A 121,896-nucleotide genomic window follows, 5' to 3' on the forward strand; every position below is an offset into this window, starting at 1 on the left:
TATGAAAATTGTAGATTCATACTGAAGGCATCAAAACTATGAATGAACACATGTGGAATTATATACATAACAAACAAGTGTGAAACAACTGAAAATATGTCATATTCTAGGTTCTTCAAAGTAGCCACCTTTTGCTTTGATTACTGCTTTGCACACTCTTGGCATTCTCTTGATGAGCTTCAAGAGGTAGTCCCCTGAAATGGTTTTCACTTCACAGGTGTGCCCTGTCAGGTTTAATAAGTGGGATTTCTTGCCTTATAAATGGGGTTGGGACCATCAGTTGCATTGAGGAGAAGTCAGGTGGATACACAGCTGATAGTCCTACTGAATAGACTGTTAGAATTTGTATTATGGCAAGAAAAAAGCAGCTAAGTAAAGAAAAACGAGTGGCCATCATTACTTTAAGAAATGAAGGTCAGTCAGTCAGCTGAAAAATTGGGAAAACTTTGAAAGTGAGGGCTATTTGACCATGAAGGAGAGGGATGGGGTGCTGCGCCAGATGACCTGGCCTCCACAGTCACCGGACCTGAACCCAATCGAGATGGTTTGGGGTGAGCTGGACCGCAGAGTGAAGGCAAAAGGGCCAACAAGTGCTAAGCATCTCTGGGAACTCCTTCAAGACTGTTGGAAGACCATTTCAGGGGACTACCTCTTGAAGCTCATCAAAAGAATGCCAAGAGTGTGCAAAGCAGTAATCAAAGCAAAAGGTGGCTACTTTGAAGAACCTAGAATATGACATATTTTCAGTTGTTTCACACTTGTTTGTTATGTATATAATTCCACATGTGTTAATTTATAGTTTTGATGCCTTCATAGTCATGAAAATAAAGAAAACTCTTTGAATGAGAAGGTGTGTCCAAACTTTTGGTCTGTACTGTATATATATGTATATATACAGTATATATATATATATATATAGAGAGAGAGAGAGAGAGAGAGAAAGATAAATGCGCAGTGGCTGGTCTTGGATTGATCCCAATGTTACGCTGGGTTCACCGGACACTGTCAAGGTGTCACCAAGTGTTGCTGTTGGTAAGGGAAATAAGTCCAGAGAGTAGTAAACCAGCTTTTTTACTGGAGGAACTCAAGTGCACAACAATACAGGCAAAGCATTGAGCTGGTTTCTCCAGTCTCCTCCCTGGAAGAAGAAGGTTCTATGCTGAGCAAAGAACTGAGCTAGCTGTCTCTCTCTCAGACGGCTGGTACTCTGGACAAAGGGCTGGTGGCCCAGGGTCTGTGGTTCAGTCATCTGGCTGGTTCTCTGGTGAAAAAGCTGGAGATCCAGGGTCTGTGGTAGAATATCCCCATCTTAGCATCTTCTTCTCAACACTTGTGCAGACTGGCAGAGTCTCTAAACATTGGTCCTGCGGACAACCAGGGGCTTTTACTGCTCTCCTTACATACAGTTTGCAGCTGAACTAGGATGTTTTCATTTTATAAAACATTATTTAATTCTTGATTTGACACTTATTAGTCCTACAAGGAGACCTTGACATACGATACATTGTACACTGTACTATTTTCAGGGGCGGACTGGGAACTAAAAGTGGCCCTGGAAAAAGTACTAAAAGTGGCCCTTTTTTGTAGTTGGGTCCAAATTGATGGAAGGCAGGGCCAAAACACATCATCGGGGCCAGCAATAACATATAGTGGCACATTATACCACCCAAAAGAGCCAAATATCACAGTCCATCACAAAATACTGTCAGCAGCACAAAATACATCCCCAAAAACTTCCACTGGCAGCCCCTCTGGGCATCGGCCCACCGGGAAATTTCCCTGTAAGTCCTATGGCCAATCTGCCCCTGACTATTTTTGTAGTACATTGTACTATGCTCTCAGTAGGATACTGAAACGCAACCTATTAGGCCTCATGCACACGACCGTTCTGTTTTTTGCGGTCCGCAAGTTCTGGATCCACAAAAAACGGAAGCCGCACATGTGCCTTCCGCAATTTGCGGAACGGAACAGGCGGCCCATTGTAGAAATGCCTATTCCTGTCCGCAAAATGGACAAGAATAGGACATGTTATATTTTTTTTTTTGCGGGGCCACGGAACGGAGCAACGGATGCGGACAACACACGGAGTGCTGTCTGCATCTTTTGCAGCCCCATTGAAGTGAATGGTTCTGCACCCAAGCCGCAAAAACTGGGGGCTCGGATACGGACCAGAACAACGGTCGTGTGCATGAGGCCTTAGGCTATGTCTCTGGCAGAGCCTAATAGGCATGCACAGAGACAGATATGGGGGGCCTTCATTAACCCCCCGACTGCCCTGGGAAGACATTGAAAACCTGCAAGCTAATTTGCTGCGGTGCCGATGGCTGACAGAAGGAGCCCCTCCCTCTGAAACTACTTAGATGCTGCAGTTGCTATTGACTGCTGCATCTAAGTGGTTAAACGGCCAGAATCTGTGCTTCTGAAAATCAGGGCCCTTGAAGCAGGAACACAGTTGTAATACAAGAGCTGAGCTCCTTCTCTTCGCGACATGTGGGACCTGTGCTGTGGTTAGACTAGCCCTCTGTAAAAAAGTAGGTGACCTGGAATACCGCCCACTGTAAAAAGGTGTATTAGTGGTCATTAAGGGTTTAAAAGAGTGGCAAGTGGCACAAGCAAATAAAAAAGCTTTGTGTTCCACAGTTTTGCTGCGATAGGGGGGGGTGGGGGGCAATACCGTGTGTGGTTTGTGTGCCAGGATTACTTTTTTTTGTTCCAGTCTGGCCTTGGCTGTGAGAAAGAAAAGATCTCCTGATAGAAAAGTGAAAGCCACACCAAAATAAAAGAGAATTTGCATTCTTTGAAAAATGTTACAATCTGACAGAATGTGCCTTGACCTCATTTTATAAACTCTTTCTACTTAAGAAATAAAGCGAAGAATAAAGGGGAAGGAAGTGTGGGTGGTTCGAGGTTTTTAAAGTATCGCTGTAAATATCATCCCCCTTTGTCCCCTTTTAGAAATAAATGTATAGTCCTTCTAGAAACAAATACATAAAAAAACAAAGACATCAAACATACATATTAGCAAAATATAAAGGAAAAAATTATCTTTCTTCTTGCATAATTTGTGATATGATTTTCCTTCTATGCTAGGTTATATATGTACTCTATGTTAATTTCTTCTGCAGACATGAAAATACAGCATTCAGTTCTGATCGGTTAAAATCTCGTTTGTATTAAACATGTAAATAATCACGGTTGGTTTCTGTGTTACATGTTTTGAACTAGAAGAACTTTACCACAGAATGTGGCAAATAGGAAATCTCACATGTAAAAATACTCCCCTCATGTGCACACAGGAGATTTTTGTCAAAACCTATTGTGAATGCTGGTCATTCTTGCTGTGGTTTGGAAAGCCATACATAAGTAATCACCGGCCACATAAACAGAGCTGCGTCCTCCACTTCGGGGGAGACGCCATTTCAGGTGCAAAACTTTGCTTGTTGAGGGGAATCGATTTGTAAGAACCGATTCACCATTCTCTGGTTAGGAGGGTTATCAAAGGGCACTACTGGGTGACCTACCCTGACCAGCCTTCATGGAGGCTACTATATCCATAAAGCCTATATTTTGTGAAATGTAGCCTGAGAATTGTTTATTATGTTTAATAGTTTTATATGAAACATGATCCAATTAAGCTTCTGTTTAACCCCTTCCCGACATATGACGTAATAGTACGTCATGGCGGCAGGTGCGTTCCCGCATTTTGACGTACTATTACGTCATGGGGATCGGGCGGGCACCGGAGCGGTGCGTGCCCGATCACTGCAGGGGTCCAAAAGTCCCTGATAGCCGGGCCCCTGCTGTATCCGCCGGCATTGCTGTACAAGCCAATGCCGGCAGATTAACCTCTTCTATGCCGCGGTCAGCACTCACCGCGACATAGAAGGTATTTGAGGCGGGTGAGGGAGCCCATTGAGTCCCCGTGCTGCTGTGGCGGGGACCCAATGGGTGATAAGGCAGCCCGATGCCGTGCAGAGGCTGCCTAATGCCCTGCATGGCATCGGGACCTGCCTTCTATGGGTGCCCAGGAGATCCAGCAACCTGAGATCCTAGACAACCTGTTAGTGTATTACTCAGTGTAATACACTAACAGGCAATGCATTACAATACAGTTTTTAAAAAAAGTAAAAAAAGAGTTTATATAAAAAAATAGGAAAAAAAAGGAAAACGCACACATAATAGGTATCGCCGCATCAGTAATGACCTGATCTATGAATATATCACATGATCCACCCCGTCTGATAAACGCCTTAAAAAAAATATATATACTGTTTAAAAAAAGCCATTTTTGTCACCTTGCATCACAAAAGTGCAACACCAAGCGATCAAAAAGGCATACGCCCCCCAAAATAGTACCAATCAAACCATCACCTCATCACGCAAAGAATGAGACCCTACCTAAGACAATCACCCAAAAAATAAAAAAACTATGACTGTCAGACAATGGAGACACTAAAATATGATTTTTTTGGGCTTTGAAAATGCTATTATTGTGTTAAAGTGAAATAAATAAATAAAAAAGTAGATATGTTAGATATCGCCATAACCTGCTCTATAAAAATACCACATGACCTAACTCCTCAGGTGAACACCGTAAAAAAAAAAAAGCCTATTTTTTGTCACCAAACATCATTTAAAGTGCAACACCAAGCGATCAAAAAGGAGTATGTCCCCCAAAATAGAAACAATCAAACCGTCATCTCATCCGGCAAAAAATGAGCAGAGTGATCCGGCAAGCAGTTCTGTCGCCGTAACTGCCTGCCGGATCCGTCAATCTGCATGCAAACGCAGCATGCTGCGTTTTTATCTCCGGCCCAAAAAACTGAACACTTGCCTGAATGCCGGATCCGGCATTTTTTTTCATAGAAATGTATTAGTGCCGGATCCAGCATTCAAAATACATGCGCAGACCGGTAAAAATGTGAAAAAATATATATAATGGATCTGTTTCTCCGGATGACAAACGGAGAGACTGATCCGTTCTTGCAATGCATTTGTAAGACGGATGGGCATCCAGATCCGTCTACAAATGCTTTCCGTTTGGGCCATTATCTTGGGTAGGGTATGATTTTTGCGGGATGAGATGACGGTTTGATTGGCACTATTTTGGGGTGCATATGACTTTTTGATCGCTTGCTATTACACTTAATGTGATGTAAGGTGCCAAAAAATTGTTTATTTAGCACAGTTTTTATTTTTTTATTTTTACGGTGTTCATCTGAGGGGTTAGGTCATGTGATATTTTTATAGAGCCGGTCGATACGGATGCGGCGATACCTTATATGTATACTTATACCTTATATGTTTTACACAATAATATCATTTTTGAAACAAAAAAAAAATCATGTTTTAGTGTCTCCATATTCTGAGAGCCAAAAATTATAATAATTACTATGAACTATAGCTCTCATGACCTAACCCCCCAGATGAACACAGTCAAAAAAAAATTAAAATAAATTTGCACCGTTTTTATTTTATTTTTTTGACTGTGTTCATCTGAGGTGTTACGTCATGTGTTATGTTTATAGAGCAGACTCTTACGGACGCGGCAATACCTAATATGTCTACTTTTTAATATTTATTTAGGTTTTACACTATAATATCCTTTTTTAAACAAAAACAAAACATTTTAGTATCTCCATAGTCTGAGAGTAAATTTTTTTTTTTTTAGTCGATTGTCTTAAGTAGGGGCTCATTTTTTTCGGGATGAGATTTTTTTAGTTTTTAGCCTATTGTCTTAAGTAGGGGCTCATTTTTTGCGGGATGAGAGGACGGTTTTATTGGCACTATTTTGGGGTGCATATGACTTTTTGATCGCTTGCTATTACACTTAATGTGATGTAAGGTGCCAAAAAATTGTTTATTTAGCACAGTTTTTATTTTTTTATTTTTACGGTGTTCATCTGAGGGGTTAGGTCATGTGATATTTTTATAGAGCCGGTCGATACGGATGCGGCGATACCTTATATGTATACTTATACCTTATATGTTTTACACAATAATATCATTTTTGAAACAAAAAAAAAATCATGTTTTAGTGTCTCCATATTCTGAGAGCCATAGTTTTTTCAGTTTTTGGGCGATTATCTTGGGTAGGGTATGATTTTTGCGGGATGAGATGACAGTTTAATAGGCACTATTTTGGGGTGCATATGAATTTTTGATCGCTTGCTATTAGGCCTCTTTCACACGGGCGTTGAGGGAAAAGGTCCGGGTGCGTTGCGGGAACATGCGCGATTTTTCAAAACATTGTAATGCGTTTTGCACTCGCGTGAGAAAAATCGGCATGTTTGGTACCCAAACCCGAACTTCTTCACAGAAGTTCGGGTTTGGGTTAGGTGCTGGGTAGATTGTATTATTTTCCCTTATAACATGGTTATAAGGGAAAATAATAGCATTCTTAATACAGAATGCATAGTACAATAGCGCTGGAGGGGTTAAAAAAATAAATAAAATTATTTAACTCACCTTAATCCACTTGCTCGCGCAGCCCGGCTTCTCTTCTGTTTTCTTTTTTGCTGTGTGCAGGAAAAGGACCTGTGGTGACGTCACTCCGGTCATCACATGGTCCGTCACATGATCTTTTACCATGGTGATGGATCATGTGATGACCAGAGTGACGTCACCACAGGTTCTTTTCCAGCACACAGCTAAGATGAAGACAGAAGAGATGCCTGGCTGCGCGAGCAAGTGGATTAAGGTGAGTTAAAAATTTTTATTTTTTTTTAACCCCTCCAGCGCTATTTTACTATGCATTCTGTATTAAGAATGCTATTATTTTCCCTTATAACCATGTTATAAGGGAAAATAATAATGATCGGGTCTCAATCCCGATCGTCTCCTAGCAGCTGTACGTGAAAATCGCACCTCATCCGCACTTGCTTGCGGATGCTTGCGATTTTCACGCACCCCCATTTACTTTTATGGGGCCTGCGTTGCGTGAAAAATGCACAAAATAGAGCTTGCTGCGATTTTCACGCAACGCACAAGTGATGCGTGAAAATCACCGCTCATGTAAACAGCCCCATAGAAATTAATGGGTCCTGATTCAGTGTGGGTGCAATGCGGAAAACTCGGCCGTGTGAAAGGGGCCTTACACTTTTTGTCATGTAAGGTGACAAAAAATTGTTTTCATTTTTTATTTTTTACGGTGTTCATCTGAGGGGTTAGGTCATATGATATGTTTATAGAGCCGGTCGATACGCACGCGGCGATACCTAATATGTAAAAAAAAAAAAATTCCCCCTATTTTTACCAATTTGTTTTTTACTTTATTTGGGGAAAATTACGTTTTTGTTTATTTTTACTTGAAACTTAAATTTTTTTGGGGGGAAAACTTCATTTTTTCAAAAAAAATTTCACTTTATTTTTTGTCCCACTTTGGGACTTGAACTTTTGGGGGTCTGATCCTTTACAATGCATTCCAATACTTCTGTATTGGAATGCATTGGCTGTATGAGTAATACTGTGTGTATTACTCATACAGCTTCCGGCCTGTGAGATCCAGGGGGCTGGATCTCACAGGCTCGTCACCGGAAGGCAGTGCGATGCCTTCCTTAGGCATCGTGCTGCCTTCCATGCCATCGGGTCCCCCCTACAGCCGCATGAGGACCCGATGGCATCGCCGCCAGCCGCCACCGCAATAGGTAAAAGCCGCAAACCACAGGTCTGAATTGACCTGCGGTTTGCGGCGATCGCTGACATGGGGGGGTCACGGGACCCCTCTGCGCATTTAGCCTAGGTGACTGCTCAATGATTTGAGCAGGCAACGGCTTCCGATCACCGCCCGCCGCGCGGCGGTGATCAGAAATACACAGGGCGTACAGGTACGCCCTGTGTCCTTAAGTACCAGAACATCAAGGCGTACCTGTACGCCCTGTGTCCTGAAGAGGCTAAGAGGGAGATCGGGCGATACGCACCGATCTCTCTCTCATCTTTACCCTTTTTTAGGATAAGTGTAATCACTGCCTCGGATAAAGATACAGGGAGCTCACCTGTCTGATAAGTGTTATTTAGAACCTGTAATAACATTCGGAGAATTGTGTCCCTATATTGGAGATTTCGAAAGGGAATCCGTCTGTACCTGGGGAAGAATTTCCCTGAATAGTCCTAACAGCCTCTGATAGTTCTTTCAATTCTATAGGTCGATTTAGTATTTTACACTCCTGCTCTGTTAATTTTGGGAGGTTGATATCCTCCAGGAACTTTTCAAAGTCTCCATCCTGCTGGTTTTTGTTATTTGTATATAAGATTTTATCATACTTTACAAACTCCCGCTTAATCTCCTCCGGGCACGTGGTGATTTCTCCATTTCCCAATCCAATATTTTTTATTCTGTTAATACTTTTTTGGTTTTGGATCAACGATGACAGAAGATTTGCCAATTTCCCTGCTTGAGAGAAATATTTAGCTCCTGTAAAAAAAAAAACTATGTTGTTCTTTCTCAATTAGATAGTTTTTATACTCCAATCTAGCTTCTTTAACCACTTACCGTCACGCTAACGCCGAAAGGCGTCATTTCTGCGGCGCTCCCAGGTCACACTAACGCCAATAGGCGTCATCTCGCGTGAGCCGAGATTTCCTGTGAACGCGCGCACACAGGCGCGCGCGCTCACAGGAACGGAAGGTAAGAGAGTTGATCTCCAGCCTGCCAGCGGCGATCGTTCGCTGGCAGGCTGGAGATGTGTTTTTTTAACCCCTAACAGGTATATTAGACGCTGTTTTGATAACAGCGTCTAATATACCTGCTACCTGGTCCTCTGGTGGTCCCCTTTGTTTGGATCGACCACCAGAGGACACAGGTAGCTCAGTAAAGTAGCACCAAGCACCACTACACTACACTACACCCCCCCCCGTCACTTATTAACCCCTTATTAGCCCCTGATCACCCCATATAGACTCCCTGATCACCCCCCTGTCATTGATTACCCCCCTGTCATTGATTACCCCCCTGTAAAGCTCCATTCAGACGTCCGCATGATTTTTACGGATCCACTGATAGATGGATCGGATCCGCAAAACGCATCCGGACGTCTGAATGAAGCCTTACAGGGGCGTGATCAATGACTGTGGTGATCACCCCATATAGACTCCCTGATCACCCCCCTGTCATTGATTACCCCCCTGTAAAGCTCCATTCAGACGTCCGCATGATTTTTACGGATCCACTGATAGATGGATCGGATCCGCAAAACGCATCCGGACGTCTGAATGAAGCCTTACAGGGGCGTGATCAATGACTGTGGTGATCACCCCATATAGACTCCCTGATCACCCCCCTGTCATTGATCACCCCCCTGTCATTGATTACCCCCCTGTCATTGATCAACCCCCTGTAAAGCTCCATTCAGATGTCCGCATGATTTTTACGGATCCACTGATAGATGGATCGGATCCGCAAAACGCATCCGGACGTCTGAATGAAGCCTTACAGGGGCGTGATCAATGACTGTGGTGATCACCCCATATAGACTCCCTGATCACCCCCCTGTCATTGATTACCCCCCTGTCATTGATCAACCCCCTGTAAAGCTCCATTCAGATGTCCGCATGATTTTTACGGATGCACTGATAGATGGATCGGATCCGCAAAACGCATCCGGACGTCTGAATGAAGCCTTACAGGGGCATGATCAATGACTGTGGTGATCACCCCATATAGGCTCCCTGATCACCCCCCTGTAAAGCTCCATTCAGATGTCCGCATGATTTTTACGGATGCACTGATAGATGGATCGGATCCGCAAAACGCATCCGGACGTCTGAATGAAGCCTTACAGGGGCATGATCAATGACTGTGGTGATCACCCCATATAGACTCCCTGATCACCCCCCTGTAAAGCTCCATTCAGATGTCCGCATGATTTTTACGGATGCACTGATAGATGGATCGGATCCGCAAAACGCATCCGGACGTCTGAATGAAGCCTTACAGGGGCATGATCAATGACTGTGGTGATCACCCCATATAGACTCCCTGATCACCCCCCTGTAAAGCTCCATTCAGATGTCCGCATGATTTTTACGGATGCACTGATAGATGGATCGGATCCGCAAAACGCATCCGGACGTCTGAATGAAGCCTTACAGGGGCGTGATCAATGACTGTGGTGATCACCCCATATAGACTCCCTGATCACCCCCCTGTCATTGATCACCCCCCTGTAAGGCTGCATTCAGATGTCCATATGATTTTTACGGATGCACTGATAGATGGATCGGATCCGCAAAACGCATCCGGACGTCTGAATGAAGCCTTACAGGGGCATGATCAATGACTGTGGTGATCACCCCATATAGATTCCCTGATCACCCCCCTGTAAAGCTCCATTCAGATGTCCGCATGATTTTTACGGATGCACTGATAGATGGATCGGATCCGCAAAACGCATCCGGACGTCTGAATGAAGCCTTACAGGGGCGTGATCAATGACTGTGGTGATCACCCCATATAGACTCCCTGATCACCCCCCTGTCATTGATTACCCCCCTGTAAAGCTCCATTCAGATGTCCGCATGATTTTTACGGATGCACTGATAGATGGATCGGATCCGCAAAACGCATCCGGACGTCTGAATGAAGCCTTACAGGGGCATGATCAATGACTGTGGTGATCACCCCATATAGACTCCCTGATCACCCCCCTGTCATTGATTACCCCCCTGTAAAGCTCCATTCAGATGTCCGCATGATTTTTACGGATGCACTGATAGATGGATCGGATCCGCAAAACGCATACGGACGTCTGAATGAAGCCTTACACGGGCGTGATCAATGACTGTGGTTATCACCCCATATAGACTCCCTGATCACCCCCCTGTCATTGATCACCCCCCTGTCATTGATCACCCCCCTGTCATTGATCACCCCCCTGTAAGGCTCCATTCAGACATTTTTTTGGCCCAAGTTAGCGGAATTATTATTATTTTTTTCTTACAAAGTCTCATATTCCAACTTGTGTCAAAAAATAAAATCTCACATGAACTCACCATACCCCTCACGGAAACCAAATGCGTAAAATTTTTTAGACATTTATATTCCAGACTTCTTCTCACGCTTTAGGGCCCCTAGAATGCCAGGGCAGTATAAATACCCCACATGTGACCCCATTTCGGAAAGAAGACACCCCCAGGTATTCCGTGAGGGGCATATTGAGTCCATGAAAGATTGAAATTTTTGTCCCAAGTTAGCGGAACGGGAGACTTTGTGAGAAAAAAATTAAAAATATCAATTTCCGCTAACTTGTGCCAAAAAAAATAAATTTCTATGAACTCGCCATGCCCCTCATTGAATACCTTGGGGTGTCTTCTTTCCAAAATGGGGTCACATGTGGGGTATTTATACTGCCCTGGCATTCTAGGGGCCCCAAAGCGTGAGAAGAAGTCTGGTATCCATATGTCTAAAAATGCCCTCCTAAAAGGAATTTGGGCACCTTTGCGCATCTAGGCTTCAAAAAAGTGTCACACATCTGGTATCGCCGTACTCAGGAGAAGTTGGGGAATGTGTTTTGGGGTGTCATTTTACATATACCCATGCTGGGTGAGAGAAATATCTTGGTCAAATGCCAACTTTGTATAAAAAAATGGGAAAAGTTGTCTTTTGCCAAGATATTTCTCTCACCCAGCAAGGGTATATGTAAAATGACACCCCAAAACACATTCCCCAACTTCTCCTGAATACGGCGATACCACATGTGTGACACTTTTTTGCAGCCTAGGTGGGCAAAGGGGCCCATATTCCAAAGAGCACCTTTCGGATTTCACAGGTCATTTTTTACAGAATTTGATTTCAAACTCCTTACCACACATTCGGGCCCCTAGAATGCCAGGGCAGTATAACTACCCCACAAGTGACCCCATTTTGGAAAGAAGACACCCCAAGGTATTCCGTGAGGGGCATGGCAAGTTCCTAGAATTTTTTATTTTTTGTCACAAGTTAGTGGAAAATGATGATTATTTTATTTTTTATTTTTTTCATACAAAGTCTCATATTCCACTAACTTGTGACAAACAATAAAAACTTCCATGAACTCACTATGCCCATCAACGAATACCTTGGGGTCTCTTCTTTCCAAAATGGGGTCACTTGTGGGGTAGTTATACTGCCCTGGCATTCTAGGGGCCCAAATGTGTGGTAAGGAGTTTGAAATCAAATTCTGTAAAAAATGACCTGTGAAATCCGAAAGGTGCTCTTTGGAATATGGGCCCCTTTGCCCACCTAGGCTGCAAAAAAGTGTCACACATCTGGTATCCCCGTACTCAGGAGAAGGTGGGGAATGTGTTTTGGGGTGTCATTTTACATATACCCCTGCTGGGTGAGAGAAATATCTTGGCAAAAGACAACTTTTCCCATTTTTTTATACAAAGTTGGCATTTGACCAAGATATTTATCTCACCCAGCATGGGTATATGTAAAAAGACACCCCAAAACACATTCCTCAACTTCTCCTGAGTACGGCGATACCAGATGTGTGACACTTTTTTGCAGCCTAGGTGGGCAAAGGGGCCCATATTCCAAAGAGCACCTTTCGGATTTCACAGGTCATTTTTTACAGAATTTGATTTCAAACTCCTTACCACACATTCGGGCCCCTAGAATGCCAGGGCAGTATAACTACCCCACAAGTGACCCCATTTTGGAAAGAAGAGACCCCAAGGTATTCGCTGATGGGCATAGTGAGTTCATGGAAGTTTTTATTTTTTGTCACAAGTTAGTGGAATATGAGACTTTGTATGAAAAAAATAAAAAATAAAATAATCATCATTTTCCACTAACTTGTGACAAAAAATAAAAAATTCTAGGAACTTGCCATGCCCCTCACGGAATACCTTGGGGTGTCTTCTTTCCAAAATGGGGTCACTTGTGGGGTAGTTATACTGCCCTGGCATTCTAGGGGCCCGAATGTGTGGTAAGGAGTTTGAAATCAAATTCTGTAAAAAATGACCTGTGAAATCCGAAAGGTGCTCTTTGGAATATGGGCCCCTTTGCCCACCTAGGCTGCAAAAAAGTGTCACACATCTGGTATCGCCGTACTCAGGAGAAGGTGGGGAATGTGTTTTGGGGTGTCATTTTACATATACCCATGCTGGGTGAGAGAAATATCTTGGCAAAAGACAACTTTTCCCATTTTTTTATACAAAGTTGGCATTTGACCAAGATATTTATCTCACCCAGCATGGGTATATGTAAAAAGACACCCCAAAACACATTCCTCAACTTCTCCTGAATACAGAGATACCAGATGTGTGACACTTTTTGCAGCCTAGGTGGGCAAAGGGGCCCATATTCCAAAGAGCACCTTTCGGATTTCACAGGTCATTTTTTACAGAATTTGATTTCAAACTCCTTACCACACATTTGGGCCCCTAGAATGCCAGGGCAGTATAACTACCCCACAAGTGACCCCATTTTGGAAAGAAGAGACCCCAAGGTATTTCGTGATGGGCATAGTGAGTTCATAGAAGTTTTTATTTTTTGTCACAAGTTAGTGGAATATGAGACTTTGTAAGAAAAAAAAAAAAAAATCATCATTTTCCGCTAACTTGTGACAAAAAATAAAAAGTTCTATGAACTCACTATGCCCATCAGCGAATACCTTAGGGTGTGTACTTTCCGAAATGGGGTCATTTGTGGGGTGTTTGTACTGTCTGGGCATTGTAGAACCTCAGGAAACATGACAGGTGCTCAGAAAGTCAGAGCTGCTTCAAAAAGCGGAAATTCACATTTTTGTACCATAGTTTGTAAACGCTATAACTTTTACCCAAACCATTTTTTTTTACCCAAACATTTTTTTTTTATCAAAGACATGTAGAACTATAAATTTAGAGCAAAATTTCTATATGGATCTCGTTTTTTTTGCAAAATTTTACAACTGAAAGTGAAAAATGTCATTTTTTTGCAAAAAAATCGTTAAATTTCGATTAATAACAAAAAAAGTAAAAATGTCAGCAGCAATGAAATACCACCAAATGAAAGCTCTATTAGTGAGAAGAAAAGGAGGTAAAATTCATTTGGGTGGTAAGTTGCATGACCGAGCAATAAACGGTGAAAGTAGTGTAGTGCAGAATTGTAAAAAAGGGCCTGGTCTTTAGGGGGGTATAAACCTGTGGTCCTTAAGTGGTTAAAATGTGATTGCACAGTAACATTTGTGTTGTTAACTAACTCTCCCTGTAGGTTCTGTACCCTTTTTTAAGAGAGAATTCTTTTGCTACAAATTCTTTTTTTTTCTAGTTTATTTTAACTATGTAAACTCCACGCAAAAACGCTTTAAAATAGTCCCACACTATATGCAAAGGTGCTGATGGAGCATTTAATAGCCAAAATTCGGATCTCCCTTGTTATATTTTCCTGATCTTTAACCAACTTAATCCAGTGGGGGTTTAGTCTAAAGCTCTTTGTTTTCTTTTTAACGTTCCCAGTTTTTATCGTAACTACTATTGGAGAGTGGTCGGATATCGTTTGTACTTCATACTTCATTTTGATTACACATTCCAAAAAATCTGGGTTAGCTAAAGCTAAATCTATTCTGGACATAGCACTATTAGCCCGGCTGAAACAAGAGAATACTCCCCCCCCCCGTATAAATATTGCCAAATATCTGTCAATGACATTTCCCGGGAGACCCTTCTTAGCGGTGTTGATTTTTCCTTATCTACTTTATAAACATGGTCCTTAGAGTACCTATATACCTCCAAGTCCATGACATCATTAAAGTCACCAGTTACCAGAACCGGACACCGTGCTCTAGAGCCAATAAAGTCCGCCAGGTATGACATGACAGACATAGAAAAGGGAGGAGGGACATAAACAAATGCCAGTATACAAACAGTACCATTTAGATAACAATGCAGGATACCTTCTTTATCAATTCTATGGGCTATTGGGATATAATCCATACTTCTATGCACATAAACACTAACACCCCGGGAATATGACGAACAGCAAGCATGGTAGTCATATTTGGCCCATTTCCTTTTTACTTTATTGATGTTCTCATCTATAAGATGTGTTTCTATAAGGCATACTATTGCGGGAAGATGTCTCGCAACTACATCAAATATGACCACCCGCTTAGCTCTCTCAGCCATTCCACGTATATTCCATGTTAATATTCTGTTCATGTACTTTCGTGTACTCCAATACAGCCCATAGGACCCACCACGGAGGCGTGCCGAGGAGGGGGGAGAGAGAGAGAGCACCCCACAGCGACCACCGAGACCCCAACCACCCACCCAACCCATCCCACCACCCAGTTACCCCTCCCCACCATTCTGGCCGGACGAACAAAACAGTTCCCCAACCTCTTAACCTTCAACCCTCCCCCGCCCGGCCCTCTTTATACTCACTCCACCAATATCATATTTACTCATTCAGGAACCTATCCCCATATCATCCAACCATTCTAAATTAAAAAAAAAGCACTTGTTCCTGATGAATCACTCTCAGTTTAGTGGGGTAGAATAAAGAATATTTAATCTTGGCTGCCGCCATTCTCTTCTTGACTACCTCGAATAATCCGGGTAAATTTGTATTTCCCTGCCACTGTATTCTAGAGGCGAGAGATTTCTTTTCTTTTTTATAATAGTATCTCTATCCCGGGCATTCATTATTTTAGCCAAAATTGCTCTTGGCGGGCTCCCGGCCTAGGGCTGTTTATTTGGTATCCGGTGGGCTCTCTCCACCGAAAACCACTCAGAAAATTGATCCGCGCCAACCACTTCTAGTAGCCATTTCTGAACAAACCCGCTCGGATCTTCATTTGCAGCTCCTTCAGGGAACCCAACCAAGCGTATGTTCGCTCTGCAAGATCTATCCTCCATTTCCGTTACTCTTTCCTGTAGTGCTTTCTTTTCAGTTTCTATACCCTCCACTCTCTTTTTAATCCCATCCACCTCCCCTTTAATTCCCTTGAGACCACCTGACGCACTTTGTTTATCTCGTCCTTAATCAAAGACAAGTCTACTTGTATTGTGGATATTTTAACTGACAGTTCTCCCAGTGATACACTCGACAGCTGCACAGCACTAAGAATATCTGTCAGTTTCTTGTCTATTACTTCTATTTTCTCCTCCATTGGGGAATTCTTATCACTTTTCCCCTCTACTCTGTCACTCACTTCCGGTGCTTCCACTAAATTTTGTGAATCTATTAGGTCAGTTTTGTTTTCTCTATTACCCTTCTGATTTGTTCTGGTCTTATATTGTGGTGATTTCTAAAATGTGTCCATCTTTGAGATTGGACTACTCCCACTTACTCCCAAAGATTTCCTGTTTTGTACCTTTGGTGGCATTATATTATCAGGAAGCTACCTTGGGTGTATAGAGGGGGTGAGAGAGAGAGGGGAGAAAAAAAAAAGCAAGGAGGGAGACAAGAACACCAAGAAAAATGCAGAGAAAAACCAACAACAGATAGGTGCACAGTTTAAACCGCGGGACATTTCCACTCAACACTAATGATCCGCAGACAATTTTTGGCTTTGCTGAGTGAAAAGTTTCCCAAACAGCCTATAACGTTTACAGGATATTAGTATTTTAGGAGTTTTCCGATATGTTAGTGCTTTTGGGTCGTCCTTCAGAGCGCTCGCTCTCCAATCAGCTCCAGTTCCGCAGGGCTACAGCCCAGTCTAGGGCCCCCCAACAGCAGAAAAAGGGAGGCTACGCCAAATGTGTGCAAAAAGAGGCAACCTTACTGCGCAACACGAATAAATCAAATACCACTCCAGTAACAGTCGCACTGTTCTGTATATCTCCAGTGTGCTTCACATTTTAGGAGAGAGTCTCATTCACCAGGGAATTATACACCTGCTCCATACAGTTCATTCAGAACTTCAAGGGATCTTTGGAAGGGATGATACCCCTTTAAATGAGCTGATTTCTTGTGACAGTGTATGCAGATGAAGGGAGGCGCCCACTCTCCCAAACAAGTAATCGCCGCCTCCCTGTCCAGGACCACCATACAGCGCAGGATACAGATGCCCGAGTATCTATAGCACCTCTGGATTCAGGCGCAGACATCTATTAGTCCATTCCCGCCGGTCACCTAGTTCCCATATGTTGAAACCCCCAGCCTTTCCCTTATATCAAAAGTTCACCTCAAAACATCAGCACACCCCCATATACATCCTCTTACCAGTCAGGTAAAGTTGCGATCAGAGTGAAGGGGGAAACGCTGAGACGGGACCAAGGCTGGAACTGCTGGAGGAACAGGCTGGATCAGCAGGTGGCCGCGCTGCAGGAGTACACCGGCCAGGGACAGAGGCAGAGCGGATACAATGAAGCAGACGCCAGGCAGAAGAGGAACGACCACACGCCGCACGCCGACACGAAGCAGCGGGACCGCAGATGGGGCGGCGTCAAGAGGTCAGCAGGGAAGCCGGCGTTTGCAGCGCTCACATTGCCGAAATCAAGCCGGGTAAGGGGAGGGAGGTGGGAGGGGCCACGGCACGTCTACGTGGCTATGTCATGCCGCTCTGACACTATATTGACTCAGATTTTTGACTGTCATGAAGTACAATGTGTCACTAGAAAACAATCTCAGAATGGCTTTGATAAGTAAATATGTTCCAAAGTTATTACGACATAAAGTGACACGTGTCAAATTTGCAAAAAATGGCCTGGGCAGGAAGGTGAAAACTGGCCAGGGGTAAAAGGGGTTAATCAGTTCATAGCATAATATTGGTGACTTCCAGGAAGCAGCAACAACCATTTTAACCTCCAAGGAGACACACATAATCTATTGTCTAGTATGTTTTGGAATGTCTAGTACTGGTTTTCTGAATAGGAAATATTAAAGCAAACTGAAGAGATTTTCATGTGTTACTAAGCCCCCTAGGATCCCATATACTGTGGATAGGGTATATGATTCTATCTTGGCACAACCTCTCGAAGGCCAAATTAATAAGTGGGTATAATGCACTTTTACTAGTCTTGAACATCCCTAGTCAAACCTTAGGCTCATGAGACTACTGTGTTACGACTACATAAAACCTTCAAAGTGTATAGAGCAGTTGTTTGGTCCCCATATAGTTCTGTAAGGGTCCTCTGTTTTCTTAAAGAAGCATACAAAGTTTCTAGAAGACAGTACCTCCATAACACGCATTTGCGAGACTCTGTGTGCCTCTATATGCAGGAGTGTTACTAGGATCTTAAAAGATCCAATACTCAATACTGTGCCTGTTGTGCTCCTAAACTGCAGAAATAATAGAGCCATATACAGCCCCCTATAGTAAGATACACTAGCTCTTCTGGTGAGTCTCCTCTGTATACGGCTATTACTATTCCTCTATGGGCAGCGGTCTGTAAGATGGTATGGTCCTGCTCTGGGCTCTACATGTTTCTGTGTAATTGCAGTCGAGACTGCTGCTGTTATCTTTGGTAGTGACTTCACCGTCCTACACAGAGATATCCATTTTTGTGTATTATATGAGACTCGGCCATATTTATACAGTTTTTTTTATAAGTGTTAATGATTACACCATTACCTATAGCTAAGTGTACCACTGGGATGGTGGTTTTCTTGCTGCTACCTTTTTAAATATAACGTCAGGGATTTTTTTCTGGCGGAACGCACCGGAACGGCGTTCCGCCACCTTTTGACATCGCAGGCTGCGATGTATCAGCGGGGAGGGACTGGGAGGAGGAGCTGGGGGCCGGTACGTTCACTGTCCTCTGGCCCCGCAGCTCCAGTAGAGACTTAAAAAAATGTGTAATTAAATGAATAATGATTCATGCTGCCCCCTCAGTAGTATAACTTTCAATATATTGTACTCACAGGGCTACTGTTATCGTAATGCAGGCCAACCGGGCAGATGAGCGGCAGCGTCACTGACTGACGTCACGTGCCTGCGCCGCCTACTTCATTCATAAAGTAGGCGTCGTAGGCACGTGACGTCAGTCAGTGACGCTGCCGCTCGTCTGCCCGGCCGGCCTGCATTACGATAACAGTAGCCCTGTGAGTACAATATATTGAAGGTTATACTACTGAGGGGGCAGCATGAATCATTATTCATTTAATTACACATGCCGCTCGTCTGCCCGGCCGGCCTGCATTACGATAACAGTAGCCCTGTGAGTACAATATATTGAAAGTTATACTACTGAGGGAGCAGCATGAATCAATATTCATTTAATTACACATTTTATAACTGTACTGGAGCGGCAATGGGGGGTCTGTGGATGACACTGTTATGGGGTGGGGGTCTGTGGATGACACTGTTATGGGGTGGGGGTCTGTGGATGACACTGTTATGGGGTGGGGGGGTCTGTGGATGGCACTGTTATGGGGTGGGGGGGGGGTCTGTGGATGGCACTGTTATGGGGTGGGGGGGTCTGTGGATGGCACTGTTATGGGGTGGGGGGTCTGTGGATGGCACTGTTATGTGGTGGGGGGTCTGTGGATGGCACTGTTATGGGGTGGGGGGGGTCTGTGGATGGACTGTTATGGGGTGGGGGGGGTCTGTGGATGGCACTGTTATGGGGTGGGCGGGGTCTGTGGATGGCACTGTTATAGGATGGGGGGTCTGTGGATGGCACTGTTATGGGGTGGGGGGGTCTGTGGATGGCACTGTTATGGGGTGGGGGGTCTGTGGATGGCACTGTTATGGGGTGGGGGGGTCTGTGGATGGCACTGTTATGGGGTGGGGGGGGGTCTGTGGATGGCACTGTTATGGGGTGGGGGGGTCTGTGGATGGCACTGTTATGGGGTGGGGGGGTCTGTGGATGGCACTGTTATAGGATGGGGGGGTCTGTGGATGGCACTGTTATAGGATGGGGGATCTGTGGATGCCATCCCTAGATCCTCCACCCCATAACAGTGCCATCCCCAGATCCCCCATTAACAGTGCCATCTCCAGATCCCCCATTAACAGTGCCATCCCCAGATCCCCCATTAACAGTGCCATCCCCATCTGGGGGGTTTCTTTGCTGGGCTGGACTTTTATAGCCTCCCCCCAAATTTTACTTGCATCCCTGTTCTCTAAAGGGGCGGTTTTAGGGGGCGGTCCTAGGGGTGGGTAGGGGCGTGGCCAGGGGAGGGGGGTTGAGTTCCACCACCTTTTCTCTGAGAAAAAAAGCCCTGTATAATGTCCTTTATGTATGTATTTATGTCACTCAATAAAGCATATACTTTTTGCATTTGTACCTGTGGGCTTCAGTTTTTATAGGTCTTTGTTTTGTATAGGAGCTGGTACTCTTTTATGCTTTATAATTGTTGGCCCCCTTATTTTGCCACAACATGTGTTGCACGTACTCATTGTAGTTTGGGCATGAGGGCCAACGTTGGTCTTATATCGGTATTAATTCCCCTATAGTAAGAGTGGTCTCTAAAGTACCATCAATAGCAATCATCCTCTCCCAGATTGTCCTCATTAGTAATAGTACCTCCTACAGTGCCCCCAATAGATATAATGTTCCCTTGAGAATGCCCCTGTTAATATTAATGCCCTCTATAGTGTGCCCAATAATAATAATGCTCACATAGTAACCCCAGTTGTAATAATGCCACAAAAGTGCCCATAGTAGAAATAATGTTCCCTATAGTACTCCTGTAGTATTAATGCCCTTCATAGTGCCCCTTTAGTATTAATGCACTCCATAGTGCACTGACGTCACGTGCCTGCGCCGCCTACTTCATTCATAAAGTAGGCGGCGCAGGCACGTGACGTCAGTCAGTGACGCTGCCGCTCGTCTGCCCGGCCGGCCTGCATTACGATAACAGTAGCCCTGTGAGTACAATATATTGAAGGTTATACTACTGAGGGGGCAGCATGAATCATTATTCATTTAATTACACATTTTATAACTGTACTGGAGCGGCAATGGGGGGGTCTGTGGATGACACTGTTATGGGGTGGGGGTCTGTGGATGGCACTGTTATGGGGTGGGGGGGTCTGTGGATGGCACTGTTATGGGGTGGGGGGGTCTGTGGATGGCACTGTTATGGGGTGGGGGGGTCTGTGGATGGCACTGTTATGGGGTGGGGGGGTCTGTGGATGGCACTGTTATGGGGTGGGGGGTCTGTGGATGGCACTGTTATGGGGTGGGGGGGTCTGTGGATGGACTGTTATGGGGTGGGGGGGTCTGTGGATGGCACTGTTATGGGGTGGGCGGGGTCTGTGGATGGCACTGTTATAGGATGGGGGGTCTGTGGATGGCACTGTTATGGGGTGGGGGGGTCTGTGGATGGCACTGTTATGGGGTGGGGGGGTCTGTGGATGGCACTGTTATGGGGTGGGGGGTCTGTGGATGGCACTGTTATGGGGTGGGGGGGTCTGTGGATGGCACTGTTATGGGGTGGGGGGGTCTGTGGATGGCACTGTTATGGGGTGGGGGGGGTCTGTGGATGGCACTGTTATGGGGTGGGGTCTGTGGATGGCACTGTTATAGGATGGGGGGGATCTGTGGATGGCACTGTTATAGGATGGGGGATCTGTGGATGCCATCCCTAGATCCTCCACCCCATAACAGTGCCATCCCCAGATCCCCCATTAACAGTGCCATCCCCAGATCCCCCATTAACAGTGCCATCCCCAGATCCCCCATTAACAGTGCCATCCCCAGATCCCCCATTAACAGTGCCATCCCCATCTGGGGGGTTTCTTTGCTGGGCTAGACTTTTATAGCCTCCCCCCAAATTTTACTTGCATCCCTGTTCTCTAAAGGGGCGGTTTTAGGGGGCGGTCCTAGTGGTGGGTAGGGGCGTGGCCAGGGGAGGGGGGGTGAGTTCCACCACCTTTTCTCTGAGAAAAAAAGCCCTGTACAATGTCCTTTATGTATGTATTTATGTCACTCAATAAAGCATATACTTTTTGCATTTGTACCTGTGGGCTTCAGTTTTTATAGGTCTTTGTTTTGTATAGGAGCTGGTACTCTTTTATGCTTTATAATTGTTGGCCCCCTTATTTTGCCACAACATGTGTTGCACGTACTCATTGTAGTTTGGGCATGAGGGCCAACGTTGGTCTTATATCGGTATTAATTCCCCTATAGTAAGAGTGGTCTCTAAAGTACCATCAATAGCAATCATTCTCTCCCAGATTGTCCTCATTAGTAATAGTACCTCCTACAGTGCCCCCAATAGATATAATGTTCCCTTGAGAATGCCCCTGTTAATATTAATGCCCTCTATAGTGTGCCCAATAATAATAATGCTCACATAGTACCCCCAGTTGTAATAATGCCACAAAAGTGCCCATAGTAGAAATAATGTTCCCTTTAGTACTCCCGTAGTATTAATGCCCTTCATAGTGCCCCTTTAGTATTAATGCACTCTATAGTGCCCCAAGTAGTAATAATACCCCCCTGAGGTACAACCAGTAGTAATAACAACACCCCTTAGTGCTCCCAGTAGTAATACAGCCTCTCTATAGGGCCCACAGTAGTAATAAGGTCCCCTGTTGCACTGACAGTATTAATAGGGCATCCCTATAGTTCCCTCAGTACTTATCAAGTGCTTTATAGTTGTAAAACACTCTCCTGTCTTGCGGTCCACTGGGGCCCCCAGTAATTCTCGTGGGGCTCAGCTTGCGGGGGACCCTATTGGAGTAGCGGGACAGGTGACACATGTGCCTGTGGAAACTTTGGTTCTGGCTCCTTTGCGGGCGGACGCGTATCCATACTGGGCCGCTTGAGCGGCCGCGTGCACGCTCAAGAGGAGATTCGCAAAGGGTTACGCGGCCGAACGTACGCTCATTTTAATCCCTACGCCGGCCGCTGACGGGGAATTTACCTGTACATAAACTCTAGTAGATTAGAGGGCAGGCATGGGTTAAGTGATCAATGACCAGCCAAGGCCGCACAAGTGTCAGGGATTAGGATAATCATATGGCCTACGAGGAATAGACACATGGCACTCTGTGATTGGCTAGCAGGTGTTTAAGAGGTGATCTCCCTGGCTGGTCAGTGCCCACTGTTGTTTTGACAACCTGGGTGTATGTTGCTGTTCACATTCTGCCAGACTACCAGTGCATGACCTCTGACTTCCTGAATCCATCTCTAGAGACTGCCTGTGGGAAACTTCTATGCGGAACAGTTTGTCTGGTGTTGGACCTCGGATCGGACCCTGGAAATGTCTCATTCCTAGGTACTAGGTTACACTGACTATTTCTGTGCATATGAACTTTGGCCTGGTCTGGCTGTCCCTTGTGAGTTTTCCTGCAGAAGTTATTATTTGGATTAATTACCTGCATATGATTTCTGGTCTGAACTGTACTGCCGTCATTTAATAAATCCACCATTGTTTAAACTGTCTGGTTGTTTGGGGTTCTGCACCATTACAATAGTGGCCCCAGTAGTGATTAAACCTTCCCTAAAGCCACCAATAGTAATAAGGCCCCTATAGTTCTCACAGTTGTAATAAAGTCCCCTGAAGTGTACCCAGTATTAATAAGGCTGCCTATAGAACCCTCAAAATGATTACTATAATGCCTTCAGTAGTTATAGCGCCCTATATAGTGCCCCCCGGAGTTACAGTATAACGCCTCCTACTATAGGAGGCGTTATACTGTAACTCCGGGGGGCACTATATGGAATAGGAGTAAGGTGAGTATTTGATCTTTGCCCTAATATGCCCCACTAGTATGTAACCTCAGAGTGACAAAGAAAAAGATCAAATACTCACCTTACTCCCATTCCATGACACTGTCTGCAATGCAGGGCACAGGATGGCGATACAGTTGAATATAGCGGCGAGGGCACAGTATTTTGGGCTGCACTATGATTCTGCAGGGGCAGTATTTTGGACTGTACTACGGCATTGCTACCTCACCTAAACGGTGGGTCAGGGTGCCTCAGGATATTGATACAGATGAATGTGTGGCAGCCACAATGCTAAAGTTTCTTTTCTACTTTGTCATGTACCAAAATTTACCTCCTGGCTTCTACAAGCATGTACAGTATAGCCCATTAGATTTTACATTTAAACCCCAAAGCAAGTTAGTAAAGTGATTTAACATTTGTATTATATATATGTATGTGTGTTCAATAGATTTTTATTAAATTACTTTTGCAAAGGAAAAACAGCAACAATACAGACAAAGTAAAGCAGGTGTACTAAGTCCATGAGCAGAAATAAATGCTTACAGTACAGCACATTGTAAAATGAGTACAACAAGGTGGTTATGCCATAAACTGTAGGTGGATTATGAAGGGTATACAAAGATATGTGAATATATCACGAGTGTAACATGTTACAGATAGACACATAAATATACAAGGCATGTTTACAGGATATAATGAGGTAGAGCGGTGGCATATTGGCTGGAAAGCCAAGGGATCCACTGGTTGTGAGCCTTAACCCTGGAGGACATAGTGGGATCAAAAACCATCTCACAATGCATATGTGAATTGACAGATTGCACAACTTCAGCAACTGAAGGACTTTGTGCCAATTTCCATCGACGAGCGATAATGTTACGCGCTGCACTTAGAATGTGGGCAACCGACCATCGAAGGTTGCCGGTATATCTATTAACCCTATGCCCAAGATCGCTAGTTCTGCTGAGAGAATAAAATCATCTGTGGCTACGTCTTTGATAAGGTCAGTAATATCAGACCAAAATTTGCTGACTGAGGAGCAGGACCACCACATATGGAGAGGGGAACCTATTTCACCACAGCCCCTCCAACATAAGGAAGAATAGTCGGGGACTAGGTGAGCTAGTCTGTTGGGGGTCAGATACCAACGTAGCTGGACCTTCCTTGCCTGCTCTATATGATTAACACATTTGGAACTTTTAAAGGACCAAAAGAAGGCCTTCCTCCACTGAGAGGCAGAGAAGGATTTCCCCAGATCCTGTTCCCACTTCAGCATAAATGGCTGTTTACACTCCGAGTTAGATAAGATTATGGTAGAGTAAAAGGTAGATAACTTAGGGCGAGGGGCCTTACCATCTACAAGGAAGGTAATGAGGGGTTCGGTTTCTTGACATAAGGGTGATAGTGGCAAGGAGTTCAAAAGATGCCGGATCTGAAGAAATTGATAAAACAATTTTTATTTGGGAGTAGGAACCTAGAATGCAACAATTCAAAATCTACCAGAGTAGAATTGTTATATAGGCATCCGATGGAACAAATGCCTTGGGTTACCCATGCTGCGAGAGATATGGTAGGAATATGATATTCCAGTGCAATGATAGGAAAATTGATACGGGGAATATGAGATTTTTTTTTTATATCTATAAGATAAGCCCAAATAAACATTGTAGCCTGCATGGTGAGTAATGGTATGTTGTGCTGGAAGCGCTTCATGCTATATGCTGCGAACACAGCTTTCAGAGACTGGCCTCTGACGTACAGTACAGACCAAAAGTTTGGACACACCTTCTCATTCAAAGAGTTTTCTTTATTTTCATGACTATGAAGGCATCAAAACTATGAATTAACACATGTGGAATTATATACATAACAAACAAGTGTGAAACAACTGAAAATATGTTATATTCTAGGTTCTTCAAAGTAGCCACCTTTTGCTTTGATTACTGCTTTGCACACTCTTGGCATTCTCTTGATGAGCTTCAAGAGGTAGTCCCCTGAAATGGTTTTCACTTCACAGGTGTGCCCTGTCAGATTTAATAAGTGGGATTTCTTGCCTTATAAATGGGGTTGGGACCATCAGTTGCGTTGAGGAGAAGTCAGGTGGATACACAGCTGATAGTCCTACTGAATAGACTGTTAGAATTTGTATTATGGCAAGAAAAAAGTAAGTAAAGAAAAACGAGTGGCCATCATTACTTTAAGAAATGAAGGTCAGTCAGTCAGCCGAAAAATTGGGAAAACTTTGAAAGTAAGGGCTATTTGACCATGAAGGAGAGTGATGGGGTGCTGCGCCAGATGACCTGGCCTCCACAGTCACCGGACCTGAACCCAATCGAGATGGTTTGGGGTGAGCTGGACCGCAGAGTGAAGGCAAAAGGGCCAACAAGTGCTAAGCATCTCTGGGAACTCCTTCAAGACTGTTGGAAGACCATTTCAGGGGACTACCTCTTGAAGCTCATCAAGAGAATGCCAAGAGTGTGCAAAGCAGTAATCAAAGCAAAAGGTGGCTACTTTGAAGAACCTAGAATATGACATATTTTCAGTTGTTTCACACTTGTTTATGTATATAATTCCACATGTGTTAATTCATAGTTTTGATGCCTTCATAGTCATGAAAATAAAGAAAACTCTTTGAATGAGAAGGTGTGTCCAAACTTTTGGTCTGTACTGTATGTCTCCTCAATTTGAAGCCATCTCTGTGGAGTAGTTGGTGACCACCATTCCAGCGCCTGTTCTGCTAGGTTGGCTAAGTAATATTTATAAAGATTAGGAACTCCCAGTCCCCCAAGTCTTATTGGGAGGTGCAGAGCTGTTTTTGCCTCAACAGATCAGTCTAAAGTCGTGCAATCAACCATTTAGGTAATTAGAGAAGAAGACATCTAACATAATACAGTATTTTAGGGAGGGATAACATTTTAGCCGCATTAATGCGGCTATCCAAGATAAATGTACTTGAGACATTTCAGCATAATCCGGTTTTAATTCAGCCTTTAGATTATTCAGATTTATAGATATGGTCTCCTCTACAGAATGAGCTAATTCTACCCCTAGATAAGTAATAGAAGATTCAGCCCATTGGAATGAGTGTTTCTGTTGTATTCGGCCTCTGGCATCTTCTGACACATAGAATGTTAAAACATTGGTCTTCCTAACAATTAGCTTATAATATGAGCAGTGTGAATATGAATTAAGAATGCACATCACGGCATCTAAAGACTTCTCTGGGTCAGTCAGGACAAGGATTACATCATCAGCATAGAGGCCAACATGAGAGAGATCCCCTGCTGAAATTCCTGTAATCCGTGGACAGTTCTTAATCATTACCGCTAAGGGCTCCATAACTAGTGCAAAAATCAGAGGTGACAGTGGGCAGCCCTGCCGAGTGCCATTTGTGATTTGGAAGGAGTCTGAGATAGCCAGAGGCCAACACTTTAGCAGAGGGTTTGGTGTATAAACCAATAATAGCTGAGAATATGGGACCACAAAAACCAAACTTTCGAAAGACCTGATCCAGAAACCCCCAGTGCACCCTATCAAATGCTTTTTGAGAGAGATCTCCTGCTGAAATTCCTGTAATCCATGGACAGTTCTTAATCATTACCGCTAAGGGCTTCATAACCAGTGCAAAAATCAGAGGTGACAGTGGGCAGCCCTGCCGAGTGCCATTTGTGATTTGGAAGGAGTCTGAGATAGCCAGAGGCCAACACTTTAGCAGAGGGTTTGGTGTATAAACCAATAATAGCTGAGAATATGGGACCACAAAAACCAAACTTTCGAAAGACCTGATCCAGAAACCCCCAGTGCACCCTATCAAATGCTTTTTGAGAGAGATCTCCTGCTGAAATTCCTGTAATCCATGGACAGTTCTTAATCATTACCGCTAAGGGCTTCATAACCAGTGCAAAAATCAGAGGTGACAGTGGACAGCCCTGCCGAGTGCCATTTGTGATTTGGAAGGAGTCTGAGATAGCCAGAGGCCAACACTTTAGCAGAGGGTTTGGTGTATAAACCAATAATAGCTGAGAATATGGGACCACAAAAACCAAACTTTCGAAAGACCTGATCCAGAAACCCCCAGTGCACCCTATCAAATGCTTTTTGAGAGAGATCTCCTGCTGAAATTCCTGTAATCCATGGACAGTTCTTAATCATTACCGCTAAGGGCTTCATAACCAGTGCAAAAATCAGAGGTGACAGTGGGCAGCCCTGCCGAGTGCCATTTGTGATTTGGAAGGAGTCTGAGATAGCCAGAGGCCAACACTTTAGCAGAGGGTTTGGTGTATAAACCAATAATAGCTGAGAATATGGGACCACAAGAGCCAAACTTTCGAAAGACCTGATCCAGAAACCCCCAGTGCACCCTATCAAATGCTTTTTCAGCATCTAGAGAAGTGAACACTGTGGGAGTCCTGGGCCTATCCGCTAATTGAATAAGGTTGATCATGCGCCTAGTACCATCCCTACACTGTCTTCCAGGGACAAAACCAACTTGATCAAGATCTACTAACAGGGGTAGAAAGGCATTAATGCGAGAGGCCAGAATTTTGGCATACAGTTTTAAATCTGTATTCAATAGTGATATAGGACGAAAGTTTGCGGGTTCAACAGGGGGTTTACCTGGTTTTGGAAGTGTGAGGGAATTATACCTGAGGTAAGAAAGCTGTTATACAGAGTGGTCAAATAAGGGGCTAATTGTATATGGAAGATTTTATAATAGTTGGAAATGAAGCTGTCTGGGCCTGGGGCTTTGCCTAACGGTGTGGCTTTGAGTGCTAAAAGGATCTCACCTTCAGTTATTGGGGCGTTCAACGATGATAATTGTTCACTAGTTAAGGAGGGGAGAGTAAGTGGGTCTAGGAAAGCTCTAATGCCCTCTTTAGTGGGTTGGGGGTAGTGAAGACATCATCATGGAGATTATATAAACTAGCATAATAGGAGGCGAACGTGTTTGCTATCTCTTGTGGATGGGTGATCAGTAGACCATTGTTATTTAGTTTCTCTATTCTGGATTCTGCTGCCCTACGCTTGAGTCTGCGCGCAAGGAGCGCTCCTGCTCTATCTCCATATGATAAAAGGATGTCTTGAGTCGACTTAGCACTCTTTCATGTTTATACAGAAGAAGGGACTTTAAGTGCAGTCACAACTGCTGAAGTTCTGCTAAGTGAGATGGGGTAGGGCGAGACTTGTATATGATATTGGCTGCTTCAAGTTTTCTGATGGTCTCTGACAATTCTTGTTCCCTGTTTTTCCTAAGGCGTGCAGCTGATTGCAGCAGGATTCCTCTCATGTACGCCTTGTGTGCGAGACACAAGATCGAGATAGAGACCTCCGGGGTGTCATTAAAGCTAAAAAACTCACATAGACGGGTACAATACTCCTCCACTCTCTCCGCGCTCTTAAGCAGATATGGATTAAGCCTTCATTGTGACGGCAACTGGTTAGGAAGACCATTATCAATTTCAAGTGAGACATGCGCATGGTCAGACCAAGTAGCACACCCAATGTCCGACCTGACCACCTTATGCAAGATTTCTCTAGAGACTAAAAAGTAGTCAATGCGGGATTGCAAAGAATGGGATGATGAAATATGCGTATAACCTCGTTCACCACCATGTTGATATCTCCATATGTCTTGTAAGGATGTATCTTTAAGTGAGTTCTGTAAGTCTTCACGGCGGGAGTTTGCACTTGTGTGGCAATCTAAATCTGCATTGACAGGGATATTAAAATCTCCACTATTAAATACACATACATAAAATATCACACTATAAAATAGTAAAATACATAAAATACATGCAGTAAAAACCATATATCTATATAAATATATAAATATTTCTATTAATTAGACAAGCAGTAGAATCCGACATCAGGAAAATAAAAATCAATAATAGTAGAGATAATAACTTATCAAAAGCCGAAATACAAGCAATTAAACAATTGCAAAAGGATCAACAAATAATAATACGTCCAGCAGACAAAGGGGGAGCTATAGTTGTATGGGATAAAGATAACTACAATAAGGAATGTATCAGACAGTTGTCTGATACAACTACATATGAACGCCTACGTATTGACCCTACTATAGAATTTCACAAACAATTGATAAATTTATGTGAACAGGGTCAAAAATTAGGTATTCTATCCCAACAGGAACACCACTATATTACCAATAGCCAGTGTAGATTACCAGTATTTTACTGTATCCCTAAACTACACAAGGACCCTATTAATCCCCCAGGTCGGCCAATAATTTCTGGTATAGGATCGCTTACAGCAAATTTGTCACATTATATAGACAAATTACTGCAACCTGTAGTCAAAACAATTAAATCATATGTAAAAGACACAACTTCAATAATAGAAATGGCTGAGAAAATACAGTATAGTCCTGGATGGATTATAGGAACATTGGATGTGCAGTCCCTATACACAGTGATAAATCATAAACAAGGAATAAAAGCTATGGGACAGCAATTACAACAAAATAGCCAGATACCTATGGAACAGATTGAATATCTGCAGACAGTTACACAATATATTTTGGACCACAACTATTTTTGGTTTGATTCAAATATATATCTGCAGATATGTGGTACTGCAATGGGCACCAGGTTTGCCCCCAGCTATGCTAATTTATTTATGGCTAATTGGGAGCAGGAGGTCATCGATCCCAAGCTGGGGACAGACCTGGTGCTCTGGAAGAGGTACATCGATGATGTCCTCTTCATATGGAAAAATGATCAGGAATCACTAGATAAATTCTTAGAGGATATTAATAAAAATGATTATAACCTACGGTTTGCAGGAAAGACCAGTCAAAAAATGGTGGAATTTTTAGATTTGGAAATTAAAATAGAAGAATCCAAACTAATTTGCAATACATTTCGGAAGCCAACATCAAAAAACAGTTATATCTTGTATAACAGCTGCCATTTGCCACAATGGCTCTTAAATATACCAACAGGCCAATTCAGACGAATTAGGAGAAACTGCTCAAAATTGGAAGTCTTTGAAGAAGAAGCTGTAATTATGAAAAACCAATTTCTTGAAAAACAATATCCCACAGAAATTTTAGAGACCGCTTTAAATGCGGTTAGACAATTAGATCGGAATTCTTTTTTTGATACAAGAATAAAAAAAGAAACAGAAAGATGAAGGTATGAGAATAATTTTACCGTTCAACACCCAACACAAACAAATGAGGTATATTTTAAAAAAACACTGGCATTTTTTAAATAAAGATAAAATAATAGGCCAGTTAATTCCGCAATTCCCACAAGTTACGTTCACTAAAGCACCCAACTTAGCACTGATGGTAGCACCTACTATCCCAAAAATTAATAAAAATAAAGTAGACTTGTCCATACAAAAATGGACAAATACCACAGGTTTTTTTCGGTGTGGAAAATGTATGGGGTGTAGAAACACTTTGTTCCCTAAAAAGACATCGATAGTAAAATCTACAACAAACAGTCACCAACATACAATCAAAGACTTCCTTACGTGCAATTCTAATAGCGTCATTTATATTATACAATGTCCTTGTAAAAGACAGTACGTGGGAAGAACAAAAAGACAATTGAAGGTTCGTATAGCGGAACACATCTCAAATATAAAAAAAGGCTATACAAAACATACCCTGTCTAATCATTTTAAAAATATACATAATCAAAACCCTAAAGGACTTGTTTTTTCGGCTCTTGAAAAAGTAGAAGTAGATTGGCGAGGTGGAGACCACATTAAGAGAATGTCAAGGATTGAATCAAGACATATCTTTGACTTCAACACCCTATTACCGGCAGGATTAAATGCTGAAATCGAACTATATGGTTTTCTATAGCTAGATATTAAGAGGGGAGGGGGTTCCTCACCGGGGGGAGATCCGTGAGTATTTCCTATCTGCGGGTCTTCCCTGGGTGATAAACTCCCTCCTCAATATCCTCAATCGACAAATCTCCTTTCAGTCGAATCAAATAAATCTCACCTGTCCAACTCTTATTAGTATGTGTAATTGTTGGTAATATATACAACTTTTAACTTTTTACAAAAAGTTTTTATTTTTTATGTAATAAGCCCCTTTTTTATATAATATATAAATTTTTTAAATTACATGTAACTTAAATAATATGTATTAATATTATATGTTCATTAATATACCGGTTATTTATATAAAATTAAAAAAGAATTGAATGAAAGAAAAGACGCAATGAAGCCGCAATGTATGGAAATATCAACCGCATAGTTTATGCGTTTCTTCTGATTTCTCCTATCCTTATGCAATTTTATATTTATGTGCATGAATGAACCCTATTTATAGGAGAATGAATTTTATTGTGTAAGGATACTTTGTAAAAATATTAAATACTTTAGGAAGACCTTGTGGTCCCATGTGTGTATATATACACATATGGGTCTATTTTTATTTGTAATCTTATATGGACATATTTTATATAGTTTTTTCAAAGTGATATACCTATTCTACTATTTAATTCGTTTTTAGATTGAATTTGTAGGCAACATGCTTGCTATCCTTAATTGAAGAGGAATGCACGTCACTTCCTATTCAAAATTAAATGAATTAGCCCGCACCTGTTTGAGGGGTATAAAAGTTAGTCAATTCCATGGGTAAACTAGCCACTGAAGAAGGAGTCGTAGCCCACTCCGAAACGCGTTTGGTAACTACCGCATGGAACACAGTTTATTACCGGAGGATCGAAAGCGCTGAAAGAAAAGAAAAAAGTGAGGGATCGGTGAACCTTTATCTTTAAAAGTAAAGTCAAGCCGGACATCTGTTTTCCTGGAGAGTCGTTTTTTTGGCAAAGTCCACTCCTGCGATATACATCCAAAACGCAGAAGGAGTATATTACCGACTGATCTCCAAGACAGCACCGCCGCCTATGATCACCGAGGATCCCGAAGTTACACCATCTCTACAAACCGCAGCCTGTAAAAAGTTCATCACACGTGGGACGCCACCAGTGATTTACTAAAAGCCGATACTACTTCAAACTGTGAGTAAAACAGCTTCGGCTTATCTTTATTAACAGACAGCGAGATTGGAGCGACAATATATACGCAACGACTATTAAGTCGCAACAATACAAGTGACTACTTCAAAAACCGCATTCAAAAACTTAAACAGTCATTCCCATCTCTATAACTATATTTTTGGGACATTGAGTGTGGCAATTAGTTGGAAGGACACTACTGTACTAAAAATGCAGAAAACCTATAGAAATTAATAGAAATATTTATATATTTATATAGATATATGGTTTTTACTGCATGTATTTTATGTATTTTACTATTTTATAGTGTGATATTTTATGTATGTGTATTTAATAGTGTATATTGCTAAAATAAATATTATTATACTAATTGTCCGTGTGGAACCAGATATTGGTGTGCCCTACTATACTCCTTTTTGATTCCAATTTTTTTAGAGGATTGGGTGAATCCTCTTTGTAGGAGCACCCATTTCCATTTTTGAGTATTCAGGTGAGCCCTCTCTAAACACTTGCATTTAAATATTAAAATCTCCACCCACTACCAGAGCCCCTTTCGCCACCTTCTGAATTTTCCTAAAGAGTTTGTGGAGGAAGGTTTTTTGTCGGACATTGGGTGCATACACAGAATCAATAGTATATTGAGCCCCCTCAATTAAGCACAATAAAATAACATTATGTCCTGCAGAATCTGTGAGACATTGCTGAGGAGTAAATGCTACTGAGGACCTAACACATATAAACGTCCCAGCTTTCCGCTTTTTAACATATGGAGAGTGGAAAATGTATGGAAAGTGGCGGTGTACACACCTATGCTGGTCAGATTCTAACAGATGGGACTCCTGAATCAGGGCCACATCGCATCTAGACCTCAGCAAGTCAAACCACAACTGAGACCATCTGAACGGCGAGTTCAAACCTCTCACATTATTGGAATACATTTTTAACCCCATATTGAGAGAGAAGAGAGCATATTATATACAAACTGCTGTAAGCATATGTAGCGTATCGACACAATAAATTACTATAGTCAGATAAATGCACTGAATTTTTAGGCCCAATAACACCTGCAGAGAAAGTGGAACATAAAAAAGAAAAAAGAAAAAAAACATAACTAGCAGGGTCCATAAAATGATCACGATGCACAAAAAGCCGTGATCAGGGACCAACATAGTGTAAGGTAGATGGTCGGGTACAACAAGATCTCTGCTCGGTGGGGTATCACCTCCAGAAAGCAGAGCAGACTAAGTGGGGGAGGTATATCAGATGACATACACTAAGGTCCCTTTCACACGAGCGAGTTTTCCGCGCGGGTGCAATGCGTGACGTGAACGCATAGCACCCGCACTGAATCCTGACCCATTCATTTCAATGTGTCTGTGTACATGAGTGTTGTTTTTCACGCATCAGTTCTGCGTTGCGTGAAAATCGCAGTATGTTCTATATTCTGCGTTTTTCACGCAGTCCTGGCCCCATAGAAGCCCTGTGATCTGGTGAAAGCTCACTCCGTTCAGTAAAAGTAGGAATAGGCTAGTTAGGTTTACCTGACATTAGGACATCGCTAATGTCAGCTAGCTTAATAGGGTTAAATCTGGTGACAGAAACCCTTTAAATGTATTTGGGGGATTTTATGTGATAGACCAACACAAAGTAGCAAGTATGTGTGAAGGGAAAAGGAAATGATACATGGCTCAAATCTGGAAAGTGTGGCATGCATTTGTATTTAACCTCCAAGTCAGTGCTTTGTAGGACCACCTTTTACTGCAATTACAGCTTCAAATCTTTTGGGGTATCTCTCTACCAGCTTTGCACATGTAGAAGCTGAAACTTTTGCTTACTCTTCTTTGCAAAATAGCTCACGCTCAGTCCAATTGGATGGAAAGCATCTGTGAACAGCAATTGTCAAGTCTTGCCACAGATTCTTAATGAAATTTAGGTCTGGAGTTTGACTGGGTGTCATGGCTGAGGATGGGGAAAATCCTCAGCCGTGCGATGACGGAGATGTTAGTCGCTGCTCGGCCAGGACAACAGAATAAGGGAGCAGGTCACCTCCTAACGCATCCCTAATCTGACCCTGACTCCTAGCTGCATGAGCCGACCTTGAAGGTAGGAGGGCTTATGCTCAGGAACCTCAGATCCCTACTCACCCTCCGCCGATACCTGAACTAGGAGCTGGGTAGACCACCTGTTCCTCCTGGATGTGGAGAACTAGGAGTCTAAACTGGCCGAGCTGCAAGGGGATATAAACATAAACAGACTATGGATATGGCAGGAGAGTGAAAGACTTCCACCCCTACCTGCCACAGACACACTGACTGGATCAATGGACACAAGTGCTGAAGTCCACACACAGACATAAAAGGACACAGCACACATAAACACACAGGAAGCCAGAACCATAGCTGCAATAATCACAGACACCACGTAAACATAAACTTAACATCACATAACAACATTTATGGCCACAAGGGTGGCCCTCACTGGCAGATGGTATAAGGGACCAGGAGGATGCCTCCAGCTTACTACAAGGCTGAAGTACCCCTCAGCTACAGGTCTCAGGGGAGGCTAAATAGCCCAAGTAGCCACACCCACACAGACACACCCAGTGTTCACACACACAGAAGGGAGTTAACCCTTCCTAGACCAGGCAAGGGAAAACAGCCACATACAGGGGGAGTGTACAAACCCTTATCACACTGCAGCTGTTACCGCAGGCAACGACATGCGTGGCAACCGTGTCCTGGGAGTCAGCCAAAAGGCCGAGACACTGCCACCACATGTACAGAATACAACACGTTACCTTGGGCAGCCACAAGTGAAGGGAAACTATCACAGTGCACACACCCAAACTTCGTGCACACCAAACATATAAAAATGCACACCTACAAAGACAGGTTGCCAGGTGTAACCGCATGCAGATTGCAGCAAGCTGCCAAGCACAAACATGTTGCCAGCAGCAACCACATGTGAGGCAACAATCCAGCCGCCCTCACCATGTGATTGACAAAAACCAAACCGCAGGCAACTGCATGCGGATTAGGAGTCACGACCATAACCATGGTCGTGACACTGGGCAATTCTAACATATGAATATGCTTTGATCTAAACCATTCCATTGTAGCTCTGGCTGTATGTTTAGGGTCGTTTTCCTGCTGGAAAGTGAACCTCTGCTGCAGTCTCAGGTCTTTTGCAGTCTCTACCAAGTTTTACTCCAGGATTGGCTTATATTTAGCTCCATCCCTCTTCGCATAAACTATGACCAGCTTCCCGGTCCCTGCTGAAGAAAAGCATCCATGATGCTGCCACTGCAAGGTTTCACAGTGGAGATTGTGTGTTTAGGGGGATTGTCACGGAAGGTAAGGGAAGCAAACCAAACACAACAAAATTAACCAAAACAGCAGGCTAGGCCCCACAGCTAGGGAACGGTCACCTCCTGACAATCCCTGAGCCTTTCCCTGACTGCTACCAACATGAACAAATCTCGATGGTAGAAGTGTTCATGCACTCGAACCTAAGCCCTGCTGCAACTGATACAAAAGACAACCGGTTCCTTGCACAACATGAAGGAACCAGCGTCTACCTAAGGCCTAGCCAGTACAAACAACAGAAGGGAAGGAAGGAGGACTTAAAGGGCTTCTGTCAGCCCACTAAACCGTTTTTTTTTTGCTTAATAATAACCCCTACACTGCGATTTATCCATACATAAGTAAAATAAGAATTTTGGTTCAGTAGAATTTGCTAAAACCCTATTTTTATAATATGTAAATTACCTTGCTACCAGCAAGTAGGGCGACTACTTGCTGGTAGCAGCCGCATCCTCCGATGGTAATGACGCCCCCTCTGCTTGTTGATTGACAGGGCCAGCGGACGGGATCTTTCTCCGCTGGCCCTGCCTGTTTTCATTCAATATCTGGCGCCTGCGCCGCGGCCGTACCTATCTTCAATCGGCGCAGGCGCACTGAGAGGCGGCCACTCACTCAGCCGCTTCATCCTCAATGCGCCTGCGCCGATGACGTCACATCTACACCCGGCGCAGGCGCATTGAGGATGAAGCTGCCGAGTGAGTGGCCGCCTCTCAGTGCGCCTGCGCCAATTGAAGATAGGTACGGCCGCGGCGCAGGCGCCAGATATTGGATGAAAACAGACAGGGCCAGCGGAGAAAGATCCCGTCCGCTGGCCCTGTCAATCAACAAGCAGAGGGGGCGTCATTACCATCGGAGGATGCGGCTGCTACCAGCAAGTAGCCGCCCTACTTGCTGGTAGCAAGGTAATTTACATATTATAAAAATAGGGTTTTAGCAAATTCTACTGAACCAAAATTCTTATTTTACTTATGTATGGATAAATCGCAGTGTAGGGGTTATTATTAAGAAAAAAAAAAAAAACGGTTTAGTGGGCTGACAGAAGCCCTTTAACCACCTCCGGACCGCCTAACGCAGATTCGCGTTCCGGAGGTGGCAGCGCTGCGCACAATCACGCATATACGCGTCATCTCGCGAGACGCGAGATTTCCTGTGAACGCGCGCACACAGGCGCGCGCGCTCACAGGAACGGAAGGTAAGAGAGTTGATCTCCAGCCTGCCAGCGGCGATCGTTCGCTGGCAGACTGGAGATGTGTTTTTTTTAACCCCTAACAGGTATATTAGACGCTGTTTTGATAACAGCGTCTAATATACCTGCTACCTGGTCCTCTGGTGGTCCCCTTTGTTTGGATCGACCACCAGAGGACACAGGTAGCTCAGTAATATGTTGCACCAAGCACCACTACACTACACTACACCCCCCCCTGTCACTTATTAACCCCTTATCACCCTTGATCACCCCTGATCACCCCATATAGACTCCCTGATCACCCCCCTGTCATTGATCACCCCCCTGTCATTGATAACCCCCTGTAAGGCTGCATTCAGAGGTCCGTATGAATTTTACGGATCCACTGATAGATGGATCGGATCCGCAAAACACATACGGACGTCTGAATGCAGCCTTACAGGGGAGTGATCAATGACGGAGGTGATCGCCCCATATAGACTCCCTGATCACCCCCCTGTCATTGATAACCCCCTGTAAGGCTCCATTCAGAGGTCCGTATGAATTCTACGGATCCACTGATAGATGGATCGGATCCGCAAAACACATACGGACGTCTGAATGCAGCCTTACAGGGGAGTGATCAATGACGGAGGTGATCACCCCATATAGACTCCCTGATCACCCCCCTGTCATTGATAACCCCCTGTAAAGCTCCATTCAGATGTCCGCATGATTTTTACGGATCCACTGATAGATGGATCGGATGCGCAAAACGCATACGGACGTCTGAATGGAGCCTTACAGGGGCGTGATCAATGACTGTGGTGATCACCCCATATAGACTCCCTTATCACCCCCCTGTCATTGATTACACCCCTGTCATTGATCAACCCCCTGTAAAGCTCCATTCAGATGTCCGCATGATTTTTACGGATCCACTGATAGATGGATCGGATCCGCAAAACGCATACGGACGTCTGAATGGAGCCTTACAGGGGCGTGATCAATGACTGTGGTGATCACCCCATATAGACTCCCTGATCACCCCCCTGTCATTGATTACCCCCCTGTCATTGATCAACCCCCTGTAAAGCTCCATTCAGATGTCCGCATGATTTTTACGGATCCACTGATAGATGGATCGGATCCGCAAAACACATACGGACGTCTGAATGGAGCCTTACAGGGGCGTGATCAATGACTGTGGTGATCACCCCATATAGACTCCCTGATCACCCCCCTGTCATTGCCATGCCCCTCACGGAATACCTTGGGGTGTCTTCTTTCCAAAATGGGGTCACTTGTGGGGTAGTTATACTGCCCTGGCATTCTAGGGGCCCAAATGTGTGGTAAGGAGTTTGAAATCAAATTCTGTAAAAAATGACCAGTGAAATCCGAAAGGTGCTCTTTGGAATATGGGCCCCTTTGCCCACCTAGGCTGCAAAAAAGTGTCACACATCTGGTATCTCCGTATTCAGGAGAAGTTGGGGAATGTGTTTTGGGGTGTCTTTTTACATATACCCATGCTGGGTGAGAGAAATATCTTGGCAAAAGACAACTTTTACCATTTTTTTATACAAAGTTGGCATTTGATCAAGATATTTATCTCACCCAGCATGGGTATATGTAAAATGACACCCCAAAACACATTCCCCAACTTCTCCTGAATACGGAGATACCACATGTGTGACACTTTTTTGCAGCCTAGGTGGGCAAAGGGGCCCATATTCCAAAGAGCACCTTTCGGATTTCACTGGTCATTTTTTACAGAATTTGATTTCAAACTCCTTACCACACATTTGGGCCCCTAGAATGCCAGGGCAGTATAACTACCCCACAAGTGACCCCATTTTGGAAAGAAGACACCCCAAGGTATTCCGTGAGGGGCATGGCGAGTTCCTAGAATTTTTTATTTTTTGTCACAAGTTAGTGGAATATGAGACTTTGTAAGAAGAAAAAAAATAAATCATCATTTTCCACTAACTTGTGACAAAAAATAAAAAATTCTAGAAACTCGCCATGCCCCTCACGGAATACCTTGGGGTGTCTTCTTTCCAAAATGGGGTCACTTGTGGGGTAGTTATACTGCCCTGGCATTCTAGGGGCCCAAATGTGTGGTAAGGAGTTTGAAATCAAATTCTGTAAAAAATGACCAGTGAAATCCGAAAGGTGCTCTTTGGAATATGGGCCCCTTTGCCCACCTAGGCTGCAAAAAAGTGTCACACATGTGGTATCTCCGTATTCAGGAGAAGTTGGGGAATGTGTATTGGGGTGTCATTTTACATATACCCATGCTGGGTGAGATAAATATCTTGGTCAAATGCCAACTTTGTATAAAAAAATGGTAAAAGTTGTCTTTTGCCAAGATATTTCTCTCACCCAGCATGGGTATATGTTAAATGACACCCCAAAACACATTCCCCAACTTCTCCTGAATACGGAGATACCAGATGTGTGACACTTTTTTGCAGCCTAGGTGGGCAAAGGGGCCCATATTCCAAAGAGCACCTTTCGGATTTCACTGGCCATTTTTTACAGAATTTGATTTCAAACTCCTTACCACACATTTGGGCCCCTAGAATGCCAGGGCAGTATAACTACCCCACAAGTGACCCCATTTTGGAAAGAAGACACCCCAAGGTATTCCGTGAGGGGCATGGCGAGTTCCTAGAATTTTTTATTTTTTGTCACAAGTTAGTGGAATATGGGACTTTGTAATAAAAAAAATCAAAAAAAAAAAATCATCATTTTCCGCTAACTTGTGACAAAAAATAAAAAGTTCTATGAACTCACTATGCCCATCAGCGAATACCTTAGGGTGTCTACTTTCCGAAATGGGGTCATTTGTGGGGTGTTTGTACTGTCTGGGCATTGTAGAACCTCAGGAAACATGACAGGTGCTCAGAAAGTCAGAGCTGCTGCAAAAAGCGGAAATTCACATTTTTGTACCATAGTTTGTAAACGCTATAACTTTTACCCAAACCATTTTTTTTCTTACCCAAACATTTTTTGCAAAATTTTACAACTGAAAGTGAAAAATGTCATTTTTTTGCCAAAAAATCGGTAAATTTCGATTAATAACAAAAAAAGTAAAAATGTCAGCAGCAATGAAATACCACCAAATGAAAGCTCTATTAGTGAGAAGAAAAGGAGGTAAAATTCATTTGGGTGGTAAGTTGCATGACCGAGCAATAAACTGTGAAAGTAGTGTAGATCAGAAGTGTAAAAAGTGGCCTGGTCTTTCAGGGTGTTTAAGCATTGGGGGCTGAGGTGGTTAACTGAAGACGAACTGGGAGCAGGAGATCCACCAAACACCAGCAGAGAACTCCAGAAGAAACTATAAACAGCAGGGGCTATAGTGAGAGGCAGGTATAAATAGCATCACTAACTAACTAATGAGCAGAACCTGTGAGGGGGTGGGATCCTGCCCAAAGCCACAACAAAGCAATCTGTCAGATAGATTCATGTGCAGCAAGTCTGACAGATCTTCTCAGATCACTCACAGGGCAGGGTGTGACAGTACCCCCCCTCTACGGGTGATCTCCGGGCACCCAGGACCAACTTTATCCGGGTGTGCCCTGTGAAAGGCGTTCACAAGGCGGCTAGCCGGAACCCACATTCTTTCCGCAGGACCATATCCCCTCCAATGCACCAGGTACTGAAGGGAACCCTGAAGAACACGCGAGTTGAGTATTCTGGAGATCTGAAACTCCAGATTACCATCTAACAAGACAGGAGGAGGAGGCAAAGGAGATGGTTCAGCAGTTTCAACATACTTCTTCAACAAGGACCTGTGAAACACATTATGGATCTTCCAGGCCTGCGGAAGTTCCAGACGAAATGCCACCGGATTAATAATGGCCGAGATTTTGTAAGGACCAATAAATCTTGGGCCCAACTTCCAAGAGGGTACCTTCAACTTTATGTTCTTAGTGGACAACCACACCAAATCACCCACACACAGGTCCGGACCAGTCATAAGTCTCTTGTCAGCTATCCGTTTATATCTTTCGCCCATCTTTTTCAAATTGACCCAAAAAAAGTACCAAACTCAGGGTGAAAACCATATGCGCCAAAAATTGGTGACTTATGAGTTGACTCCTGTCTACAGTTATTCAAGGCAAACTCCGCCGAGGACAAAAACGAGGACCATTCTTCCTGATTCTCAGTGACAAAACACCTCAAATAAGTCTCCAGGTTCTGGTTAGTGCGCTCAGTTTGTCCATTCGACTGGGGATGGAAAGCCGAAGAGAAAGACAACTGAATTCCCAGATGAGTACAAACGCCTTCCAAAACCTGGAGACAAATTGCGTCCCCCTATCAGACACCACATCAGAGGGGATGCCATGTAATTTCACGATGTTATCAATGAACACCTGAGTGAGACTTTTCACATTGGGCAAACCTGATAATGGTACAAAGTGAGCCATCTCGGTCCACCACCACCAAAATCACAGTTTTACCAGAGGAACTTCGTAAATCAGTGATGAAGTCTATAGACAAATGCGTCCAAGGACAAGATGGAATGGACAAAGGAAGAAGAGATCCTGATGTCCGAGTGTGAACCACCTTAGCGCGTGCACAGGTCTCACAAGCTGCTACATAGCCCTCAAAACATTTACACAAACCTGGCCACCAGAATCTCCGGGAAATAAGATCCACCGTGGATCTACTCCCAGGGTGTCCCGCAAGGACAATATCATGTTCCTTGAACACCTTGTGTCGCAGTTCTGAAGGAACAAGGAACAAACTTCCCTGGAGGACAGGAATCAGGTGCCTCACATTCAGCCCCCAACACTTCCGCCTCCAGCTCGGGATAAAGAGCGGATACAACCACCCCATCAGCCAAAATGGCCCCCCACCCCCAGGAAAGCTACGTGACAAAGCATCTGCTTTAAAGTTTTTGATCCCAGAACAATAAGTGACCACAAAATTAAACAATGACCATCTGGCCTGTCTAGGGTTCGGACGCTTTGCTGATTGCAGGTAAGCCAGATTCTTATAGTCAGTAATTACCGTAATTGGATAAATTGCTACTTCTAGCCAATGACGCCATTCCTCAAAGGCCAATTTGATGGCCAACAACTCTCTATTCCCAACATCATCATTTCTTTCGGCAGCAGAGAGTTTCTTAGAGAAAAAAGCACACGGACGCCATTTGCTAGGAGAGGGACCCTGCGACAAAACTGTTCCGACTCCCACTTCTGACGCGTCAACCTGCACAATGAAGGGTTGAGACACATTGGGTTGCATCAGAATGGGAGCGGAAGCAAAACATTCCTTAATTGCAGAAAAAGCCTGCAATGCCTCTTCCGACCAGACAGAGAAGTCAGCGCCCTTCCTAGTCATATCGGTCAAAGGTTTGACAATAGTGGAATAATTCAGGATGAACTTCCTGTAGTAATTAGTAAATCCTAAAAACCGCATCAGAGCTTTCTGATTCTCCGGCCGGTCCCATTCTAGTACCGCACTGACCTTTTCGGGATACGTGCGAAAACCTGAGGCAGAAAGTAAGTAACCCAAAAACTGCAGTTCCTGAACAGCAAACAAAAACTTAGCATACAATTTATTCTCCCGAAGGATCAAAAATACTTGTCTTAAATTATCCTGATGAGTCTCCATATCAGCTGAGTAAATCAGTATGTCATCGAGGTAAATAACGATAAACCTCCCCACCAAATAATTAAAAATGTCATTGATAACGTGCTGGAAGACCGCCGGGGCATTAGTTAAAGCTAAGGGCATAATCAGGTTCTCGAAGTAACCTTCCAGGGTATTGAAGGCCGTCTTCCATTCATCCCCCTCCCTGAGTCTTATCAGATTATAAGCTCCTCTTAAATCCAACTTAGAAAACACCTTGGCACCGACAATCTGATCACACAGATCCGGAATCAAGGGAAGGGGATAAGGATCACGGACAGTAATGAGATTCAGTTCCCGGAAATCTAGGCTCGGTCCTTTTTTTTTTTTTTTTTTTACAAAAAAGAAGCCCGCTGCCATAGGTGATTTAGATGGTCTAATATGTCCTTTTGTCAAAATCTCGGCAATATACTCCTCATAGCTAATCTTTCAGGTTGGGAAAGATTATATAACCGAGATTTTGGCAATTTTGCTCCGGGAATAAGATTGATCGGACAATCATACTCTTGAGGGGGGAAGGGGCAACTCCTGATCTCCACCCTCCGAGAATACGTTCGAAAAATCAGAAAGAAACGGAGGTAACACCTTAGTGGATACCCCAGAAATAGATGCGCAGAGACAGTTGTCCATATAAAAATCACTCCAATTACGGATTTGTCTAGTTTGCCAATCAATGTTAGGATTATGTTTGGTCAACCATGGTAAACCCAGAACCAGCGGAGCAGGCAAACCTTTAAGAACAAAACAAGAAATGTATTCAACATGAGAATCACTCACCCTCAAATGAATATCCTGCACAATATGAGTTAGACATTTTTGCGAGAGAGGAGCGGAATCTATATTTTAATTCAATATTTTCAGAGTCTAGCGCCACCATGGCAGGCAGGAGGAATAGGGTACGGAAGGAAGAATACAAATATACCTGTTCTGACTCTTCATTAATGCTACAAAGAGTAAGGGAACTTATTTTTTAAAGAACCCCCCTTTTTATTTTCATTACCACTTTGAGGCTTAATAAAAGGACACACATTAACGAAATGTCCTTCTTTACCACAGAAATAACACAGTCTTCTCTGCACTAGGGATGAGCGAACCCGAACTGTATAGTTCGGGTTCGTACCGAATTTTGGGGTGTCCGTGACACGGACCCGAACATTTTCGTAAAAGTCCGGGTTCGGGTTCGGTGTTCGGCGCTTTCTTGGCGCTTTTTGAAAGGCTGCAAAGCAGCCAATCAACAAGCGTCATACTACTTGCCCCAAGAGGCCATCACAGCCTTGCCTACTATTGGCATGGCTGTGATTGGCCAGTGCAGCATGTGACCCAGCCTCTATTTAAGCTGGAGTCACGTAGCGCCGCACGTCACTCTGCTATGATCAGTATAGGGAGAGGTTGCAGCTGCGACGTTAGGGCGAGATTAGGCAGATTAACTCCTCCAAAAGACTTCATTCTGTGATCGATCTGCAGCTGTGGATCATTGAAGTGCTATTATTGACTTGCTCACTTTTTTGAGGCTGCCCAGAGCGTTTTTAGATCACTTTTTTTCTGGGGTGATCGGCGGCCATTTTGTGACTTGTGGTGCGCCAGCACGAGCTATCACCAAGTGTATTTAACCATCGATAGTGTGGTTATTTTGTGCTATATCCTACATCAGCTGCAGGCTGAGCCTGTGTCACCGAAGTGCATTTAACCATCAATAGTCTGGTTATTTTTTGGCCATATACTACATCAGCTGCAGGCTGAGCCTGTTTCACCCAAGTGCATTTAACCATCAACAGTCTGATTATTTTTTGGCCATATTACATCAGGGGCAAGTTGAGCCTGTCACCCAGCGCCTAAAAAATAGACCTGACATTTCTATTCAACCAAATCTGCACAGTTTTAGCTGGTCAAGTTATTTGTAGTGACCGTCAAAGCAGACTTTTTGTTCTGGGTTGAAAAAGCATTCCCAAATTTGCCATTCTGAAAATAACTAGTTTGTGGTATTTCAGGCCTACTTGAAATCTATCCCAAAAATAAAATCTTACATTGAAGTTATTGATAGTCTTATTCAGAAAAACCTAAGACACACGCTAGCGTGCTGATAGAAGTGTCATTCTGTGATTAAACCTATAACTGTCACACAGCGCAAAAAAAAACAGGTCTCACATCTATATTCAACCAAATCTGCACAGTTTTAGCTGGTCAAGTTATTTGTAGTGACCGTCAAAGCAGACTTTTTGTTCTGGGTTGAAAAAGCATTCCCAAATTTGCCATTCTGAAAATAACTAGTTTGTGGTATTTCAGGCCTACTTGAAATCTATCCCAAAAAGAAAATCTTACATTGAAGTTATTGATAGTCTTATTCAGAAAAACCTAAGACACACGCTAGCGTGCTGATAGAAGTGTCATTCTGTGATTAAACCTATAACTGTCACACAGCGCAAAAAAAAAACAGGTCTCACATCTATATTCAACCAAATCTGCACAGTTTTAGCTGGTCAAGTTATTTGTAGTGACCGTCAAAGCAGACTTTTTGTTCTGGGTTGAAAAAGCATTCCCAAATTTGCCATTCTGAAAATAACTAGTTTGTGGTATTTCAGGCCTACTTGAAATCTATCCCAAAAAGAAAATCTTACATTGAAGTTATTGATAGTATCATTCAGAAAAACCTAAGACACACGCTAGCGTGATGATAGAAGTGTCATTCTGTGATTAAACCTATAACTGTCACACAGCGCAAAAAAAAAACAGGTCTCACATCTCTATTCAACCAAATCTGCACAGTTTTAGCTGGTCAAGTTATTTGTAGTGACCGTCAAAGCAGACTTTTTGTTCTGGGTTGAAAAAGCATTCCCAAATTTGCCATTCTGAAAATAACTAGTTTGTGGTATTTCAGGCCTACTTGAAATCTATCCCAAAAAGAAAATCTTACATTGAAGTTATTGATAGTATCATTCAGAAAAACCTAAGACACACGCTAGCGTGCTGATAGAAGTGTCATTCTGTGATTAAACCTATAACTGTCACACAGCGCAAAAAAAAAACAGGTCTCACATCTCTATTCAACCAAATCTGCACAGTTTTAGCTGGTCAAGTTATTTGTAGTGACCGTCAAAGCAGACTTTTTGTTCTGGGTTGAAAAAGCATTCCCAAATTTGCCATTCTGAAAATAACTAGTTTGTGGTATTTCAGGCCTACTTGAAATCTATCCCAAAAAGAAAATCTTACATTGAAGTTATTGATAGTATCATTCAGAAAAACCTAAGACACACGCTAGCGTGCTGATAGAAGTGTCATTCTGTGATTAAACCTATAACTGTCACACAGCGCAAAAAAAAAACAGGTCTCACATCTCTATTCAACCAAATCTGCACAGTTTTAGCTGGTCAAGTTATTTGTAGTGACCGTAAAAGCACACTTTTTGTTCTGGGTTGAAAAAGCATTCCCAAATTTTCCATTCTCAAAATTGTGGTGAACGGGAACAATGAGGAAAACATCTAATAAGGGACGCGGACGTGGACATGGTCGTGGTGGTGTTAGTGGACCCTCTGGTGCTGGGAGAGGACGTGGCCGTTCTGCCACAGCCACACGTCCTAGTGAACCAACTACCTCAGGTCCCAGTAGCCAGCAGAATTTACAGCGATATTTGGTGGGGCCCAATGCCGTTCTAAGGATGGTAAGGCCTGAGCAGGTACAGGCATTAGTCAATTGGGTGGCCGACAGTGGATCCAGCACGTTCACATTATCTCCCACCCAGTCTTCTGCAGAAAGCGCACAGATGGCGCATGAAAACCAAGCCCATCAGTCTGTCACATCACCCCCATGCATATCAGGGAAACTGTCTGAGCCTCAAGTTATGCAGCAGTCTCTTATGCTGTTTGAAGACTCTGCTGCCAGGGTTTCCCAAGGGCAGATAGAATGCACTAACGCACAACCACTTATGTTTCCTGATGATGAGGACATGGGAATACCACCTCAGCACGTCTCTGATGATGACGAAACACAGGTGCCAACTGCTGCGTCTTTCTGCAGTGTGCAGACTGAACAGGAGGTCAGGGATCAAGACTGGGTGGAAGACGATGCAGGGGACGATGAGGTCCTAGACCCCACATGGAATGAAGGTCGTGCCACTGACTTTCACAGTTCGGAGGAAGAGGCAGTGGTGAGACCGAGCCAACAGCGTAGCAAAAGAGGGAGCAGTGGGAAAAATCAGAACACCCGCCGCCAAGAGACTCCGCCTGCTACTGACCGCCGCCATCTGGGACCGAGCACCCCAAAGGCAGCTTCAAGGAGTTCCCTGGCATGGCACTTCTTCAAACAATGTGCTGACGACAAGACCCGAGTGGTTTGCACGCTGTGCCATCAGAGCCTGAAGCGAGGCATTAACGTTCTGAACCTTAGCACAACCTGCATGACCAGGCACCTGCATGCAAAGCATGAACTGCAGTGGAGTAAACACCTTAAAAACAAGGAAGTCACTCAGGCTCCCCCTGCTACCTCTTCTGCTGCTGCCGCCTCGGCCTCTTCTGCTGCTGCCGCCGCCTCGGCCTCTTCTGCTGCTGCTGCCGCCGCCTCGGCCTCTTCCTCCGCCTCTGGAGGAACGTTGGCACCTGCCGCCCAGCAAACATGGGATGTACCACCAACACCACCACCTGCGTCACCAAGCATCTCAACCATGTCACACGGCAGCGTTCAGCTCTCCATCTCACAAACATTTGAGAGAAAGAGTAAATTCCCACCTAGCCACCCTCGATCCCTGGCCCTGAATGCCAGCATTTCTAAACTACTGGCCTATGAAATGCTGTCATTTAGGCTGGTGGACACACACAGCTTCAAACAGCTCATGTCGCTTGCTGTCCCACAGTATGTTGTTCCCAGCCGCCACTACTTCTCTAAGAGAGCCGTGCCTTCCCTGCACAAACAAGTGTCCGATAAAATCAAGTGTGCATTGCGAAACGCATCTGCAAGGTCCACCTAACCACAGATACGTGGACCAGTAAGCACGGCCAGGGACGCTATATCTCCCTAACTGCACACTGGGTAAATGTAGTGGCGGCTGGGCCCCAGGCGGAGAGCTGTTTGGCGCACGTCCTTCCGCCGCCAAGGATCGCAGGGCACCATTCTTTGCCTCCTGTCTCCTCCTCCTCCTACTCAGCTTCCTCCTCCTCTTCTTCCACCTGCTCATCCAGTCAGCCACACACCTTCACCACCAACTTCAGCACAGCCCGGGGTAAACGTCAGCAGGCCATTCTGAAACTCATATGTTTGGGGGACAGGCCCCACACCGCACAGGAGTTGTGGCGGGGTATAGAACAACAGACCGACGAGTGGTTGCTGCCGGTGAGCCTCAAGCCCGGCCTGGTGGTGTGCGATAATGGGCGAAGTCTCGTTGCAGCTCTGGGACTAGCCGGTTTGACGCACATCCCTTGCCTGGCGCATGTGCTGAATTTGGTGGTGCAGAAGTTCATTCGCAACTACCCCGACATGTCAGAGCTGCTGCATAAAGTGCGGGCCGTCTGTTCGCGCTTCCGGCGTTCACACCCTGCCGCTGCTCGCCTGTCTGCGCTACAGCGTAACTTCGGCCTTCCCGCTCACCGCCTCATATGCGACGTGCCCACCAGGTGGAACTCCACCTTGCATATGCTGGACAGACTGTGCGAGCAGCAGCAGGCCATAGTGGAGTTTCAGCTGCAGCACGCACGGGTCAGTCGCACTGCGGATCAGACCCACTTCACCACCAATGACTGGGCCTCCATGCGAGACCTGTGTGCCCTGTTGCGCTGTTTCGAGTACTCCACCAACATGGCCAGTGGCGATGACGCCGTTATCAGCGTTACAATACCACTTCTATGTCTCCTTGAGAAAACACTTAGGGCGATGATGGAAGAGGAGGTGGCCCAGGAGAAAGAGGAGGAAGAGGGGTCATTTTTAGCACTTTCAGGCCAGTCTCTTCAAAGTGACTCAGAGGGAGGTTTTTTGCAACACCAGAGGCCAGGTACAAATGTGGCCAGACAGGGCCCACTACTGGAGGACGAGGAGGACGAGGATGAGGAGGAGGTGGAGGAGGATGAGGATGAAGCATGTTCACAGCGGGGTGGCACCCAAAGCAGCTCGGGCCCATCACTGGTGCGTGGCTGGGGGGAAACACAGGACGATGACGATACGCCTCCCACAGAGGACAGCTTGTCCTTACCTCTGGGCAGCCTGGCACACATGAGCGACTACATGCTGCAGTGCCTGCGCAACAACAGCAGAGTTGCCCACATTTTAACGTGTGCGGACTACTGGGTTGCCACCCTTCTGGATCCCCGGTACAAAGACAATGTGCCCACCTTACTTCCTACACTGGAGCGTGATAGGAAGATGCGCGAGTACAAGCGCACGTTGGTAGACGCGCTACTGAGAGCATTCCCAAATGTCACAGGGGAACCAGTGGAAGCCCAAGGCGAAGGCAGAGGAGGCGCAAGAGGTCGCCAACGCAGCTGTGTCACGGCCAGCTCCTCTGAGGGCAGGGTTAGCATGGCAGAGATGTGGAAAAGTTTTGTCACCACGCCACAGCTAACTGCACCACCACCTGATACGGAACGTGTTAGCAGGAGGCAACATTTCACTAACATGGTGGAACAGTACCTGTGCACACCCCTCCACGTACTGACTGATGTTTCGGCCCCATTCAACTTCTGGGTCTCCAAATTGTCCACGTGGCCAGAGCTAGCCTTTTATGCCTTGGAGGTGCTGGCCTGCCCGGCGGCCAGCGTTTTGTCTGAACGTGTATTCAGCACGGCAGGGGGCGTCATTACAGACAAACGCAGCCGCCTGTCTACAGCCAATGTGGACAAGCTGACGTTCATAAAAATGAACCAGGCATGGATCCCACAGGACCTGTCCATCCCTTGTGCAGATTAGATATTAACTACCTCCCCTTAACAATATATTATTCTACTCCAGGGCACTTCCTCATTCAATACTATTTTTAATTTCATTTTACCATTATATTGTGGGGCAACCCAAAGTTGAATGAACCTCTCCTCTGTCTGGGTGCCGGGGCCTAAATGTGTGACAGTGGCCTGTTCCAGTGGTGGGTGACGTGAAGCCTGATTCTCTGCTATGACATTAAGACAGATTCTGTGCTGACATAAGGCCAGATTCTCTGTTACAGGACCTCTCTCCTCTGCCTGGGTGCCTGGGCCTAAATGTGTGACAGTGGCCTGTTCCAGTGGTGGCTGACGTGAAGCCTGATTCTCTGCTATGACATGAAGACAGATTCTGCGCTGACATAAGGCCAGATTCTCTGTTACGGGACCGCTCTCCTCAGTCTGGGTGCCGGGGCCTAAATGTGTGACAGTGGCCTGTTCCAGTGGTGGGTGACGTGAAGCTTGATTCTCTGCTATGACATGAAGACTGATTCTGCGCTGACATAAGGCCAGATTCTCTGTTACGGGACCTCTCTCCTCTGCCTGGGTGCCTGGGCCTAAATGTGTGACAGTGGCCTGTTCCAGTGGTGGCTGACGTGAAGCCTGATTCTCTGCTATGACATGAAGACAGATTCTGCGCTGACATAAGGCCAGATTCTCTGTTACGGGACCGCTCTCCTCAGTCTGGGTGCCGGGGCCTAAATGTGTGACAGTGGCCTGTTCCAGTGGTGGGTGACGTGAAGCTTGATTCTCTGCTATGACATGAAGACTGATTCTGCGCTGACATAAGGCCAGATTCTCTGTTACGGGACCTCTCTCCTCTGCCTGGGTGCCTGGGCCTAAATGTGTGACAGTGGCCTGTTCCAGTGGTGGGTGACGTGAAGCCTGATTCTCTGCTATGACATGAAGACAGATTCTACGCTGACATAAGGCCAGATTCTCTGTTACGGGACCTCTCTCCTCTGCCTGGGTGCCTGGGCCTAAATGTGTGACAGTGGCCTGTTCCAGTGGTGGGTGACGTGATGCCTGATTCTCTGCTATGACATGAAGACAGATTCTGTGCTGACATAAGGCCAGATTCTCTGTTACAGGACCTCTCTCCTCTGTCTGGGTGCCGGGGCCTAAATGTGTGACAGTGGCCTGTTCCAGTGGTGGGTGACGTGAAGCTTGATTCTCTGCTATGACATGAAGACTGATTCTGCGCTGACATAAGGCCAGATTCTCTGTTACGGGACCTCTCTCCTCTGCCTGGGTGCCTGGGCCTAAATGTGTGACAGTGGCCTGTTCCAGTGGTGGGTGACGTGAAGCCTGATTCTCTGCTATGACATGAATACAGATTCTGCGCTGACATAAGGCCAGATTCTCTGTTACGGGACCGCTCTCCTCTGTCTGGGTGCCGGGGCCTAAATGTGTGACAGTGGCCTGTTCCAGTGGTGGGTGACATGATGCCTGATTCTCTGCTATGACATGAATACAGATTCTGCGCTGACATAAGGCCAGATTCTCTGTTACGGGACCTCTCTCCTCTGCCTGGGTGCCTGGGCCTAAATGTGTGACAGTGGCCTGTTCCAGTGGTGGGTGACGTGAAGCCTGATTCTCTGCTATGACATGAATACAGATTCTGCGCTGACATAAGGCCAGATTCTCTGTTACGGGACCGCTCTCCTCTGTCTGGGTGCCGGGGCCTAAATGTGTGACAGTGGCCTGTTCCAGTGGTGGGTGACGTGATGCCTGATTCTCTGCTATGACATGAAGACAGATTCTGTGCTGACATAAGGCCAGATTCTCTGTTACAGGACCTCTCTCCTCTGTCTGGGTGCCGGGGCCTAAATGTGTGACAGTGGCCTGTTCCAGTGGTGGGTGACTTGAAGCTTGATTCTCTGCTATGACATGAAGACAGATTCTGTGCTGACATAAGGCCAGATTCTCTGTTACGGGACCTCTCTCCTCTGCCTGGGTGCCTGGGCCTAAATGTGTGACAGTGGCCTGTTCCAGTGGTGGGTGACGTGATGCCTGATTCTCTGCTATGACATGAAGACAGATTCTGTGCTGACATAAGGCCAGATTCTCTGTTACAGGACCTCTCTCCTCTGTCTGGGTGCCGGGGCCTAAATGTGTGACAGTGGCCTGTTCCAGTGGTGGGTGACGTGAAGCTTGATTCTCTGCTATGACATGAAGACTGATTCTGCGCTGACATAAGGCCAGATTCTCTGTTACGGGACCTCTCTCCTCTGCCTGGGTGCCTGGGCCTAAATGTGTGACAGTGGTCTGTTCCAGTGGTGGGTGACGTGAAGCCTGATTCTCTGCTATGACATGAATACAGATTCTGCGCTGACATAAGGCCAGATTCTCTGTTACGGGACCGCTCTCCTCTGCCTGGGTGCCTGGGCCTAAATGTGTGACAGTGGCCTGTTCCAGTGGTGGGTGACGTGATGCCTGATTCTCTGCTATGACATGAAGACAGATTCTGTGCTGACATAAGGCCAGATTCTCTGTTACAGGACCTCTCTCCTCTGTCTGGGTGCCGGGGCCTAAATGTGTGACAGTGGCCTGTTCCAGTGGTGGGTGACGTGAAGCTTGATTCTCTGCTATGACATGAAGACTGATTCTGCGCTGACATAAGGCCAGATTCTCTGTTACGGGACCGCTCTCCTCTGTCTGGGTGCCGGGGCCTAAATGTGTGACAGTGGCCTGTTCCAGTGGTGGGTGACGTGATGCCTGATTCTCTGCTATGACATGAATACAGATTCTGTGCTGACATAAGGCCAGATTCTCTGTTACAGGACCTCTCTCCTCTGCCTGGGTGCCTGGGCCTAAATGTGTGACAGTGGCCTGTTCCAGTGGTGGGTGATGTGAAGCTTGATTCTCTGCTATGACATGAAGACAGATTCTGCGCTGACATAAGGCCAGATTCTCTGTTACGGGACCTCTCTCCTCTGCCTGGGTGCCTGGGCCTAAATGTGTGACAGTGGCCTGTTCCAGTGGTGGGTGACGTGATGCCTGATTCTCTGCTATGACATGAAGACAGATTCTGCGCTGACATAAGGCCAGATTCTCTGTTACGGGACCGCTCTCCTCTGTCTGGGTGCCGGGGCCTAAATGTGTGACAGTGGCCTGTTCCAGTGGTGGGTGACGTGATGCCTGATTCTCTGCTATTACATGAATACAGATTCTGCGCTGACATAAGGCCAGATTCTCTGTTACGGGACCTCTCTCCTCTGCCTGGGTGCCTGGGCCTAAATGTGTGACAGTGGCCTGTTCCAGTGGTGGGTGACGTGATGCCTGATTCTCTGCTATGACATGAAGACAGATTCTGCGCTGACATAAGGCCAGATTCTCTGTTATGGGACCTCTCTCCTCTGCCTAGGTGCCTGGGCCTAAATGTGTGACAGTGGCCTGTTCCAGTGGTGGGTGACGTGATGCCTGATTCTCTGCTATGACATGAAGACAGATTCTGCGCTGACATAAGGCCAGATTCTCTGTTACGGGACCTCTCTCCTCTGCCTGGGTGCCTGGGCCTAAATGTGTGACAGTGGCCTGTTCCAGTGGTGGGTGACCTGATGCCTGATTCTCTGCTATGACATGAAGACAGATTCTGTGCTGACATAAGGCCAGATTCTCTGTTACAGGACCTCTCTCCTCTGTCTGGGTGCCGGGGCCTAAATGTGTGACAGTGGCCTGTTCCAGTGGTGGGTGACGTGAAGCTTGATTCTCTGCTATGACATGAAGACAGATTCTGCGCTGACATAAGGCCAGATTCTCTGTTACGGGACCGCTCTCCTCTGTCTGGGTGCCGGGGCCTAAATGTGTGACAGTGGCCTGTTCCAGTGGTGGGTGACGTGAAGCTTGATTCTCTGCTATGACATGAAGACTGATTCTGCGCTGACATGAAGCCAGATTCTCTGCTATGGCATGAAGAGACTGATTCTCTGCTGACATGAAGCCAGATTCTTTGCTATGGCATGAAGAGACTGATTCTCTGCTGACGTGAAGCCAGATTCTCTGCTATGGGACCTCTGTCCAATTGATATTGGTTAATTTTTATTTTTTTAATTTTAATTCATTTCCCTATCCACATTTGTTTGCAGGGGATTTACCTACATGTTGCTGCCTTTTGCAGCCCTCTAGCTCTTTCCTGGGCTGTTTTACAGCCTTTTTAGTGCCCAAAAGTTCGGGTCCCCATTGACTTCAATGGGGTTCGGGACGAAATTCGGGTCGGGTTCGGATCCCGAACCAGAACATTTCCGGGAAGTTCGGCCGAACTTCTCGAACCCGAACATCCAGGTGTTCGCTCAACTCTACTCTGCACTCTAAAGTTCCTATTACCAAGGCAAGAAGAGAACTGACCTAACTGCATAGGTTCCTCTCCAGTCCCTGGTTCAAGTGTCACTGTACCCCGAGGGACAGGAGGGACAGATTCCCCAAATGACAGTGACTCCTGTCTCAGAGGAACCTTGCACCTCTCAATCAAACGTCTATCAATCCTTTCAGCTAGACCCATGGCCGCCTCCAAAGAATCGGGATTTTCATGAAACGCAAGGGCATCTTTCAGTTTCTCAGACAGCCCCTGACAGAACTGACTATGGAGTGCAGGGTCATTCCACTTCGAGTCAGTCGCCCATCTTCTAAATTCAGCACAATATGATTTCAGTTACAATGCCCGACAATGACTCAGTCGTATGTTCTCCCCGACACAAGCTACGCAGCTTAGATTCAGCCAGAGAGCCATCATAAATCAGACCCATGGCTCTGAGAAATTTATCCACCGATCGGAGGGACTGCAAACCGATCGGCAGAGAAAAAGCCTAGGACTGAGCATCACCTTTTAGCAGAGAAATGATAATCCCCACTCTTCGATTTTTTTCTCCAGATGGAATCGGACGCAGACGAAAATATAATTTACAAGACTCCCTGAACCGAACAAAGTTATCACTTCTGCCGGAAGACCTATCTGGGAGAGCGACCTTTGGTTCAAGGCTAACCTGACACCGTGTAACTGAATTACGGAGGTCTGCTACCTCCCAAGATAATTCCTGCATGCGATCAACCAGAGTATCAACAGCTTCCATTTTGCACGGAGCAAGGGAAAAAAAATTACGGTATGGGCGGTTTATAATGTCACGAAAGGTGAGGGAAGGGAAGCAAACCAAACACAACAAAATTAAACAAAACAGCAGGCTGGGCCCCACAGCTAGGGAACAGGGAAAGGTCACCTCCTGACAATCCCTGAGCCTTTCCCTGACTGCTACCAACATGAACAAATCTCGATGGTAGAAGTGATCATGCACTCGAACCTAACCCCTGCTGCAACTGACACAAACCCTCAGCTAGGGAGCAGGCAAAAAGACAACCGGTTCCTTGCACAAGATGAAGGAACCGGCGTCTACCTAAGGCCTAGCCAGTACAAACAACAGAAGGGAAGGAAGGAGGACTTAACTGAAGACGAACTGGGAGCAGGAGATCCACCAAACACCAGCAGAGAACTCCAGAAGAAACTATAAACAGCAAGGGCTATAGTGAGAGGCAGGTATAAATAGCATCACTAACAAATGAGGAGAACCTGTAGGGGAGTGGGATCCTGCCCAAAGCCACAACAAAGCAATCTGTCAGATTCATGTGCAACAAGTCTGACAGATCTTCTCAGATCACTCACAGGGCAGGGCGTGACAGGGATTTGCAGTGTTAGTTTTCTACCACACATAGCATTTTGCATTTAGGCTAAAAGGTTTGAACGCCTTCTTCCACATGTTTGCTATGTCCCATACAAGGCTTGTGGCAAACTGCAAACAGGACTTCTTATGGCTTGCTTTCAAAAATGGCTTTCCTCTTGTCACTCTTCCCTAAAGTACAGATTTGTGGAGTACACGTCTAATAGTTGGCCTGTGACCTGAGCTGTGGATCTCTGCAGCTCTTCCAGGGTGACCATGGACCTCTCTAGTTAGTGCTCTCCTTGACAGTTTAGGTAAATGGCCATGTCTTGGTAGGTTTGCAGTTGTGCCATACTCCTTACATTTTCGGATGATGTATTGAACAGTGCTCCATAAGATCTTCAGAGATTTAGATATATATTTTTTTAATAACTTAACCCTGCTTTATACATCTCAACTTTATCCCTGACCTGTCTGGTGTGTTCCTTGGTTTTCATGATGCTGTTTGATCACTAATGTTCTCTAACAAGCCTCTGAAGCCTTCACAGAACACCTGTAGTTATACTAGGTCTGGGCGATTATGACAATAATGAAAATCATGATTAATTAAACATTTAAACTCGATTTTGATTATTCAACAATTATTTAGGGTGTGTGGCTTGGGGCATGACTCAGGCCGTGGCTTAGCACAGGGTGTTATATACGACACCAATGGTTTGATCATATTTTGAGTGTATATATATTAGTACTGCTTGTATATGACTTTACAATTTTTAACCCCTTAGTGGCCAGCCTGTTTTGGGCCTTACTTACCATTTTTCTTCCTTTTTTCATTGTCGCCTTCCAAGAGCTATAACTTTTTTATGTCTATTTAGGGTACACATAACTTTCTGATTAACTTTTATTAACTCTTTCTGGGAAGGCAATGGGAAAAACAGCAATACTGCCTCTGAGTTTTTACGTTATAAATTTTTCGGCGTTCATTTTTCGGCATAAATAAAAGGATATCTTTATTCTCTGGGTCAGTACAATTATAGCAATACCAAATACAAATACAACCTTTTTGCATCACTGTATCCAAAGACTCATAACTTTTCTATTTTTCTTTCTATGGAGTTGTATGAGGGCTTGATTTTTGCGGGACGACTTGTTATTTTCATTTATATAATTTTGGGGTAAATAATACTTTGTGATCGCTTGTTATTAAGTTTTTTAGTGGCGACTAATAATAAATTAGCAATTTTTATTTTTACAGCGTTCACCATAGGCGATACTTTACATGATATTGGTGTAGTGCAGGTCATCACGGCGATACCAAACATGTGGGGAATTATTATTTTTTGCTGTTTTTTTCATTGAAAAGCGTATAGTCAATGGAAAAAAAGCATTTCTATTGATTGGATTTTTTATTTTATTTAATAAATGTTTTTTTTTTCCTTTTTTTAACCACTTAATAGTCCCACAAAGGGACTATAACAGGCAATCTTTTGATTACTTTTAAAATACAATGCACTATTCCTATAGTGCACCTGGTTTTGGTTCAAAATCACTGATGGAAATCACTGACCAAAACACTGTATGAATGAGGCATAACCTTTCAGACAATACAACAGAATCAAAGCAGCAATTACATAGGACGATATAGCTGTTAGAAATCGAGTCAGGAGTGAAGTCAGGTAAACCTGTTTTCAGTTTTACTTTCAACTGCATTCTCTGAAATCCTGATTTCTAATAGCTATATCTTGTGATCGAATGGATATAATGCCAACTTTCTTACAAAACTAGGCCCATTTGTCTAGCTGCTACCAATCCCAAGATATGAGCAACTAAAGCAGCCCTGCCCTCTTAAGTCTGGTTTCCTTTGGGCACTGGCCGTGTGCACTCTGTGCTGAGGGCTCATTGACTTGAATGGGTCTACGATCCGCACGATACTGCAAAAGATAGGACATGTATTATCTTTTGCGGTGCGGAGGCATGGACACGAAAGCCCATTGAAGCACTTTGTAGTGTTTCCGTGGGCTTCCAATCTGTGCCTCCGCTCGACAAAAGATATGACATGTCCTGTCTTTGGCTGTATCTTGCGGGTCATCGACCAATTCAAGTCAATGGATTCACATCCGCAGCACGGAGTGCACACGGCCAGTGCCCGTATATTGCAGACCCACTGTCTGCAGCCCGCAATACGGGCGCGGAGCTATTATGTTCGTGGGCATGAGCACTTACCTTGATGGCAATCGACCCCTAGTTCTAGAAGTGTCAACCACCTAATTATAATTAGCAGGCATTCTTGAACGAATGTTAGAGCAATAACTAGAATTATCAGTAGGTGTGCTTGCTATTAGTTTCTTGGTAACAACTAATTTGGAGAACATTCGTAACATTAAACAAGTACTCCCACTAAAATCTTTATTCGCTGGTCAATTAGAAAAAGTACATGATGTAAACTGTAGTGAAAGTAATCTTATTATTAATGACTGTATTTTTGAGTTATCAAATGGAGAAAAACAGAACTGGATCGCACATCCACAAGCTATGCTTTGATCTAATTAACCTCGCTTCTCAGCGCCAAGTTTAGAGTAGGTCCCACTCAAAGAGGCACCCTTGACGCAGTGAGTGGGCTTATGCCTTTTGATCAAAATGTACACTAATGCCCCTTGTATAAGCATGCAGTATAGGGGGCAGTTCACTGAATATTGCGCTGAGAAGCGAGGTTAATTAGATCAAAGCATAGCTTGTGGATGTGCGATCCAGTTCTGTTTTTCTCCATTTGACATATGTATTTTTGAGTTATCCCCTCCATTCTGATCCTCAGCTTTGTCATGTGACCAGCATTCTGACTTTCTAACACAGCATCTTATGTTTGGACAGGAATCCAGTTTAACATAGTACATAAGGCTGAAAAAAGACATTTGTCCATCCAGTCCGGCCTGTCATCCTGCAAGTTGATCCAGAGGAAGGCAAAAAAAAAACTGTGAGGTAGAAGCCAATTTTCCCCACTTTAGGGTGATAAAAAATTCCTTCCCGACTCCAATCAGGCAATCAGAATAACTCTCTGGATTAACAACCCCTCTCTAGTAGCTATAGCCTGTAATATTATTACACTCCAGAAATACATCCAGGCCCCTCTTGAATTCCTTTATTGTACTCACCATCACCACCTCCTCAGGCAGAGAGTTCCATAGTCTCACTGCTCTAACCGTAAAGAACCCTTTTCTATGTTTGTGTACAAACCTTCTTTCCTCCAAACGCAGAGGATGTCCCCTCGTCACAGTCACAGTCCATGAATTCTTAAGCCTTAATGTTAGTTGCATAGTAATCAATAGAGATGTAACTGACTTTCTGTCCTGCGTCCTAGGGATCAGAGTGTTGGTCACAAGACACAACTGAGGATTAGAATGGAGGTTATAACTCACAAATACAGTCACTGGTAAGAAAATTACCTTCACTACAGTTTTACATCATGTACCTTTATAACAGGTTAGAGAATAAAGATTTTTGTGGGAGTGTTTCTTTAGTGCTGGAACCATAAAACTTGGTGCCAACCTTCAGACATCCCTTCTACATCTACAGGATAAGTGATACGAGTCTGATAAGTGGGGGTCAAACCACAGGAACCCTCACCAATCACATGAATGGGGGTCCTGTGTCTGCCCGTGTGGAGTGGTGCTCAAACACACGCACCGCCATTTCATTCATCTCTATGGGACTTCCAGAAATAGCCGAATGCTGTACCCGACATCTCAATGGGCAGTCCCATAGAGATGAATAGAGTGGCGGTGCACACGTCCAAATGCTGCTCTTGAAATCAGGGGCGTCCCAGTGGTCAGACTCCAACAGATCAGACTCTTATCCTCTATCCACTAGCTATTTCACTTGAATGGGCTGCATTGAGGTTCTTGTGATCCTAGTGATTTCGTATGATATTATGTGATGGAATTATCCCTTTACATAGCTTTTTGCTTCGTAAAGGCTTGTTCACATCTAATTTGAACACTCCTTTCAGGGTTTACAGATTTAGGCTACATGCACACAAACGTATTTTGTTTCCGTGTCCGTTCCGTATTTTTTTTTGCGAATAGGATGCGGACCCATTCATTTAAAAAAATGCGGACAGCACAGCGTGTGCTGTCCGCATAAGTATGTCCGTTCCGTAGCCCCGCAAAAAAAAATAGAACATGTCCTATTCTTGTCCGTTTTAGGCAAAAAAAACAAAAAAAACATGACATACGGATGTCATTCTTTTTTTTGTGGATTCGCAATTTGCAGACCGCAAAACACATACGGTCGTGTGCATGTAGCCTTAGATAAAAAAAAGCGTTCTCCCGGATTGAAACTGAACTGATCCCATTAAAGTCAATGGGATTGTTTGTCTCCATTCGTGTCAGTTATGTGCCGAACCCAGCACTGCTCTTATAACAGAACCGAACAATGGAAATAAATAACGCTGGTGTGAAACAACCCTGAGTGTACTTGCACACGGGTGCGGATTTACAGATTTCTGTGTGGATTTTTCTGTGTTTCCAGACCACAATCCACAGGTGTTACTTGCGGCTTTGATGCGGTTGTACCGCAAATCTCACCCCTGCGTTGCAAAGGTTAAAATCAACAAACCGACATGTTGCAGATTTCTAAATCCGCAAACAGGTCAACTTCTGCACGGAAAAAAGGGTAATCTCATACACTTTGCTGGTACTGTATTATGCTGCTCATTTTTCGCATGGGAATCCGAAACGTGTACAGGTCCCTTAACTATGCTAATAGATTAAAAAACTGCCAACAAATTGATATTAGATCAGATTTTAAATTGATCACCCATTGACCTCAATGGAAAACAAACAAACAGGAGTAGGTGGCAAATATGGAGAATAAATCGAACACAAAGGGGTTGTCTGAGATCCGATAAAATTTTATTGGGGGCGGCTGCACTGATTTCAAAACAAAAAAACAATCAGAAGCACCCAGACTGTCTTCTGAAAACCAGCTGAAGATCATGTTTAGAAGCCCATGCCATACTGTAATTATGGCACCTCTGCCTTGATAAGGCTACTTTCACACTTGCGGCAAAACGGATCCGGCATTTATTTTTTTCACCTTTTTTTCCGGTCTGCGCAAACGACGGATCCGGCATTTTGAATGCCGGATCTGGCACTAATACATTCCTATGGAAAAAAAATCTGGATCCGGCATAAGGCATGTCTTCAGTTTTTTGGGCCGGAGATAAAACCGTAGCATGCTGCAGTATTATCTCCGTCCTGATCAGTCAAAAAGACTGAACTGAAGACATCCTGACGCATCCTGAACAGATCGCTCTCCATTCAGAATGCATGGGGATATAACTGATCAGTTCTTTCCCGGTATAGAGCCCCTAGGACGGAACTCAGTGCTGGATATGAAAAACGCAAGTGTGAAAGTAGCCTTAGGGGTCCTCTCAGTCAACACACCCAGGAACCTCTGCAGATAGACTACAGCAGTATGTGTTTTTGAACATCATTTTGGGGTGCAGTCGTTACAGCCAGAGGCGTGGCTACACCTCAGTACAGCTTCAGCCGTCTGCTTCCCCACCCAACATGGTGATCACCAGGCTGCTAAATAGTTAACGTTCAAAGGTAACGCGATGACGTTGCGTTCCACACCTCCTTCTCATCATATCCCTCCCAGCCGCCTATTGGCTGCAGCAATTTCTTACCACGCCCTATTCCCCCCGCCCTAAGATGGCCGATTGTTCAACCGCCCATTGAGATTGTGATGGGCAAAAGGGGTTGGGTCTCCACGCCCATTTTTCTGTATGTTCGAGCAGCCAATGAGATTTTAGTAGGAGAGCCAGGGCGGCCAATAGGCTGCGCCCTGGGGCAGGGTCCCGGTGTTGCGTGTTCCGGTGCATCCTCAGAGTGTGTCGGTGCTGGGCAGGGACGTGCGCGGAGCTCTGGGCAGGGACGGCGGCGCATTGCATTTCCGAGGCAAATGAAAAGGAAGGGGCCGCTCCGCATGGCGAGGGGCTAGGAGCGAGCGGCTGTCCCCTCCCTGACACACACCCGGGCGGCAGGAGCGCTTTCTGTTGCTGTGCCTGGCGGAGTAAGCGGCCAGCATGGACCAAGTGGAGATCTTACGGACTTTCATTCAGAAAGTGCAGGCCATGAACAACAAGGACCACAACGGGGAGGACAACTTCGCCTGTGACTTCATGGTAAGAGCGGCCGGTGGGTGACGGGTGGGTGACGTGCCTGCAGGGCACACGTGTGACACCCCCAGGCTCTCCTGGTAGTGGGGGGCTGATTGCTGAGCTGTTCCACAGGCGGCCCCTCCTCTCCTTCCTCTGCCGCCCTCCTCTCCCCCTCCTTCCTTCCTGATCACTTCATGGATTACTGCCTGCAGCTTTATGGGGAGGGTGGATTTCATCAGAGCTTCCTGCGCCTTACTTCATCACCATTGCTGGAACGGCAGGAAGTGCCCGATCGATTAACCCATTAGTGCGGAGCAGATGTGATCGCGCTGCTTTCCAGTGGTCTCATTGTAGGGGATGTGTCAGTGACCCGCCCTAAGCCCCTGCAGGCTGTGTGACCAGTCCTTATGGCCGCCCTGCTGACATTCCACTTGTCATTGATGTGCGAGGTGCACATGGGACACTTCTGTGTCAAACACTGGGCCCCACCCCCGTGTAACAGCGGTCCTGCATTGTGTCACAGGCTCCTTGCGGATGGGCACAGTCTACTGCTCCTTCCCAAATATGCAGACTACATAGTTATCTCATGAGAGGATGGCAGGGTGCTGCTGGGTAGATCAGGGGGTACTGCCGGGTAGCTCAGGGTGACAGGGGGTACTGCCGGGTAGCTCAGGGGGGTACTGCCGGGTAGCTCAGGGGGGTACTGCCGGGTAGCTCAGGGGGGTACTGCCGGGTAGATCAGTTTGACAGGGGGGTAATGCCGGGTAGATCAGTTTGACAGGGGGGTAATGCCGGGTAGATCAGTTTGACAGGGGGTACTGCCGGGTAGCTCGGGGTGACAGGGGGGTACTGCCGGGTAGCTCGGGGTGACAGGGGGGTACTGCCGGGTAGCTCGGGGTGACAGGGGGGTACTGCCGGGTAGCTCGGGGTGACAGGGGGGTACTGCCGGGTAGCTCGGGGTGACAGGGGGGTACTGCCGGGTAGCTCGGGGTGACAGGGGGGTACTGCCGGGTAGCTCGGGGTGACAGGGGGGTACTGCCGGGTAGATCAGGGGGGTACTGCCGGGTAGATCAGGGGGGTACTGCCGGGTAGATCAGGGGGGTACTGCCGGGTAGATCAGGGGGGTACTGCCGGGTAGATCGGGGGGGGGGGGGGTGCTGCTGGGTGGATCGGGGTCGGGGTGCCAGGGGGGGGGGGGGGTGGGGGGGAGATCAGGATGCCTCACTGTTATTATGGTGCTATAGTACTGCTAAAAATAGACCATGCTGCTTCATTATCTTCAGGATTCCAGGGTAATGCTTTGTAGACCAGGCTACTTTAGGGCGCCAAGGTACTGATATATTGACCAGCCTTCGGTATCGGTGGGAGATAATTGTGCCAGTACACTCCTATGGACTAGGACACTTCGGGATGGTAGTGCACATATATGGACCAGTCTGGGTGTGTTAGTATCATTCGGATGCCAGTGTACGTACATGTATGGTGGCACTGCTGGCTGCATTAGATCAATACTCCAGATGTCTGCTTCTTGAGCTGTTCTGTGTGCCAGTCCTCCACTGATCATGAGGCTACATGAAGATGGCGCAGAGCTCCTGATGTCAAGCGTTTCTCTGGTGGCTCGCTATGTGGTCATCACTTATAAATGGAGGGATTTATTCTGGGTCTGAGGAAAGAATGTCTCGGCCCTGGGAATATTCTGACTCATGGCCTCAAGCTGCTCTTTGTATACTCCCAGCCACAATGCTAGGACTTTTTGGGATGGGTTAAGAAAAACAAGCTCATTTGTAAAAAGGCTTAATACACAGTAACTGCTAGACGTATGCCCTGATCTCCCGTGTTATTACAGACCTTCAGAAATGACAGTGCACATCCAGTCAATGTATCAACCGGGGCATCTAGAAATTCTGGAAATAGCAGGAAGGAAATAAAGTGACAAGATCATTATCATTCTGGTAATCCGATAAACTTCCCATAAAAAAATGTAAGGTCCTCTGATTGCCCCCCCCCCTGCCAAATTTTAACCTCAGTCTAATACCTCTTGAGTCAGTTGGACTCCTGATGATGAGTTCTAGACTTAGTTTCACTATAGTTAAAAAAACAAACAGCTTTTGATATGTCATAGCAGTATATCAAAGGTTTTGATTGGTGGGGGTCTGAGACCCCCATCGATGGCGAGGAGAGAGCATCTATTACATATAGCGCTGTCTCTCCTCGCAGCTGGAGACTGGCCCATAGACTTTCTGTTGAGTCCATCTTCAGTGGCTCTGTTTGTGCTTCTCTCTCCTCGTACTAGTGATCGTGAGGGTCTCGACTCATGGACCATCACCTTTTGGTATGTCGCTATGACATATCAACATTTGCCAAATTTTTTTTTTGTGTTTAACGATCGTTCAGTAAGGCTACATTCATACGTCCGTGGTGTGTTGCGGACCCGCAAATTGCGGGTCCGCAACACACCAGCCCGTCACCCCCATTGAAATGCCTATTCTTGTCTGCAAGCTGCGGACAAGAATAGGACATGCTCTATCTTTTTGCGGAGCTGCGGACCCAAAATCGGGGCCGCGCTCCGCAATTGCGGCTGCAGACAGTGTTGTTCGCAACCATTCCGTCCCCATACAGAATGAATGGGTCCGCACCCTTTCCGCGAAATTGCGGAAAGGATGCGGACACATTTTGCGGACGTGTGAATGGAGCCTTAATGGAAGCTTTCTTGCTCACATTCAGAGGCTGGGGACTTCTCATGACCTAGTTGTGCTCACATAGCAGGACGTTTGTTACACTGTATCCGTCTAGGCAAACTGAAGCAAGTAGCACGGATCCATGCCCCGTTCTATCTGCAGTAGATACAGTGTCTCTGCCGATACTGTTGTGTACTAGTGGCCTTAACAGAAGCTAGTACTACTGTCACAACCATATCACTGGAGGGTAAAGGGGTTTTCTGAGATGTTAATACTAATGACCTATCCTCTGGCTAGGTCATCAGTATCTGATCAGTGGGAAGGCACTGGTGCTTTCCCAGCTTTCCCTAGGCCATGTGACGTCACGTTCATTGGTCACCTGGCCTAAGTGCAGAAGTGAATGGGGCACGCCGCGCTCCAGGGACAGCCGGTATACAACGTACGGTTCTGGGCTTGGTGAGCAGAATAAAGCATGGAGCGCCGGTGCTTTCGCAAAACAACTGATCGGCGGGGGTCCTGGGTGTCAGACCACACCGATCAGATACTGATGACTTGATATTTTAATAGGCTTTTTCCCTTTTCACATTCAGTGTGGCCCAATAACCTTTGTCATGTTCGAAAGTGGCTGGGAACCTCTGACGTAGACTGAAACGTTGTACCAGACTTCAGCTACATGAAAGCAGAGCGAGGTATGGGCTAGATTTTAGCCTCTGAATGAAAACCAGTCCAATAGAAATGTTGGAAATGTGAAGGAAATGAAACGTTACACAACTTTTCATTTTACATTAAAGGGGTTCTGCACTTTCATTTAACTGATTATCATTAGGATAGATCATCAGCATCTGATCGGCGGGGGTCAGACACCCGGGACCCCCGCCGATCAGCTGTTTGAGAAGGCAGCGGCGCTCCAGCAGCGCCGCGGCCTTCTCACTGTTTACCGCCGGCCCACTGACGTCACGACTAGTATCAACTAGCGTGGGCGGGGGCTAACCTCTGTACACTTGATTGGAGCTTAGCCGCGCCCACGCTAGTTGATACTGTCGTGACGTCAGTGGGCCGGCGGTAAACAGTGAGAAGGCCGCGGCGCTGCTGGAGCGCCGCTGCTGGAGCGCCGCTGCCTTCTCAAACAGCTGATCGGCGGGGGTCCCGGGTGTCTGACCCCCGATGATCAGATGCTGATGATCTATCCAGAGGATAGATCATCAGTTAAATGAAAGTGCAGAACCCCTTTAAGTAAAATGTGTTTACCTAATATTTGTTGGATTTTGTCTCCTGCTCTCCAGCGATGACGTGCCACATCAACACGTGACAGCTGCAGCCAGTCACAAGGGTCAACATGTCATCGCCGGAGGCTAGCAGGGGACCAGGGGAGGTGAGTATAATCTGCCAGATTATGTCTATAGAGCCGTTCATCGGTTATGGTAGTTCTCCTATAGCAGTGATGGTGAACCTTTTAGAGACCGAGTGCCCAAACTGCAACCCAAAACCCACTTATTTATTGCAAAGTGCCAGCACGGCAATTTAACCTGAATGCCAATATAGTATATCTTCCATGTACTTTATCATTTAGCTATAACAGCCTGTCTACGTTCAGTGCGCTGCCTGTGCTGTTCATAGTGTACCCTGCGCTGATGAATGGCAGGAAAAGTCTAAGGCATATTGGTACACCATAGACTTTTTTCAGTGTGTGGGTGCCCACAGAGAGGGCTCTGAGTGCCGCCTCTGGCACCTGTGCCATAGGTTCGCCACCACTATCCTATAGCATGTCAATTTTTGTAGTTTTTCCATAAAATAGTTTTTATATACCTATCAATCACCTATGAAAAGAGCCCAAGGGGCTGTGGAGCCCAGCCGCACCCATTCTGAGGGAGCCCAGTACCGCCCCACATCCCAAACTCCAATCCTAGCTCTCCTGATGTCATTCAGAGTAATCTCGTGCCAGCACCTTCACTCCCTCACATAAGCGCCTGCGCAGTTTTCCATCCCTGTACTGATATCAGCCTCAGGGAACGGACTGCCATAACCTATAAATGGCTCTATCGGTATAATCCGGCTGACAGAATCCCTTTAAACACTTTGCTGTCTTCATCAGGGAAACCCACAAATAAATCTGCACCAAAATTCACACAGTTTGGTGTGGATTTCCCTTAGGCTTTTATTCCCAGTATTTCTGCAGCAAATTGGTGCAAATTGACAGGGTTTTACCCATCTTGTACATTGGTAGTATATCGCTAGCCTATAGAATGGACATCTTTTAGCAGAAATTGACTGCTTTGAACCCTTTTAGATACAATGTTACAGAGGTATTCTTGCCTAAGAGAAGTCCTCTAGAGGACCTCCATAATGTGGAGCCACCATTAGCAGCCGCTGAGTGCCTATGACTACTTCTTGTGTCACCATTAGGCTCTGTACTCTTCTTTTCCATGTGCATGATGCCTGACTGATCATCAGGACAGACCCTTGTGCCTAATCCCACCAGTTAGGGCCAGCGGCCTCCTTCCCAGGCAGGAGGGGTGGCAGTGGACTCCAATTGTCCCAATAGGTACAGGTGCCAGAGGTGAGGCCCACATCTTTCTGACATTTATGGTATACCCCCTTGATCTGCCGCAACGGCCTAATAGAGGTTGACTTTTAAGCCTCTATTGTCTTAAAGAAAAAAAATAGCCTAACGAAAATAGAAAAGAGGTGCAACGTTTTCTCACCCTCCAAGAGCCAGATGTGGGCAAATAAATAACTGCAGCGCAACATGCTGTAGTCACAAAATATATAAGGGCAGATTTATTAAGGGAAAAGTGGCTTAGTTCCCCATAGCAACCAATCAGATTCCACCTTACATTTTTAAAAGGAGCTGTGAAAAATGAAAGGTGGAACCTGATTGGTTGCTATTGGCAACTAAGCCAGTTTTCCCTTACACCAGTCTTGATCAATCTCCCCCATAATGTATTCCTGTAATCTTCATGAAGATGACACTGTTGCTGCTGCTTCTGACTTTCGTCTCTGCCATCGGAAGTGCAGACGTTGAAGCTAATGAACTCTGCTCAATTCTTCTATTCATCAGATGGGTCACATGCGATGGAAAATGTCTTGGAGAAGGGAACAGTTTGTTTCAGTAAAAAATAAAATAATTAACAAAAGTGTGTTTGTCTCGTAAAAATATGCATGTAGTAATGCACCCTGGCATACCGACATGGCGGTCTGGTGGCCAGCACTAAAGCACTCAGCGCTGGGCACCAGAGGTCATATCTGGCCAAGAACATAATCTGTGTGGAATTTGTTGGCGTTTCCTGGGCCTGGTGTCTCTGTGTGTCTCTGATATGAGAAATCAGTTTGAGTACCATTGAGGATAGGGACCAGTGTGTGAACAGTGTTCATATAAGCAGTCAGAAATAGTGACCGGCATTTATTAGCTATCTGGAGTTTGATTCCTGATCTGTTGAAGATTGACCCCTTGAAGGGGTTTCCTGGACTGTAATGGTGATGACCTATCCACCGATCAGCGGTTTGAATGGGCTGCTGTACACCGTAACAAGCTGGCGAACAGTTCTTTATCAGTCCCATAGAAGTGGATGTATCCAGTAGTCCTGCTTGCACACTACCACTCCATTCAGGGTGGGGGGGGGGGTCTTGTTATCAGTATCCACAGTAGTCCCTGCAGCCGGACACCATCAATCAATCACCTATCCTGTGGAACGGGAGCATTCACACCCGCCACCCAGCGTAGAGTGTTCAGCGGCCTGTTCAAGCAGCTGATAGTGGGGGTGCTGGGAGTCGGACATCACCAATCTGATATTGATGGTCGTCCATATTACAGTCTGGGAAAACCCTTTTTTGACAAGCCTCATATTTCAGGAATTCTTTACATACCTCTAAGGTTCTGTTCACACCTGTGGTGTGGTTCCTTTTTATAACCGAGCATGGACTCTGTATTATAGATTTGTTTCATCGGGGTGTGTGTACGTATTGTCTCACATCTTTTGTGTGTGTGTGTATATATAATATTCTTTGGTGGGCAGTTGCCACACTGACTGGTGAACTAGTAAAATGCTGCTGTTAACATGGCCATGCAGTCTAATGATCTTACTAATATTCTATAGTCAGAATTTTTGGGTAACGTGTGCACCAGGCCGCAGTCCGGAGAATGCCAGCCTTATCTCCTCCAGCTATCTTGTGATATCTCTGGGAGGATCGAAGGTGTTCAGGCACATCCCTGAAGCTCTTGGGTTCAGAGTGTGTGCAATGTGGTATTTCAATACGACTGCTTGAATAGCTAGAAAGTCGAGGCCTCAGGGAAGGCTTTTCTTGTATTGGCATGTTCAAAAATGTCATCTAGTGTTTTGTGTGGCTTAGCTATGCACTTTCTCTGTCTTGGGACTTTCTAATCCCCGATATTCTACATTTAGCAGTCTGTCACACCGTAGGTGCACTACTGGAAGCTGAATCGGGCACACGACTGCATGGCCATGATGCTTGTATGGCGGCCTGCAAGCAGCGGGTCCGCAGTACATGGGCACCGGCTGTGTGCACTCAGTTCTGCAGATGTGGACCCATTGACTTGAATGGGTCTGCAAGATATGACCAAAAATAGGACATCAGCTATCTTTTGCGGAAGCGCTACAAAGGGATTCCGTGGGATTTTGGGTACCCTCTGCACCGCAAACGACATGTCCTATCTTTTGTCCTATTTTGTCATTGTTCAAGTCAGTAGGTCCACCTCCGCACCAGCAGTGCACACGGCCGGTGCCCATGCATTTTAGACCTCTATTTGCGGTCCGCAGCACGAACACGGCGACCATACGATCGTGTGAATGAGCCCTAACACAGATGTTGGGGCTGTCTGTCTGTCTGCCTCTTTCCATATACCTGTACACATTGTGATGAATGTCAGTCTAAAGGCTACTTTCACACTAGCGTTCGGGGCTCCGCTTGTGAGCTCCGTTTGAAGGGGCTCACAAGCGGCCCCGAACGCATCCGTCCAGCCCTAATGCATTCTGAGTGGACGCGGATCCGCTCAGCAGGCGGACACCTGAACGTTGCTTGCAGCGTTCGGGTGTCCGCCTGGCCGTGCGGAGGCAAGCGGATCCGTCCAGACCTACAATGTAAATCAATGGGGACGGATCCGTTTGAAGATGACACTATATGGCTCAATCTTCAAGCGGATCCGTTCCCCATTGACTTTCAATGTAAAGTCTGAACGGATCCGCTCAGGCTACTTTCACATTTAGAAATTTTTCTAAGTTATAATGCAGACGGATCCGTTCTGAACGGATGCAAACGTCTGCATTATAGGAGCGGATCCGTCTGATGAAACAGAACGGTAATGTGTAAGAGGTGTCCCAACTCTCTCCTATTGGCAGATGTCTAGGTAAAGAATAGTTGGACATGTTGGCGTTCATATGCCTGATCCTGAGTCTGGCAGTAGTGTTTTCCAATAGATTCACATGTACCAAGTTTGCTGCAGAACATTTCCACGGGGGGGGGGGGGGGCGGGTGAAAAGACAGAGGAAAATTCATGTTGTAGATTTGCACCAAGCTATATGGATTTTGGAGCACTTTTTTGTGTATTTTACTGCATTAAACAGGAGAGTGTTTACATTTTTGCCCCCCCCCTCCCCCCCCTTTACGTTAAACAAAAGCTCTTCTTTCCTATCCTGGACCTTCCCCGATTCCCTGCTGATCACTGTATATCCAGCTTCCTGTGATGGTGTCATTAGGACAAGAGCAGCAGTGGATTGGGTCATCAATATCCGATCGGGATCCCCAGTGACCGCCGCAGCCTCTTTGCATCAGTCACATGGCCTAGTTGCATTGAATTGAATGGGGCTGAGCAGCAGTACGAAGTACAGCACTGTGCTTGGGAAGCTGCGGTGAGGTGGCTCCCTGTAACAGCTGATCGGTGGGGTGCTTGGAATCGGACCCCCTTCATTGAGAATGGGTCATCATTATTTCCTGGACAACCCCTTTTAATTGAGCTTGTGAAGCGTTCACATACGTCTGGTGATCTGACATGCTTCCCTCCGGTATCCTTGCACGGAATCAGACCATGTCGACTGCAGCGTTTTTCAACCCGGCATGTTAATGGGTTCGGCAGCTCCGTCATAAGACAACTGGCCAAACACAGTGGATATATGTGAATCCAGTCATAGACTGCATACTGTGACTACAGTTTGCTCTATGGTGATATACAGTATACAGCTCCCATCAGACCTGTACATCGGCAGGCAGGCACTTCAATAAGTTAGGGTTCGATTAAAAAAGAAAAATATTAGTTTAGGTAATATCGATAATTTTTGTATCTGCAAATCCCATATGTCGACATAATATTGTGAAATATACGGTCACATCCTATTGTAAATGCAGCATGTTATATCTGCCACGTCTGCGTTGCCCCATGCTATTATAACCAGGACATGTGACAGCAAGCAGAGGTAGTAATTGGAACTCTGAAGAAAGGGTTGTTCTAAATAATAAAGAGGTGGCCCATCAGGGATATTGATGGCATACTGCAACCATGTCAGATGGGTGAAGTGGGACCGGCTCTTTTCTAGAGATTGGGGCCCCCGAAGTGAAGGAGAGCACACTGCGCATGCGTGACATGCTCTCCATTCATTGCAATGGGAGCTCTCAACAGAGCTGGACCGCGCATGTTTTCAGGGGGTCCCTTTCTGGGGACAGATGCAGGTCCAATGTCTGGGACCTGCTCCTATCTGACACTGATGGCATATCCTAGCGATATGCCAGCAATGTCCCAGATGGGAATACCCTCTTTAAGAAATAACAGATATGTATGACAGTTCCGCCTGTAATGATTATGTCCGCCGATGAAAAACGCAGCCTACTAGCCATATTTTCTATGCACCATTGTATGGTCCTGCCTGTAGTGCCTGAGCGTGCAAGACCGTCACAATACATGCCTTTTTATTATTCCCTGTGCACTGCCGGTGAGCCGCGGCCTCTACATAACTTTGCTTGCTGCTGGTGTATATTGAGATAATCTTCCATGCCAAAACTAGCATGGAAAATGATGAATGAGACGAGGCCTGCTGGCCTGCCATCTTCCCTGCCCATGCCACGTCCCTTTTTTTTTCCCCGCCACTTTACAAAAATGGTGTGAGTGGGGGGGAAAAGGCCCAGATTTTGCCACAAAACACATTTGCGTCAAAATCGGCAACATAAATACGCCAAGATGTGGCGTAAAAATAGATAATAAATGACTCCCTTAGTATTTAGAAATATGGGTGCTGTCTGTGTGCTGCTAATTGTGTAGGAGTCGGCCGCGGCAGTCCGCCCTCCATCGTTGGGTACCGCCACTGTGTAACCTCGCTTCGTTCTCCCACAGCAGCCGGTACAATAGTGGAAGCTCTGCGGCTGGATTCAGATCGGTATCATGAAGTTTTCCAGCCAGTTAGATTAAATCATCTTGCTGTCCTGTGTGGAGTTTCCATCTTGCTTGCTTTGTGTTATTTTTTTTCCCTGCCGTGTTACTAATTTCCCAGCAGTCCTATTTCAGGACTTCTATTTTTGTTGAACGGGAAGCCATCATCCTCAGGCTCTTTAAATATTCAGGTCACTATTTTGATTTTATGTCTGGTCTCAAATGTCGAGTGTGTGTATATTAAAGGGGTTGGCCACCTTTTGGGGGTGGAGGTTGACAACCATCGGTCTAGTAGTTATAAAGGGGGTTTCGGGGTACATTTCTATGGGGATAACTGCCGTTAATAAGAAAAAGAAAAAAAATGAATCCCAACTTTTCACACCCCCTCTAATCTAGTGTAGCCTTCCATCTTCTCTCCGCCAGGCCGCATCTGTGTCATAATGTACCCTCCTTAGGTCTCCCCCTCTAATAAAATTAACTTTGACAAGGGTATATTCACGACTCGTCCGGCAGATTTAATGCTGAGATTTCCATGACTGAAAATCCATTCCATCTATCTGAATAGGGAAGTTTCCACAGCAAGTCCATGAATTTGAGACTGTCAGACATGCCATTATAGCCCAGTAGTTCTGACACCCCACCTGCCGACCAGCTGTTCTGCAGGAACTACACAGCTGGGTTCCTTGTTGAGTGGCACTGCAGTCGCCAGCTCCGTCTTCTATAGCATGGTCTAAACGAACATCGGAGCTACTCGGCTACCCTGAAGATAGGCCATCAATAGTGACATGAGTGGACAACCCACCATTCCAAGCCCCTCTTATCCAGCACCTATCCACAACAAGGTTGTGGCCGTAAGATAATGCCATTCCTGTGTCCAAGAGGGACCATGAAGTACAGAGATGGGGGGGCGAGTACGACATGATGAATATTTTTTATTATTTTTACACTGCACATCCTTTAAATGCTTACCGACCACCTAACGCAGGGATTCGTCCTGGCGGCGGTCGATTCATTCCTCCTAGACGCATATATGTGTCATCTTGCGAGACGCGAGATTTCCTGTGAACGCGCGCACGTTCACAGAAACTGCAGGTAAGCGAGTGGATCTACAGCCTGCCAGCGGCGATCGTTCGCTGGCAGGCTGTAGATGCGTTGTTTTTTTTTTAACCCCTAACAGGTATATTAGACGCTGTTTTGATAACCGCGTCCAATATACCTGCTACCTGGTCCTCTGGTGGTCCCTTTTGCTTGGATCGACCACCAGAGGACACAGGCAGCTCTGTAATAAGTAGCACCAAGCACCACACTACACTACACCCCCCCCCCCGTCACTTATTTACCCCTGATCACCCCATATAGACTCCCTGATCATCCCCCTGTCATTGATCACCCCCCTGTAAGGCTCCATTCAGACGTCCGTATGTGTTTTGCGGATCCGATCCATGGATCCGTAAAACACGGACACCGCGGATCCGCAAAACACATACGGACGTCTGAATGGAGCTTTACAGGGGGGTGATCAATGACGGGGGGGTGATCGCCCCCCTGTAAGGCTCCATTCAGAAAAAAAATTTGCCACAAGTTAGCGGAAATAGATTTTTTTTTTTTTTTTCTTACAAAGTCTCATATTCCACTAACTTGTGACAAAAAATAAAATCTCACATGAACTCACTATGCCCATCACGAAATACCTTGGGGTGTCTTCTTTCCAAAATGGGGTCACTTGTGGGGTAGTTATACTGCCCTGGCATTTTAGGGGCCCTAATGGGTGAGAAGTAGAAATCAAAATGTGTAAAAAATGCCCTGTGAAATCCTAAAGGTGCTCTTTGGAATGTGGGCCCATTTGCCCACCTAGGCTGCAAAAAAGTGTCACACATCTGGTATCGCCGTACTCAGAAGAAGTAGGGCAATGTGTTTTGGGGTGTCTTTTTACATATACCCATGCTGGGTGAGCGAAATATCTCAGCAAAAGATAACTTTTCCCATTTTTTTTATACAAAGTTGGCATTTGACCGAGATATTTATCTCACCCAGCATGGGTATATGTAAAATGACACCCCAAAACACATTGCCCAACTTCTCCTGAGTACGGCGATACCACATGTGTGACACTTTTTTGCAGCATAGGTGGGCAAAGGGGCCCACATTCCAAAGAGCACCTTTAGGATTTTACAGGGCATTTTTTACACATTTTGATTTCAAACTACTTGCCACACATTAGGGCCCCTAAAATGCCAGGGCAGTATAACTACCCCACAAGTGACCCCATTTTGGAAAGAAGGGTGTACACCCCCAGGTATTTCGTGATGGGCATAGTGAGTTCATGGAAGTTTTTATTTTTTGTCACAAGTTAGTGGAATATGAGACTTTGTAAGGAAAAATAAATACATAAAAAATCATCATTTTCCGCCAACTTGTGACAAAAAATAAAAAGTTCTATGAACTCACTATGCCCATCAGCGAATACCTTAGGGTGTCTACTTTCCGAAATGGGGTCATTTGTGGGGTTTTTCTACTGTCTGGGCATTGTAGAACCTCAGGAAACATGACAGGTGCTCAGAAAGTCAGAGCTGCTTCAAAAAGCGGAAATTCACATTTTTGTACCGTAGTTTGTAAACGCTATAACTTTTACCCAAACATTTTTTTTTTTATCAAAGACATGTAGAACAATAAATTTAGAGAAAAATTTATATATAGATGTCGTTTTTTTATTTTTTTTTTTTTTTATTTTACAACTGAAAGTGAAAAATGTCATTTCTTTGCAAAAATTTCGTTAAATTTCGATTAATAACAAAAAAAAGAAAAAATGTCAGCAGCAATGAAATACCACCAAATGAAAGCTCTATTAGTGAGAAGAAAAGGAGGTAAAATTCATTTGGGTGGTAAGTAGGGATCGACCGATTATCGGTTTGGCCGATATTGAGGATTTTGAACGTTATCGGTATCGGCATCTATTTTGCCGATATACCGATAACATATTGGGAACACAGAACGCGCTGCTCTCAGCGCTTTCTGTGTTCCCTCCACAGCACAGGGGAGAAGGAAGCCGTGTCTCCCTCCCCCTGTGCTGCTGCTGCCGCCAATGACAGGAGAGAAGACAAGAGGAGGGGAGGGGCTGTGGCCGCTGCGCCACCAACGAAGATGAGTACTACTGCGATCCGCGGTAGTTAACTCCTCAGGTGCCGCGGATCGCAGCTCCGCTCATAGAGGTCGCGAGCTGGCTATGTGATTCTGCAGCCAGCTCCCGCCTCCTGTATATGAATGATTGAGAGACTTATCTTTATTGGTGGCGCAGTGCGCCCCCCCCCCAAGCCCCCCAGTATTAATCATTGGTGGCGCAGTGCGCCCCCCACCCCCATCCCAATCCCGGCCAATAGTAAAAACATTGGTGGCGCAGTGCGCCCCCCCCCACCCAGTATTACTCATTGGTGGCAGTGGCCACAGGATCCCCTCTCCCCTGCTCCTCCGATCGGAGCCCCAGCTGTGTAAGCCTGGGGCTCCGATCGGTTACCATGGCAGCCAGGACGCTATTGAAGCCCTGGCTGCCATGGTAATCTCCATGCTGCTGTGTGCACTATGCACAGAGCAGCAGGGACAGTGTGAGCTCCTATTCACCCTGATAGAGATCTATCAGGGGGAATAGGACAAGGGTTCTAGTCCCTAAGGGGGCTAAAAGTTAGTAAAAAAAACCCCACAAAAATATTAAGTATAAATGAAAAAGATTTATAAAAAAAAAATACACATTAACAATAAACAAAAAAATACACATTAACAATAAACATATTAACCACTTCAGCCCCCAGTGCTTAAACACCCTGAAAGACCAGGCCACTTTTTACACTTCTGACCTACACTACTTTCACCGTTTATTGCTCGGTCATGCAACTTACCACCCAAATGAATTTTACCTCCTTTTCTTCTCACTAATAGAGCTTTCATTTGGTGGTATTTCATTGCTGCTGACATTTTTACTTTTTTTGTTATTAATCGAAATTTAACGATTTTTTTGCAAAAAAATGACATTTTTCACTTTCAGTTGTAAAATTTTGCAAAAAAAACTACATCCATATATAAATTTTGCTCTAAATTTATTGTTCTACATGTCTTTGATAAAAAAAAAAAATGTTTGGGTAAAAGAAAAATGGTTTGGGTAAAAGTTATAGCGTTTACAAACTATGGTACAAAAATGTGAATTTCCGCTTTTTGAAGCAGCTCTGACTTTCTGAGCACCTGTCATGTTTCCTGAGGTTCTACAATGCCCAGACAGTACAAACACCCCACAAATGACCCCATTTAGGAAAGTACACACCCTAAGGTATTCGCTGATGGGCATAGTGAGTTCATAGAACTTTTTATTTTTTGTCACAAGTTAGCGGAAAATGATGATTTTTTTTTTTCTTACAAAGTCTCATATTCCACTAACTTGTGACAAAAAATAAAAAGTTCTATGAACTCACTATGCCCATCAGCGAATAACTTGGGGTCTCTTCTTTCCAAAATGGGGTCACTTGTGGGGTAGTTATACTGCCCTGGCATTCTAGGGGCCCAAATGTGTGGTAAGGAGTTTGAAATCAAATTCTGTAAAAAATGACCAGTGAAATCCGAAAGGTGCTCTTTGGAATATGGGCCCCTTTGCCCACCTAGGCTGCAAAAAAGTGTCACACATGTGGTATCTCTGTATTCAGGAGAAGTTGAGGAATATGTTTTGGGGTGTCTTTTTACATATACCCATGCTGGGTGATATAAATATCTTGGTCAAATGCCAACTTTGTATAAAAAAAATGGGAAAAGTTGTCTTTTGCCAAGATATTTCTCTCACCCAGCATGGGTATATGTAAAATGACACCCCAAAACACATTCCCCAACTTCTCCTGAGTACGGAGATACCAGATGTGTGACACTTTTTTGCAGCCTAGGTGGGCAAAGGGGCCCATATTCCAAAGAGCACCTTTCGGATTTCACAGGTCATTTTTTACAGAATTTGATTTCAAACTCCTTACCACACATTTGGGCCCCTAGAATGCCAGGGCAGTATAACTACCCCACAAGTGACCCCATTTTGGAAAGAAGAGACCCCAAGGTATTCGCTGATGGGCATAGTGAGTTCATGGAAGTTTTTATTTTTTGTCACAAGTTAGTGGAATATGAGACTTTGTATGAAAAAAAAAAAAAATCTGCATTTTCCACTAACTTGTGACAAAAAATAAAAAATTCTAGGAACTCGCCATGCCCCTCACGGAATACCTTGGGGTGTCTTCTTTCCAAAATGGGGTCACTTGTGGGGTAGTTATACTGCCCTGGCATTTTCCAGGGGCCCTAATGTGTGGTAAGTAGGTAAATGACCTGTGAAATCCTAAAGGTGCTCTTTGGAATATGGGCCCCTTTGCCCACCTAGGCTGCAAAAAAGTGTCACACATGTGGTATCGCCGTATTCAGGAGAAGTTGGGGAATGTGTTTTGGGGTGTCATTTTACATATACCCTTGCTGGGTGAGAGAAATATCTTGGCAAAAGACAACTTTTCCCATTTTTTTATACAAAGTTGGCATTTGACCAAGATATTTATCTCACCCAGCATGGGTATATGTAAAATGACACCCCAAAACACATTCCCCAACTTCTCCTGAGTACGGCGATACCAGATGTGTGACACTTTTTTGCAGCCTAGATGCGCAAAGGGGCCCAAATTCCTTTTAGGAGGGCATTTTTAGACATTTGGATACCAGACTTCTTCTCACGCTTTGGGGCCCCTAGAATGCCAGGGCAGTATAAATACCCCACATGTGACCCCATTTTGGAAAGAAGACACCCCAAGGTATTCAATGAGGGGCATGGCGAGTTCATAGAAATTTTTTTTTTTTTTGGCACAAGTTAGCGGAAATTGATATTTTTAATTTTTTTCTCACAAAGTCTCCCGTTCCGCTAACTTGGGACAAAAATTTCAATCTTTCATGGACTCAATATGCCCCTCACGGAATACCTGGGGGTGTCTTCTTTCCGAAATGGGGTCACATGTGGGGTATTTATACTGCCCTGGCATTCTAGGGGCCCTAAAGCGTGAGAAGAAGTCTGGAATATAAATGTCTAAAAAATTCTACGCATTTGGATTCCGTGAGGGGTATGGTGAGTTCATGTGAGATTTTATTTTTTGACACAAGTTAGTGGAATATGAGACTATGTAAGAAAAAAAAAAAATAATTCCGCTAACTTGGGCCAAAAAAATGTCTGAATGGAGCCTTACAGAGGGTGATCAATGACAGGGGGGGTGATCAATGACAGGGGGGTGATCAGGGAGAGTCTATATGGGGTGATGACCACAGTCATTGATCACGCCCGTGTAAGGCTTCATTCAGACGTCCGTATGCGTTTTGCGGATCCGATCCATCTATCAGTGGATCCGTAAAAATCATGCGGACGTCTGAATGGAGCTTTACAGGGGGTTGATCAATGACAGGGGGGTAATCAATGACAGGGGGGTGATCAGGGAGTCTATATGGGGTGATCAGGGGCTAATAAGGGGTTAATAAGTGACGGGGGGGGGGGTGTAGTGTAGTGGTGCTTGGTGCTACTTTACTGAGCTACCTGTGTCCTCTGGTGGTCGATCCAAACAAAGGGGACCACCAGAGGACCAGGTAGCAGGTATATTAGACGCTGTTATCAAAACCTGTTAGGGGTTAAAAAAAACACATCTCCAGCCTGCCAGCGAACGATCGCCGCTGGCAGGCTGGAGATCCACTCTCTTACCTTCCGTTCCTGTGAGTGTGTGCGCGCGTTCACAGGAAATCTCGGCCATCGCGAGATGACGCATATATGCGTGACTCTGCGCAGGGCTGCCACCTCCGCAACGCGATCCTGCGTTAGGCGGTCCGGAGGTGGTTAATTTTCAGCAGATTTGTGTAGGAATTTTTTTTTTTTCTCAAAAATGAAAATTCCCAGAATATCGGTATAAATTATCGGCTATCGGCCTGAAAGTTCACAAATTATCGGTATCGGCCCTAAAAAATCAATATCGGTCGATCCCTAGTGGTAAGTTGCATGACCGAGCAATAAACCGTGAAAGTAGTGTAGTGCAGAAGTGTAAAAAGTGGCCTGGTCATTAAGGGGGTTTAAGCTAGGGGAGCTGAGGTGGTTAATTTATACTGATATAAACTCATGAGTCTACACAAAGGTAGCCAGTTGTAAACCTGATATGGCAGTGTTCACATCAGCAATTTCTGCTGTTCCATTGACTATAATAGGGCCTGTTTGGTTTCCATTTGTGTGTCCGAATTTTTAGTTTAAAAAAAAAAGTCCTGTTTCTCTGCTCTTTTTTGGCAGAACGTGTGATGAAGGCCCTGAATTCTATGCAGTGGATAGGGGATAACTTTCTATTACTGGAATACAGGGGGTATCTGGGTACATTTCTATGGGGATAACTGTGATGAAGGCCCTGAACAGAGTCTCCATTGTAGGTGTGAACAAGCCCTAAAAGTAGTCCAAAAAGATACCTGCACAGTGACAGCCTTATACCCACTGTATGGTATAAGTGTTTAGTGTGTATGTGATTTATTTTCTGTGGCGTCGATTTGGAGAGACAAAATGGTGTCTACTTGGCCCGGTACCAGCTGATCACAGTTCTGATTTTCATATTTTCAGTGATTTGTTTGCCTTGTTTCACACATTGATGGCTGTTATTACAGAGGTTTATTTTCCGTGCTAGGAAATCTTTAACTTCCTGTTGAAGATCGCATCTGCTGCTGGCCGTCGTGCTATTCTGCTCCACTGTATGCCGAGATGGTAGTAATCCTTCTCAATCCTCTTCCCCATGTTTTAGGAGAAGGCTTACAGAAATGATCTGCACATTTTGATGTGTCCCCATATTAGGGTTGCATCCTGCAGTGTAAAATGCATGTAAATGCTATTTTATTTTATTTTGTGCATTTTTCTGTCAATAGTTTTTGAAGTTTGTTTGAAAACCCTATCGAGAAAAACTAATATACAATGCCACAAACCCAATATGCTGTGTGTGTTTTTTATGCTATTCTGGCTGCTGCTTTTCAAAGCGCCCAAAAAAGACCAAAAAACACTGTTTTTAAAAGATAGTTAAAGGCAAAGTTGCATGCTCTGTGATTCCACAATCTCTTGTGTAGTGTGTGCATGGAATATTACAAATCCTCTTAAGATGTCTGAAATGTCTTCAATCTGTTAAGTGGTGACTAGCTACCATGTAAAAAAGATGTTCCTATGGTGGCCACTGTCCGAAGGTAAGATCCGTGTACCAACTGTATAGTACTATTACATTATTTCATGTTGGCTACCTGCTTGACGTGATGTGATAGTATGATGGACAGCAGGAGGTAGAGCTTGTGCGCATCGCGGAGCCCTGTGCATGTCGTCTTGTACAGCAATGCGTCCAGAGCCATATAGGCTCCATCATACTGTGTGTGGGGAAATGTTCTCCCCCAGAAGCAATGCTTCTACCCCTGTAGGATTCATGCAATGTCTGTCAAAAAACCTCTAATTGTAGACCTATTGAAGCAAAGTAGACTAACAGAGGCTTAATACAACTGTGTGTGGGGTTGGCCCCCTTGGACATTGATCACATATCGCTAGGATATGCCATTGACGTCAGATAGGCATGGATTCCACCATTGGGATTTGCTCCTATCGTCAGAACTGGCCCCAGAAGTGAAAAGAGAGCAGCTGCGCGTGCGCAACCACCCTCTGTTCACCGCTATGGGACTAATGAAAACGGCTAAGCGCACTCGCTCAGCTATTTTCAGAAGTCCCATAGCAATAAATGGAGAACATGCCACGCATGTGCAGCTGCTCTCTTTTCACTTCAGGGGCTAGTTCTGACGATAGGAGCAGATCCCAAAGGTGGGACCCATGCCTGTCCGACATTGATGGCATATCCTAGCGCAGGGATCAGCAACCTCCAGGACTCCTGCTGTTGTGAAACTACAATTCTCAGCATGCTTCATTTTACAGAGCAGCTGAGTGAGTGTGCAAGCTGGGAATTGTAGTTTCAGCTGGAGTGCCGATGGTTGCGGATATGCCATCAGTGTGCCAACCCTTCTAAGGGCATGTCCCATGCGCTCATTGCCAAATGCCCAGAGCCTGTATAGTGCCAAATTGTGTCCCTCTCTCATACAGCATGCCACAGACTCCTGCGGTGTCCTTAAGAAAAACCTCTGTGCTTCTGTACAAAATCATAGGCACGCGGAGAATACAGCTTTGGCTATGGGCCCCATATTACAGATCATAGGACACCGGTGGATAGTGCGTGAGGCCTAGTGACAAAGATCTAGAAGTATGGTAAGACTAGGGGAGTGCAATAATCTACATGTATTACTGAAGGCAGGGGCCGGTAAAAATGGATGTAGTAGATCTTTCCAGACATAATTATATATGCGCTTTTCATGGGATTATAGATCGAATAACTTAAACTAGAATAAGACACGTTGACACATAAATGCATAGATAAAATTAGGCCACGGCCAACTTTATTAACCACCTCAGCCCCCAGTGCTTAAACACCCTGAAAGACCAGGCCACTTTTTACACTTCTGACCTACACTACTTTCACCGTTTATTGCTCGGTCATGCAACTTACCACCCAAATGAATTTTACCTCCTTTTCTTCTCACTAATAGAGCTTTCATTTGGTGGTATTTCATTGCTGCTGACATTTTTACTTTTTTTGTTATTAATCGAAATTTAACGATTTTTTTGCAAAAAAATGACATTTTTCACTTTCAGTTGTAAAATTTTGCAAAAAAAACGACATCCATATATAAATTTTGCTCTAAATTTATTGTTCTACATGTCTTTGATTAAAAAAAAATGTTTGGGTAAAAAAAAAATGGTTTGGGTAAAAGTTATAGCGTTTACAAACTATGGTACAAAAATGTGAATTTCCGCTTTTTGAAGCAGCTCTGACTTTCTGAGCACCTGTCATGTTTCCTGAGGTTCTACAATGGCCAGACAGTACAAACACCCCACAAATGACCCCATTTCGGAAAATACACACCCTAAGGTATTCGCTGATGGGCATAGTGAGTTCATAGAACTTTTTATTTTTTGTCACAAGTTAGCGGAAAATGATGATTTTTTTCTTTTTTTTTTTTTTTCTTACAAAGTCTCATATTCCACTAACTTGTGACAAAAAATAAAAACTTCCATGAACTCACTATGCCCATCACGAAATACCTTGGGGTCTCTTCTTTCCAAAATGGGGTCACTTGTGGAGTAGTTATACTGCCCTGGCATTCTAGAGGCCCAAATGTGTGGTAAGGAGTTTGAAATCAAATTCTGTAAAAAATGACGAGTGAAATCCGAAAGGTGCTCTTTGGAATATGGGCCCCTTTGCCCACCTAGGCTGCAAAAAAGTGTCACACATCTGGTATCTCCGTATTCAGTAGAAGTTGGGGAATGTGTTTTGGGGTGTCTTTTTACATATACCCATGCTGGGTGAGATAAATATCTTGGTCAAATGCCAACTTTGTATAAAAAAATGGGAAAAGTTGTCTTTTGCCAAGATATTTCTCTCACCCAGCATGGGTATATGTAAAAAGACACCCCAAAACACATTCCCCACCTTCTCCTGAGTACGGAGATACCAGATGTGTGACACTTTTTTGCAGCCTAGATGGGCAAAGGGGCCCACATTCCAAAGAGCACCTTTCGAATTTCACTCGTCATTTTTTACAGAATTTGATTTCAAACTCCTTACCACACATTTGGGCCCCTAGAATGCCAGGGCAGTATAACTACCCCACAAGTGACCCCATTTTGGAAAGAAGAGACCCCAGGGTATTCGCTGATGGGCATAGTGAGTTCATGGAAGTTTTTATTTTTTGTCACAAGTTAGTGGAATATGAGACTTTGTATGAAAAAAAAAAAAAAAAAAAAAAATCATCATTTTCCACTAACTTGTGACAAAAAATAAAAAATTCTAGGAACTCGCCATGCCCCTCACGGAATACCTTGGGGTGTCTTCTTTCCAAAATGGGGTCACTTGTGGGGTAGTTATACTGCCCTGGCATTTTCCAGGGGCCCTAATGTGTGGTAAGTAGGTAAATGACCAGTGGAATCCGAAAGGTGCTCTTTGGAATGTGGGCCCCTTTGCCCACCTAGGCTGCAAAAAAGTGTCACACATCTGGTATCGCCGTATTCAGGAGACGTTGGGGAATGTGTTTTGGGGTGTCTTTTTACATATACCCATGCTGGGTGAGATAAATATCTTGGTCAAATGCCAACTTTGTATAAAAAAATGGGAAAAGTTGTCTTTTGCCAAGATATTTCTCTCACCCAGCATGGGTATATGTAAAATGACACCCCAAAACACATTCTCCACCTTCTCCTGAGTACGGAGATACCAGATGTGTGACACTTTTTTGCAGCCTAGGTGGGCAAAGGGGCCCATATTCCAAAGAGCACCTTTCGGATTTCACTCGTCATTTTTTACAGAATTTGATTTCAAACTCCTTACCACACATTTGGGCCCCTAGAATGCCAGGGCAGTATAACTACCCCACAAGTGACCCCATTTTGGAAAGAAGAGACCCCAGGGTATTCGCTGATGGGCATAGTGAGTTCATGGAAGTTTTTATTTTTTGTCACAAGTTAGTGGAATATGAGACTTTGTATGAAAAAAAAAAAAAAAAAAAAAATCATCATTTTCCACTAACTTGTGACAAAAAATAAAAAATTCTAGGAACTCGCCATGCCCCTCACGGAATACCTTGGGGTGTCTTCTTTCCAAAATGGGGTCACTTGTGGGGTAGTTATACTGCCCTGGCATTTTCCAGGGGCCCTAATGTGTGGTAAGTAGGTAAATGACCAGTGAAATCCGAAAGGTGCTCTTTGGAATATGGGCCCCTTTGCCCACCTAGGCTGCAAAAAAGTGTCACACATCTGGTATCTCCGTATTCAGTAGAAGTTGGGGAATGTGTTTTGGGGTGTCTTTTTACATATACCCATGCTGGGTGAGAGAAATATCTTGGCAAAAGACAACTTTTTCCATTTTTTTATACAAAGTTGGCATTTGACCAAGATATTTATCTCACCCAGCATGGGTATATGTAAAATGACACCCCAAAACACATTCCCCAACTTCTCCTGAGTACGGCGATACCAGATGTGTGACACTTTTTTGCAGCCTAGATGCGCAAAGGGGCCCAAATTCCTTTTAGGAGGGCATTTTTAGACATTTGGATACCAGACTTCTTCTCACGCTTTGGGGCCCCTAGAATGCCAGGGCAGTATAAATACCCCACATGTGACCCCATTTTGGAAAGAAGACACCCCAAGGTATTCAATGAGGGGCATGGCGAGTTCATAGAAATTTTTTTTTTTTGGCACAAGTTAGCGGAAATTGATATTTTTTATTTTTTTCTCACAAAGTCTCCCGTTCCGCTAACTTGGGACAAAAATTTCAATCTTTCATGGACTCAATATGCCCCTCACGGAATACCTGGGGGTGTCTTCTTTCCGAAATGGGGTCACATGTGGGGTATTTATACTGCCCTGGCATTCTAGGGGCCCTAAAGCGTGAGAAGAAGTCTGGAATATAAATGTCTAAAAAATTTTACGCATTTGGATTCCGTGAGGGGTATGGTGAGTTCATGTGAGATTTTATTTTTTGTCACAAGTTAGTGGAATATGTGACTTTGTAAGAAAAAAAATAAAATTCCGCTAACTTGGGCCAAAAAAAAGACTGAATGCAGCCTTACAGAGGGGGGGGGGGATCAATGACAGGGGGGTGATCAATGACAGGGGGGGTGATCAATGACAGGGGGGTGATCAGGGAGTCTATATGGGGTGATCACCCAACTGTCATTGATCACCCCCCTGTAAGGCTGCATTCAGACGTCCGTATGATTTTTACGGATCCGATCAGTCTATCAGTGGATCCGTAAAAATCATGCGGACATCTGAATGGAGCTTTACAGGGGGGTGATCAATGACAGGGGGGTGATCAGGGAGTCTATATGGGGTGATCACCTCCGTCATTTATCACTCCCCTGTAAGGCTGCATTCAGACGTCCGTATGATTTTTACGGATCCGATCAGTCTATCAGTGGATCCGTAAAAATCATGCGGACATCTGAATGGAGCTTTACAGGGGGGTGATCAATGACAGGGGGGTAATCAATGACAGGGGGGTGATCAGGGAGTCTATATGGGGTGATCAGGGGTGATCAAGGGCTAATAAGGGGTTAATAAGTGACGGGGGGGGGGGGGTGTAGTGTAGTGGTGCTTGGTGCAACATATTACTGAGCTGCCTGTGTCCTCTGGTGGTCGATCCAAACAAAGGGGACCACCAGAGGACCAGGTAGCAGGTATATTAGACGCTGTTATCAAAACAGCGTCTAATATACCTGTTAGGGGTTAAAAAAATCACATCTCCAGCCTGCCAGCGAACGATCGCCGCTGGCAGGCTGGAGATCCACTCGCTTACCTTCCGATCCTGTGAACGCGCGCGCCTGTGTGCGCGCGTTCACAGGAAATCTCGCGTCTCGCGAGAGGACGCACCGGCGCGTCCACCCAGAACAACAGGACCGCCGCAAAGACGCAATCCTGCGTACGGCGGTCCTGAGGTGGTTAAAGAATAGCTTACACAATAGATAATAACCAAATAACTTTTTAAAACCACAGATTAGACCAGCCATAAGCTCGGCCTAAATACCATAATCAACTCATCCTCTCGCCACTTGACGGCGAGCGACTTTTACCCCTCCTTCTAATAAAGTGACCCTGACACACAAAACTTAACAGGGAGGGCGGGAAGCAGCTCTTCAAATTGTGATCCGGCTGACAGCACAAAGCTGTCAGCCACCGCAATTATATTTACCTCATTCCATAAACACCCCTCATCCTTAAAGGGGTTTTCTCATCTCAGACAATGGGGGCATATAGCTAGGATATGCCCCCATTGTCTTTTAGGTGCGGGTTTCACCACTGGGACCCACACCTATATCGAGAACGGAGCCCCGAAAGTGAAGGAGAGCGCACTGTGCATGCGCAGCTGCCCTCCATTCATTTCTATGGGGCTGCCGAAAATAGCCGAGCACTTGCTTGGCTATTGCCGTCTGCCCCATAGAAATTAATGGGAGCATGGGCCGGGCATGCGCGGCACGCTCCCATTTACTTCTATGGAGAGGTGGGGATTAGCGCTTGGTAGTGGACGGACCCCGGGAAATCTGGAGTCCTCCAGCCACATCGCTCCCCGCTCCGTTCTCGATATAGGTGCGGTTCCCAGCGGTGGGACCCGCACCTATCACACAATGGGGGCATATCCTAGCGATATGCCCCCATTGTCTAAAATGGGATAACCCCTTTAACCAATGCCTTAACTGTTGCTGGGGCTCCTAATTTTCCTAGCCCAGCAACAAACCCACGATAGGACATATCATTGGCCAATCAAGCCTAACCTTCCCTACCCTAGATACAAGGCTATTTTTAGCCACCTTGACCATCCATTTCGGCTGGGAAATTCCCGCCAAAAACGAATAGCCAGCTAACATGGGATGATCATAATTCCATGAGTATCCCTCCACATTGTCATATACGGGATCCTGACAGTCTGAGCAAGCTCGTACATCGTAATGTACATGGAAAGATTCATGTTAAATCCTTTATATACAGATTTCTATGAGGGGTGAAACATAAGCTACTGTGGAAATTGTTGTAATTGCGTCTTTAAACGACAGATTTGGGTTGGAACAGTCGTTATGTTTTCTCTAGTCTGTATGGTCGTAGTAAACTGTATGTCGGGGCATAAAACGCGACTTCTTGACATCTCTAACTGAGCAGTTTCTACTTTCAGCACAAGTGTAGTCTTAGTATCATTGTTTGGCCTGAGCTCTTCCTCTGGATAATGCGTGGGCTGAGATTGTAGGATGACATTACAGTGGCTTTGGAGATGCTGCGAGTTCTGCTCATTTTTTGACTCATTACTTCTTTATTAGTGAAAATGCTGATTAGGAGTAGATGATACTGCTGGCTGCGGCATTATACGTGAATGCCCGTCACAATGCAGTGGTCATGCCCTTGTGTTTCCCTCTTCATTTATAAACTGTCATCAAGTTTATGCTGCGGAATAATGTAGTGAACGAGCCCCTGGTTTCACAGTGTCGGTATGGTGTGCGTAGTTTCATATATCACTGGATCTGATGCAGCACGAGCCATGCATGCCAGGAGCTGTATTGTCCGCTTTCTCCCATTAGGGTATGTCTACACGTAGCCCAAATGCTGAGGAAAGCCCATGGCATTTCCAGTACAGTTAAACTGGATCCGATTTTAGAAATCTCATCCACACACATCCATTCCCCCCCCAAAAAAACAAATAAAAAAACCCAGCCCATTTCAGGTAGTTTTTGTGATGGTGGCTTTTGTCCCAATCTACTATAAATCTTCCACTGCATGTGGTTGTACCCTAAGGCCTCTTTCACACGGGCGTTGCGGGAACACGTGCAATTTTTCCGCGCGAGTGCAAAACATTATAATGTGTGTTGCACTCACGTGAGAAAAATCGCGCATGTTTGGGCTTGGGATCGGTGTTCTGAAGATTGTATTATTTTCCCTTATACTATGGTTATAATATATATAATAATAATGTTACTCTCCTTAATCCACTTGATCGCGGAGCCGGCATCACCTTCTGTCTTCATCTTAGCTGTGTGCAGGAACAGGACCTGTGGTGACGTCACTCCGGCCATCACATGATCCATCCACCATGGTGATGACTTCACCACAGGTCCTTTTCCTGCACACAGCAAAGAAGAAGACAGAAGAGAAGCCGGGCTGCGCGATCAAGTGGATTAAGGTGAGTTAAAATATATATATATATATATATATATATTTTTTTTTAACCCCTCCAGAGCTGTTTTACTATGCATTCTGTATTCAGAATGCTATTATTTTCCCTTATAACCATGTTATAAGGGCAAATAATAATGATCGGGTCTCCATCCCGATCGTCTCCTAGCAACCGTGCGTGAAAATCGCACCGCATCTGCACTTGCTTGCGATTTTCACGCAACCCCATTCACTTCTATGGGGCCTGCGTTGCGTGAAAAACGCAGAATATAGAGCATGCTGCGATTTTCACGCAACGCACAAATGATGCCTGAAAATCACCGCTCATGTGAACAGCCCCATAGAAATGAATGGGTCGGTATTCAGTGCGGGTGCAATGCGTTCAACTCACGCATCCGCGCAGAATACTCGCCCGTGTGAAAGGGGCCTAAGGGTGCTGCCACACATTCGGGCTTCAAAAACTGCATCAAGAAACCTGAATCAGGGGTGGATCATAAAATCATGTGTTTTTTTTTTTTTTTATGGCTGTATCATTAGGCCTGTTTTTCACTGACATATGCTGTTCACATTTTCTGTGGACAGCACACATATCTATTGATTTCAATGTGTTTGTGTCCGTGTTTGGTCCGCTTTTCACTGACCCCTAATAGGAGATGCTTTCAAAATTTTCAGTTGAGCAGTGTCTGTGGAATATGCATGACACATGGAGAGCAAAAAGACACATGGACCAAACACAGATGAAACATGGACTGATGTGTGAAGGATGCCTTACTGTACATAGGGAGAAAGCTGTCAATCAGCAGGTGCTTGCAAGTAGCCATGAATGCTGAGGACTGGCTCTTAGAGTGCTCTGCACATGCTGCACCTGGTAAAGTGTGATTTTATAAAAAGTACACCAAATTGAAAGCAAAGGAGGTAATTTATCAAACTTGTGTAAAGTAGAACTGACTTAGTTGCCCACATCAACCAATCAGATTCCTCCTTTCATTTTGGACAGCTCCTTTGAAAAATGAAAGGAAGAATCTGGTTGCTATGGGCAACTAAGCCAGTTCTACTTTACTCCAATTTGATAAATGACCCCAAGTGTCTGTCACTATCTGAGACTGCTCTTGGATAGGGCAGTATAAGGTCTTATGCACACAGTTATGCGGTCTACACATTGCGGATCCACAAAATGCGAATACCGTCCATGTTGCGTTGACATTTTTTTGCAGGTACCTATTGAAGTCAATGGGCCTGCTAAAAGATGCAAATGGCACACAGACTGCATCCATATTCTGTGAATCCACATTTTTTGGACACGTTTGTGTACATGAGGCCAAAACCTGGTGACAGATTCCCTGTAAATGAAAAAAGTCTAAATCTAAGGTCTTGAGTTCTTTTCTATGTAGTTTTCTTGGTTGTCACCCAGCTTTCTGACCGGTAAGTCTGCCTTTTCCTGCAGGGGTATATACAGTCAGGTCCATAAATATTGGGACATCGACACAACATTGTTGGCTCTATACACCACCACAATGGATTTGAAATGAAACAAATAAGATGTGCTTTAACTGCAGACTGTCAGCTTTAATTTGAGGGTATTTACATCCAAATCGGGTGAACTGTGTAGGAATTAAGTTTGCATATGTGCCTCCCACTTGTTAAGGGGCCAAAAGTAATGGGACAATTGGCTTCTCAGCTGTTCCATGGCCAGGTGTGTTATTCCCTCATTATCCCAATTACAATGAGCAGATAAAAGGTCCAGAGTTCATTTCAAGTGTGCTATTTGCATTTGGAATCTGTTGCTGTCAACTCTCAAGATGAGATCCAAAGAGCTGTCACCATCAGTGAAGCCAGCCATCATTCGGCTGAAAAAACACAACAAACCCATCAGAGAGATAGCAAAAACATTAGGCGTGGCCAAAACAACTGTTTAGAACAGTCTTAAAAAGAAACGCATCGGTGAGCTCAGCAACACCAAAAGACCCGGAAGACCACGGAAAACAACTGTGGTGGATGACTGAATAATTCTTACCCTGGTGAAAAATGCACCCTTCACAACAGTTGGCAAGATCAAGAACACTCTCCAGGAGGTAGGTGTATGTGTGTCAAAGTCAACAATCAAGAGAAGACTTCACCATAATGAATACAGAGGGTTCACCACAAGATGTAAACCATTGGTGAGCCTCAAAAACAGGAATGCCAGATTAGAGTTTGCCAAACGACATCTAAAAAAGCCTTCACAGTTCTGGAACAACATCCTATGGACAGAGGAGACCAAGATCAACTTGTACCAGAGTGATGGGAAGAGAAGAGTATGGAGAAGGAAAGGAACTGCTCATGATCCTAAGCATACCACCTCATCAGTGAAGCATGGTGGTGGTAGTGTCATGGCGTGGACATGTATGGCTGCCAATGGAACTGGTTCTCTTGTATTTATTGATGATGTGACTGCTGACAAAAGCAGCAGGATGAATGCTGAAGTGTTTTGGGCAATATTATCTGCTCATATTCAGCCAAATGCTTCAGAACTCATTGGATGGCGCTTCACAGTGCAGATGGACAATGACCCAAAGCATACGGCAAAAGCAACCAAAGAGTTTTTTAAGGGAAAGAAGTGGAATGTTATGCAATGGCCAAGTCAATCACCTGACCTGAATCCGATTGAGCATGCATTTCACTTGCTAAAGACAAAACTGAAGGGAAAATGCCCCAAGAACAAGCAGGAACTGAAGACAGTAGAGGCCTGGCAGAGCATCACCAGGGATGAAACCCAGCGTCTGGTGATGTCTATGTGTTCCAGACTTCAGGCTGTAATTGACTGCAAACGATTTGCAACCAAGTATTAAAAAGTGAAAGTTTGATTTATGATTATTCTGTCCCATTACTTTTGGTCCCTCAACAAGTGGGAGGCACATATGCAAACTGTTGTAATTCCTACACCGTTCACCTGATTTGGCTGTAAATACCCTCAAATTAAAGCTGACAGTCTGCAGTTAAAGCACTTCTTGTTCGTTTCATTTCAAATCCATTGTGGTGGTGTATAAAGCCAAAAATGTTAGAATTGTGTCGATGTCCCAATATTTATGGACCTGACTGTATACTGCATAACTAAACCATCTTCCTGGTCCGGTGCCCATGGAGGCTGAGAAGTCCTCCTAGGAACCGTATACTGTGTGTATTCCCGTATAGCGAACTGTATGTATGTGCTGCATGGGCCACAGAGGCGGCTGGTAAACCCCCTGCATTGTGACCACTCAGGAAGTCGATTTTTGCCGCTCTCAATTGTTCCACTGACAGTGACATCCTTCATGCCATATGTGGTAAAAGCTTGTCACCCGTCTCGTGTGGAGTGAGTAAGCAGGACGGCTGTAGCCGTGTTTTCCAGAAGCGCCGCACTGGATGTGTTCACGCCCTTCACTGCAGCAGTAATAATGTGACCTCAGTGTTACTCAGGGGACCTTTAATAGGATAGTCATAGGAATGATCCTCTTGGCAATTAAAACCCTTTTATCCTTTAACTCTTTCATGCCTGGGTACATTTTGCTGTATCTTTTGGTACTGGTATCCATTTCTGTTCAGAGGGTATTGTCAGTGTTACCCTCTGTAATAAATGTTACAATGCAGTTTTGTCATATGAATGGTATGAGTGGTTAATAGATGAAAGGGATGAAACCTACAGGGTCTGAGAATAAGTGAGCATTCGGGTACTTTCACACTTGCGTTATTCTTTTCCGGCACTGAGTTCCGTCCTAGGGGCTCTATACCGGAAAAGAACTGATCAGTTTTATCCCCATGCATTCTGAATGGAGAGTAATCCATTCAGTTTGCATCAGGATGTCTTCAGTTCAGTCTTTTTGACTGTTCAGGATGGAGATAATACCGCAGCATGCTACGGTTTTATCTCCGGCCCAAAAAACTGAACACATGCCTTATGCCTTTTTTTCCCATAGGAATGTATTAGTGCTGGATCCGGCATTCAAAATACCGGAATGCCGGATCCGTCCTTATGCGCAGGCCGAAAAAAATGTGAAAAAAATAAATGCTGGATCCGTTTTTCCAGATGACACCGGAAAGACGGATCCGGCATTTCAATGCATTTGTAAGACAGATCAGGATCCTGATCAGTCTTACAAATGCCATCAGTTGGCATACGTTTTGACGGATCCGGCAGGCAGTTCCGGCGAAGGAACTGCTTGACGGATCACTCTGCCGCAAGTGTGAAAGTACCCTAACCTGATTAAAAATGAATATAACATCTCTTTCTATTTAGCAGTAAGGGCCCCTTGTAGCTCGAAACATGTCCGGCTGAATATAATGAACCCCAGTTCAGCTTTTGGCTCTGAGATTTGAATGAGAGTAGAAGATGTACTGTAAATGTCCGACGTAAACCGCTGCTGTGAAACAAATCATCAGATGTGGGAAGTCTGTCGTGTCAGATCCTGTTCCCCTGATGACAGCGCAGTTCACACTTAGGCCTCATGCACACGACTGTTTTATTCCGTGTCCGTTGTGCCGTTTTTCGTGACTTTCAATGGGTCCGTTGAAAACTCGGCTAATGCACAGTTTGCCATCCGCGTCCGTGATCCGTGGTTCCAGTCCGTACAAAAAATATAACCTGTCCTATTTTTCTCATGGAAAACGGTACGCGGACCCGTTCAAGTCAATGGGACCGCTAAAAAACGCGGAGGCACACAAGATTGTCGTCCGCGCGTTCGTTTTTTTTTCCCTATCATTTGCATGGCAAACTTGTCTTTAGACTTTTTTTTACTTTCCTTTGTCTGGTGGTCCTCCAAAAATAAAGGAAGACACACTGAAACAAAAGCGGAACAGAACAACGGTCGTGTGCATGAGGCCTTAGGCTCAGTTCACACCTGAGCGTTTTACAGCGCGTTCCTACGCGCTGTAAAACGCTCAACAAGGAGAAACCAATGCTTCCCTATGGGAATGGTTCTCACCTGGGCGTTTTACAGCGCGTACGATCGCGCTGTAAAACGCCCGACGCTCACACAAGTACAGGAGCGTTTTTTTGGGCGCTTGTCGCGCGTTCCCGTACATAGACTTTCGGGAACGCGCGACACTGTGTGCACACTTGTCTCTGTATGCGCGCTTGTAAACGTCCGTACAATCGCGCATACAGAGCGCTCCTTTCAGAACGCTCAGGTGTGAACTGAGCCTTAGTTTCACACCTGCGTTCCAGCATAGAACAGCCTGCTGGAGTTATACGGCGCTGCCGCCTGCCCGTCTGCCTGCCAGACCCATTGACTATAATAGGGCCGGCACATATACAGAGAATCAGCCAAAAACACGCAGCAGTTTTTTCCGGCTGATCCCCCAGCATTCTCTGTCGCAACAGCCGGCTGTAGATGTGAACGCAGCCTGAATTTCAGGCCAATGATCAAGGAGAAGCATTCATAGGAACGCTCATTCCTGACAATCGGGGCATATAATCGTGCTAGCGATCATCCAGCAAACGAGCAATGCCTTCATTCAGAATGATGGATGCCTATCTGCCTCATATCTCTCTGTGGAGTCAGGGATGTACTGCCCATAATCAATACAACTAACATTTCTATGGTCAACTGGCGCTCACTTTGCCCGAGTATTGGACAGTGTAAGGCTCCATTCACACGTCTGTGGTGTGTTGCAGACCCTCAACACACCCGCCCGGCACCCCTATAGCTGCGGACAAGAATAGGACATGTTCTATCTTTTGCGGAGCTGCGGACCCGAAGATCGGGGCCGCGCCCCGCAAGTGCGGATGCGGACAGCACACTGTGTGCTGTCCGCATCCATTCCGTCCCCATAGAAAATGAATGGGTCCGCACCTGTTCCGCAAAATTGCGGAACGGATGCGGACCCATTTGCGGACGTGTGAATGGAGCCTAATCCTGTGGCAACCTGTTCTTGGTTAAATAAATGTTAATCTTTTTGTAAGGAATAGTTACATAATGCTCCACTCTATTTTCTTTAGTGATTCTGCACAGGTTTCATGATCACTTCTTGCTGTTTTCGTGTAGGAACCTCCATTGTTGACTCCCAGGGGTTAGAGATCTGTCCATGGTTATGGGCTGAGGCTGCCTCTATAAACTGGGCTCTTTCATCTTGTGATCCTTGGGGTTTAGAATATTTTCATCATAAATAATATCCCAGCAGATGGCGGTTACTACCTGCTATGGTGTCCTTATGTCCTTCATGCCTCTCTGTTCCCTGCTGTGGTCTATACCATGCTTTCCCCCTTTTGAGTCAGAGACCATGAAAGTATGGCTGGTGTATGTTGCCCTATCTGGGGCATTATCCTCTCTTTTCATTCTTTAATCACGTTGCTATATTAAATACCAGGGGGGAAGTAGATATAACAATGGTCTAATAGATGCTCCTGTATAGTAATACTGTCATTATGTCCTCCTTTTCCAGAGATTAAGAAGGCTCTCCACAAAATATAGAACAGAGAAGATTTACCCGACAATCACTGGAGAAAAAGAAGATAATGTCAAAAAGAACAGATATAAAGACATTCTGCCATGTAAGTTAGTGTGCGTCGCGTGTGATAGAACACTGTTCACTTACTGGGACCCCAGCCCGATGTAGCGTGTCCATGCTCCTGACTGTAAGCACTTGGAGTTTAGGATCATACAGTATTATAGGTACAGTGCGGCTTTGTGTCACATTTGTCCTTTACGGTTACCAATTACAGAGAGGATCATCGCCCGTACTTGCTCTCATGGAGCTAAATTTCTGTTATCTGGTTGACCATGCAGTCCTCCCCCTTTTGTCCCTCTCACCATGCAGAGACGTGCCAGAATTAACCTTTTTCTGAAGAGGGTGAGACATGATCTGGTATTTGAGACCAAGTGGCAGATCCTTAATCCTTTCACTGCCAGGGGCGTTTGTAACGAGTCACAACTAATTACTTGGGAATTGAGAAAATGCAACTGATATTCAATGACCAGGAACTTGTCTTCATGGTATCACCCCCTCTGATGATTGCTAGAGGATATGTGTTTTTTTTTTTTTTTGTTTGTTTTTTAACATTGTAGATTTTACAATCAGTGTTGGAGATATTTGCACTTAGACATAGTCACAACATCTTTAACTTCTGTTTTTAGGAGGTGACCATCTCAGGCTCTGCTTTGGTCAGGATTATAGCCACAATCATTAAAGGGAACCTGTCAGCAACTTTATGCTGCCCATACTAACGGCAGAATAAAGAAGAGACAGGTGAGTTGATTTTAGCGGTCTGTCATTTAAAAGTTAAAAGTAGGGTAAGTGGTTGCTGAGAACAGACATCACAACCATTGCAGACTGGGCCTAAAAGAGTCACGGCCACCTGAGAAGAGTCAGTTATTCATGAATTCCTGCTCTCCTGCCCACCTGCCTGTCTTCTACCTAGTTTTCTCCCTTCCTCTCTAGGAGAGAACTGCCAATCATCAGCAGATGGGCGAGAGAGCAGGAGATTATGGATAACCATGACTCTTCTCAGGTAGATTTGACTCTTTTCAAGGCCTGGGCTGCAATGATTATGATGCTGGTTCTCAGCAACCACTTACTCTTAGCTCATGAGTGACATCGCTGAAATCAGCATTTCTGTCACTAATTTATGCTGCCCTCAGTGAGGTCAGCATAAAGTTGATGGCAGGTTCCCTTTAACTTTTGTTCATTTTTTTGCACGAAGGCTCCCATGAGTATAACGGTGCTCAGTGGCATTTTCACTTTGTGGTAAATGTTTACTTTCAGAAAATGTTTAAAATGATTTTATTTTGTTTTATAATTGAAGATTTATTTGTAATAAGTGTGTAAATTGTATTGGCAGCAGCAAAAGGGTTAAAGGTCAATCTATCTGAATCCATCATGGCCATCTAAGGGTCCATTCACACGTCCGCAAAATGGATCCGCATCCGTTCCGCAATTTTGCGGAACAGGTGCGGACCCATTCATTTCCGCAAAATGCGGCATTCACATTGCCGTATCTGTGTTTTGCGGATCTGCAAAACACATACGGACGTGTGAATGGATCCTAATGTGTATGGTGGTTTCATGACTTTCCTCCAAAGGCAGATACTGGAGAAAAGAAGTAACTGTCAGATTACATTACACTCTGTCCTCGGTGGACATAAGCTGTTACCATAGGTGTCTGCCAGCTTCTTACCTCCCTCTAGAGAACACATGGACGCTCTCTATAACTTGTGTGGCCAGCTTTAGTGTTTAACTCACTTTGGTGATTAGTCATATCAACTTTTTTTTTTTTTCTTCTTCAAAATTGATCTTTTATAACCTTTTATTTCTGTTCCAGTTGACCACAGTAGAGTTAAACTTGCACTGAAAATTCCACCTCATGAATCTGACTACATCAATGCAAATTTTATCAAGGTAAGCCTGCTTTATGGCCCCAGTGTTGCGGTATGTGCTGATCATCATGACGATCCCAACACATGCAGATATGGGGGAATTCATGGCCCTCATTGCTGTCTATCCCTAATGGCTTAGTTTGTACTAGAAGTATCTACTTGTGGTAGAGTGCTGCCTAAACTTCATCTGCCATGATGACAGAGAGGAGTGGCATACATGGGGGTTGCCTTAGGGAAAGGGAGCACTTTTGCTAAAGCATATGAACCTGTATAAATCTGGATGATGAGTTTTGTTATGAGGTGAATGTACCGTAATTAAAGGGGGGATTTTATGAACCCTGTGTGCTACAGGTTTCAGAATCGGAAACTGTGGAACATGAGCAACCATAGACTGACTAGTGGTACCATGCTTGTGTGTACGTACGTAGGCTACTTTCACAATAGCGTTAATATTTTCCGGTATTGAGATCCGTCATAGGGTCTCGATACTGGAAAAAAATGCTTCCATTTTGTCCCCATTGATTGTCGATGCGGACAAAATGTAACAGAACGGAATGCTTCAAAATAACATTTTTATAGTGTTTATATTAATATATTGTCATTTATATTTACAGTGTGTCTGCATTGGCTTTTTATAATCCTATTCTATATTTGCAGGGAGTGCATGGCCCTAAAGCATACATAGCTACCCAGGGGCCTTTAGCTAACACAGTAATAGATTTCTGGAGGATGATTTGGGAATACCAGGTCAAGGTAAGGCTTCCTTTCTATTACCATAAAAAAAAAAAAATTAAGTCTTTATCTTGATGATCTTAGAACTCATTGGCTCCTGCAGATGTCCTCATGTTAGGATCCATTTGGGTCCATGTCATGATATTTAATCAATAGCCATTGAAGTTAATATTGTCCATTTTACAACCACCCTTCCTGAATCCAGTCTGTGTGCGCACATCTGGCTCTTCGCTATGCAGATATATAGCCCTATTACTAGATTCCATAGTTATTACATTACAGTGTAACAAGTCAAGAAGAAAAGCAACCTAGTTTGGAACTCCCAATATCGGGTCACAGGTAGGCCACTGCTGCCATGAGGATTGCACTGGTGTCCTGCGTTTTGGGTTGTCCTCCAAAACCTTTTTCACATACAATAAAGAAAGGGAAGGTTTTAGAGAATATATCCAGAACATATATACTACCAGACACTTACAGCATTCTCAAAAAGGGTAAAGTATCACAGAACATATCAAATATAATAAAATGTATGCATTTATGGTGCATGTGAGGAGTGAGTTTAGGGAAAAAATTCCTTTGCTAAGACGTCCTCCGTGACAGCACCCGTACCTTTTTGGTACTGTCATGTCGGACTCCTGGAAAACAAATTACTGGTAGGCCTAATTCCTACTTTTGTACCATAAATGTAAAATGTTATGAACTATGGCTGTTCTGGTAGGAGTTCCATAACAGATTCTGGCTAAAATACTGGCCAAAAAATGCTACATAGAGCGGTGTTCTGTCTAACAGAATGTATGGAAACCCACTCCATCCCATTCTAGGCAGTGGGTATCCAGCATATGACAGAACCGCACTGCAGCCTTTCATTTTCTATACCAAAACAGAAAAACTGAGCAGCGCTGCAGATGTGAACCTAGCCTATTGTACCTACCTCTAGTTTAGTAGTGTTGTATTTGTTATGGTGCTTCACATTTCACTTTTATTTTTTTAACTAGTTCTTGTTTTTTTCCTCCAGATAATTGTAATGGCTTGTCGTGAATTTGAAATGGGAAGGGTGCGTATTGTGGAGAAATAATTAACTTGCATGTATTTGCACTTCCTCTGAGGTTTGAGTAATGCAGGATTTCCTTTAACTGCTTCTGACCATCTACAATGTGGGATCTGCTAGAAGCTGATGACATTCCATGTACAGTCCATTTATGATAAATATTCAGTTAAATGTAGAAGACGAAACGTGAAATTGCGAGATCTTCAGCTTGTGTTCATTCTAAAAACAATTTTTGCACAAAGTAAATAGGATTAAGGAAAGGGAATGTAAAAATGTCTCCTTCCTGTTGTATATACGTGAAGGAACTTTTATTAAGATCTTGTTTTAGACGCCGGTCTTAAGCCCCTGCACTGGCAGTGGATCGCTGAAGTTATGAAGAGGCACCGGCCTCTACATAACTTTGGCGTATCCACTGCCGATTCTGAATGTAAGACCGCTTCTTAGTATAACTGTTGTTTCAGTTTATTTTTAATATAGTATAGGGATGTTAACGTGTTTGTAATATACTTTAGACTGTTATACTTGTTAGGGCTTATTCACACGGCCGTATGAACGGATCCGCACCCGTTCCGCAATTTTGCGGAAGGTCTGCAAATCCATTCATTTCTATGGGACCTCAAAAGATGCGGACAGCACACTGTGTGCTGTCCGCATCCGTTATTCCATACCGCGGCTCCGCAGAAAAGATAGAACATGTCCTATTCTTGTCTGCAATCGCGGACAAGAATAGGCATTTTCTATTATGGTTGCGGCCATGTGCAGTCTGCAAATTGCGGAACACACATGGCCGGTATCCGTGTTTTGCGGATCCGCAAAGCACCACACCCGTCTGAATGGGCCATTAGACTGAAGACAGACTCTCAGAGCTTTGTGCAGACTTTAAACTGAAATGACAGATACACCAACTGCAGTACATCAACATGGCCTCTAGACAGTGGATGGAATCTGCAACTTCAGCATCCATTAATGAGGAGAGGTCATTAATATCTAGAATGCTAGAAACCCCCTTTAAAGGGGTTCTGCAGTTTGTTTAAACTGATGATCAGCATCTGATCGGCGGGGGTCTGACAACCGGGACCCCCGCCGATCAGCTGTTTGAGAAGGCAGCGGCGTGGCCTTCTCACTGTTTACCGCAGTGACATCACGACTTGTATCACTGGCCTGGGTGGGGCTAAGCTCCATTTAAGTGAACAGAGCATAGCTGCGCCCAGGCCACCACTGCTGCATTGTGTTCAGGCCCCCGCTTGTCAGCTTCCACATTGGACAAGGGGTCACATATATTGCTGCAACAATGACTGGCCATTGTGTGTGGGGTAACCAAAGCACTGTGAAAAAGCTGGACACCCTCTAACTGCTTTATACTAGACTATTCATTTAATATTTTCCTGTATTCAACGATTCTTGAATTATTTTTTTTATTGGACCTGTTCTATCTTTAGGGCTCATGCAAGTGGCCGTAAGTTGCACATTGGATGCGGACCCGTTCATCTCATTGGGGCTGCAAAAGATGTGGACAGCACAAATAGAACATGTCCTATTCTTGGCCGTTTTGTGGACAAGGATAGGACATTTCTAGAGAGGGGTGAAAAAATGGCACCGTGCACTTTGCTTGATCCATGTTTTTCGGAGCAGAGATTTGCAGACTGCAAAACGCATGAGGTGTGCATGAGCCCTTATCCTAGGGCCGCTCCTATGCTCTTAGAGTTTTCTCTACAGTGTACTCAAAACCTTACCAAGAGGTTGTATTCTTGTGTAGCGAGAGAAGATGAAAAGTAAAAATCTAGGTACAGCCCTCCAATAATTACCTAGCAGGGGTGTGAGGCATCTCAGAATCCCACCATTTCCTTCCAGGGTTCTCAGCCGTTTGTTTGTTTTCTCTGTCCATTAGCAGACCGGGGGGTGTGATAAAAACCGTGCGTAGAATCCACAGCAGCACGTATTCTGCTAATGGCTATTGCAGGGAAATGGTGAGGAAAATGTAATTCCCAGTGTCCCAGCAGGTAATTACTGGAAGCCTCCTGCTAGTAAAGAGATTGATTCCCATATTATATTAGGCTATTGATATTTATGTAACTCCTTTATATATAATCCGTGTAATTTCCATACCCCAGTGACCCTGGAGTGAGAATTTCACAATGTACATAAAATAAGCTGCTACTTACTAATGGGCAGCTTGAAAATACTAAATGCTGGCATTCTGTGCAGTATATGTCATGTTAGTGATGTATGTACAGTACACCACATGGGTTACATTAGTTTGAAAGTGTTTTTTCTTGGGAGTCTAGCTGCTATATAAATGCTGCAAACAAAAAGGTGTTGAAGACTGTGCTATACATTGTTTTACGTATGGGACCCTATGGGCGACTAGTGCCACTGCATGGCATCCGTTTAATGTATATATCCCCTGTATGTGTTAAATGGAGACCATAAACACGATGAACATAATGTGGATTTTTTGTCTAGTTAATGAGATATCAGCGCTTCATGCATACGGCTTTTATATCCGTATCTTTATGATCCCATTGTTTACTTATCTTTTTTTACTTTCATAACAGAAAAAATGTGAGCGGTATTATCCAAATTTTGGAGAACAAGCTTTAACGTTAGGACCATTCCATGTTTCCTGTGTAAGTATGCCTTTGTAAGGTGTTGCCTGTACACTGCTACCTTTTGCCTTTTTGAAGGTGACTTTATAATATGGCATTATAGCTACTACACTTTTGAATTACATTTTTTCTTTTACGTGGGTTTTGTGAGGAAACTAAGTCTTCTAGACTGTTCATATCTTTGTAGAGTATACATGTAATTAATTTTTGATGACATTGGTATACTATCTTTTTATGTAGGAGGAAGAGCAGTCTAGAAAAGATTTCTTTGTTAGAAAACTTACGGTGGAGTTCCAGAATGTAAGTGCTGTCATGTCCAATGTTGGGTTGGATAGTCATAAACCTTGTTTTCCTGTGTAATGATGAGCATACAGTGATTGCTCAGCCAGTTAAGAAATTTTTGTAGCTCTTTTAAGAGATTTTTCCAGGAAAACTAAGAATCTGAGAGGAGTGGTTCCTCTGCTTGGACCCCTACTTAAGGGCTCGATCACACGAACATGTGATGCCCGTTGCCGTATTGCGGATCCGGACCCATTCATTTCAAAGGATCCGCAAATCTGGAGATGAAGAACGGAACACTACGGAGTGCATTCCATGCTTCCGAACCGCAAAAACATAGAGCAAGTTCTATTTTTTTTTTTGCAGAACGGAAACATCACGGACCTATTCAAGTGAATGGGTCTGCGATCCCCATGCGCTTGCCCCACGGACGGTGCCCGTGCATTGTGGACCGCAATTTGCAGTCCACAGCACGGGCTTCACGCGTTCGTGTGAACGAGCCCTAAGCCAGAGCACAGAGCTGCTAACTGCAGCTTTTTCAGTCTGGCGGGTTCTGGCTGGCAGGTTGAATGCTGATAGGCCACTTTGTTTTGCTCCTGGTGAAGCAAAGAATAGCTGCGGCTCCGAACGAACTTAGGGTACTTTCACACTTGGGATGTGAGGATCCAGCAGGCAGTTCCGTTGCAAACTGATATAATTTGTAGACTGATCCGGATGCGGATCTGTCTGACAAATGCATTGAAATTCCGGATCCGTCTCTCCGGTGTCATCACACTTTTAAAGGTCTGCGCATGCACAGACTGGGAAACCGGATCCGGCATTAATGCATTTCAATGGAAGTGTTCCGGAATTTTGGCTGGAGAAAATACAGCAGCATGCTGCGGTATTTTCTCCGGCCAAATACCGTAAGAGGGACTGAACTAAAGACATCCTGATGCATACTGAACGGATTGCTTTCCATTCAGAATGCATTAGGATAAAACTGAAGCGTTTTTTTCCGGTATTGAGCCCCTGTGATGGAACTCAATACTTGAAAAGAATAATGCTAGTGTGAAAGTACCCTTACACAATTATTTATTTTTTGAGTGTCCCTACAGCTCAGGACGCACCACCTCTGCCGACAGATTTTATACAGCCGCACATCTTTGTCAATCTCACACATGCGCCATTACTGCTCATTGGCGCATGCGTCAATACTTGCAGTAACAGCGCAAGTGAGATTATCGTGGCCACAAGATGTGCACCCATGTTAATCTGCAGCACATTGGTTAATTGTTTGTAGAGAAACGCCCCTTCACAGACTTGAAAGTTTTTTGGATGAACGACTCAATTGGCTCATCCCTACTGCGGCAGGGGCTCTACTCTGATCTCAGCAACAGTGTGGGAACAGACCTTGGAGCATTAAGATTCTTTAGGGGTCCACAAGAGTCCTGCGCGATTGCTAAATAATAGAATTCGTCATCAGATTACCTTGTGTCTGCAGGAACCTTCAGTGGTTGTTTTATAATGTTTTTTGCTAATAGTATACAGAGGGGAATTACTGATGTTAATTGCTTTCTCTGTTCCACTGTGTAAAGCTCGTCATGTTTCCCATCACTCTTGGAATTTCTTACTTATAATTAACACATGTAATCCAATTATTGTTATGGCTATTTATTGTGCCTTTACCAGTAGTTTTTGGACAAAACTGAATAGGTGCATTAGAAAGCACATACACAAGTAGCAGATCTTTTGATGCAGATTTTGCGCCACAACAAAGCGCAGTATAATACATTTTAAATGGGTTTAGAGAACATCACTCTTATCTGCAGATTTAAAACCTACCACATGCTGTATTCAATTGCAGCAAAATCATTTCGGAAATCTCAATCCATTTTGCAGTCGATCTTGAGCACATAAAATATCTGCTGCCTGGGCCCATGGCGTTAGAGTGACTATTAAAAGCCTAAGGGGTAATCCTGTTCAGTGCCATTGCGTTTCTAGTAACTCGTTCTCCCAATCTATTTTACAGGAGACTCGCACAATTCTTCAGTTTCACTATATAAATTGGCCGGATCACGACGTCCCATCATCTTTTGATTCTATTCTTGACATGATTGGTTTAATGCGGGATTATCAAGCTCATGAGGAGGTTCCTATATGTATACATTGCAGGTATGCAATCTTTGCAAAACTGGATGATCTAGGAACACTTATAGTAGCCTTGCAGACTAGAAGTAGAATATTGGTATTCTCTTTTTAGTGCAGGATGTGGAAGGACAGGAGCCATTTGTGCAATAGACTATACATGGAATCTGCTGAAAGCACGAGTAAGTGGCAAGTGTCAACACACAGTTTAGAAGACTACAGCTTTCAGAAGGTTTTAACCTATTATTGTCTTGTTCTTTAGAGGATACCTGAAGAGTTTAATGTTTTCGGCTTAGTTCAAGACATGAGGACACAGCGGCATTCAGCAGTCCAAACTAAGGTACGCACTTTTTATATACAATGGGAAACCTCTTGCAGTTAAAGGGGCTCTCTGGGCTTTTAATATTGATGACCTGTCCTCAGGATAGGTCATCGGTATCAGATCCGCGGGGGGTCTGACATCTGGAACCCCGCCGATCAGCTGTATGAAGAGATGGTGTGTGCACATGCCGTCTCTCCTCCTGCTGTTGCTATGTCTTTGGCAAAGCAGCAGCGACCAGGAAGAAAGAAGGGAGAAGGCACGCGCACAACGTCTCCTCATACAGCTGATCGGCGTGGGTCGGATACCCGGCACGGAGGATAGGTCATCAATATTAAAAGTCCAGAGAACCCCTTTAAGAAATTCACATTATCTTCCTCAGATTTGCATATTTGCTCTAATATAGAGTCATGGTGATTAGCTATTAAATGTTAGGATATTCCCATTTTATAAAAAGATGATTTATAGCTGGTATATACCATTGCTTTATAATCGGCGCTTCTGTAGTGCTGTGTTCCCTGCACAGCCGCATGGCTAGGTGTACCCAGTACAGGAAAATTACACCATTGCTGTGGACCCCTCATTTTCAGGATTGATAGGGGTTCCAGACGTAAGACCCCACTGACTGCACCACTTGAGTAACTTGTCATACTTTTTAAGATTGTAATAATAACCCATAGGTTCACTGTCTGAGATTTGCGGCAGACCCTTTACAGTAGTTCAGTTGCTCCTTGGCTGCAGGCTACAAAAGTATTTTTTCCAGTATAATCCCAGTTTGAGACCAGCGTAATACGTCAGTATTATAGAAGCCAGACCCTGAACCCTCAGGGTTCTCTATACCTAAGCTAGGATCATCGCAGAGCCTTGTGCTGCTGTAAGGTCAGGTCACTAGACATCTGGAATACGAACAGTTGAAAACAATACGGCTATAATATGGCATCTGAATGAGAATTGGTTTGTAGACCGTCACCTATGTATTTAACTGATCAGGAACTGACAGTTTAGGCCATGTGGTAAATGAATGTGTGTTGTAAATTTACTTTAGTGCAATGTATATTGGTATTCTAGTAGAAAAATAAAGACGTTCACAAATTGTATTGACATGCTGTATATTGCAGGAAACCATTTATCTGTTTTCTTCCTTGTTGTCGTAGGTTACCTCTGCCAATTATTGATTTTACCATTTCCTTTTTTTCCCATTTAGGAACAGTACGAACTTGTACATCGCGCTATAGCTCAGCTATTTCAGAAGCAACTGGAAGTGTATGAGAGTGAGTCCAGAAAAATTGTGGATGACTTGGTATGTAAAACGTTATAAAATGACAACTATATTGCTGTATATAATGGTATTAGGGAACTTTCACACTTGCGTTGCTGGATTCCAGCAGGCAGTTCCATTGGTTTGCAAACGGACTGCATTTGTACACAGATCCGGATGCGGATCCGTCTCACAAATGCATTGCAATACCGGATCCGTCTCTCCGGTGTCATCTGGGAAAAACCGATCCGGTATTTATCTTTTTCACATTTTTGCAGGTCTGCGCATGCGCAGACCGCAAAACCGGATCAGTTTTGCCGAAACTCTTGGTGCCGGATCCATTTCAATGGAAAATAATGCCAAGTGTTCCGGAATTTTGGACGGAGAAAATACCGCAGCATGCTGCGGTATTTTCTCCGTCCAAAAGACGTACAGTGACTGAACTGAAGACATCCTGATGCATCCTGAACAGATTGCTCTCCATTCAGAATGCATTAGGATAAAACTAGGATGGAACTCAATACCGGAAAAGTTTTTGTTTTAAAATTGTTTTTATTAGTTTTCATCATAAAGTAAGAACATAAAGGTCGACATTGTTTCAACCTTTAGGAAGTATAAACTTAACCTGAGCGTACAGTATATAGGGGCTATTGCAAATACAGACAAAAGACAGTCGTTTATTATCTGAAAAATAATATTGACAGGGCCAGCCGCGATCTCCTCCTCCGACCGGCCCTGTCAGCATTTCAAAAATCGCGCGCCTGTGTTGATTCGGCGCAGGCGCTCTGAGATAAGGAGGCTCGCCTCCTCAGCGCTCCCTCAGTGTGCCTGCGCCGAATTAACAGGCGCACAAATTTTGAAATGCTGACAGGGCCGGCCAGAGGAGGAGATCGCGGCTGGCCCGGTCAATCAACAGGAGGAAGGGGCGGTTTTTTGCGGCTGCTACCAGCAAGTAGACGCCCTACTTGCTGGTAGACAGGTAATTAGCATATTATAAAAATACGTTTTTTGACATATCTACTGAACGAAAATGATTAATAACAATGTATAGATATATCGCAGGATAGGGATTATAAGTACACAAAAAAAAAAAAGAGTTTAGTGGGGTGACAGTAGCTCTTTAATATGAAAGGCAAAAGAACTTCCATTAGAGATCCAGAAAATCCAAACACCAACAAAATAAAAGAAAACGTAGAAGGGGGAAAAAAATAGGAAAGGGAGAAAGCAAGAAAGAGAGAGGTATAGGGGGGGGGGGGGGGGGGGGGGTTGATAAAGAACAGATTTCCATCGAGGCAGGCGCAAAATGATATGTCTCGACACAACTCCAACCAGAAGTAGGTAAGATGTAATACAGGAAAAGTTTTTAACGCAAGTGTGAAAGTACCCTTAGCTGTAGAGGTAGTTCATGTTGTTTGTGCCCATGCTGGACATCAACACTATGCCTAGAAGAAGGCTTTAATCATTTGTATAAAGCAAGTAGGAAACAGAGGGGCACATTTATTAAGACTGATGTTTTAGACACCGGTCTTAATAAGGCCCTGCGCTGGAGGTAGATCCGCCTAAGCTATGAAGAGGTGCAGGCCTCTCCATAACTTTGGCGAATCCTCCACCCCTTCTAAATGTAAGACTGCTTACTAGTGGTCTTACATTCAGACAATTTTCTACGCCTCGCTTTTTTAGACCTGACGTGAGCAGGGAGAATATGCAGATTGTGGTGCAATCTGCACCAGAAGTAGGCCTAATTTAGGTGTATTTGTTTAATAAATGACCCCCAGAGTCCCTAGCTTTAACTTGGGATTTGGATGCCTTACTATAGAAAATCTGTGTTGTATTGAATGGGGCTGTTGACTGAAGGGTTTCTTTTACTATGATGAGCGGTGGCATCTACCTTACCAACCAGTGCATGATAGTGAGTTAAACTACAGAGCTTGTCTAGCACTAATAAATGTGGTACTTACATTGCCAGGATGAAAATTCTGAAGATGCAGTGAATTCAACAGAGAATGACAAAATGGATTCTCCTCCACCAAAGCCCCCAAGAATCCGTAGGTAAGTAAAGTGGCCAGGTAGTGCTGAATAATCTGTGCTGTATGGTTTGGACCTATATATTTTTCATGATTTAATGGTAGTCTGCCAGCTGACTCTAACCTACTAGGCCATCATGGGGTAGGAGTCTTTAAAAACACACATAAACATACATGGCTGTTCATAGCAGCAGAAATGAACTTCAATCCTTTCTTGTGCCATGCTGTCAAAAGTCTGGTGGTCGTTGCCAAGTTGGGGAGGTTTCCTGACTTTTGACAAGTAGTCCCTCCCCTTCCATCTTGACAGCATTCCCTTTTGCCATCCTTTATGGTGGTGAATTCTGGACCTGTCATTCAAGTTAAAAGGGGAGAGACTGTTAAAAAAAAAAATGCCCAGTCGATGGTGTCCAGAACAGTTCAAGAAGGGATAAAGGTTCATTTTCTCTGTATGGTGCCACATAGGTATGTTTAAACTTGTTTTTAAGATGCCCACCCAGCGGCGTTAGTCGCCTGGCAGGTAAGAATGCCTTTGCAGAGGACCTGCCACCACAAAATGCAATGCAAACTGAGGGCACCATATAGTTTTTTTTTATTTTTTTTATTTATTTATTTTTTTTTTGGGGGGGGGGGGGGGGGGGGAGAGAATCTGTAAAATTATTGATTGGATTTATTGTCCACTTGGATGCCGTTACCTATTTTGCAGTCTCCCAATCCTCAAGTATTATTATATTTCTAGTATTGAAATGCATATCTTATTAAAGTTTAACAATACAGGCCGATGACAGTTACATGTCAGGAGTGTGCTTCAGTCCCGTACTTCAATGACTTCCATAGGAAAAGTTGTGCCTGCTGTTCCTATAACCGTGGCAGTGTAGTAAACAGCAATTGTGGCCAGATAGCCAAGGCAGTTCTGCTTGGGAGACCAATATTGGTTTACTGCCTGAAGAGTCAAAAAGCATCTTCCCTATTCTGCAACTTGTGTATGAAACAAACTAGAACACTGCTGCATGTGGTGGCATGTAATTACAGCCATAGTCAAACTGCCAAAAAATCTACATCTTGATGTTTTGACTTTCTCATGATTTCTGACCCGCTGCTGTCTGTTTTAGTAAATACTTGTATCCCCGAGGAAATAACAATTCTTGACCATATTTGTGTTGTGTTAATTGATTCATGATTTTCTATGAGAAATTACACCTGGGTGTTACTGTTTTCTTTGTCAAAGGGGTGTGCGTCTGCAGCTTGTTTCTGATTGCACAGTTTGTGTAGAGACATCCCACCCCCCCCCCCCCCCCCCCCCCCAACTGGTAGCATCCACTTTTGTAGGAGGAATAACTGGATGAGCACAAGATACAATCGTAGCCAGAACTGTTTTCATGGTGAAAAATGTGTATTTGCAAAACAGTCATATCAGGAGAGGAGACAGATCCTCTTTAAAGTGTCACTGAACTTTTACAGTTTTTGATACCCCATAGCAACATATCAAAGGTACCGGAGTGCCGAGACCTCTACTGATCACTAGAACGAGGAGAGAGAAGTACTCGCATAGCACGCTCTCTCTCCTTGCTGTAGGAGATGGGCTCCATAGAAAGTTTGTGGGCGCGTCTCGATTCCATCACCTGCAGTGAGAAACGAGAATGTGAGATATGTAAGTGCTTCTCTCTCCATGTTCTAGTGATGGGGGAGAAAACAGGGACAGTAGAAAAATAAATTGTGATCTGAACTCCTTATCTTCAGGGCTATGCATGTATTACTGTAGATAATAGTCCAAAATTAGTTAAAGATACCCATTAATGCAAAAAATAAAAATCAGACATTATATAGTACATTATTATTTCTAAGGCGGCTAGAACCAGCCCTGTACCTCATATGGATCCAGAGATCTCCACATTCATTGCTCCAGTTGCTCTGATAGATTTATTTCACTGTGGCAGTTCAGGGGACATGTCCTTTCTGCTGCAGCTGGTTGCAATTGAAGAAAGGAACTGAGCATGTTTGCAAACCATATTGAGGTGGACAAAGAAATTGGAAAAATAACAAACAGCAGGTGGCGCTATACAAATAGGTTTCATTAATAAACCCAGTGGCTATGCTAAATGTTTAATTGCATGCTATTATAAAAGTATTCAGATCCAGGTGCTGGTTTGAAAACTAGAATATATTTCATGGGACAACCCCTTTAAACAGGGTTGTCTAGTGTTAGAATATCATGGCTGCATTTTTCCTAAACGGACGCTACACCTATCAATGGGTTGTATCCTTTGTTGCAGCCCAGCTCTAGTGAGGTGAACAGGACTGATCTGCAGCTTACGGACAGGTGTACACTATTTGTGGCAGTAGCCATGTTTTATCCTGGACAACGAATGAAGGCTGCACAGGGTCTATTCACACAGAGCAGTGAGCAGTACAACACTACATCCTAAATATATAGCATTGCCTTTTTTCCCCTCAGTGTTGCCCTTTATGCTCCTACTTTGTTTATTAATAGTGGATTGTTTTCAGCAGGGGCCCATAGGGGTAGTGGACAATACTTCTCATCATGCATTGTTGTCATCTATACCAGGCAGTCTCCCACTATTCCTTCCCTTGCTCATCTCATATTGTGCTTCCGCACTACTGAGTTCCCAGTTACAGTTTCTCTAATTCCTAGTGCTGGAACTGAGCATGCTCGACCAGCAAGCTCAACTACAGGTCGTAACCCTGTGCAGTGAGCTATAAACATTACATGTAGAGCCAGTGAATGATGCACAATTATGTAGGAAACTACTGAAAAGATTCAATTACAGTGATCCCTCAAGATACAATGGCCTCGGGATACAATATTTCCAGTATACAATGGTCTTTTCTGACCCATCGTAAGTTGAAACTAGACTCAACATACAATGTCTCAGCCTCAGATCCAACCAATCAAGGTCACTTCTCTGGTAAAATAGCTGTTAGTTACTAGTTAGCAGCTATTCCTGACTGATGGATGTAAGGACTTGTTTTACTTGTCTTAGATATCTACTTATTTTTCATAAATCTTTATTTTCTCTTATCTTGGATGACATTTTGGGCCTTTGGAACCTATTATTCAACTTACAATGGTCTCAACATACAATGATCGTCCTGGAACCAATTAATATTGTAACTTGAGGGACCACTGTACTATATATTGAGGATATTTAATTTGTACCACATACTTTTAATAGGAGAAAAGTTTTGTATATCAGAGTACCTCAATAGGGAGATTAACACTAGTTAGTGCTGCTTTGCAACCCATTCTGGACCATGATTACCAATTTTTGTATCTTCACAACAAGTTTATGCACTCTCCTGCAATGAGCAAATGAAGAGGGATATATCAGTAAATCTGCACCAGAAAACAAAGCAAAATGCACCAAAATTACATGGAAAGCAGATTGAGTCAAATTTATTACATACCAGGATTTACACCAAAATAGAAACCTGCCGAGTAGACGCGGTTAATAAAGCAGCGTTGGGACATTTATGAGTGTGTTGTCAGAGAAATTTATGAGTGTGTTGTCAGAGAAAAGGCACAAATATAGGCAAAGTAGTAAGCGTACTCCAGACAGTTGTAAACGCCTGAGAAGTCACACACTGTAAGTGAAATTGTGGCCTTTTGTTAAAAGGTTGAGGACTCCTGCAGCACTGGCCATATTCTGTCCTTCCTGGTCTCCCACAAACTGGCGAAAAAATATCACAAATCTGCACTTTGACAAAAAAATTTATGCTCTGTACGACACTTAATAAATTTTAGTCTCAACTTTCATCTCCAGCTCTTAAAGTTAGTTAAGGCGCAATATGCACAAAAATGATAAATCTCCCCCAAAGTTTTTCCTTGTTATTTTAACCTGTCTTTTTTATATGTGACTAGGCTCTTTTCTTTCCTATAGACCGTAACCACGTGATTCAAGAGATATTTGTCAGTTTTTATTTTTTTTATTGCCATTTTATTATTTCTTCAGGCAGAAAACTAGAATTTGACATTGAAAATCACGTAGAGCCGTATAAGAATCTGATAGTGTAGTGGAACTTCTTTTAGTAGGTGGTTGGTGTGGAATCGGCAGTGTATTGTCACACTCCACTCTTCTGAATGCCGCAATGTTTCTATTTTGGCTTCCTGGAAGAAAGTGAAGTGTTGTGTATTTTTGGCACAAGTGCTACATTCCACAGGCTTGGCACCAGAGCTGTTTGATGTTTAAGCCCCACGCTCTTTAGACTTGAGGGTTTCTCTTTGGGCCTTTGCCAGGAACCTTCCAAAGTCTTCAATTCAGTTCTTTGTACGGAGCTACACTTGTACTTGCAGTGCTGCCGTTGCAGAAATGCTTGGACTATCATGTAGTGTTTTGGCATGTTTGAAGTACGGCTCCACTTTTATAGAGCTATCCAACACAGACATATAAATCCTTATTGATGGAATGAGATATTCAAAATGGAAATGACTTTCTTTTTAGGTTTTGATAAAGAAGAATGCTCTGCTAATATCTGTTGAATGAGATTCTCTCTTCAATATGTTATGTAGAAGTATTGTAAAGACACTTTCTCTGTTCTTACTGTACCTGCCCATTGAAGTATATAGATAATGTGGCTAACAGGTTGCTGGACCCTATATTCCCACTAGGTGGGTCCCGACAGCTGCCAAGCCTTTATGGCATATCTGGTGAATATTCCATTAATACTTAAATTGGGATATCACTTTAAGACTACCTGCACGCGGGTGCAGGTTTTCAAACAGAATTTCTGCACAGATTTTTGTGAGGATTTTTCTATGTTTCTGCGCCAAAATCGGCATGTGTTACTTGCTGATTTTTGTTGCAGAATTCGATGCGGCTTTGCCCTGATTTCACCTTTTGCTTTGCAAAACACTACAAACGCACAGAAATCATTGACGTGCTGCAGATTTCTAAATCCGCACAGCAGGGCAGTTTTTGCACGTAAAAAATATATTATGTTCATGAGATTTGTCAATATGCCATTTACTTTGCGGTTATGTCATTTAGGCCTCATGCACACAACCGTATGTGTTTTGCGGTCCGCAAAAAAAACGGATGACGTTCTGTATGGCAGATCCATTGTAATAATGCCTATCCTTGTCCGAAAAACTAGAAAAAAATAGGATTTTGTTTTGCGGAGCAACGGAACGGACATACTGATGCAGACGTTTTTTGTGGACCCATTGAAATGAATGGGTCCGAATCCTATCCGCAAAAAATAAATGGAAAGGACACGGAAACAAAATACGGTCGTGTGCATGAGGCCTTAGCTGCAGTTTTTCCTCATGACAATCCATGGAGAAAAAAACGCATATTGTCCGCAATGTGTGCAGGTACCCTAATGTGAACATTCACCGTGCACTATGGACACCCCTATACACCACTGAAGATTGGTGAATGATTATGCAGTGTAAAGGAGGGGGGCATCTAAGGGGTTTGTCACAGTGCTAATTCACTCTTGGAGTGCTGATGGGATGTTCTGGAAACCAGGCCCTGATGAAGGCCCCTGTCTGCAATATTATCTGCTATATTAGCACGCTCACTAGATCCCAGAGGCATTATGCTTACAACTATCATATACTGCGATACAGAAGTATTGCAGTGTGCTATATCAAAAGGATTGCATGTTAGAGTCCCCTACTGGGACAAAAAAAAGTTTTAAAAAGTCTAAACATTTTTTTTAAACCTATAAAAGAAAAAAAAAATCTGCAGAATTGCCAATTTCCAGTTAAAAATGCTTTATTAAGTAAAAAAAAACTAAATAATTGGTATTGCCATGACATTAATGATCTGTACTTTTTTATCTTATATGGTGAATCTGGTTTAAAAAAAAAAAAAATAAAAGCTTTAGCTAATAAGTATTTTTTATTTATTTATTTATTTTATTTTTATTTGTCACCTCTCTTCTAAAAACATTGGATAAAAAGTGAACAAAAAGATGTGCTGTAGAATAGTACAAATGAAAAACACAGCTCGGGCCCACAACTTAATAATAAAGTAATAAAGTCTCCATTATATGGTGACGCAAAAGTTGTAAATAATAAATATCGACTTGCATAATTAAGTTAACCTGTTATTCATGTGGCCATGTAAGCACCACAGTATTTAAAAGGAAAAAAAATAATGCAGATTTTTTCTCTCCCATCCTGAAAGATGTAAAGAGTAAACTTTTATTCAACTTTGAAAAAAAAAAAAAAAGTCCCATAGGCCCAAAGAATATTTTTCTAATATACTTTTTTAATTGATTTTGACAAAGAAATCTGCTAAAGCTGACATGCAGGCGTTTTAGCTTGGTGAAGCAGGCACAGGCAGGAGCCTGCTCCTCTGTTAATCCTGGCAAAGCACATTCTTACAAGGTACCCATGTGCTATGCCAGCATTTAGCCAACCTCAGGGGGCACAGACAGGAATAGGAATGTGTGCTCTTGCCCGTACTCCCTGCACTGCGGCCCTATTGATACAGTGCAAGAAACCCGTATTCCACACACCGCTGAGAAGTCAGCAATGTGTGAATAGACATGCGCGAATCGACCTTCGGATCATTGATCCGAAGTTGCTTTGTTCAAATACTTACATTTTAATGCTGTATTTGTACAGTATTAAAATGTATTGGCTCTGTGGTGAATTGTTCTCTCTGTTCTCTCTGGTTTTATTCTCTGTACCTAGACTAACAGATTAGATTTGTGTTGATATATAGTATATAGCTAACATTGTTTGTTTCATTAAATGTGTTTCAATTTTCAGTTGCCTTGTAGAAGGAGATGTCAAAGAAGAAATCTTGCAACCACCAGAGCCTCATCCTGTGCCACCAATTCTGACACCTTCCCCTCCTTCTGCTTTCCCAACTGTGACTACTGTGTGGCAAGATAGTGATCGTTACCATCCAAAACCTGTCCTGCACGTAGTATCCTCTGTAAATACGACAGACATGAATGAGAACTATAACAAATCAGGGGACGTAGTTGAAAAAGGAGAGCCCGTTGTAGAGAAGAAGCTAGAACGTAAACTAAGCATAGAAATAAAGAAAGTACCTCTTCAAGAAAGCCCAAAAAGTTTTGAGACCAGTACGGGTCTTCAGCGGGGACTTGGCTTTAAAATAAAATCTACTTCATCTTATGCAATTGACCAATTGCCTAAAACTCAAGTGTCTAGTTCTTTGGAGTCTCTGTCATTAATATCATCGAATCCTTGTGTTGACTGTGAAAGTTCAAGATCTACTAAATCTTTAGAAGATGTGCCACTGGATAGAAGCACTGATCCCCCAGCAAGACCAGATCATCTTCCACTAGAAAAAGGAGGACTTTCAGATTCTGCCAGTTTGGGAAATGAGCATACGGAGAGTAAAAATGAGTCTTCCTCTGCTGATAAACATTTAGATGTGTGTCATTCTGATAGTAAGACTGTACTAAATAGCAGTGCTCCCCAAACAGGGAGTCATGCTGACCTCAACAACACTCCTGCACTTCAGGCACCGTTATGTTTTACCAATCCTCTTCACTCTGATGACTCCGACACAGAGGAGGGAAATTCATATGGGGCTATGGAAAAAAACTTGTCTAATATATCGACCGCAAGTGCCACTGTTTCTGCATTGTCTGAAAACCCATCAGTTAGAAAAGTATTGCCCATGTCAATTGCCAGGCATGAATCTTCTGTGAAGCACCCATGTTCTGAAAAAGGTAAAACCGCCTGCCTTTTACTAAAAATTTTTATTTCTAATCATTCATTCTCTGACTGGACACAGCGACCAGAGGTCTCACCAGGCTGGATGGGAGGTCTGGAGACCACTGTTTTGGAGATACATTGACCTAAATCATAAAAGAGACAGTGGGGTGGAAACTGTCCTTAATATCAGTCTTTATTGCGCATAACAACCAGTCACAGCACATCTTTCATTTTTCAAATGTAGAGTAGAAAATGGAAGCTGTGGTGTGATTGCTAGGGAGAACCAGGTCAGTGTTTCCTATAGACAGTTTTATAAGTCTCCCACAGTGTCTTAGATGGGGATACCCTTTGACTTTCTTCTTTAAGGGTTTTAATAGATGATTTACCATATGTTAATTTTTTGGTGACCATTCATTTCTTTTTCTTCTGTAAGAATGCAAGTTCTTCACCTGGATGGGGCTGTCCCTACTGGTGAAGAAGTGTCCACCTGCCTGTTGACGGACAGGGCCAGACATCTAGCCAAGCCCTCACAATCTTGAACCTGTGCTGCTGCTGCTGCGTAACATCACAAGAACAGAGGCTTTGCTTGCTCCCAATGTGAAAGCAGAGCCTATGCACTTGCTCCGCTGCCTGTAGCAGCGGCACAGGTATGGGATTGTTAGGGTTGGTTGAGATTTCTGGCCCTGTCAATCAAAAGGCATGTGGATGCTTCTTCACCTGTGGGCACAACCCCCTCCCAGGTGAAGAACTCCTGCAAATGAGATGAATAATTTTTTTTAATCGGGGAAATATAGTGGAAAGATTTTATACTTCCATTTACTCCACTCCTGATTTTGGCTTTAAATAGTGTCCAAATCTGCTGTGTGTGGATAAGGTCTTGGTTATGTGGAACACTCCGACACCTTGTGTGCTTGTTACGATTGCCAGTTTTTAGGCAAGTGTTTACTTCTGACACAGAGGATTTTCCTCTGAATTCAGATACAGAGAAACTTCTCTTAAAGGGCATCAATGACCATGAAATTCACTGTTAGGGTCCATTCACACGTCCGTTGTTTCTTTCCTGATCTGTTCCGTTTTTTGCGGAACAGATCTGGACCCATTCGTTTTCAATGGGTCCTGAAAAAAAAATCTGACATTGAGCTGTCCGATTTTTTATTTTTTTTCCAGGACCCATTGAAAATGAATGGGTCCAGATCTGGTCCGCAAAAAACGGAACAGATCAGGAAAGAAACAACGGACGTGTGAATGGACCCTTAAACTAGGCATAACAGCTTGTAGGACTAGCTCAGCCGAATGTTAGACACCTTTCACTTAGTGAGAAAGTTATTTTAATCAGCAGTTAAAGGGATTCTCCGCGCTTGTACCTTACAAGCCTCATTTAGCTAACCTGTGGAGAGAAGGCACTTTGAGCTGTACTTGGCCTTCTGTCGCGCCACCGATTTTCTTCTGTCCTGGCTGTGATCACATAACCACCCAACTGGCTGGAGGCTCTTCCTTTGATGTCATGACAGGATGTGTTCCTCTTTCTTCCTGTTCCAGCTGCATAATGTAGATGTACCTGAACGAGAAGAAAAGAACACATCTGGTCGTGACTCACCGATGGGGCCTCTTTCAGACAAGTGTGTCATGTGCGGAAATCACGCTCCATGTGTTTCGCAGGAACTTATGGCTTTATAGTGCTATGTGTCTCTGCATGACCATACTTCTACAGAATTATACTGACATAAAGGCTTTTTAGGTAAGCCCTAGAGAACCCCTTTAAGTGCACTGAGGGTCTATATCTTTGGTCCTTTTGCTTCCTCTGCTAGCCCCTCTATTTCCTGATTGACAGCGCCAGGTGAGATAACTATGCAGGAACTTGGCTCTGTCAATCAAGGAGTGGGAGGGGCTGGCGAGAGGAAGCAGGAGGAACAAGGGTGCACACAATGGCTTGGGCCTGCCCTCAGTGCACCCGCATCTGATATATCAATCGGAATACCGTCCATATGGGAATACAGCTTTAAAGACACTTTGTATTTTGATGCTGCCTTTACATGTAAGATTATATTTGAAAGCCAAAACTAGGAAAGTAATGAAAAATGTATTGTTCTTATATGGTAATGCCCCTTGACCTTACAAGACTTTAGCAATGTAAAAACACAGTGCCAGCCCAAAGCACACTGGGGCACTTTGACAGTGACCTCATTCTCCATGTTGGCAACACGTCTTACATTTGGATCGTATAACCTGCATGTAACACAAATAATTATGCACGTATAGAAAGTGCATGTGTGAAGAGCTTTTTCTGTCCATGAAGGAATTCTCCTAAATTTACATGCATCTCTTTGCAGGTCATCAGTCTGATACTACTGCAGAGACTCTGCAGGGAAAGAGCATGGGTTTAAAAGAAGAAATGATGGTGCCACAGAACAGTGCAGCTGAAGGTATGTCCTCATTACATCAGTATGGTTAAGGCATACGTGGATTTTCACTGACCACGGTCCATGAAAAACCCGGCCTGCTGAGTGCATGAGCGCACGGCGTCATTGGTTGCTGTGCTGCCGCCGCTGTGCAGTAATGCTCTTAGCATCTATATGAGTGTATTACCTAGTTAGGAAACATTTTTCTAGTAAAACCTGGAGAGATGTCCAATTTTGTATAATTCATAGGGCTTTTTATGCATTTGATATTCCGTGGGCAGGTTCTAGAACTGACAGAATAACTCGTTGCCCTAAATGCAACACCAAAGGCACTGATTTATATCATGGGCTTTTGGGAATGTGCTCATGTTCAGAGATTTTGGGCTCAAGTTTACCAACTGATGAGAGAAATGGCACTGACGGCCCTCCACCTACATCTATGGCATATGTTTTCCGTTATTTTGACTACCGTAGCAGCGGGATATTGATTTTACTTAAGTATCCTCATCAGCTATTCCATACCATTTTGTTTAATAGCTAAACGGTATCTCGTTCAGCTTTGGCTACAACCTGCAATATCAAATATCTGAAACATTTTCTACATACACAAGACCCATTACTCATATTGTTCACAAATCTGTCTAAATCTGTTAGTGAGCACTTCTCCTTTGCCTAAATAATCCATCCCACCTCACAGGTGTGGCATATCAAGGTGCTGATTAGACAGCATGAATATTGCTCAGGTGTGCCTTAGACTTGCACAATAAAAGGCCACTCTGAAATGTGCAGTTTGATCACACAGGACAATGCCACAGATATTGCAACATTTGAGGGAGCGTGCAATTGGCATGCTGACTGCAGGAATGTCTACCAGAGCTGTTGCCCGTGCAATGAATGTTCATTTCTCTACCATAAGCCGTCTCCAAAGGCGTTTCAGAGAATTTGGCAGTACATCGAACTGGCCTCACAACCGCAGACCACGTGTAACCACACCAGCCCAGGACCTCCATGATCGTCTGAGATAATCCACCCGGACCAACAATTTGTTTGCATAACCAAAACATGTCAGAAACCGTCTCGGGGAAACTCGTCTGCATGCTCGTCGTCCTCATCGGGGTCTGGACCTGACTGCAGTTCGTCGTCATAACCGACTTGAGTGGGCAAATGTTCACATTCAATGGCATCTGGCACGTTGGAGAGGCGTTCTGTTCACGGATGAGTCCCGGTTTTCACTGTTCAGGGCAGATAGCATGTGTGGGTGAGCTGATGTCAACGTTCTGGATCGAGTGGCCCATGGTGGCGGTGGGGTTATGGTATGGGCAGGCGTATGTTATGGACAATGAGCACAGGTGCATTTTATTGATGGCATTTTGAATGCACAGAGATACCGTGACGAGATCCCGAGGCCCATTGTTGTGCCATTCATCCACGACCATCACCTCATGTTGCAGCATAATAATGCACGTCCCCATATTGCAAGGATCTGTACACAATTCCTGGAAGCTGAAAACATCTCAGCTCTTGCATGGCCAGCATAATCACCAGACATGTCACCCATTGAGCATGTTTGGGATGCTCTGGATCGGCGTATACGACGGTGTGTTCCAGTTCCTGCCAATATTCTGCAACTTCGCACAGCTATTGAAGAGGAGTGGACCAACCACAATCAACAACCTGATCAACTCTATGCGACTGAGATGTGTTGCACTGCGTGAGGCAAATGGTGGCCACACCAGATACTGACTGGTTTTCTGTCGGTACTTATTAAATACCCTTACAATACACATTTATTACAAAGTATCTTACAATAGAGGAACTAAGACAGTTGATGTCCCCATTTACACAGACTGAATGGCATCTAGCTAAACAGTTGCAAGTTTCCTGAGTCCTTTGATGCTCTCTGATATCATGGGGGTGATGAAGGAGCTTTGTAAACATGAATGTTATAATGACCTTGCTGCGACAAACCTGGTATGTAGCGGTCTATTAGAAAATTGTTATAATGGCCCTTGAAGTTGACAGTTTTTTTATGTTTTGTTTCGGCCTAGAGGTCAACATGTTCTTTTTCTTTTATAGTGTCTTAAAAAAACTAATAAAACATGAGCATAACTTTTTGTCTTTTTACAGGTGAAAAATCAGCATCAGGGAACTCACCATCACAGTGCACATGATGGCTACCAAAAGAGGAAACTTTGCCTTTTCAATGGACAGTGATCAAGCCTGCAGATGGAGCAGCATGAGATGCTATACATAAATTACAAGACCGTACCATAGAAAGTGCCACTACTAGGACAGTATTCCATGACCATCACATTTCCATGTTGTAGGTTTGCCTGCACAATGGTACATTCTGCTGTACAATTCCATATCTATATAATAGCTCCCATATTTAAGAGGGTTGATTCCAGTGTCAGTGCTAAATGTTTCTTTGCTGGGACCATATACCTGCCTTATATAACACTTTGGTTTAAAACAAGAAAGTATTACATATGATTTGGTAAATTAATGTATTACAGTACTGCCTTAATGTCTTTTAACCCTGTTACACGCTGCTTGTAGATCTGTTAATATAGTAAGACTTTTATGATAGTTTACAGACTACTTTTTTGCTAACTTTTGATTAAATTGTATGCATTTTTCTATTTGTACAGGGCAAGCAGGTATATATTTGACAAAATAGCAGTCATAAAATATTAACAGAAGATGTAAGAAATCTCAGCATGGTATTAACCTGTTCTTTATACAGAATGTAAATTATTGGCCCTGATGTTTTAGTTTTTTTTTTTTTAAATCATTCTAGCTGGCTGAGAAACCCAGCATTGCAGGTTAACCAATAAGATTGTAATACAGTTTGTAAATTGTAAGCTAAAGGTTATTTTTATAATATACATTGTTTCATTGTCAACTTATTTTGTCCTGTTTTATTATTTGGTTGTCGGACAAAAATAACAAAAAAAAACACCAATTGTGGTGATGAATATTTATACCCTTCAGTATCATTGACACACATACTGGTATGTAGCCCTGTAGGGAAAAATATTCTACCAGTATAGACAATGATGGGTCATGTTACAAATTAATGGGATCGGCTTAATAAATATGGCAGCGTAAAAAGCCTGGCGGCATATCCAGTATTTTCCAGATGCAGAACTAAGAACATGAAATAAGGATCATTTCATGTTGCACTTGGGGCATGTTTTAATTAAAATGCATATGTTCTACTCTGGTCACAGTATTTTGAATCGGCATTAGTAAAATCTGGAGTCTATAGTAGGGAAGGATATGGAAGCTTTCCATAATAGTTTTTCTCTATTGGTACCACTCCTAGTTTTTTACAAATATTGATGTGAATCAGAATCAGGTCTTCTATTAGAACATATAGAACGCCCTGCGTTCATATTGTAGGTGCAGGTCCCTAGCGATATGCCCCCGTTGTCTGTGATGTAAATGCCCCTTTAATTCTTTGTCATAAAAATATATATATATATTTTATATTTTTTTTATGACAAAGCATAAAGGGGTATTTACATCACAGACAGTGTGTGTGTGTGTACATATTTTTTTAATATTACAGTTGCAAGAAAAAGTATGTGAACCCTTTGGAATGATATGGATTTCTGCACAAATTGGTCATAAAATGTGATCTGATCGTCATCTAAGTCACAACAATAGACAATCACAGTCTGCTTAAACTAATAACACACAAAGAATTAAATATTACCATGTTTTTATTGAACGCACCATGTAAACATTCATAGTGCAGGTGGAAAAAGTATGTGAACCCCTAGACTGACATCTCCAAGAGCTAATTGGAGTGAGGTGTCAGCCAACAATCAATGAGATGAGATTAGAGGTGTTGGTTACAGCTGCCCTACCCTATAAAAAACACAGCAGTTCTGGGTTTGCTTTTCACAAGAAGCATTGCCTGATGTGAATGATGCCTTGCACAAAAGAGCTCTCAGAAGACCTACAATTAAGAATTGTTGACTTGCATAAAGCTGGAAAGGGTTATAAAAGTATCTCCAAAAGCCATGCTGTTCATCAGTCCACGGTAAGACAAATTGTCTATAAATGGAGAAAGTTCAGCACTGCTGCTACTCTCCCTAGGAGTGGCCGTCCTGTAAAGATGACTGCAAGAGCACAGCGCAGACTGCTCAATGAGGTGAAGAAGAATCCTAGAGTGTCAGCTAAAGGCTTACAAAAGTCTCTGGCATATGCTAACATCCCTGTTAGGGAATCTACGATACGTAAAACACTAAACAAGAATGGATTTCATGGGAGGATACCACAGAGGAAGCCACTGCTGTCCAAAAAAAACATTGCTGCACGTTTACAGTTTGCACAAGAGCACCTGGATGTCCCACAGCAGTACTGGCAAAATATTCTGTGGACAGATGAAACCAAAGTTGAGTTGTTTGGAAGAAACACACAACACTATGTGTGGAGAAAGAGGCACAGCACACCAACATCAAAACCTCATCCCAACTGTGAAGTATGGTGGTGGGGGGCATCATGGTTTGGGGCTGCTTTGCTGCGTCAGGGCCTGGATGGATTACTATCATCGGAAGAAAAATGAATTCCCAAGTTTATCAAGACATTTTGCAGGAGAACTTAAGGCCATCTGTCCACCAGCTGAAGCTCAACAGAAGATGGGTGTTGCAACAGGACAACGACCCAAAGCATAGAAGTAAAACAACAGAATGGCTTAAACAGAAGAAAATACGCCTTCTGGAGTGGCCCAGTCAGAGTCCTGACCTCAACCCAATTGAAATGCTGTGGCATGACCTCAAGAAAGCGATTCACAACAGACATCCCAAGAATATTGCTGAACTGAAACCGTTCTGTAAAGAGGAATGGTCAAGAATTACTCCTGACTGTTGTGCACGTCTAATCTGCAACTGGAGGAAACGTTTGCGTTGAAGTTATTGCTGCCAAAGGAGGTACAACCAGTTATTAAATCCAAAGGTTCACATACTTTTTCCACCTGCACTGTGAATGTTTACATGTGTTCAATAAAAACATGGTAACATTTAATTCTTTGTTTTATTAGTTTAAGCAGACTGTGATTGTCTATTGTCGTGACTTAGATGAAGATCAGATCACATTTTATGACCAATTTGTGCAGAAATCCATATCATTCCAAAGGGTTCACATACTTTTTCTTGCTACTGTATGTGTGTGTATATACTCACCTAAAGAATTATTAGGAACACCTGTTCTATTTCTCATTAATGCAATTATCTAGTCAACCAATCACATGGCAGTTGCTTCAATGCATTTAGGGGGGTGGTCCTGGTCAAGACAATCTCCTGAACCCCAAACTGAATGTCAGAATGGGAAAGAAAGGTGATTTAAGCAATTTTGAGCGTGGCATGGTTGTTGGTGCCAGACGGGCCGCTCTGAGTATTTCACAATCTGCTCAGTTACTGTGATTTTCACGCACAACCATTTACAAAGAATGGTGTGAAAAGGGAAAAACATCCAGTATGCGGCAGTCCTGTGGGCAAAAATGCCTTGTGGATGCTAGAGGTCAGAGGAGAATGGGCCGACTGATTCAAGCTGATAGAAGAGAAACATTGACTGAAATAACCACTCGTTACAACCGAGGTATGCAGCAAAGCATTTTTGAAGCCACAACCCGCACAACCTTGAGGCGGATGGGCTACAACAGCAGAAGACCCCACCGGGTACCACTCATCTCCACTACAAATAGGAAAAAGAGGCTACAATTTGCACAAGCTCACCAAAATTGGACTGTTGAAGACTGGAAAAATGTTGCCTGGTCTGATGAGTCTCGATTTCTGTTGAGACATTCAAATGGTAGAGTCCGAATTTGGCGTAAACAGAATGAGAACAT

General features: G+C 44.2%; 1 protein-coding gene across 1 annotated transcript; it reads left to right on the forward strand.

Annotated features, from left to right (window-relative positions):
• The first annotated feature begins 61,085 nt into the window (after positions 1-61,085).
• PTPN12 (protein tyrosine phosphatase non-receptor type 12) lies at positions 61,086-119,255 on the forward strand. The gene is made up of 15 exons (XM_040413034.1): positions 61,086-61,432; positions 93,657-93,765; positions 95,533-95,609; positions 96,245-96,340; positions 97,335-97,373; positions 99,923-99,994; positions 100,214-100,273; positions 102,264-102,406; positions 102,495-102,561; positions 102,642-102,719; positions 103,903-103,998; positions 105,923-106,005; positions 112,720-113,654; positions 115,971-116,063; positions 118,167-119,255. Exons 1-15 carry the CDS (start codon positions 61,334-61,336, stop codon positions 118,208-118,210), a joined length of 2,091 nt encoding a protein of 696 aa, XP_040268968.1. The 5' UTR covers positions 61,086-61,333; the 3' UTR covers positions 118,211-119,255.
• Positions 119,256-121,896: the final 2,641 nt, after the last annotated feature.

Source organism: Bufo bufo, chromosome 1 (genome assembly GCF_905171765.1).
Source record: "Bufo bufo chromosome 1, aBufBuf1.1, whole genome shotgun sequence".
NCBI lineage: Eukaryota > Metazoa > Chordata > Amphibia > Anura > Bufonidae > Bufo > Bufo bufo.

What these genes read in the sequence shown, in the direction of transcription:
- PTPN12 (XM_040413034.1), top strand. Translation starts at nt 61,334, where the DNA reads ATGGACCAAGTGGAGATCTTACGGACTTTCATTCAGAAAGTGCAGGCC. An exon ending in ACTTCGCCTGTGACTTCATG is followed by an intron (nt 61,433 to 93,656) that starts GTAAGAGCGGCC and finishes CTCCTTTTCCAG; the next exon opens with AGATTAAGAAGGCTCTCCAC. An exon ending in AAGCCCCCAAGAATCCGTAG is followed by an intron (nt 106,006 to 112,719) that starts GTAAGTAAAGTG and finishes TTCAATTTTCAG; the next exon opens with TTGCCTTGTAGAAGGAGATG.